The following is a 122005-nucleotide window of genomic DNA, read 5'->3' as shown; positions in this document are numbered from 1 at the left end:
AGAGATGGTTTTTGACTCGGGTGGTACAAGCACATAATTAGGGTGTATAGATGAAAATTAAGAATTAAAAATCTATACGTTGTGGCCATTAGTTTTCCAGACTATTACTCATTTTCAAGTCAAGTTAGGGGAGTGGGTGCTGCCACATCAGCTTGCTGCTGAGGAAGTCTCACACAGAGGTAGTGTTGAAAGAAATGCAGTGGTGGAAAATATCTATATGTAGACAGGACTGCATGTGATGTTTCTGGTGATGCTCTTAACCCAAATAATAAACACACATGAAACTGCACTTATAATCTATCAAAGACAGTTTTTTATTTACAACATCATAATTGTCTGGGAGTCCATTTCCAAGATGCTTGAAGGTTCATAAGATCCATATAAATGGGATATAATTATAAAATTTAAATGGGTATTTTGCATGTATATAGGAATGTATATATCCACAGAGATAATCTACTATATTGTATTTTTTTTTTTTTTTTTTTTTTTTTTAGTGCTGGACAATGATTGAAATTTTTAATTGTGATTAATCGCATGACATGCTGCTTTCCAACCTGTGACTCTGGAGCTGCAAGTGGCTCTCTGGACCTTCCACAATGCTTTTAAATTCGTGTCTAAAATATTTTTTAAATCTATCTTTCTTGTCATTAGGTTGGAAACCAGGGTCTTTTTTCATTTTCCACAAATATCTACATCCCATAGGAGAAAGTCTGTCTATACTTTTTTTTATAAATGTTTTATGTTTTTCTTTATTTACAAAAAATAAAAAATGGAAATAAAAAATGTGGTTCTTTAAAAATAACAAACATCCTATGGTGGCTCTTCATTTAAAAATGTATATCAAGTTGCCTTTTTGAAAAGTCTCATAACATTTGCAGCTCTAAAGGTGTTTTATTTAGCTGGCTGAGGGAAAAATGGCTCTTTGGATTGGAAAGGTTGCAGACCCCTGCACTAAACACATAAACAGATTTAGAAGCTGTTTTTTCATTAAACACCAACAGTTAAAATTTTTTTCATATATATATATTTATAAAATCAAATATTCATGAGAAAGAAGGATGAAATGTTCAGGATTTATTAACTAAAAGGTAAAAAGCCAGCAGGATGAATTTAAAGCTGTGAAGCTGCTTCCTTCTAAACACAGAAGGAACAATATGTGATGAATATCAGCATCAGGTGAACTGACAGAAAGCAGGATGAGAATCTCACAGCTTCTAGATGGTGAGGAGAGAGAAATATTCACAATATGCACAATAACTTCCATCCATGCACCTTCAGTGTTTCATTATCCAGATTTCTGGCCTAATTTCTCTAACCTTTCATTCTTAGCTTGACTGCACCTGCAGCCTCCGCTACCAGGAGTTAAGGGGTTAACATCTCGTTTCCAGGTGTAACGTCAGATGTGCAACTAAACATGTGGTATCCACAGAAAGTCCAGAATCTTGGCTACCAGCTCAGCAAAATCATTTCTATGACCACCAAACACAGTTAAGACAACACACTATTAAAAGAGCAGCTACACAAAGTCTGAAAAATATGTAAACACAGATGATGTCTCCCCATGAACACAGACAAACATCTCCTCTACTGAAAGCTCACATCTCAGATTCCACAGCTGGAAGTTTCATCTCGCTATGACCAAGATTCACCGAACCAGAGGCAGAAGAAGACCCCATTTATGCTATACGCTTATAAAAGTCAGAAAACATGTCTAATTTGCTGTCTCGCCTAATTTAAAAACACATTTATTAAAATAAATAAATAAATTAAAAGTTTGTCATTGTCTTTTGGGAGCAGTTTCCCATCCAAAAATCACGATTTTCTGCCATCTGCATGAGTTTTGACAAAGAGAAACGTCGGTTCTTCTTCTTTTTAAGTTCCAGCCAGAAAACGTCTCTTGATGTTAATGAACCTGCTCTCTCCTGCTTACATCAGACACACCGCTGCAGCGTTAATTAATCATTGAGTTAAAGCACAATTAATGCGTTAATGTGTCCAGCCCTAATTTTTTTTATTCTTTTGTAATTTTTCAAACATTTCAATATTCTCTATATTTTTGCACCATGGGCTGGAGAGAAATGTCTTTTTTCCTAAAAAGAACATTAAACATCTGCAGCTCTAAAACGCTGCTGCTAGAGTTTTAACCAGGACTAACAGATCTATACACATCACACAAGTTTTGAAATCTTTACAGCAGGGCGATAATTTAAAAAATTTTTAAAACCCTTTAGACTGTTTACAAATCCCAGAATGGTTTAGGCAAAGAATTTATCTGTGATATGTTCAGAGAATATAAACCTAGCAGAGCTCTTAGATCCAAAGACTCTGATCAACTAGTCCAGACCAGAGTCCAGACTAAACATGGAGAAGCAGCATTTAGCTGTTATGCTGTAAACAACTGGAACAAACTGCTGGTGGAGATTAAATTTTCACCAAATGTAGACGTTTTTAAATCCGGGTCAAAAACATTTCTTCTTTCATGTGGCTGTGCATGAAATCTGCATGGTAACGTTTTAACTTATCTTGCTTTTAATCATTTTATTGTAATTTATGATTTTATTTTGATTTTTGTTATTTGTTGCTGCCTTTTATTTTTTCTTAATATCTGTAATGCTTTAATGTTTTATGTAAAGCACTTTAAATTGCCCTGTACATGTAATTTGCTATACAAATAAACTGTCTTGCCTTTTGATTCCTGTGTATGTACTCACATACTGTGGAAATAGACAATAAAAAGCTTGATTCTAGAAAAATTGAGCTAAATATGCTTTGGCATAATCAATTTCCTTCAGGAGTCACATAATTAGTTGAATAAGGTTCCCGTTTTTGTAATCTAAGTGTTACATGACCACAGTAAATGTGTCCATGTAATTACAGAGTCGGCATCGCCACTAATCGAGAGGCGCCTCCAAGCAGAGCCAGTTTTTAATTTGGGAATGTGAGCAAGTAGTAGGAGAGTAGGACGACAATGAGTATGAGAAAAATCTTTTATTTTGGTCCCCCTTTTCTTTAATCCAGCTGTTTTTATTTGAATTTAAACACAGATGGACAATAAAAGTGGGTCAAATTAAAGATTTTTCTTTTTGTCTACGTGGGCCCTTACACTGATTGCAACGTCTGGCACTTGCCCACGTGCCCATATAAAAAACTGTCTCTGCTTGGGGGTGGTTCTTGATTAGTGGTGTTGCTGACTCTGTCATTACAGGTACACATTTACTGTGATCTGGGAATTTGGTCCTTAGCAACATTCATTTACATTACAGGTGTTAATGCTAAAAATGTATTAAATATGCCAAGGACTGGGGAAATTTTTGCAAGCCCTGTTTGCAAACCTTTATGAACCATCAGCTATCTTGGAAATGACAGTAACTAAAGTTGTTGATACATTATTAGTACAGCTTAATGTATGTTTATTATATAAGTTAGGACTACCAGCCAAAACAGAAGTACTGTCCTCGTCTGCCAACACAACCTTTATATTAAACTTCCTCTGCAGCAAGCGGATGTGGGTGTGCCCACTTCCCTAACGTGACTTGGAAATAACTGATAGTCTGGAAAACTAGTTGTTAGGAATTACAGATTTTTCTTAACTTTTTTATTTAGTTATTTTATTTTCTTTTATCTTGTGTGCCCTTACACGGATTGTGCCCTGGGTTCTTTCCTACATTGCCAACATCAAAAACCATCTCTCATTATATGTACAATGTTGTGAATAACTACATACTAACACGAATGTGTGAAACATTATTTAATCCTAACTAATGTAACTAGATACAAGGTGGAGAGAGATCATACTAAGGTCTTAATTAGTGTCCATCTGTCTGAATTAGGTGTTTACATAGGGTAAAAGGCCTGAGAGTGGTGACTAAGCAGAGCTGGGGCTCAGCCTCTAACCTGACCCTCTGATGTGGAACACAGTGGCAACATCCAAGAGGCCCAGTTATAATTGCAAGTGTTACAACAAATTTTGCTCAGATTCTTGAGTCCAAGCACATTAGACTTTCTTTTCCATGCTTCCTGCAATGTTTGACATATGACAAATGTTCTTTCATTTGTTCCCTTCTTTTGTCTGCTCACCTTGTCTCATGCTCTCACTGAATACATGTCAAGGGGTGTTGTATGGATCCAAGGAGTGAAGCTTGCGGAGAATGATAAAGAACAGTTTATTGAATGTGCAGAGGAGATTGCAGGGTTTGCTGAACGGACGGGCTGGAGCGGGCAGACAGGACTTTCCGGGATGCAGGCGAGGTACGGACAGGTTCTTGGGAGAGAGATGTCAACAGGTTAGTATCAGTTAGACACGACAGAATCAGATAACGTGCACGACTGGTTACCACGATGAGTAGTATAATCCAGCGATGACTGGATGTCCGTGTGGTGGTTATATGGAGGTGAGGTGATGATCTGATGTCCTTCAGCTGCGCCGTCCTAACAGCGGTGTCAATTGGCGGTCCGAATATGGTCAACAGGAAGCACTGATTGTAGATGAGCATGGGCCATGACAATACAGCCGTGTCCATAATCTGTCATCGACAGCATGAAAACAAAACTAAAAGACATTTTTAAAATATTACATTTATGGTTGAGCTTTGACCTGCTGTTGACCTTAAAAGTATATATTTGAAGATGCTGTAAAGTTTCAGATTTCTGTGAATTGGTAACAGGTTGTTCAAGCAGACATTTACCTGTCAGTTTCTTTAACAGGCATCTCAGCTACCAGTATTTTACTGTTAATATATGACCAGTTGCAGTGTGAAGAAATAAATTGATCAAACATTAGTCTGATGGTTTAAAACACAGTGTGATGTATGATTATTTATTAGAAAAAAAACATGAACATGGTGGTTTTTTAATAAGGAATACTTTGATTTAGTGTGCACACAATAATAAATGCTTATGCTGCTGAAGGTGGAAAACACATTTTTCATTTTTTGGGTGCTGAATAAGATTAGCTGTCAGGGGACTGAATTTTATTCATGGATGATTTTGTTTCTTGCAAACTAATTAATTGGGGTCTAAGTAATTGGAGGAAAAGATTTAAAGGTAAAGTATTATAATGGTGGGACCAAGAGCAGAATTCAAGAAGTACCTACAACTGTTAAAGGTAAATAACCTGCAATATGAACTTATCAACAAGGAAGAACAAAACACAAATTAGGTTACTGAGGATTTTTCCAATACAGTAAGTTTTACGTCACATAATTACCAAGTCATACACACACTGTACTTCAAGTGTTTGCTTTAAAGTGTGGCATAACATAGTCTTGTATCTCCAGCATCTGCAGCATCATATAAAAGCAACAAACTTGTTGTTTACTGAGGTAAAGATAAATATTAGATTCACAGCCATTTAATGAGTGAAGGCAAACATTGCACGCAAGGGATTTTACAATTTCTTTACACTTCACAAATGCGGGCAATGAAGATTTTACTGTTCCAGTAAGTTTTACATCATTTTACAATAATGAAAAAAAATTATATAATTTTTATAATGTGGTCACATAATTACAGAATCATACACTGTACTTAAAGTGTTTGCTTTAAAGTTTGGCCTAACAAAGTCTTTTTTTTATCTCCAGCATCCACAGCATCATGAAGAAGTAACTTATTTGTTTGAGGTAAAGATGAGCATTAAAAAAAAAAAAAATAAATAAAAAACACACACACTTGTTTTTTGACGGCAATTTGGTGCCCCTTCCAACAGATGGTGCCCTGGGCGACCGCCTAAGGCCTGAACAAAGAACTGAGTAAATAATCTATTTACATAAATGTGCAGTGTGGTACATAAACTGTTGTGCCACATTCCACAATCAATGATTAGCTGTGCAAAAAAAAGAAAAAAAAAAAAAAAGAAAAAAAAGAAAAAAAAAACATTGGTATACTTTAAGTTACACTTTAATTCTGTTACCTTAACCAAGCTTACCTAATAACCCCTCTTTATCATTTATATGAACAACAGAAACTAAGTATTCACTCATGGTAGAAAAAGTATCTGTTATTGAACACTTATTAAAAGATGAGACAGGGATGATGTGCAGTGAGGAAGCCATGTCAGTGCTTTCTTTCTGATGCATCAGATGCCCTCAGCCAGCAGATGGAGCTCTTTCACCTGGTCAAAGGATTCAGAACAGTAATCCCTATCCCATCCCTAACTACTGGACTGTTCAGCTTTCAGAAACTGCACCTGTTTAGGTTCTACTACTCAATTCCACCTCTGCCTTCTGGGTGATCTTGTGTCTGCGCTTGGGGGTCCAGTTCACCTCTGCCTGAAAACCGCAACAAAGGATTAACTATGCAATTACAATAATAACTTCTATAACTTGTATAGACTTTCAGCTTTTCCCTTGGCCACTGAAAAAAGATTAAAAAACACATATTCACATGACAATGTCTTTTTCCAGTATCGGTCAACAGTTTGCATATTTCTTACACCATAAATTTCAATTGAACTTCTTTAAAAAGAACATGAGCTTGATACACAAAATCTTTACATTTGTGTTTTCTTCTAAATTCTTTACTTTTATGCTGACATAGGCAATGATACTTACTGATGTGAAGACTATAATGGGAAATGTTTGTGTCAGACTACGCAAACAAAACAACACAAAGCTCAATACTTTCCTGAAGTAAGTATTGCGTTTCCTGCACACCTGTTTCACACAAGTTTCACACAGTCGACCACTTCTTTTTATTATTATTATTATTATTATTATTATTGTTATTATTATTTATACACAGTAGTTTACTAAAATTAAACATGGCTTTTTAAAACATCTTTATATTTCAATACTGACCAGTAAGAGAGAGAATTTATACTACTTATGAGTTTAGTTTGATAACTTCTGTAGTAAACAACAGGCACGTGCAGTGATTAGTACAGTCAAGATTATGTCTAATAACAGAAAATGAATGAATGAAAAGTAATAAACATCAGTGTTTGGTACATAACCTAAAAAAGTAACAGCAGAAAAATAATCCACACTAATCTCAGGCTGCTGCCTCTGTCTTTTCCTCATGAGAGGTTCATGTGATGAATTAACAGTTTCTGATCATAGTAAACATTTCTCAAAACATTCTTTTTCTTTAAAAGTGATGTCTGTGATTCCAGTTTGAAACTCTTCCTAATTTTTATCTGGACTTACTGATGCTGCTTCTCTTGGTTGTTTACTCTCAGTCAGTCAAAATCACTTAGGCTATGTCAGGGGTGTCCAAAGTCGGTCCTCGAGGGCCGCGGTCCTGCAGGTTTTCAATGTTTCCTGCTATAACACACCTGACTCAAATGAAATGGATCCAACAGCCAATTATGTTTTGCACAATTACCCTTTAATTTGAGTCAGGTGGTTTTGGAGCAGGACCTTCAGGATTGTGGCGCTCGAGGACTGGGGTTAGACACCCCTGGGCTATGTGGTCATTTCTCTCTGTAAAACCCCCGGTTAGATGACAGTTGAATTATAATAACTAGTGATGTGTAGATCAATATTGAAATATCAAAACCTCAAATACAGGCTATTTATTTTGAATTGATTTTCATGTTAAAATATCAATATTTCCTAATTTGGGGTAAATACGTACTGTATCACTAGAGTTATGTGTTCATTTTTATGCAAAAACAACTACATTAAAAAAATCTGAATTTGCCATTATCTCGGTGAGAGAAGCTGATTTTTGGTGTCCAGGTGCTTTGTCATAGTAGTGAATCAAATCCACCTTAAAACCACTTTGTCCTCCATATTTATAAAGTTTGTGACAGTTTTCAGCCTTACATTTAGAGGATGGCAACAGGATGACCCCTTTGATAAATCATACAATTAACCACTAAGTCGTCCTCTCTGATATTCTGGTCAACAGTCTTTCTATCATCGTGTGCTCACCACCAAGAAAACAAAGAGAAGTTGTTTCATCTTTGTAATTTCTGATTGTGACCAGGGCAGGATGGAGGACGGCTGCCTTTATAATGGTTTTGTAAATTCATGATGTTTTTATACAAAGTATTATCGGGTCGGCATGGCTGATACTGGCTTGAACTTTACTTAGTATCAGATCAGAAAGAAAATCTGTGGTTTCACATGTCACTAATAGTAACACCTTTAAGTTTGCATATGACACCAAAGGTTATTCATCATGACATATGATGGAAAGGCCACAAGAAGCCTGACCACAATAAAAAAAAAAAAAAAAAAAAAAAAAGTGCACTTTGAAGTAGAGTACAAATACAGTGAATTACTCTATTAAATTAAGCTCTTCATGCACAGGTCTCCTGCTTTTGATACATTTTTCAGTGCTTGTCTGTTTTCCAATTTAATAAATTTTGTCTGAACTCATGACAGGACTTAAATCAGTGATTTGGAGACAGATAAGAGGGAGCTGGTTGGTGTCTTTGGCAGAACTGGAACTGGGAAAAGTTCTTTGATAAATGCTGTCATTGGGGAGAAGAAACTTTTGCCCACTGGAAGTGTCAGTGCATGTATCAGTCATGATTAAAGTTAGGTTAAGGTTAACATAACCTGAAGTATGAGGCGGACATTAAGTTCAAACCCTCCTTTCTCAGGAGGGTCATGTGATGCTGCTGTGGAGTGTCTTATATGTCTTGTTTTCGCAAAAGTTATTACTTTGCTTATTTGAAAAAACAAACAAACAAACAAACTACAACAACAACAACAACAAACAAGCATTTACACAACAGAGGAAAGAAAACTATCTTCAGGTGCTTTTCATGAGTTAATTAGAATCTGTGTTCAAGAGTGCAACATAACTTATTATACATCATTGTCTCAAAAGATTCCAAATCCTCACCTTGCGTTTTTAACAAAAAATTCACATTGTAGAGTGTTGTTAAATCTTTTTTTGCTTTAAGTTTAAGTAGTTTTATTGGCCCAAAAATCTTCCTGTTTAAATGAGAGGCCAGAATCAACCAAACGTTTGAGTTTGTCACAACGTGCACAACACATCATACCCATTGATGGTCCTCGCGGCCTACTTCCTTATTTCTATGACCTCTCTGATCCAATGATGCTTTCTGACTCTGGCTTCTTCCCAGTCCATGACGGGGTCCTGTCTTTTGCAATGGTCGGATATGGCTACTAATTTAGCCAATTGGTAGTAAAAGAAGTTTGTTATGAATGTTTATTAGCCTGTTGCTTCATTTCTACCTTTTCACGAAACAATTGTGTTTGGTGCTCTAGTCTTGCTGAAATAAGACAGAAACTGAAACCTTGGCACTTTTTTGATCAAGGTCTTTTAATTAAACAAATGATATATATCAACAATTACATAAGTAATAGTGTAAATTTCTTTGGTTTCTTTTCCCCTAAAACCTACCCTTAGATAACAATATAACCCTGGGTCAGCCAGGTTAAATAATAATAAAAAAAAAAGTAAAACGGAAGTGTGTGTGTGTGTGTGTGTGTGTGTGTGTGTGTGTGTGTTTTACTCCATTTATGGTCGTTTACCTTTTAGCAGGATGCCGAGGCTTTTTAGTTTTTTTCTGAAACTATTTCTGGTCCGCTTCTTTTACTAGCTTCCATACCTGCACGCTGCTGCTCTTTTGCCGGCATAAAATACCAAATGCTGCCTTGTTGTTGTTAGGCAACCGTGGGGAGTCGCATATGATTGGATAAGGAACCAGGAAGTAGGAAAGAGCAGCACATTGCACTGAAGTTATTCCAGCATGGAACTCTTATTTTAAAGGAAAAAAACTCGACAAAAACATTGTTGATGTAGAAAGACAGATTGTTTATAGGAAAGCTTCCTTTTATCCCTCGCAGCAAATGAGAAAATTTTAAAATAGTTTTACAGAAAAAATCCTAATTATTCATCCTTTAAGTGCATTTCTGAGCTCTTCTTTTATCACCGCAAATATGTCCTTTTTGATGGTTTGAAGAAGTTCAATTTTAGAGCTGCAATATCAGTGTCCCGCCTGTGACTCTGCTTCTTGCAGGGTGCAGAGCCAGTTGCTGATCGTGGGTCGCCATCCATACTCTCGCCCGAGGAGGCGCTGGGCCCCGTCTCCGTCTCTCCGGTGTACTTGTATTTCCTTTGTTTGGAAGCCATTTTTGCCTCAAATAAAACCATAAAGTAGCCTTTCAACTCTCCCTTGTTGCACAAAGCGAGACCTTGTACACTGAAAATAAATACTTTCTAAAACTTAATCAGCGGGAGCCCTCAGGGACATGTCCATTGCTGACTCACTAGCACACCCCCCTTAAAACTTTTTTAATGAGTATAATTATCACAGACAGGAACCACAAGAACTCAAGAAGTAAACAAACTTATTAAAATAATTCCTTTCCAGCAAAGCCACATTAAACTAAAATGGAAGTAAAATTGATTCAGCTGGCCCTGATTCTGGCCTTGTAGTTTAACCTGTATGATGAAACTACAAACAATCTTAGTTTGTATCCAACCAGCACCTCTCATTACATTATTATTTTACGTTTTTGCATTTTTTCAAAAGGAAATAATCTGCCACAACAAAAGAGAAAAAAAAGATGACTCCTCCCTAGTAAAGTATGTGTATATATGTATTAATATCTAGAAATAAAAACAAATTAAAAAATGTAAGACAAAATAACTGAGAACAGAACATTTAGCAAAGCAGCAAATAATCTATTACTTAACATTTGTCTACAAAATGTCAGGTCCTTGAACTTGTCCTGGATCGTCCTGATCGTGGATTCAGTGCATCTGTTGGACAGAACCACATCAGTGTTACTAAAAACACGTAACATTTGTCAAGTCAAAATGAGTCAATCAATAAATGTTTACATGTAAAGAAAAGTTTTACCCATTCCATTACATTTCCTCCTCTGAGATGCCTCCTAGTTGTTTGTAGTGATTCTTTACAATCGTAAGCTTGTCTGAAACATCTATAATACAAAGAGATATTTGTCAAATATCTACAGGGTCTTTAATGGTCTGCATGAATTATTTTACGTAGATATGCTCCTTTTCAGCTTAGTCACACAGTAGTTCATGAAAAAGTCACAAAACTTAATCTATTTATTTGTGTTGGTGGACACAGTTTTCCTTTACGTACACAGATAAGAATATAATTACATACTACCAGTCAGATGTTTGGACACACTTTCCCATTAAATAATAACAAAGTTTAATGGTTTACCATTAGATCAGACTGGTGCTTTACCTGGGATTGAGTTGTCATTGGTCTTCAGTGAGAGCTCAATTGATTCCTTCATTGTTTTCTCCAGAGTTTCCCAGATGTACCCCTATTTAAAAATCAAATATTAATCACTTATTATAGTGCAAAATGTAGTTTAAAGTAACTCCATCACATGTGAATTGTGGAGCTTAAAATGCTTTCAATTTGTAGTAAATTTACTAAAGTGAAATACCACCAAGTCTTCGAGCTTCTTCAACATAACTTGCTTAGCCTGGTCAAACATGATGTTCTTAGACTCAAACACATGTTTTCCAATCATGTCCTTCATGTTTTGCATCGAGCCCTTTCCTCTAAATTCTGCTGCTCCTAAAAAAGAAGTTACGATGTCTTTTTATGCAGAATCACAAATAAAGGTAAACGTGTGCTGTTATCATGACAGGATTTGCTGTGATTTCTTTTCTTACTCTTGTAGCAGTCTTGCATATTGTTTGCAATGGTCTCCGTCAGACTGTTGTAGATCTTTTTCTTGCGGTCGCGGATTTCTCTTTTCAGCTTTGTCTTGATTTTTTCTTCCTAAAAGAAATAATAAAAACCATGGTTTCTAAACGTGGTATTGTTACAGATTTGACCTGGAAAGCAGTAAATTAAGGTTCTTTCTATGCTACCTCCTCAGTATTAAAACATACATATCCTGTAAATACTAACAGCTTTGCATCAGCAGATATGCCAAATAAAACGTCAGTTTTAACACAATAAGCAGGTTGTTGCTTTTCCCATCCTTCACCTCTGTCTTCAGAAAGATGAGCTGCAGTTTGACACCATCGTACTCCTGAATCAGTCCCTCTGTGTCCAATGAAAATTTATTGATGACACCAAAGAATGGCCCGTCTTTTCCGTCATTTCTGAAGCATATTTAAAAATGTAAATATTTGTAGATTGGGAGAAATCACAGCAGAATAAACCACAGGTCTGTCTGAGGGAGGCAAAGTAAAACACAAAGACCTCCTGCATACTGTCTCACTTACTGCTGAATCTTTATAACATTTCACTTTGTGTGATCTTCATCGTGTGTAGAACATGGTCACGTATGTATGCTGTACATACATGTACATCTTATCAGTGTTTAAACTTTTGTCTGGTTCTGTACATGTACACACCAGATATCCAATTAACCAACCAGAGAACTAGATTGTAGTTCAAAATATAGGAAATATGTCAATGTAACAGTAATTTTTCAACATATCTTGAATCTGGTATATAATTCTCTGTTTAGATAACTGGATGATTAAATTTGAGTGTTATGTATAAATAGACAGGAAGATGGGAGACCATACAGCCCATCTGATGAAGGTCAGACAGACCAAAATGTTGCACATTTAGAATCATCAGTGATCAGGACATTATACTGCAGTTTAAATAACAAGAAAATAACACATCAACATGTTGATTATCCATAAAGATCAGATTGTTAGGATTCCTCAGAGTTTAAAGCTGAGCAAATCATTTTTTAGCTTCTTGAGATCTTACGGGAATGTCTTCCTGAATTCTTCATCGATGCTGTCAGTCAGGAATGATGCTAACTCCATGTTTAAGTTTATTTTTTTTCCTTTTTTGGTCTGATAAACTCCACCATTGTTGACCACACATGTCAGTATCCTATGTAATGCGCTGCCAGCCGTTCTCTGAATGAAAAAAAAAGGGGGGGCGATTTGAATTCCATAAATCAAAGCCTAGTTCCGTTTTTATAAATAATTACTTACCGGATTAATACACTTAAAGCTTTTTTCATATGAACTTTTTGAGGTTTCCACTCCTTCACAGAGGTGCGTTTCAAAAGCTCTGTAAGCTTTAATCATTTCTTCTTTAACTGGGCCAAGTTGATGTTTTATTTTGTTTTCAAGTTGTTCACAAACATCAGTTTTTTGACCATCCTGAAAAAAGTAGGTTTTCTTGGTCAGGAAATCTTCTATTAAATAATATTACATTATACTATTATGGCTAAACCTTTGTAAAAATTGTCAATTTCCTAATTACCAATAAAATGTTGAATATACATGTACAAAATCAACAATATGACAAGCCTAGGATTTCAGTCAATGTGAGTGCAATTAAAGGTAATTTATTATTTTCTGTAATTATCAGGGAGAACTATCTTACCGCTTCTCCACATCTGGCCCCTTGAATCAAGGAGAGAATCCCATGAGCTCCAGACACATAGTTTAATGTCTCCGAGTGACAGTCTTTGAGATTTTTCAGAAAGTCCTGAAGTTTGGGTATTTCTGTAAATATACAACACAAATACACAAATAAATGCAAATTCAAAAGTCAGACTCAAAATATTGATGAAAAAATCTTAAAAAACAGGACATGCTTGTTGAGCGTTTTCTGCAAACACCAAAGATCACACCTACCAGTTTCCTCTTTATTTAGATGTTTTTCTTTCAGAAACTCTTTGGAGCTCACCGTGAACACTTTGAAACTGTTGTCACCAAAGTGTTTCTAGGAAAACAACATTTTCATACATTTGTTGTAGACAATGTCTGGATGACAGTGTGTTTGTAAAATTTAAAACAAGAAGACTAAATTAGTGAGGCAACCAGCTGCTCATTTTTTTCAGTAAACTCAGGTTAGCCTGTGCATTGTGTTAACCCAAACTAAGAACATCAGTCAAAGTGGGAGATAAAAACAATGTAAATCAATCCAATGTCAAACCTAGCATATCTATCACCAATTTGCATTGATTCACACAATGCTACAGTATCGCTACACCATACCATACAGTTTATCAAGGACAAACCTGTAATAATTTAGTGATATATTCCTTTTGCTTTTGTAACAGAAGACCTGTGGTTTAAATACCAGTCTTAGTTTATCTGCAGCACTCTCAGGCTCAACATTACTACGTAATGTACTACGTGTACTACATGTCAAAAGTTTGGGTGCAATTCTCCTTTAAATCCTATGGGAAAATGTTTGAAACTTTTGACTTGTAGTGTACATGACAGTTGGCTAAGATTTGGCCTGGAACAACCAGATAAAATTGAAGCAGTTTATTAACATAACTTTAATGTTATTTGTGTTGAATGAGTAGATAAATAGAAACCCTAAGTTAGGAAAACCCATGTTTGCATTGTGACTGAGCTTCTTTACGTAGGCTGATGCAGGCCTTTGATTCACTCAAAAGTTGTGCAGCTGGTTGTCTTACTTCTCCCTCTTTAATACAGTAGTTTTTAATTATACCTTAATTGTCTGGAGCTTGTTGAATTCCTCTAACACTTCCTCCTTGGCTTCCATGTTTCTCTTAAATATGCAAGCGCGAATAGCGTCTGCTGAGCTACAAGAACAGATACAGAGTCTGCAAACCCTTCATAATTTTTTTATTGTAATATACAAGACTTAAAACATGATAAGGTTTTGTTTTTCGTTATGTAGAGCCGTTCTGGTGCTTCTCTATATCATGAGAAAATTTTAAAAACCTCAGAGGCCCCTCCCTCCAAATGTCACACTGACATGCACATCAAAAGCAATGCTGGAGTGGATAATCCAGAGGTTCAGGAAAAGTCACTGGTACACCGGTTAAACTGGGCTGGTATACCAGGGGAAGAAAGAAAGGAAGGAAGGAAGGAAGGAAGGAAGGAAGAAAGAAAGAAAGAAAGAAAGAAAGAAAGAAAGAAAGAAAGAAAGAAAGAAAGAAAGAAATAACTATACCACTCCTTGTAGCGATGTTTAAACAACAGACGTTACCTGCAATCCCATATTATGCAAAATTCACTTTCTAAAGGTTTTCTGACAGTCCTATGTGTCCTCATAGCCTGTGTATGAGGCCCAAGAATAAGAAAATTCTGTCTCCTCTCTCCTTGAAATTCTGTCTCCTCTCTCCTTGAAATTCTGGCTCCTCTCTCCTTGAAATTCTGTCTCCTCTCTCCTTGCCTAAGTTTGAGATCTTTCCCTTTGTGACCCCACAAAAGGAAATAACCACGGCCCCGGTAGTGGATACTGTGATTGATGCCTGCATTATAGTAATGATGGATGTTCTTAGAGGCCTTATTACTGTGAGTGCAGCCAGACAGCCAGTGGAGAAAGTCACGTAAGAAAAGTGAAGTGTGGATGCTAGAAAAGGGAGAGAAAAAAAAGCATAATGTGATAAAATGAAGTGAGGGGCAGCTTCTTATTAATTTCTTAAAGAAGAGAGGTGAGCAATACCTGAGCTAAAACAGTCTGAGCTGTCCTCCTTGTAGCAGAGAGTAAAGCATGTTACATACATTTGCATTGGTCTGAACATATCATTCTCCACAAGAAGCTTCGTTCGCAACGGAGCAGAGACAGCTGTGGTGGGTGTCTGTGTCTTTTTGTGCATTGAAGAGTTGATCAGGTTTTTTCATATTCAAGAGAAACTTTGTCCGTGGCAGGGCTGGTCTGTATTAATTTTTGTACTTTCTCACCATCTCAATCAGCTTTCAAAAAGACTACAAGCAGTCAAACAAGCCACATAGATCCTGAGAAATTATTATTTTCGTGAAATTCCCTGTGGTTTGTCTTAGTGCCGCTTCCTTTGTGTAGTTGAGTTGTTTTCTTTTTTATTTTAAAGTTTCTGTTGGTACTTTGAATACCTATTTGTATACCTTCTTTTACATTTTGTTGTTCCTGAGTGCTATATTTTATGATTAAACCTGCGCAAAATGAGACAAAATGATTCTTGTCTTGCTGCGGTGTGTGGGAAAATTTCAATTCGTTTCACCAAATCTGACTCCAAGGATTATTGAAAAGTTGGCAGCCCTGCTATTCTTTCACTGAGTTTCTGATTAAATATTCCTGTAATGGGACGATTTGTGCTTTTGAGAGGTGTAAAAGTAATGCTGGACTTTATTCTTTACCTGCTGATCCTCATCTGGAGACAGACAGCAGATAAAATTGTGGCAAGTTACAGCGGCACTTTCTGCAGCTTCCACAACCTGCCGCGAGTCTCCACAGCTTTCCACAGCTGCTGGAGCTGCTGACAGGCCAGTGTAACAGCGCAAACGGCTCAGACTGATATGGTTCAGGACCACCTTGTTCTTGTGTAGCTGATTCAGGAAAAGTCTTCCACCTCAAAGACCGCTCTGTGGTGTAGGTGCTTTGTGAATTTCGCTTTACATCTTGCCAGTGAGCTGAGCTGCTATTTTTCAATCATTTCTGCCTGCATATCCTGTCCCACCACTCTCTGCTCCCTAATCACACCAAACCTCCCACCCCAGCCCTTGCAGTTTCAGACATTTTTCAAATTCGTTAGTGGGTGGAGTCACTCAAAAAGTAGGGGATGTAGTTACAGTTTAATCAATCAATCAGTCTGTCTGTCTGTCTGTCTGTCTGTCTATCTATCTATCTAGTATAAAATATATGTTTACCTACCATATGTTTATCTGCCAACATTTTAAAATCATTGTAATTTTTTTATTAAACTCAATTTTTTATTCAAATATTGTATAATAGTTTTATTCAACTATACTTTTAAAATGATAATTAACTTACTGATCATCCAGATCTTCAATGTCATCAGACTTGGTGCAGATGAAGTGAATGTGCTGACACTTGCCACCATTTCCAATGAGACCGCTGACATTTTGCAGGATCTCCCAAGATTCTCTTTCTGATGCAGCACGATCAATACCAGCCACAATCCACACAGTAGAACAGCTTTCAACAATCTGAAAAAGTATAAAACTTATTGTAAATATTTTTGGTTTAGAAAGAAAAAATTAACAACATTCTGACTATATATTACCCCTTTCCACATTTCATCTCTGCTCTTGTTACGGCCACCATTTCCAGGTAGGTCTATGAGTGTGACATGCTGGAGAAGATCATTGTTTGGTACCCTGACAGTCACACACTTCACCTGAGGCCAGTACCTCCTCTTTACTTCTTTACTTTCTCCTTGTTTGGTGTTATTTCTTGTGTACATGACAAGTTTTGCAGTTAGCTCTTGAGCCTGTAAAAAATGCAAAAAACCAAAAAAAAAAAAAAAAACGACTTTTTCAAATAAATTAATTGAAAATATTTCAACTTATTGTGCAAATAAAAAACATGCTATACAATAACAAAAATCTGTATGATTCCAAGTATAGTGAATGTGCCGTCCTGACAACGATAAATGTGTATAAATATACCAACAAACTGGCAAACTAAGACACTAAGACAATATTTTAGCATGATTAGTGTCAAAAACACAATTCTAGAAAGAAAGAGTCTCTAGTTAGGGAACTAAGGAAAAGTTGTCTGTTTATAACCCAACAGAACACATTTTGATACAATTACAAGTCATTTACAGCAACAAATTCCTATGTCAAAGAACAGTTAAAAATGTGTGAAATATCCCAAAATATTCATGCAACAATGGATCCTCTATAATAAGCAGGACTGAGACAGTCATAAAAATCATATTAGAAAACCACAGTGAATTTAGCCTGGTGGCTATAAAAAACGCAAAGTTCATTACACTACATTTATTTTTGAATGGGAGCACCATTTCAAAGAATGCTTTTTCATTACCTTCATTCACTACCATTGTTGTCTGGTTAGATTTTGCTTTGATGACTTAAAATTCTCAAATCTAGTGGAGGAATTTAAGAAAGAAAAAAAAAAAGATGGGCCTTAGGGGAAAAAGAAAAAGGAAAAATTGAGCTCTAAACAGATTCTGGGAGTCTGGGAATGTTGATTTCATGCAAAGCAGCATACATAGAGAACACAAGATGGAGTCAGATCAGGCACCATGAGGCAGAGTAGGCGTGTTCTCTTTCAGGATGAAGCCTCACACAACAGCAGGACGCCAGATGACACAAAGAGCTGAGAGCAAGCTCAGCGCCCCAACAAGGGAGGGGCCAGTTCTCAACATGGCTACTCCCCAACTTCGTAGCCAATCGTCTGTAGTTAGTATCAAACGTCTTTGTCATATAGTTAGTATCCTTCATTTGAACAGAATCTATTTTCTGGGAGGTTGAGTGCAGAATAACAGCGCTGCTAACTGCAGAGACCGAGCAGAAAATGGTCCATGTTCCAGTTTTATTTTGAATCTTCATAAATAGCTTGAGAAAAGTAGTTTGTCTTCTTTTCGTAATACAAACACATTTTTTACAGTTCCAAGGCATAAAAGTGTGTTTTTTAATATGCGGTGGGACAGATGTTCTACATTTGACAATAATGGCTTGTAATAGACTGTGGAAAGATTTTAGAAGCTGATCCCACAGCTTAAGCATAAAAAACCCTAGACTGAAGATAGAATCCAGGATCTTTGCATATTTAAGACAGAGTATTATTATAATTATCAGCATAATAGTGTATATGTATTCTATATTTACTGCACATTGATGTACAGCATTGTGCTGCATAATGAGAGTAATTTAAGTTAGACTGGAGCTTAAATCTGTTATTAATGTCTTACTGAGTCGCATGACAAGGTCTTCTTCCTGGACTTGAGGAATTCTGAATTTTCTCTGAAGTATTTGTTGTCCATGACGTTTTCAGGTGTTTTCTCTTTCCACTCATCTCCATAAAGGCCTGACAGATTTATTGACCACAATTCATCTTTCCACTCCTGTAAAAAAAAAAAAAAAAAACAAGGGAGGGAGAAGATATAATGTAGTGTCATAATTTGAATAGTAAGAAGAATCTGTATTTTTCCAGAAGACAGAATAAACATATCCACAGTTAATTGTACCTCTGCTGTAATGAACTCAATGTCCGCCTCATACTTGTGGTTGTGCCTGTTAGCCTCTACTTTAATCATGACTGAGGTGCATGCACTGATACTTCCAGTGGGCAAAAGTTTCTTCTCCCCAATGACAGCATTTATCAAAGAACTCTTTCCTGCTCCAGTTCTGCCAAAGACACCAACCAGCTCCCTCTTATCTGTCTCCAAATCCATGATTTTAGTCCTGTGATGAGTTCAGACAAAATTGAATAATTTATTAACACACAAGCACTGAAAATATTTGCATTGATCTGATTATAGACTTTTATTTATCATTACTGAGAGACGTGCAGCAAAGTTTTTATTTAAGATGCTGTGAAAGATGGAAATTTGCTGAAACACATGCCTGCATTTAGTTCATCCTGTTCACACCTTGAAGTAAAAGTTGACTCCTGCTGTCACTGTATAATTCACATTAATGCAGTTACACCTACCTTTAAACTTTTAAACCTTTAAACTTTTAAACTTTTAAACCTTTAAACCTTTAAATGGGGCCAGTTACAGTTGTTTCACTGCTTACTACAGAAATGATCGTTTTAAACCCACAGGTATGAATTATATTTCTCACTGGTCATAATCTAGACAAAGAAATGTTTCAGACAGCCATGTTTCAGAGAACTGCTGTGGATAAGTTACAACAGAAATTGTTTTGCTCTACTGTGTAGAAACTTACATGAAATCAGTAAATACTAAACTTACTTCAGGAAAGCATTGAGCTTTGTGTTGTCTGGGTTGTGCAGACTTATGTCGACACTTCTCATTAGTGCCTTAACTTCAGAGAGTATCATTACTTCTGTCAGTGTCAAAGAAAAGAATAAAACATAACCACAAATGTAAAAAATTAATTGACATAAACACTATAGAACCAAAACGTTCTTTTTTCTTTTGTGTAACAGTGTAACAGAAATTCTCAAAAATATCATTGCATTGTTCTTCCTTTTAATAAGCTTGATGTTGTAATTATTTAAAAAACAAAACCTGATGCTTCACATCTCCGCTTAGCTGGTAGTTGACCTTCATTGGTCTCTCCATGAGAATCCCGCTTTCTATTTCCTTGTTGAAAAAAGACATAATAACATTTGTATTTTGTATCCAGGGTCTCTAAAAATGTTGACTTATATTTTTGAAAACTTACATAGCATCTAAAAAAGATAATATATTTGGTATCTCACCATTATCACTTGTAGATGGCCCAGCCTAAAAATTAACATAAATATCTGACTCTTTTATCTTTTGATCTATTCATGTAAAATATGCACAACATGATAGCTACACAGTTATTTGAGTTTATGTTCTTATAACATTTGTCTAAGTTACTCACGATGTTAGAGAGGATGGGAGAGTAAACTAACTTAAAAGTGATCATATTGACCATCCTTGTTTCTCAATCAACAACAGTCATCCAGTGAGACATTCCTCAGCCAAATATGTGTAAGTATAAAAACTACTGGCATGTTTTTCACTTATTAAATGTCTGAGAATCTCATAGTCATATTTACCTCAATGACTTCTTCATGATGCTGCAGATGCTGAAGATAAAAGACATTGCAATATAATTTTTAAGCAAACACTGAAAGTATAATTTAGATTTTTGTGGTTAAATAACTATATAATAACTAATTTATCATATTTCATTATTCATTTCATATTATATTTCATTGTAAAAATATGTAAAACTTACTGGAACAGAAAAATCCTCAGTGCCCGGATTTGTGTTTTGTTCTTCCTGCTGTCAAGAAAATAGATAGAAACAAACAAACAAACAAAACAAAAAAAAAAAAACAAAAAAAAAACAATGTCCATAAATGTCAAAATTTTCTAGAGTGCAATGTTTGCCAGTGAGATATTTTCATATTTGATGCCGTCATAATTTATACAGAAGTTGCATGGATCAAATGTGAAATGTAAAGAGATTATTTCATATTGCAGTTTATTTACCTTCAATAGGTTTAAGTTTCTCTTGAATATTGCTCTTGGTCCTAATATTGGGATTAAACAATCAATGTCTCGATCTTCAAGACAATAAAGACTTTTCTTGGTAATGCCTTGTTCTGTAATTACAAAAGCTTCATTAAATCTTTGACATGAAGAAATAATTTCATCTGATATTTAATATCTGATAAATGTGTAGCAAATATCTGGGGTCATATATTGATTTTCCTTGCTTAACTAAATTATAAATTGATCAGCACTTCTCCCAAAATAATTTGATGCATGAATGAACAGAGTTGCAGAGCAGAACAATTTGGCATTTTAATGTATTTATTGTTAAGTTTCAGAGTCAGACCACATAATGCCGTCCATGTAGTGGCTGTATTTGCCTGAAAGGAATCAGTAATAATACTTTACCTTTAAATCTTTCTATCCACTCACTTAGACCCCACTGATTTAGTTTGTCACAAACAAAATCATCCATGATTAAGATCAAGAACTGAAAGATAAAATGTGAACAAAAACATTACAGATATGATCAGTTAACTGTTAAATGAATGCAAATTGTATTAAATAAACAGATTTATGTTTTTTAAAATCTATACTAAAAGTTAAAACATCTTACCTTTATAAGAAGGTAATCTTTACCAAAACAGTAATTTGGTTCAAGAGAGCCGAAGTCAGCAGGCAGGCGTGAAGCTGTAAGAGAGAAGCAGAGAGAAGGCTAAATAAGAGCAGAACAGATGGGAGTGGTTACATTCAGTCCCACATATGAGCTTTCCTCCATTCATTATGTGTCTCCACCTCTCAGCAGCATATTTTTCTGTTGGTGGGCCAGTTCAGTTTAACAATGTTATTCTTACTTTGTACCGTGACAATAAAATAATGACATTGTGCAGAGATGTTTTTTGACTTGGGTGGGCAAGCATAAGGGTGCATAGGTGAAAAGTAAGAATTAAAAATCTATATAATTTCACTCATTTTCAAGTCAAGTGGAATGGGTGCTGCCTAGTCAGCTTGCTGCTAAGGAAGTCTCACACAGAGGTAGTGTTAAAAGATTTTTTTTTTTTTTTTTTTTTTTTAAAGTAATTAATTAAGTATACGTTCTTAATCCCAAGCTGGGGGATTGGTAGGAGCAGTGGGCTGCCAGATTCCAACGCCCAGGGAAGACTTGGGGGATGAGGGCCTTGCTGAGGGACCCACAGTGGCTTTTTTTTTTTCTTTTTTTTTTTGAGTCAGGTGTGCTGGAGCAGGTGAATTTGGGAAACCTGCAAGATTGTGGCTCTCTAGGACCGAACTTGCCTACCCCTGGTCTAATATAATACATTACCTTATTAAAATGTGTCTTTATACTTCATCATCAGTTTCCCCCACGCGTGTTTGTCCCCAGTGGAAATGTTAGTGAAAATCTTTAGATGTAGTATATTTGAGAAATGCTTTATATTTTGTAAAGCACTTTGGTTGCCTGCAGGTTGTTAAAGAGGGCTAAATAAATAAAGTATTATTATATGAATTAATTTAAAGTTTATTGTAATTGTAAGAGTTTAAAATACCACCATAAACAGCAGAGGCTGTACACTGTCTCCCCAGCTCCCTCCTACATGTCTCTTTCTTCCAACAACTTCGGTATGAGACTTGCATGCTGAAACTGGAGCACCCTCTTCCCTACTTTGACTAGGAAATGAGTCGTAGCAGGTTGATGCAAATCATAGCCAAGAGGTTTTTTTGTTTAGCTTGTTTGTTTTTTAACTTGTGCACCCACACACATATTAGACTGTGGGTGCTTGCACATATCACTTACATCAAAAACTGTCTGCAAGATTTTTTCTTATTATCAAAAGATTGATGTGGGTGTACATGAAGATGGCAAGACAAAAAAAAAAAAAACACACAAACAAACAAAAAAAAAAAAAAAAAAAAAGAGAGAAAGAGGAAAAAAAACCATCCTTTTAGCCCGAGTTAAAGAAAGAGAAAAAGACCTTTAATTTGGGTTGACCTGTCTGAAAAAAAGTGGTTGGTGCAAATTAGTTTTTTTTTTTTTTTTTTTTTTTTTTTCTTTTGATAGAGTTTTTTAGGCAATAAAGGGACCAAGAAGGCATCAGGTGCTCAGCTTAGAAAAGAAGAAGATCTGTCTAGATGTAATTTCTATTGGTATTATGCATGTAAATTAAACAGCCTAAATTAAAAAAACCTAAACTAAATTAGCATATTTATTAGCCTCTTGCTGCTACTCTACCTGTGCTTGGTGTTTTAGTCTTGCTGAACTAAAAACTTTTTGCATTTTAGGCATCATGTCATGAAATTAATTTCATCCTTTTTGTTTGCAACATGAGTGCAGCTCACATTTCAGTCAGGTTTTTGACTAACTTTACCTCCTGTGCTCAGGAAAAGGAAATTTTCAATGGCATACTATATGAAGATCTGTGTTAACTTCAACAATATCCAGATGCCTTGATATAAATTACTTTTTGTGATATGGCTTTTTGAATCATTTTAAGTGTGTTATACTTAGATAATTATGTGTTGTGTTCTAAAAGATTACATAAATGTATAAGATTAATATAATTAAATTTGATTCAAATTCAGTAAGTAATGCATCTTCAGTGTGTTTTAATGTAAATTTAGGGGCACTTTTGAAATATTTTGGAGCTCCATCTGCCACCAGCCAGTTGTCTACATCCTCAGCCTCATACGTGTCTCTGATTGTTTGACTGTGTCTCTACGTCTCCTCTGTAGGACTCTTCAGGTTTTGGTGGGTGGACCGGTTGTAGAATACATGCATGAACATTTTTGCATAACACTTTGCTGGATAACTAAAGTAGTGCATTCCTCCAGGTTGTAAAACAAGTCAAGAATGCAAATGACTATAACTGAGTTCAAAGTAGCATCTAGGAGTGTAAAAACTTTATTTCAAAGCTAAAGTACATCCTGAATAGGAAAATAATTGTTTTTTTGCCTTGTTGTTTGTTTTTTTTTTCCTGTTAAAGTTGTGTTGCAGCTTTATGTGTTATTGTTTCTAACATTAAAATAAATCTGTCCATGTGCTTTGACTTTCATTTCCCTCTTCTATTACATTTTCTGTGTACTAGTTCTGCCCCTCCCTTTGGTTGTTGGCCTTTTTTTTTCCCAGCCTCTTTGGCTCAGGGACTCAAACCCAGGTTCTACAGACCAAGGTCCACCTCTGCAACCACTAGGTTACCACTACGTCATCACCAGAGCATCACCAGAAATACCACATGTGGTGTTTCTGGTGATGCTCTTAATCCATTAAATAAACACACATTAAACTGCATTTATAATTTATCAAAGAAAAAAAGTTGTCAGGGAGTTAAAAAAAAAGCATCCCATGCAAATGGGATTTGCAGAAGTCTTCCCGCCCTTGAGCATTTTTCCATATATATATATATATATATATATATATATATGCGTTATAGCATTAGCACACAAAGTTCCCTCGCAAAAAAGGGATGTTCCGAGAGCTAGCACAGCCTGTTAAAGTTTTTTTGCTCAGTTTCTTTGGGTGTTTCTAGTCTGCATCTGTCCGTCTCAGCATCAAGTCAACATAACACACACACCTAACAATGATTCTATGTTCACATTAACAGAGGAAGTGTGTTGTTGTAACATAGTGCTTAAATGGATTAATTGCAAGTGCAGACAAAGGTGTTTGCTGTAATCAAACAGTATCGAGCATCTTGCTGCTTTACTGTTTTGGCTGCTTGTATTTAGACTGTAAAATGAGATTTATTAAATAAACTCCAATTTCCTTTCATTTTTAGGATTTAATTATTAACTGCTACAAGTTATGGAAATTGTGTCGAAAATATGTGATGCTGGCTTCTCTTGAGGATCCTTTGACTCAAAAAGGATAATTGATTCTTCTGTATTTAGAATATTTCGTCTGCATTCTGCCTCAGAAGCATCATCTGACCACTGTAATGTGTCACTCATCAGCTGTTATTCATGGGAAACCATGACGGACTGGACATCCAACAGGTTACTCACCGCCCGGTGGTCTCTGTGTGAGAGCATGAACTTATCTTCATCTCTTATTACGATGTTTTGAGCCTGATTTTTATGACCTCCTTAATTCATCTTTTGCATTTGCTTTGCTTTGCATAATGCATTTGCATGCATTATGCTTCTGCAAACTCTAACATGAAACTACAGACATTAAAAACAACAGGAAGAAACAACATTAAAGACAAGAAATGAAATTTATTATACAACAACACAAAAGGACTAAAGGAACACGATTTGAAAACAAAAGACAAAGAAACTCAAATCCAAACAATTCCAACAAAAGTGCTTCTACTCTTAACAAATCAAACCTAAGGCATAAAGCCGTTCACAAAACTAGACAAAAGACCCAAGTCAGTCCACTTTAAGGCTTGTTCAAAGGAAATCACAAAACTGGTCAGTCTGGTACACAATTCAGCCAAAGACACACACCACCATAGGATCACCCAGAGACCCTCCATCACAGAGATCTGTGATGGAGGGTCTCTGGGTGTACTGGACAGGATAGCCAGAAAAACTAAAGTGATATGCATCATCACATACATCACGTGCATGCAAATAGTTATTTTTCCACTGCTGTATCCACTATAAAAAAGAAATGATTTTGTGAAGAGTCAAAAGTATTCAGTTTTGTCAGTTAGATGTAGTTTGGCTACATCTATGAAATACTAGCTAATAAAAATATTAAGCAATTATTAACTAATAATAGCTATGAAATATTAAACAATCCATCTTTGCTCGTTACATTTTAAGTCTTTTTCCTGGGATGTGAACATTATAGTTTATCAACTTTTTAAAATGCAGCATATCACAGGATGGAGTTTATCATGTTTAACAAAGGTCTGGCCTCAAATACTTATGGACACTTATAAAAGTACACACCTGTAAACATTTTGCCACCCCTTTCTACATTTTAACCTTCATACACTGCTAATTTTGTGTGACTATGTCCTCGTAATTCTTCTAGACTATAAGTCAATCACAAATAACCCCTTCAGTGAAGGATTACTCCTTAACCTTTGCTACTGATAGATTCTATAATGCACACAAAGCTTAAAAGCAGATGATGAAATCTTTATTTTGCACATTACAAAATGAACAAATGATACATTTTCTATGGAACATTTCCTATTTAAATGTGTACATCATGTATGCATGTATGTTCTGTCTGTTGAACTTCCAAAACATGATGTTTATTATGAAAAGGTGTGTAGTGATTTGTTGGAAGGCAGGAGGTAAAAGATCAGGGCTGCACATCCAACTCCTTCTGGAGCAGGTGGTTGTGTCCATCCCCTCCGGTGCATCTGTCCCTCAGGTGGGGACAGATGTATTGAAATGTCTCCCTGAACGTACAGAAATTCTCCACTGCTCATCAGTAAAACTGGGAGCGATTTTTTTCCACCAGTCATCAGCTTTGCTCCGGACCAGCCGGATAATGAGTTAATGAGTGTTGTTCAATGAGCCGCAGCTACATCTGAAACAGAACACGAGTTACAATAAACCTGCTGTCTGAAATATTCACTTATTGTAATCTGCTCAATGCAGACAGTAGAATACCGTCTAAAACGTTCCAAACACAAGACACACACACACACACACACACACATTTCACAATTTCAGCAACTCTACAGCCCTAAGTGTTCAGATAGATGTAGATAATAACAATAAGAATCATTCTCTTAAAGTTGTTAAATGATAAAATGCATAATCAAAAACAGACTGGGCTCATTTTTTATTTTATTTCTCTGTTGAAAGAATCTCAAGTCTATGCTCAATAGTAATCAAAGGCTTATAAAGTGAGACAATCCAAAAAAACAATAATGAAAATATGCAAATCTAAAGTTTTGTTTGCATTTTATGTATGTCTTTAGTAATAATATTCAGCAAAGGCTTGATAATTCATTGAGAATAGGAAAAATAATCGCTGATTTTTATGCATGTTTATTCCACATTCTTAGCCAATCAAAAATACATTTTCTGTCCTCTGCCAGGTTTTATGCACCTGCCAACAAGTGCCTGCAGGTTTGTCTGTGCAAACATGTTTCCACTGTGAGAGAGGAGGGTGTGTATGCTCGGAGTACATTATGTGCTGCGTTCATTGTTCCTGGTTTACCCAAATAGACGTCAGCGGTGGCCTCTTTAATTGAGCTGTCAGATTTAATTAGTTGCCTGCCCCTTTTTGGCCTTACAGTTGTCTGCAATGTATCAGTAGGTGGAGACTTCCAGTGTCTTGAGACTAATGAGAAAGGTCTGACCCCTCATTTGTGATAGCCAGGTAATACATGTATTATCATCAAATCAGTAATAAATGTTAATTATTAGAATAAAAGATGATAGACAAACCTGACTCCAGGACAAATGAACTGACCAAGGTTTCAGGAAGTTCATTCAGAGATTTACGAGTACAGTCTAAGTTGTAATTATATGCATGTTGAAAAGCTAATAAAAATATGTATGATATATCTAAATTTCCAAATTTTTTAATGTATCTTATCTGGTAGTTAACATGGTGAAGACCAAGCTGAGATCTGAAAGACCAACAAACACTCTGAGGCACTTGTAGACGCTAAAAAGTAAATAATCTGACAGTATCTTCAGGAATGACAATTATCAGACAACACCACCACACATATTGTTACACCCGCACCAGTCTCTGCCATGGACACACCCACTCCTTACCCACATCTCTGCTGTCAATCTCCTGAGTACCGATCATCCACACCTGTGACAAATTTACCTACCAGGCTTTATAATCAGCAGCTCCACACTCACTGCTGGTCCACACTCCCGGAACTCGTTCCAGTATTGATGGACTTTCCTTCTCCCCCGGCTGCAACTCATCTGTTTTTTTCCAGTGTTTTCGCCTTCTTTGCTTTATTCTGTGAGACTATTGTTTGAGATCAGCTTCTGCATTTAAAATCCTTGTTAATCTTATTTGTCTCTGTGAGGTCCTTCATGACACATATAACCATCATGGAAGTATTAGATAAACCAGAGGTTCCCAACCTATTTTCCTTGGGGACCCCTTTCATGCAAATACTAAAAAGCCATGGACCCCCCCATCCAAAAGTGAGATTCGCACCATAAGTACTGTTTTCTGGCTGAGTCCTGTCCTTCAATAAAGCCAAAGTTAAATTAACAATATAAAGCTTTTTTTTCTTTTTTTTTTCTTCTTAAAGTAGGGACAATGTGTGGACATTGGTGTAAATGCTCAAAGCGTCAGGGACCCCAGGTTGGGAACCATTGAGATAAATCATTCTTGCATATTCACCTGAAGCATTAACAGCTGGTTCATTTTGAAAATAGCTGTAAAAATTCATATTTAATAAATAAATATTTAATACTACAAGCATTTATAAATTATGTATTTTATCACTGCAGGCACTGAAAATAAGAAATGTTGCCGTTCCTCAAATGATGGACAAAAATTCAAAGCAAGAAGATGGCCCAAAAATAGATAGTTTTGAGATTCAATTGCCCTGGGTTAAACTTCGAGAAGCCTCAACCTATTAAAAAAAATCATTCACCAGATAACAACTTGTGTAAAGTTAATGTGAAGGACAGAAACATGTTAGGTATTTCTTACTGTGCAAGAACATTTTCTTTTTTCATGCACTTGGAGTCTGCTTTAGGATTTAATAAAGATGTGACTAAGTCTTATCCCTATTCTTTAAAACTCTCCTTCATTCTGACTTTTGCACAATTTGCCATCTTCTCATTTTCACCTCTTTTGCATCCAGGGAAGTCTTGGGATGAGCCTAACTGTGCCTTGGATATAAAAGATGAAAGTAATAAAGAATTTTAACTATAGGAATCAACTTTAATTACCGTGCAGAAGTTTGGGGTAATAATTACAAAACAATAATACATTCACTAGTATACTCTTCCCTGAGCCGCCACCTTATCGTGGTGGAGGAATTTGTGCGTCCTGACGAGCCCCTATGTTGTCGGGGGCTCATGCCCCTGGTAGGGTCACCCATGGCAAACAGGTGTCTAGGGGAGGGACCAGACGAAGTGCAGCTCAAATCACCCCTATGATGATAAGAAAACAAGGACCAAGGTTTCCCTTGCCCAGACGTGGGTCACCTCCGTGCCAGGCCTGGAGGTGGTGCACGGAGGAGAGCGCCTGGTGGCCGGGCCTTTGCCCATGGGGCCCGGTCGGGCTCTGCCCGAAAGGGTGACATGGGCCTCTCCTCCCGTGGGCTCACCACCTGCAGGAGAAGCCATAGGGGTCGGGTGCAGTGTAAGCTGGGCGGCTGCCAGAGGCGGGGGCCCTGGCGGTCTCATCCTCGGCTGCAAAAGCTAGCTCTAGGTACGTGGAATGTCACCTCTCTGGTGGGGAAGGAGCCTGAGCTGGTGTGCAAGGTTGAGCGCACCATATGAAGTCATTTAAATGTGTACTATGACGTAGGGCTGTAAAGTTCAGATGGAAAATTAACAGGAAGTGGAAAATATTATTTTAACTTTATAGAAAGGGTGGGATTTAATAAGTTTTACTTCTGTGCTCGAAATAAACCGACTTACTTACTTACTATTTATACCTCTTAACTTTGTGGCTTTCTTTCATTTCATTCTCCTGTGAGATCTTGGTTTTTAATCTCTATTTCTGCTCATACCCACAGGGTCAAGGTGACCGCTAATGTGTTTTTCTAGATTTTCCCAATGTTTTAGAATAACCTGACAACAGGAAAATCTCCTGTGGCTCAGCACAATTACAAATTTAAGCCAGGGAAATGAGGTAAAATGAGGTAAACAGGTGGCAAATAGAAGAGCTGTTGTACCACTGGGACCATGGAACACCAGCTCCAAGGTCCATGAGTGTGTCTCAAACTGCACACTTACATGAGTGCACTGGAAGGTAGTGCGTAGTGCGCACTAAGCACTACCTTCTGTAGTGCACACTGTCATGGGTAAGTGCTGATCCAAATTGAGCACTAACGTTTTGCACTTACCGGTAGTGAAGTACCAGTTTAGCAGCGCCACTCCGTTAATATACTATTTTTTCTTCCAAAATCACGTTCACATACGTGTTTGCATGTCATCATACTTTTATGCTATTAAATGCCTTTTAAAAGGCCTCATTAGTGAAACAAAGAACTGTGGCCTCCACTGTATTAATCTATCTCAGTTGATAATAGAAACCATCATGTGTCTTTGCATGTCTCCCCCATACTTGTTAGTATAAAGTGCAATTTAAAACACTAAAAAACAGCTTTTAAATAAGCAAAGATATCTTAACTGAATTAAAGTACTTTACATTATACGTCTGTTTTTATTGGTGTTTACACTGATACCGTTCACGTCTGGCAACAGGAAACCGATTATACTAGAAACCATCATTTAAAATATGAAATGCAGTAATGAAGACGCTAAAACAGGGATGCAGAAAACATTTTATTTAAACTTTTTATTAAAACATTTCTCTCTTGCCGCCTCCTCTTCTCCACAGCAGCGTCCTAGCCCGCAGGTGGTAAATGCCTCAGTGCCACTGCTGGCTCAGTAGTTTGATGCCACAGTGACCTACGTTGAACACAGAATGGCAGGTTATATAAAAGCAAACATTATTATGTACTTTATGTGTACTTTGCAGATGCTTATCTAAAGTGATGTACAATCAGCTACGGCTTAGTCAGCGGTACCATGGAAACGGGCCAGTTCTCTAACCAGCGGTGTTTCCTAATCAGTTTTCAGATCAAGGATCATTTCGTTTACGCCAGAGACCCCGCAGTGCTTAATCTGGAGGTTCAACAATCATGAATAAACATACGGAACCTATAGCATTAATCATTTTTAACACTTATAGCCCATCTACATCCGCGAAATCGGCTATAAAACATTTATGTTGCTAACTTTACGGCAGCCTCCAACAAATGATCAGATCCATAACTATCATCAGGGATAGAAGAGATAAGAAGCATGCTGCAGTTTATATTATAATTATGATCAAATAACTTCATACTTACAACAGTAGAAAATAGCCTCCGCCTGCATCAGTACCACTGAGTCGGTGGCTGCCAGCTCTGAAAAACTGCTTGAAAGTCCCTCCCCTTTCGCTACGTCAGCAAGATAGCGTCCGTTTAGTGCGTGTAGTGTCCATCGTTTCGCACTAGATTTTTGGCCGAGTTTAGGGCAGCATCCGGGTACTTTCAGTGCACTGAGTTTTTACTGAAATTTCTGTGTCAGCGCACTAAGCGCTTAAATGTAGTGTTTGAAGTATAGAAGTGCGCGGTTTGGGACACACCCCATGTCTCCAAGCATGTGACATGGAAGTGTTGCGAGCTTTGTTTCTGAGCATTGATTCAGCATGCCAAAAGTAATGTGATATACCAACCGAGGCCTCGTTACATCATCAGTGCATATTGAGCAGCGCGCAGGAACTACAAAGGGGCCGGGCTTGTCAATCTCTCAAAAGAGGTTCCAAACGCTTAGGAGATTGTGGGTTTTTAAGGGGAGGTGATTCTGCTAGCAACTGTACAGCATTACATTTTAAAAACAAATTTAGGGAAAGCATTACATTAGCATTAGCTTATACTGGATCCCAATTACTTTTTAGAGATTTTGGGAAACAAACATCTGCACAAGATGGCGTTGCCAGGGTAACTGCTGAACGAGCTTAGATTATGAGAGTGTGAGAATGGAGTGGACAGTGCCTTCAACATCACAGGTAAGCTTTTTTTCCCTTTCTTTATATAGTTGTCTTTCTTAAATAGCCTCGCAAAAAGCAGACTTTAAAGTTAATCATAAACTTAATCCAGTTGCAGCTGCAGAGGAGCACCACAACCTGTGGGACCTTTCACAGCCGAGCTGGTTTCTGATCACCTTCACCAGAGAATTTTAATGATTTTAAACTTGGTTATTTACAATTTAATTCTTGTATTTCTTTCAGGTGCAATCTCTCAAAAGCTGACAAGGAAGTGTGCCAGAAGAGGAGCAGATTGAAGCCTAACATTATTGAGAAAATACTTTTTTAAATGAACACCTATGACAAATTACAGAGTTGCCAAAGCATTTTTCTCATAATACATAAAATCAGTAACACAATGTAGTAATTTGGCATCATTTAACATAACCAATGTGTAATAAAAATTATTAATTTTAATAATTAGATAAAAGGATTAAATTATTAATTAAAATATTGATTATTTCTTGGGCACCACCACACTAGAGAGCTCTAATACTGACCTAATGGCAGTGTTGACACGTGGGAAGTGAGGTCGCTCCTTCTCCATCATTTTCTATGGAACCTGCATGATGAGGCGAAAATTGCTGCCCTCCTCCAGCCAAGCAACATTCATGCATATTAAATGTTGAGCTCGGTCACATAGACGTGCACACGGGGGCTTGTGATGTGACGCAAGAAAATAGAAAAGTATTCCATTTTTGTCGCTGTCGCCTGGCTCTACAGCCAACCAGCGAGGTTTTCATCGACTGACCAATGAGAGCAGGCTAGACAGTGCCATCTGCAACCCTTTTCAACACGGAGGAACAGATCATATTAGCTGTGCCTGATTTTCCGATGCTTTATAAGTTATGTACTTTAATAAAAAGGCAGCCGCATGGGAACTTGTTGGCACCAGGGTAAACTTGTCTGGTAAGTTTCTTATTATATCTTGCATTTTTGTAAGCTACTTTATATTAGCATTGCAAACTTTTAGTTTATGCATACCTTACTGTATGTAATGATCAATATTAACTTTTAAAATAAATGTGTGATAATTTTCCAGTTAAATAACATGTATAACGTACAAATGTGTTTATTTAATTAATATTACGTAAAAGGTAAACATAAAAAAAACCATGTACATGTATTCCATTGGTTATGTACATTATACAACAATAGCTAATGAGACTTATTAAACTTAGGTGATCATATGAAAGACTCTGAACTGATAATGTGGAGTCACTTTTCTGAACAGATTTTCAGTCAATTCCCATATAGCATAGCATTTAAAAGTCCTAAAGATATTATCCATACCAGAGAGAAAAAAAGAAAAAAAGAAAAGAAAAAAAGAAAAAAAAAAAAACACAATGTGTCTGCCCATCTATACTATATGATGTTGCCATGGCACCTTACCAGCTGGTGAGTTGAAGTACTCACAGTGTTTTTTTCTGATTGAAGCCACCTCTCTGCTTGAGTAATTTGAACCAGTCTGGGTGATGGGCTCCAAACCAGCATCTCTCATGTTATCAGTGGGTGGTGACTGTGGAATCTCTCTCTCTACTTTTCTATTTTGCCGCATGTAATTCTGAAGGACACATGTTGCCTTCACGACAGAATTAGCTTTTTTTGGGCAGATACTCAGAACACGGCAATACATTCGCCACTGGGTAGAAAGAATGTCAAAAGTATTTTTGACTATTCTCTTGGCGCGAGACAAGCGGTAGTTGTAGCACCTCTCTTTTGTAGTTGTCTCCCTGGATATGGCCTCATGATGTGTTGTTGGAGGGGGAAAGTTTCATTTACCACAAGTACATGTGGCATTGGCCCCAAGTCCTCTGCACCTTGTAGTGGAGTGTCTTCAGGTATGCCCAGTGTGCCTGCCCTCAAACGTTTCCCTAGGGGAGACTCTGACAGAATGCCCCCATCACTGTTCCTCCCATATCCTCCCACATCAATGACCCTAAACATGTAGGGCCATCAACTACAGCTAAAAGGACAATAGAATGTGAGCCTTTGTAGTTAAAATACTTGGAGCCAGAGGACGGAGGAGCTTGTAGCACAACATGTTTACCATCTAGTGCACCAATGCTGTTTGGGAAATTCCATCTTGTTTTAAAACCCTCTGCAATGGCGTTCCAGTCACCCGTTGTTGGCTCTGGCATGTACTCTGGTTGCAGCACATCCCAAATGGCCTGTGACACTTGTTCTACAATCTTTCCAGTTGTTGAGCTTCCCACATGGTAGTTGAACCCAATAGTGGCAAAGGAATCTCCTGTTGCAAGGAATCTAAAGGAAATGCATAAAAAAAACATTTAATTATGTTACAGTGAACAGCAGTAACATAGAAACAAATGTATACTGACTTAAATCTAAATGTTATTTTTTAATGTTCATATATTTTATGCAAGTAAGGTATTGACTTGTTTAGACTTTGTTTTCACAGGTGAAGAGGTGAAAAAGCACTAGTAAAAACCTCAGAGATACTTTCATAAGGGCCCGCATAGCACTCAAAAATAAGAAAAGTGGCTCAGCGGCTGGTGATTAGAGGATATGGAAATACTTCCATGTCATGTCCTTCCTAGAACCTTATATAAAGGAGTGTGATACCAGTGGCAACTTGACTGCAGATGACTCACAGGAGGAGGAGGTAACATTGACCCTGGTGCCTGTGACAGAGGATGAAGATGGTGGGACTGCTGGTCTACTGCACACTACAACCAGTTATACCGCTAATGATTCCAGCAGCCTTGACCTGTCATCTCAGCAAATGCCCCAAAGATCTACTCTAAGACCAACCCAGGGAAACGAAGAAAGCCCGACCAGACCTTTGAGGAGTCCATCCTCAGCAGAGTGAATGATAATCAAGCCCAAATTCAACATACTGCTGAGGATGAAGCCTTTTCTTACAAAGCCTTTTGCCCATTCTCAGATGACATGTGGGAGCCTGAAAATCTGAGGCCAAGATGGAAATAATGAGAGTGCTCCATTAATTGGCGTTTGGAGAATATTTAATTATCTTGATGATAGTGATCCATTGTTAATTATTTTCAAAGTTCATGTAAATATTGTGCAGTAATATTATACATTTTTGCACATTAAGTTTACACCCTGTAATTGTTTTATAATGCGGACAAAGGAATTTTTTTTTTTTTTTTACAAAAACAAATTTATAAAAAAAAGCATACATTCTGCACAGTTTATTTGTTTATATTTTATAAATGGTGCCTCCTTGGTTCAAGTGCAATATTTAAAGTTCAATAAAACAATTACATTTGTCATATGTGATTTTCATTATTCACAAAACAAGTATATTTTGCTGTGCCAGAGCTAAAATATAACTGCTAGTGCTCTATGATTATAATAACTGTTTAAGCCTTTCTTCAGGACTGATGGGTTACCAGGTTTGTCTTTTTCTTTTGTTCAGCAGAGTCAACATCAAGATTTCCATCAATTCTAGCAAAATCCTCTGTCTCTTCATCCTTCATGCCTTCTCTGTGACAGACTGCTTTGAAATGTCAAAATTCCCTCCGATATCATAAACAATCACATTTCTTGGAGAAAGGCGATCGGAGAGTGCAATGCGTGACACTGTCCCCGTTGCTGTTGTTTCTCGCGTCTCGTGTGTTCGGTTTAATGAGGGTTGGGATGAGTTTCGCCTGTCGCTGTCGTTGGTCACCTCCCGTGTGTCGAGCCCATTAGAGTACTAAATTAATTCATCTAATAAATTAATTAATTCAAGCTAGTCAAATCAAATCAGTCATCAATCAATCAATCAGTCTCAGGACGCTAATAACTTGAATTCTTAATTCGAAGGGACCCATAACATGACTCAAAGGAGGAGATCAAGATGTTGATTAAACATTGTACAAAATTATAATAATTATATGCATGGTATGCATATCAAAATAAAACACACACGTATATATATTTAAATGAACAATTTGAAATAATAAAAACCGAATCTTTGACTCTTTTCTTACAAAGTCTGTCTTCTCTGTGATGGGATCAGAGAGACGTTAAATCACTTTATTACCCTTTGGAATGTAAGATAAACATTTCTGGTGTGTCTAAATGTCCTGGTCTTCATAAGGAGTTGAAACCTGTAGGAAGGGGTTTATCAGTTGAAGAGTTACATCTGAAATCCATAAAAAATTTAGTTCTTTGTGAGACAAATCTTGGCAGATTTGTGGCCAGCAGAAGATTAAATTTCAGAAACTTCCCAGATCTTTGATATAACTTAAGAAGTACTCCCACAGCCCAGGTTGGAGAACTGACCTTTGTTGACCTGTGGAACTGCAATCCAAGTCATAAATCTGAGTTATGGGTTTTTACCAGTCAGACCCCCACTTTTGGAATGAGAGGGACCACTTGTAAGGAGAAAATGCCTCAAATGTTTTATTCAGTCAGAATTAAACAAAAGTTCCAATCTTTATTTATTTGCCAGGCGAATCCGTGACAACAATCACTATCCCGGTTGCAAAAGCACCCCTTCCCTCATATGTTTTCGTTCCTGTTGTGAGTAGCTTATACTGTCATTAAAAATTGGTATACTTTAAATTACACCATAATTGTTACGTAAACTAATGTTACCTAATAACCCCCCTTTATCATTTGATTAATATGATTCAACATATTGAGCCATTTTTATGCATTTGGGTCTAAGTTAACTTGATGATTCATGGGGTCTCAGTTTCACCATCCCTATACGATATGGCATGGACTAACTACACTAATAGACAACAAGGAGAAAGAAAGAGAAAGCAATGAACCGGCAACTGAAACCAAGGGACAATAAATACACAGAGTAACTATGTTGGCAGAGCTGCCGCAGGTGTCGCTTGATCCCTCTCTCGAATCTCCCGTAGAAGTTAACATCATTTACACATGTGTATATGGTGCAGTAGCGTTCGCACAAAAAGACACAGAAGGCATATTATGCTTGAACTAGCTGCGTGGTCCTCTTTTCCTCTCACACGGCTGAACTCCACAGCTCGACATACAGAGCTCCACTAACTCAGGTGAAGGGTCCCAATCTCTTTATTAGTCTTAGTCACAGAACACAACTTTGCACATGCGCGCAGAGATCATCTATAGTGACACACATCACACTCTAACAAACTAACTACACACAGGTGAGGTGAATAAACAATCACACCAGGTGGGCCAATGAGCAGAAACTAAAATAAACATGACACTAAACACCAAAAACCAAGAACATAAAAACAAAAACATCACAAAAACCCAGAACATCAAAGTAAACCAAGGAACATGAAGTGTGAAACATGACAACACCAAGCAGATGGTTTTTATTTGGGCTTGTGTGCAAGCACTCAGTAAACAATCTGTGTTAGGGTATGAGAAGAAAAGACTTTGCACCAGCTAGTTTTCAGACTGCTGCTCATTTCCAAGTTGTTCTTACATCTGTTTCCTTCAGAGAAAGTCTAATAAATACCAAGGTTGTGTTGGTTATATCCCTGTTGCCATCGTTCTACCTTTTCACAAGACAATTGTGTTCGGTGCTTTAGTCTCGCTGAATTAAAAAAAACAGAAACTGAAATCTGAGCCCTTTTTTTAATGAGTATAATTATCACAGACTGGAACCACACAAACTCAAGAACTAAACAAACTGATTAAAATAATTCCTTTCCTGCAAAGCCATATTAAACTAAAATGGAAGTAAAATTGGTTAAGCTGGCCCTGATTCTGGCCTTGTAACCTGTATGATGAAACTACAAACACTCTTAGTTTGTATCCAACCAGCACCTCTCATTACATTATTATTTTACATTTTTGCATCTATGCCAAAGGCAATAATCTGCTACAACAAAAGAGAAAAAAATGGATCTCTCTAAAGTCAAAGTATAATGTATACACACACACATGTGTGTGTGTGTGTGTGTGTGTGTGTGTGTGTGTGTGTGTGTGTGTGTGTGTGTGTGTAGAAATAAAGATAAAGATAAAATAACTGAGAACAGAACATTTAGCAAAGCAGCAAATAATCTATTACTTAACATTTGTCTACAAAATGTCAGGTCCTTGAACTTGTCCTGGATCGTCCTGATCGTGGATTCAGCGCATCTGTTGGACAGAACCACATCAGTGTTACTAAAAACACGTAACATTTGTCAAGTCAAAATGAGTCAATCAATAAATGTTTACATGTAAAGAAAAGTTTTACCCATTTCATGACATTTCCTCCTCTGAGATGCCTCCTAGTTGTTTGTAGTGATTCTGTACCAGCATAAGCTTGTCTGAAACATCTATAATACAAAGAGATATTTGTCAAATATCTACAGGGTCTTTAATGGTCTGCATGAATTATTTTACTTAGATATGGTCCTTTTCAGCTTAGTCACACAGTAGTTCATAAAAAAGTCACAAAACTTAATCTATTTATTTGTGTTGGTGGACACAGTTTTCCTTTACGTACACAGATAAGAATATAATTACATACTACCAGTCAGATGTTTGGACACACTTTCCCATTAAATAATAACAAAGTTTAATGGTTTACTATTAGATCAGACTGGTGCTTTACCTGGGATTGAGTTGTCATTGGTCTTCAGTGAGAGCTCAATTGATTCCTTCATTGTTTTCTCCAGAGTTTCCCAGATGTCCTCCTATTTAAACATTAATCACTTATTATAGTGCAAAATGTAGTTTAAAGTAACTCCATCAAACATAAAAGTGCTGTTAAATATGATCTCATAGCTGCTCAGACATGAATGTGAATTGTGGAGCTTAAAATGCTTTCAATTTGTAGTAAATTTACTAAAGTGAAATACCACCAAGTCTTCGAGCTTCTTCAACATAACTTGCTTAGCCTGGTCAAGCATGATGTTCTCAGGCTTAGACACATACTTGTTAATCGTGTCCTTCATGTTTTGCAACGAGTCCTTTCCTCTAAATTCTGCTGCTCCTAAAAAAGAAGTTATGATGTCTTTTTATGCAGAATCACAAATAAAGGTAAACGTGTGCTGTTATCATGACAGGATTTGCTGTGATTTCTTTTCTTACTCTTGTAGCAGGCTTGCATATTGTTTGCAATGGTCTCCGTCAGACTGTTGTAGATCTTTTTCTTGCGGTCGCGGATTTCTCTTTTCAGCTTTGTCTTGATTTTTTCTTCCTAAAAGGAATAATAAAAACCATGATTTCCAAACGTGGTATTGTTCCAGATTTGACCTGGAAAGCAGTAAATTAAAATTCTTTCTATGCTACCTCCTCAGTATTAAAAAATACATATCCTGTAAATACTAACAGCTTTGCATTAGCAGATATGCAAAATAAAACGTCAGTTTTAACACAATAAGCAGGTTGTTGCTTTTCCCATCCTTCACCTCTGTCTTCAGAAAGATGAGCTGCAGTTTGACACCATCGTACTCCTGAATCAGTCCCTCTGTGTCCAATGAAAATTTATTGATGACACCAAAGAATGGCCCGTCTTTTCCGTCATTTCTGAAACATATTTAAAAATGTAAATATTTGTAGAATTGAAGAAGTCACACCAGAATAAACCACAGGTCTGTCTGAGGGAGGCAAAGTAAAAACACAAAGACCTCCTGCAAACTGTCTCACTTACTGCTGAATCTTTATAACATTTTACTTTGTGTCATCTTCATCGTGTGTAGAACATGGTCATGTATGTATGCTGTACATACATGTATATCTCATTGATTTAGTGGGAAAGAGTGTCCAAACTTTTGTCTGGTGCTGTACATGTACACCAAACAATACCTCATCCCACCAAACATCCAATTATCCAACCAGAGAACTAGATTCCAGTTTAAAATTTAGGAAATATGTCAATGTAACAGTAATTTTTTAGCATAACTTGAATCAGGTATATAATTCTCTGTTTGGATAACTGGATGAATAAATTTGAGTGTTATGTATAAATAGACAGGAAGCAGTTAAAATAACAAGAAAATAACACATCAGCATGTTGATTATCCATAAAGATCAGATTCATTGTTAGGATTCCACAGAGTTTAAAGCTGAGCAAATAATTTTTTAGCTCCTTGAAATCTTACGGGAATGTCTTCCTGAATTCTTCATCAATGCTGTCAGTCAGGAATGATGCTAACTTCATGTTTAAGTTTATTTCTTTTCCTTTTTTGGGCTGATAAACTCCACCATTGTTGACCACACACTTCAGTATCTTATGGAATCCTCTGCCATTCTTTCTCTGAAGGAAAATAAAGGGGGGAGTTGAACTTAGCAAATCAAAGCCTAGTTCAGTTTAATCAATAATTACTTACCGGATAAATCCAGTTCAAGCTTTTTTTATATGAACTTTTTGAGGTTTCCACTCCTTTATGGAGGTGCGTTTTAAAAGCTCTGTAAGCTTTAATCATTTCTTCTTTAACTGAGCCAAGTTCATGTTTTATCTTGTTTTCAAGTTGTTTACAGACATCAGTTTTTTGAACAGCCTGAAAAAAAGTAGATTTTCTTGTTCAGGAAGTCTTCTATTAAATAATATTACATAATACTATTATGGCTAAACCTGTGTAAAAATCGTCAATTTTGTGTAGTTAAAGGTAATTTATTATTTTCTGTAATTATCAGGGAGAACTATCTTACTGCTTCTCCACATCTGGCCCCTTGAATCAAGGAGAGAATCCCATGAGCTCCAGACACATAGTTTAATGTCTCCGAGTGACAGTCATTGAGATTTTTCAGAAAGACCTGTAGTTCAGGTATTTCTGTAAAATTCAAAAGTCAGACTCTATTAATTATCTGAAAAAACAGGACATGCTTGTTGAACGTTTTCTGCAAACACCAAAGATCACACCTACCAGTTTCCTCTTGATTTAGATGTTTTTCTGTCAGAAACTCTTGGGAGCTCACCGTGAACACTTCGAAACTGACGTCACCAAAGCGTTTCTAGGAAAACAACATTTTCATACATATTTTGTAGACAATGTCTGGATGACAAACTGAAATAATAAATTACTCTTAAATTAATCCAGTGTCAAACCCAGCATATCTATCACCCATTCATGTTGATTCACACAATGCTACAGTATCCCTGCACCATATCATACAATTTATCAAAGATAAATATAATAGCAAAGATGTACCAAATGTACCATAAAAAATGGAAGCAATTTATTAACATAACTTTAATGTTATCTGTGTTGAATGAGTAGATGTAAATAGCAAATCTTAGGTAGGGAAACTGTATTGGAACAGTTGATTTGTTTGCACGCGTTTGGGCCTCTGGGGGACACAGTTCTGTTTGCATGGCCCTTTCCATGCAGGTCTAGTACTGCAGCTTCAGCTTATAGTAAATAAAAGGAAGTGATGCAACAGGAACTTTCTGTTTTTATGGGTCATGAGAATGGTGGTATGCTTGCCAGGCTGAAGCCTCATTCTTTATCTCGGGCCATCCGTTTGTTCCTAGCCCTTTGAGTGGCAATATAAGTAAGTTCACACGTTTGTCACATTGTTAGACTATATTTAGCTGATTATTAAGTTGATTCATGACTTGATTTGCATTATTTATGTAGTCACCGCCACATATTGTATTTTCTTGTGTGCCTTGTTATGTATATCTTGAGAAGGTCTGTCCTACTGTATTCACGTAATTTGAGCGAAAATAACATGCTACTGTAATATATGTAGCTCCTGAATATGAAATTGATGCCCTAGGTGTGCTACATTGTGTTCTTCCTTTTATTTGTCTATTTCAGTTTCACACCTCCGTGTAGTAAATCCTGTTCAACTACGACACCTGTCTGTTCCTTGGAGGATGCATTACATAGGAAAGTTTAGCTGGCTGTGAATCTCAGTATAGGACAAGAGTCACATGGGGTGCAACAGCATGGAAACCCATGTTTGCATTGTGACTGAGCTTCTTTATGTAGGCTGATACAGGCCTTTGATTCACTCAAAACTTGTGCAGCTGGTTGTCTTACTTTTCCCTAATACAGTAGTTTTTAATTTTACCTTACTTGTGTGGAGCCTGTTGAATTCCTCTAACACTTCCTCTCTGGCTTTCATGTTTCTCTTGAATATGTGGGCACGAACAGCATCTGCTGAGCTATAAGAAGAGATACAGTAAAGCTTCATACATTTCTTTATTTAAATATAAACATGACTTAAAACACTTCAAACATGATCAGAATTTCACACATCTGATGCAGAGATCCACAGTAAACATATGAGGACAAAATATACTTAAACAAACTTTAGATTGTTCCAGTTTCTGTCGGTCTGTCTAGCTATCTAGTATAGAATATATGTTTACTTACTGTATTTATATGTTGCCGAACAATTTTGGAGTTTTATTCAACTATACGTTTAGTATAATAAATGACTTACTGATCATCCAGATCTTCAATGTCATCAGATTTGGTGCAGATGAAGTGAATTTGCTGACACTCGCCACCATTTCCAATAAGACTTCTGACATTTTTCAGGATTTCCCAGGATTCTTTTTCTGCAGCAGTACGATCAATAATAGCCACAATCCACACAGTAGAACAGCTTCCAACAATCTGAAACAGTATAATACTTATTGTAAATATTTTTGGTTTAGGAAGAAAAATTAACAACATTCTGACTATATATTACCCCTTTCCACATTTCATCTCTGCTCTTGTTACGGTCCCCATTTCCAGGTAGGTCTATGAGTGTGACGTGCTGGAGAAGATCATTGTTTGGTACCCTGACAGTCACACACTTCACCAGAGGCCAGTACCACCTCCTTACTTCTTTACCTTCTTGTTTTGTGTCATTTCTTGTGTACTTGACAAATTTTGCTGTTAGCTCTTGAGCCTGCAAAAAATGAAAAATTACATATGTAAAATTAAAAAAAATGCTTGACTTATTGTGCAAATGAAAAATGTGCTATACAATAACAAAAATCAGTATGATGAATAATGTTAAATTCTAAGAATGAGTCAGGGGACATTTTGTACAAAACTGCAGAATTAACTTTATAATGAATGTGCAACCCTGACAAGCATAAATGTGTATGAATATACCAAGAAATGGCAAAAAAACAAACAAAAAAAATAAGACAATATTCAAGCATGATTAGTATCCAAAACACAATTCTAGAAAACAAGAATCTCTAATAAGGGAACAAAGGGAAAATTATGACCTGTCATATTCAGTTGTCTGTCTCTAATCCAACAGAACACATTTTGGTACATTCACAAGCCATTTATATCAACACATTCCTCTGTCAAAGAACAATTAAAAAAATGTGTGAAAATATCCCAAAAATATTCATGCAACAGTGGATCCTCCAAGTAATATTAAGTCATGAAAATGATATGTTAGGAAACCACGGGGAATTTAGCTGAATGGCTATATTAAAAAAAAAAAAAAAAAGCCAAATACATTACATTACGTTTCTTTTGGAATGGGAGCACCATTTTAAATATTGTTCTTCCATTACCTCCATTTACTACCATTGTTGCCTGCTTAGATTTTGTTTTGCTGACTAAAAATTTTAAAATCTAGTTCAAGAGGTAAAAGATGAAGAAAGAAAAGAGAAAAGACGGGCCTTAGGGAAAAAAAGATAAGAAAAAGGAAAAATTGAGCTCTAAACGGTTTTTGACAAGTGCAGGAGTGTTGATTTCATGCAGAGCAGCATTACCATGTGTGTGTACGTATACAATTATACAATAAAAGAATGTTCAATAATCGTATCTTACAGTAAAAGGAGGCACTTACAAGATAATCAAATGATAATTTATCAACAAACTCCTCTATGAGCTGCCACCTTACCGTGGTGAAAGAGTTTGCACGTCCTGACGATCCTAGGAGCTATGTTGTCGGGGGCTTTATGCCCCTGGTAGGGTCACCCATGGTAAACAGGTGTCTAGGGCAGGTACCAGATGAAGCACGGCTCAAAGCACCCCTTTGAAAATGACAAACCATGGACCCATGTTTCCCTTGCCCAGACGTGGGTCACTGGGGCCCCCTCTGGAGCCAGGCCTGGAGGTGGGGCACGGCGCTTGGTGATCGGGCCTTTGCCCATGGGGCCTGGTCAGACTCAGCTCAAAAAGGTGACCTGGGCCCCCCCTCCCGTGAGCTCACCAACTTCAGGACAGGCCATAGGGTGCAGTGTGAGCTGGGCGGTGGCCAGAGCCGGGTACTCTGGCGTTCTGATCCTCGGCTGCAGAAGCTATTTCTAGGGACACCGAATGTCAGCTCTCTAACGGGGAAGGAGCCTGAGCTGGTGCGCGAAGTTGAGCGATTCCGGCTAGATATAGCTGCACTCACCTCAACACACGGCTTTGGCTCTGGAACCACTGTCCTTGAGAGGGACTGGACCCTCTTCCATTCTGGAGTTGCTTCCAGTGAGAGGCGCTGAGCAGGTGTGAGCATGCTCATTGCCTTCACGACTTGGCGCCTGTATGTTGGGGTGGACTGTTGTTTGTGCTTATGCAACAAACAGCATGTGCTTTGTGGACTTGGAGAAGGCATTCGACCGTGTCTCCTGGGGACTCCTGTGGGGGGTACTCCAGGGGTATGGAGTGTCAGACCCCCTTGTACGAGCTATCCGGTCCCTGTGCAAATGGTATCAGAGCTCGGTTGCAATGCCGGCAGTAAATCAGAATAGTTTCCAGTGAGGGTTGGACTCTGCCAAGGCTGCCCTTTGTCTCCAATTCTATTCATAACTTTTATGGACAGAATTTCTAGACACAGCCGAGGTGTTCAGGGGATCCGATTTGGTGGCCTCAGGACTGGTTCTCTGCTCTTTGCGGATGATGTGGTTTTGTTGGCTTCATCGACCCGTGATCTTCAGCTCTTCGCTGCTAGTGTGAAGCGGCTGGGATGCAGTGTCTGCAGTGATGTGGACCCTGCATCTGTCTGTCATGGTGAAGGAGGAGCAAAGCCAAAAGGCAAAGCTCTTTGCTGGTAGATCTACGTTCCCGCTCTCACCTACGGTCACGAGCTGTGGGTAGTGACCAAAAGAACAAGATCACGAATACAAGCAGCCAAAGTGAGTTTTCTCTGCAGGGTGGCTGGGCTCTCCCTTAGAGATAGGGTGAGAAGCTCGATGATCTGGGAGTAGAGCCGCTGCTCCTCAGCATCGAGAGGATGCCAGATGAGGTGGCTTGGGCATCTGGTCAGGATGCCTCCTGGACACCTCCCTGGTGAAATGTTCCAGGCACGTCCCACCGGAAGGAGGCATCAAGGAAGACACAGAACACACAGGATGGACTACATCTTTCGGCTGGCCTGGAAATGCCTTGGGATCCCCTGGATGAGCTGGTAAATTTGGCCGGGAAAGGGAAGGCTGGGTTTCCCTGGTTAGGCAGCTGCCCCCGCAACCCGACTCAGTATAAGCGGCAAAATTGGATGGATGGAATAAACTTTTCTTTTTAGATTAAGGCCGAGCTATTGTACATTTAAAAAAGACATGGCATGTAGTGTAAGCACAACACTCACAAAGATGGGCCTTAAGGGAAAAAAAGAAATATTGAGCTCTAGGAATTGTGCTGATTTCATGCAGAGTTGCATTACTGTGTGTGTGTATGTGTACAATTACACAACAATAAAAGAACATAACACTACAAAACATGCAGTGTAGGCACAACTGTGGATAGCAGGGAAAATTAATTAAGCTATAGTCAAAATCTGATTGGCCGCAAAATCTGGACCTCACTTTTAGGTAAATTTTAATATTAATAAAAAAAATAACAATGACACTGTACTTCCATAAATGTTCAGGAATGTGTTTACTTTATGACATCGCAGTGGATTTTAGATGTCACTATTTTGTTATCAGATCAGATGTTATCAACAGATGTTCTGTTGGGACATTTTTTTATTTGTTTTGGGGTGAGCTATAGTCATAAAGTAGAAGCCTTAACCTATTTTGTTTAGTCTTCATGTAGTTTGAAGCAAAGAGAGTAGTTTACATACACACATAGAGAGAGCACAAGATGGAGTCAGAACCAACACCATGAGGCAGAGTAGGTGTGTTCTCTTTTCTGGATGAAGCCTCACACAACAGCAGGAAGGATGACACAAAGAGCTGAGAACAAGCTCAGCGCCCCAACAAGAGAGGGGCCAGTTCTCAACATGGCTACTCCCCAACTTTGTAGCCATTCGGCTGTAGTTAGTATCAAATTACTTAGTTAGTTATAGTTAGTATCCTTCATTTGAACAGAATCTATTTTCTGGGAGGTTGAGTGCAGAGTAACAGCGCTGCTGACTGCAGAGACCGAGCAGAAAATGGTCCCTGTACCAGCTTGAGTTTGAATCTTCATAAATAGCTTGAGAAAAGTAGTTTGTCTTCGTTTCGTAATACAAACACATTATTTTACAGTTCCAATATGTAGTCTATATTTAGTGCACATTCATGTACAGCATTGTGCTACATGATGAGAGTAATCAAAGTTAGACTGGAGCTTAAATCTGTTTTTAATGTCTTACTGAGTCGCACGACAAGGTCTTCTTCTCGGACTTGAGGAATTCTGGAATTTCTCTGAAGTATTTGTTGTCCATGAGTTTTTCAGGTGTTTTCTCTTTCCACTCGTCTCCATAAAGGGCTGACAGCTTGTCATCAATGTCACGAAGATCATCATCATGATCACTCTCCATTTCACTATCTGGATTATCCTTGCGGAGCTGATTCATTGACCACAATTCATCTTTCCACTCCTGTAAGAAAGAAAGATAGATAGACAGATGGATGGAGGGAGGGAGGGAGGAAACAAAATATAGTGTCATCAAAAATAATATTAAAAGAATCTGTATTTTTTCGACAGAATAAACATATCCAAAGTTAATTGTACCTCTGCTGTTATGAACTCAATGTCCGCCTCATACTTGTGGTTGTGCCTGTTAGCCTCTACTTTAATCATGACTGAAGTGCATGCACTGACACTGCCAGTGGGCAAAAGTTTCTTCTCCTTAATGACAGCATTTATCAAAGAACTCTTTCCTGCTCCAGTTCTGCCAAAGACACCAACCAGCTCCCTCTTATCTGTCTCCAAATCCATGATTTTAGTCCTGTGATGAGTTCAGACAAAATTGATTCATTTATAAACACACAAGCACTGAAAATATTTGCTTGATCTGATTATAGACTTCTATCTATCATTACTGAGAGTCGTGCAGCAAACTTTTATTTAAGATGCTGTGAAAGATGGAAATTTGCTGAAACACATGCCTGCATTTAGTTCATCCTGTTCACACCTTGAAGTGAAAGATGACTCCTGCTGTCACTGTATAATTTGTGTTAATGCAGTTACACCTACCTTTAAACTTTTAAAACTTTAAACGGGCCAGTTAAGGTGACTTTTGACTGATTGCTACAGAAATTATATTAAACTCACAGGTATGAATTATATTTCTTACTGGTCATGACCTAGACAAAGAAATCTGTTGTGTTTTCTGTGTTAAAACTTGCATGAAATCAGAAAATGCAAAACTTACTTCAGGAAAGCATTGAGCTCTGTGTTGTCTTGATTTTGCAGACTTGTGTCAACACTTCTCATTAGTGTCTTAACTTCAGACAGTATCCTTAAATCTGTTTGCATCAAAGAAAAGAATTTAAAAATAACCACAAATTAAAAAAATTAAATGACAAACACTATAGAAACAAAACGTTCTTTTTTGTTTCTGTGGCCAGTGTAGAAACAGAAATTCTCCGAAAAATGTCATTGCTTTGTTCATCCTCATGATAAGCTAGATACTGTAATTCTTTAAAAAAATTACCTGATGCTTCACACCGCTGCTTATTTGGTGATTGACCTTTGTTGATCTCCAGAGGAGAACCATGCTTTCTTTTTCCTTGTTGGAAAAAAAAAAAATATATATATATATATATATATATATATATATAATAACATAATAGCATTTGTATTGTGTATCCAGGGTCTCTCAAAATCTTTACTTACAGTATATTTTTCAAAAGTTACATAGCATCTAAAAGATAATATATTTGGTATCTCACCATTGTCACGTGTAGATGGCCCAACCTAAAGATCAACATAAATATCTGACTCCTGGAGCATATTTGATCATTTGATCTATTGTTAAAATTAAAATATACACAACATGATAGCTACACTTGAGTTTATGTTCTTAGGACATTTGTCAAAGACGGGAGAGGAAACTAACTTAAAAGTGATCATATTGACCATCCTTGTTTCTCAATCAACAACAGTCATCCAGTGAGACGTTCCTCAGCCAAATATGTGTAAGTATAAAAACTACTGGCATGTTCTTCACTCATTAAATGTCTGTGAATCTCATAGTCATATTTACCTCAATGACTTCTTCATGATGCTGTGGATGCTGGACATAAAAGACAATGCAATATAATTTTTAAGCAAACACTGAAAGTATAATTTAGATTTTTGTGGTTATATAACTATATAATAACTAATTTATCATATTTCATCACTGTAAAAATATGTAAAACTTACTGGAACAGAAAAATCCTCAGTGCCCACATTTGTGTTTTGTTCTTCTTGCTGTCAAGAAGATAGTTAAAAAAAAAAAAAAAGTCCATAAATGTCGAAATTCTCTGGAGTGCATTGTTTGCCAGTGAGATATTTTCATATTTAATGCCGTCATAATTTATACAGAAGTTCTCCAGAAGTTGCATGTATCAAATGTGAAAACGTAAAGAGATTATTTCATATCGCAGGTTATTTACCTTCAATAGGTTTAAGTTTCTCTTGAATATTGCTCTTGGTCCCACTTTTGGGATTAAACAATCAATGTCTCGATCTTCAAGACAATAAAGACTTTCCTTGGTTATGTCTTGTTCTGTAATTACAAAAGCTTCATTAAATCTTTGACATGCAGAAATAATTTCACCTGATATTCATTAGGAGGTGGTAAACCTCTGGGCTCATACACTGACTTTCCTTGTTTAAATAAATTATATGCAAACATAGAAGAAAAGCAGGAACTGATCAGCACTTCTCCCAAAATGTTTTGATGCATGAATGAACAGAGTTGCAGAGCAGAACAATTTGGCATGTTAATGTATTTATTGTTAAGTTTCAGAGTCAGACCACACAATGCCGTCCATGTAGAGGCTGTAATTGCCCAAAACGAATCAGTAATGATACTTTACCTTTAAATCTTTCCATCAACTCACTTAGACCCCATTGACTTAGTTTGCCACGAACAAATTCATCCATGATTAAGATCAAGAACTGAAAGATAAAATGTGAACAAAAACATTACAGATGTGATCAGTTAACTCTTAAATGAATGCAAGTTGTATTAAATGAACAGATTCATGTTTTTGAAATCCATACTAAAAGTTAAAATAGCTTACCTGTATTAGAAGGTAATCTTTACAAAAACAGTAATTTGATTCAAGAGAGCTGAAGTCAGCAGGCAGGCGTGAACCTGTAAGAGAGAAGCAGAGAGCAGGCTAAATAAGAGCAGAACAGATGGGAGTGGTTACATTCAGTCCCACATATGAGCTTTCCTCCATTCATTACATCTCTCCGCCTCTCAGCAGCATATTTTTCTGTTAACGGGTCAGTTCAGTTTAAAGGCTGAATAATTGGGATTTTTTCCTTGAAAATAATTTAAAGTTCTCATTTGCTGCGAGGGATAAAAGGAAGCTTCCCGATAAACAATCTGTCTCCTACATCAACAATGTCTTTGTCAAGTTTTTCTCCTTCAAAATAAGAGTTCCATGCCGGAATAACTTGGGTGCACCGTGTTGCTCTTTCCAACTTCCTGGTTCCTTAACCAATCATATGCGACTCCCCACGGTTTTACATGATCACAATAAATGTGTCCCTGTAATGACAATGTCTGCAACGCCACTAATCGAGAGGGGTCTCCAAGCAGAGCCATTTTTATTTGTGGTTTTACAGCACCTATGCAGTACTATATCGTAGGTTGTGATGGTGACCCAAAGACAATTTTCCACGTAATAGAGAAATATTCTATTTTATTCTGTTCATATAAACACCGATAGACAATAAAAGTAGGCCAGATTAAAGATTTTTCTTTTTTCGATTGCTGACGGCTGATTCACATGTCTGCCATCTAGCGGTGGAGAGTGGTAAGAGGTTTAAGCTCTCTTTCTGGCGATCTTTTACAAATTTGGTGCATAGAGGGTTTATTCTGCTGCTACTTAAAAACAGAGTGTAATGATAACTTTTTATGCAGAATCATGAAAAAAGAAGAAGAAAAAAGAAATGCAACTTACTTAAACACAAATATACAATAATGCAGTGATGCTGTCGCTGCCCTTGGAACAGAGGATCTGTGGTTTAAACAGAAGTCTTGCAATTCTCTTGCAATTCTTTGCTGAATCAGCCATGTGCGTGTTAAGAGCGGCCCCACCCTTGTTATCTACAGGTCTGCATCATTTAATCGTTTTGTTTTGGTTTCTTTTTTTCTTCCCTGAGGAGTAACTGACTGTAAGCATGAGTGTGTGCTTGTCTGGATCTATATGTTAAATAGTTTCAGGAGTTATTATGTGTTTAGACAGTACAAGGACTTTTGAACTGAGTTATTTTTATTTTTAATTACAGCTGACTGAGAGGGTATTTTTTTAGAATAATTCTGCTAATTCTGTCTGCATGAATTTAAGAGTGGTGGGTGTTAAAGGATGAAGGTTTGAGGGTCAAATACTTATTTTTTCATTGATTTTTCATAAAAGTATTGTTTTGTTTTTCTTTTAATACAAAGTAAAATAACAACTGAAGTAATGTCTACATATAAATATCCTCCCTGAGCCAGATTCTGCCAGAAGTTTCTCCTTCCTGCTAAAGAGGTTTTTCTTCTTCACTGTTGCCCGCTGCCTCGTGCATGCTCAGGATCGGGGATTGAAAAGAGGTCAAAATTTAATGCAATCCATTGGTTTCCACAGCTAGGCTATCATTTTTCATGAACTGGTTTGTATGAACACTGATTGGATCACACTGAATTGGCTTGAATTGATTTTATATGGAAAGTGCCCTCCTATGACTTTGCTGGCGCGATACAAATAAAGCCGAATTGAATTAAATAGATCCCCCCAACTCTCCCAAATCATAAAATGTATTACACGTTTCTACTTTCTATTGAACTGATTCATCATGAGAAAAGTATGCTGCTGAGAGGCGGAGACAACAGATAATGATGAGTAGTAGTCGAGGAAAACTCAAATGTGGGACTGTATGTAACCACTCCCATCTGTTTCACCATCATTTAGCCTGCTCTCTGCTTCCCACTTACAGCTTTAGGCCTTCCAGCTGACTTTGGTCCTCTCGAACCAAATTATCGTTTTTGTCAAGATCATCGTCTAAAACAGGTGAGCCCTTTCACATTTAGCATGGATTTCCAAAATATCTATATATATATAATATGACTTACATTGATTTAGGAATTAACTGATCACATTTGTAATGTTGCACTGTAGTAATTATTCACATTTTATCTTTCAGTTCTTGATCTTAATCATGGATTATTTTGTTTGTGACAAACTAATTCAGTGGGGTCTAAGTGAGTGGATAGAAAAATTCAAAGGTAAAGTTTTATAACAGATACTTTAAACAAGTACAATATTTGTTCAGCATGGATGGTATTATATAAGCTGATTCTTAAACATAAATCTTCTAATGAAGACATTCAAATGTATTATTATTGTTCTGCTGTGAAACTCTGAACTTTGTTGCTGTACTTAGTTTCAAAATAAAAACTGTTGACCAATCCTGCTTTTCTTGTATGTTTGCATGTAATTTGTTTGTTAGGCGAGGGAAGTCAGTATATGAGCCCAGAGGCTGGCCACACCTGTATCATATAATGAATATCAGGTGGAATTTTTGTCTGCATGTCAAAGATTTAATGAAGCTTTTTATAATTACAGAACAAGACATTGATAAAGAAAGTCTTTATTATCTTGAAAATCAAGACATTCTTTCTTTAATACCAAAACTGGGACCAAGAGTAAAATTCAAGAGGAACCTAGAACTATTAAAGGTAAATAACCTGAAATATGAAATCATCTCTGTACATTGTTTTATGACTCATAAATCTCACATATGTGAGATCCATGCAACGTCTGGAGAGTTTCTGTATAAATTATAGAGGGATCAAATATGACATGACTATTTTCTTTACAGCGGGAAGAACAAAACGTAAACGAGGGCACTGAGGATTTTTCTATTCCAGTAAGTTTTACATCTTTTTACAATAATGAAAAAATACAATATGATTTATAATGTAGTTAAATAATTACATAATCATACACACACTGTCCTTCAAGTGTTTGCTTAAAAGTTTGGCCTAACAATGTCTTTTATCTCCAGCATCCACAGCATCATGAAGACATAATTCATTTGACTGAGGTAAATATGACTATGAAATTCACAGACATTTAATGAGTGAAGAACATGCCAGCAGTTTTTATAATTACACATATTTGGCTGAGGAACGTCTCACTGGATGACTGTTGTTGTTTGAGAAACAAGGATGGTGAATATGGTCATTTTTAAGTTAGTTTCCTCTCCCGATTTTGAGTAACTTAGACAAATGTTATAAGAACATAAACTCAAATAACTGTGTATATATTAAAATGATGAAATGATAAAATATTCTTCAAGAGTCAGATATGTATGTTGATCTTTAGGCTGGACCGTCTACAAGTTATAATGGTGAGACACCAAATATATTATTTCTTGTATATTGTTTTACTTTATTCAAAACTATAAATCAAAATTATGAGACTCTGGATACAAACTACAAATGTATAATTTTTAATAAGGAAAAAGAAAGAGGGATTCTCAGGGAGAGACCAGCGAATGGCAATCACCAAGTAAACGGCAGCGTGACGAATCAGGTAAATAATAATAATAATAATAAATTTTATTTCAAGGCGCCTTTCAAGACCCAAGGTCACCTCACAAAAGACAATTAAAATCAGTTAAAAATAAAACAAAACATCAAAACAAACATCATGCAACAGACAGTTAAAAAAAGCAAGATCTAGCTAAGGATGGACAATGCAGTTGCACTTTTCTTCTACTATTCACTATTCTATTCACATGACAATGTCTTATTCCAGTATCTGTCAATGCTCTGCATGTTTCTTACACCATGAATTTCAATTGAACCTCTTTGAAAAGAGTGTGAGATTGATACACAAAATGTCTTTATCTTTCCATTTGTGTTTTCTTCTAAATTCTTTACTTTTATGCTGACAGAGGCAATGATGCTTACTGATGTGAAGACTGTAATGAGAAATGTTTATGTAAGACTACGCAACCAAGACAACACAAAGCTCAATACCTTCCTGAAGTAAGTATTGCATTTCCTGTTCACACACACCTGTCCACCCAAGTTTAAAACAGTAGATAATTTCTTTATTATTATTATTATTATTATTCACAGTAGTTCTCCAAAATGAGCAAAACAAACTATGGCTGTTTAAAACATCTTTGTATTTCACTAATGACCAGTGAGAGACTGAATTTATATTATTATGAGTTTAGTCCCACAGCATCTGTAGTAATCGGGGGGGGGGGGGGGGGGGGGGGCACATCAAACTTGATTTTAAGAGACTGTGTGTGAATCTGACAATGACACAGCTGTCACAGCGGCAATGAACTACACTATGTACTATTATACACTGCAGCCTATGTAGGTTTTACATGGACATTACAATTACAAACCAGATACAAACTGAAAAGGGGGAAAGAATGGGTAACGACAGGGAAGAGTGGAAGAAAAATGTCAATCTGGTACACAATTCAGCCAAAGGCACACAACACCATACCACTTTACTTTTATGCTGACAGAGGCAATAATACTTACTGATGTGAAGACTATAATAGGAAATGTTTGTGTAAGACTACGCAAACAAGACAACACAAAGCTCAATACTTTTCTGAAGTAAGTATTTTATTTCATGTTCACACGCACTTGTTCCACCCATGTTTAACACAGTAGATTACTTCTTTATTATTATGATTATTATTATTATTATTATTATTAATTCACAGTAGTTATCCTAAATGAGCAAAAGAAAAAGGACTAGTGAGAGATTGAATTTATATTATGAGTTTAGTCTCATAACTTCTGTAGTAATTAGGAAACAGAAGGCACATGCAGTGACCACTAATGAGGAGGGTCAAAGTAAAAAAAAAAAAATAAATAAATAAAAAAGAGGGCACATCAAACCTGATTTTAAGAGACTGTGTGTGAATCTGATAATGACACAGCTGTCACAGTGGCAATGAACTACACAATGTACTATTATACACTGCAGCCTAGGTAGGTTTTACATGGACATTACAATTACAGATACACACTGAAAAGGGGGAAAGAATGGGTAATGACAGGGAAGAGTGGAAGAAAAATGTGAATAAGATATTCTAAAGAGAGGAGTCCAACATTAAACTGCTTTTAATTAACGTTAATAAAGCTCCTAACACATGAAGCAGCCTGGATACTCTGGTTTGCTGTACTTACCGTGCAGACAGCAGAAGTGAAGATACTCCTGGCCCATCCAGAATCCCACTGTAGCAGCAAACTTTAACATGACACTACAGACATTAAAAACAACAGGGAAGAGAGATTATCCTAGTGTTACATGTTCCTGAATCTATTAAACATTTTTAACTTTCTGCCTTACGCTGCTCTTTCTTTCTTTGCTGAATGCGACGCTCTCTGCAGGGTATCTCTGTACTAAAGAATAAATTATTATGACTACTGACAAAAAATGAATGAATGAAAAGTAATAAACACCAGTGTTGGGTATATAACCTAAAAAAGTAACAAGAGAAAAATAATCTACACGAATCTCAGGCTGCTTGGATGTCGTGGCTCCATTTTTTCCTCATGAGAGGTTCATGTGATTCTAACTGCTTACAGTTAAGATGAAGAAACTGTCTCAAAACATTCTGTATTATTTATCTCTGGGAGGGAAAAGTGATGTCTGTGATTCCAGTTTGAAACTCTTCCTACTTTTTATTACTGTTGCTTTGTGCTTCTCTTGGTTGTTTGTGTGTTCGTCTGGGCAAACTGACTTTAAGTCTGTCATGACATTTTACTCTCAGTCAGTCATCATTACTTAAACTATGTGGTCATGTCTCTCTGTAAAACCCCCGGTCAGATGACAGCTGAATTATAGTAACTAATGATATGCAGATTGATTCTGAAATATCGAAACCTCCAATATCAGCTATTTATTTTGATATTTATATATATTTATTGTTTTTCAAATTAATCAATTTTGTCTGAACTCATGACAGGACTAAAATCAGCGATTTGGAGACAGATAAGAGGGAGCTGGTTGGTGTTTTTGGCAGAACTGGAGCAGGAAAGAGTTCTTTGATAAATGCTGTCATTGGGGAGAAGAAACTTTTGCCCACTGGAAGTGTCAGTGCATGCACCTCAGTCATGATTAAAGTAGAGGCTAACAGGCACAACCTGAAGTATGAGGCGGACGTTGAGTTCATTACAGAAGAGGTGAAATTAACTTTTGATACATTTATTCTGTTTGAAAACTAATCTAATCTGAAAAAAAAACAGAATCTGCTCACCATGTAGTCATAACACCAATAAACTTTTTTTTTTCTAATTTTTTTTAATAGGAGTGGAGAGATGAATTGTGGTCAATAAATCAGCTCAATGTGGATAATCCAGACAGTGAAACAAAGAGTGATCATGATGATGATCATCGTGATATTGTTGAAAAGCTGTCAGCCCTTTATGGAGACGAGTGGAAAGAGAAAACACCTGAAAACCTCTTGGACAACAAATACTTCAACGAAATTCCAGAATTCCTCAAGTCCAGGAAGAAGACTTTGATATGCGACTCAGTAAGACATGAAAAACAGATTTGTACTTTATAGAAAGCTCCAGTCTAACTTAGATTACTTTCACCTTGCAGCACAACGCTGTATATTAATAATTAAGACAAATAAGGTCCATGTTTACCTTGACATGTTTTGGCAAATTTCTCTAGCCTTCCTCAGATGGGTCATGTGATGTTGCTGTGGAGTGTCTTACAGTCACAACAGTAGAATGAAAACGATCACCATGCAGGGGAAAAGGCAAATAGGTTTAGAAATGATGTAGTGTACAGGCCAAATAAATTAAAAAGATGCAGCTGCATAAACATGACATTGTGCTTTTCAAGAATTAATCAGAATCTGTGTGTGCAAGTGCAACATGACTTGAATAAATAATTGTTTCCAAAAGATTCCAGTTCTAGATCCTCACCTTGTGTTGAAAGAAAATTTCATTCTGGAGGGTGTTGTTAAATCTTTGTGGTTTTATCCACCCAAAACTCTTCCCGTTTAAATGAGAGGCCAGAATGCAACCAAACTTTTGTATTTTATTGTCTCAGCTGTCTGTCATCCCGTGTAGGACGGCATTCCAGGTATGTGACTAAGTTCAATACATCATACCTGTTGACGATCATTGCGGCCTACTTCCTTATCTCGATGGCCTCCCTGATCCAATGATGCTTTCTGAGACCGACTCTGCCTTCTTCCCAGTCCATGACGTAGTCTTGTCTTTTGCAATAGTAATAAGGCAAATCTTAGATTTTTGTGTTCTGCTTTTGTTTTGCTGCCAGTGTTGGTGTTATCTTATGTCTAAAGTTCTTGGACACAGGCCCTAAAGATCTTCAAAGGGATGTTGGATTGCACACATTGTTACACACCTGAGATGCAATCTTCTATATGATGACAGACAGCAGGAGGCTTAATTGTCCTCTGCTGTCAGGTAAATCTAAAAAATCTGCTGTGATGAACCAACCAACCCAGTGGGATGAAGCAGGGCGTGATCATCCCACAGAAAGACTGGCTCAAACAAATACAAAGCAAGATAAGACAGCAGAACATCCAGGGGTGCTGGAGCAACACGGCCGACGCAAAGCCAACCTCAATTTTCAATCATGTGGATTTCTTATATCCTCCAAATTTATTATTTATTTACATTCTTAGTATTTCCACATGATGTTGATTCCAGTTAGGGCTTTAAAAATTGTTTCTCCTTACACAGAAATCTATAATTATCCTACATTGGTACAGCAGACAAGTTGTTCCCAACCTATTTTCTTTTTCATTTTTTTCTAAATTTGTCCTGTCCAGCTTTATAACAAACCGAACAATGGTCTGGCTGCTCTGTTGTGCCGAACAAATTTGCGTTGCCAAGAGGAGCTTTATGAGTATAAGGTTCCTCTTGATATATTTTTTTATTTCTTTATTTTTTAAATGTATTCTTTTAACTTATTTATTTAGTATTATGGAATTTATCTAATCTTGCTGGACCTGATCGGAGGGGACAGAAAAAAAGAGTAATGAAGAGAAGTAAAAAGGAAAGTGGAAAAGGGGAAAAGGAGACAAGTAAAAACAGATAGAGGCAACGGCCCGTCAATTCAACCTAACACCAGACAACCAACTGCTACACCTGTACAGAATCACAACAGAGAATTTCTTACAGCTTTTACAAGTAAACTAAGCTGACAATCATCAGGAGTTTGTATAAAAAGCAACTAAGACAGCAAAAACTAAATGTATCAGGATCACAGCAACAACTAAAGTACCAAAGACACATATTTAAAAAAACAAAAAAGAACCTAACCTCCCCCCCATGCAAAGACTAAAAAGTCATGGACCCCCTTCTCATGTATCAACAGAACCTATCAAGAAAAAAATCAGAACAAAAACTTCAAAATAATTTAGCACTATCAAAAAAGTTGATATGAAATAGCCTTTCATTTTCTTTATTTCACATATCTAATCTTGCCTTTTTTGCAGGCTGAAGAGCTATCTGCACAATTTGTCAAATACACAAGAAATGACACAAAACAAGGAGAAGGTAAAGAAGTAAAGAGGTGGTACTGGCCTCTGGTGAAGTGTGTGACTATTAGGGTACCAAACAATGATCTTCTCCAGCACGTCACAATCGTAGACCTACCTGGAAATGGGGACCGTAACAAGAGCAGAGATGAAATGTGGAAAGGGGTAATTATAATAGTGCACTGTGAGTTTTTGTTTAATTTGGAATTTGTAATGTTAATGTTTTTATGCAAACAAATAATAATCAGCAATTACTGTAAATGTACCATTTTAGATTGTCGGAAACTGTTCTGCTGTGTGGATTGTGGCTGGTATTGATCGTGCTGCATCAGAAAGAGAATCTTGGGAGATCCTGAAAAATGTCAGTGGTCTCATTGGAAATGGTGGCGAGTGTCAACACATTCACTTCATCTGCACCAAGTCTGATGACATTGAAGATCTGGATGACCGGTAAGTGAATAATATTGAAAGTGCATAGTAAATAAAATATATTTAACAATTTATTTGTAAATTTGTACAATTAATTTATATAAATAGGAGTAATTTTTCACCAGATCTCCTATGTTCAGATTGTAAAAGACAGACATCAACAACCAAGCACACATTTGGAGATTCATGAGTAACCTCCCTCTTAAATTACCACAAAGCCATGTTGCAGAAGCACCAAAAGGGAACAACATAAACATGGCATGCCTGTAATCCACTTTTAAGTTTGGGGGAAGGGGGACTAGTCCCAATCCCAGTTGCCACAGAATGAGAAACAGGTTACATCATGGAAAGGATGCCAGTCTATTGTAGGATTTTCTCTGTGATCATCACCAAAATACTTTCACTGTAAATGGGTTCTTTCTTTTAATTTAATTTAGTCAGACAATGATTTAAGATGGCGAATGGTGTGGAGCATAGGGTGGCTGCTCTGAGCTTCAATCCGAGCCTCAATCGGCCTCGAATGAAACCGCAGATCTATAAGACTGTTGATGGCATGCTTATAGTTCAGGATGAGTTTCTTAACTTTCTCGCGGTTAAGATAAAGACTATGTGCCAGGACGAACTCGTCATACTTGCTTCAAACCACTTCAATTCTCAGTGGATTGAATCCTCAAGAAAAGTTTTGTTCGAACTGTGTCCTAACACAAGGCAACGCTTTGTGGCCTTTAAGGGCCACCAGAAAGATGTAAATAACATAAAAGGCTGCTTAAAAGTTTTAAACGAGTGTGGTGAAAACATACCACATTTTGTCTCCCACTTCCTGGATGAGTTGCCACCGGTGACATTCAACAGCATGGACGTCTCTAATCTTCTTAGTAAGATGGAGCGTTTGCATAGTGAGATCTGTGCTCTTAGACAAGCAGTTAAACTCCAAGCTGATGTCGGCGAGGACCTGCGTACTGTCACTTCCACCATAGATCGCAGAGTCGCTGTAATGGAACGACATATGGTGTCCAATGGAGGGATACAGCTCGGCGTGGACATGTCTGCAACGAGGATCTCCAGCACGGGTGTGCATGTTACTGCTGAGGCTGGGGAGACTCCTGGAGAGCAGGCTGTGCTGTCCTGCTCCCAGGTAACTACGGGCTTTAAGCTTTCCACTGACGACGCGACCCAGGAAGGCTGCACCGGGAGTGTTGAGGTTGCCGGAGTGAATAAGAACACAGAAAGTACTGTCGCTCTTATTAATTCCCCTAAGTGGAGCTTGGTAGTGAAACAAGGCCGGCGTATGAGGGATGAGAGCCACTCCACTCGGATAAAGCAGAGCACTAACAAATCTGAGCGCAAGAGGCCGGAGCCAATTTATGGCACCGGTACGCAAAGTCATATACGCACGTTGACAAGTGACGCCATGCCCACGTGCTCGTTGACCCAGTTTCCAGTTGGAGGGCAAGAAAAGCTGGTGCCCTCCACTGTTAGAAGATGTGAAGTTGACAGCAAGTTATGCTAAATCTAAATCTCGCCCTGAAATATTATTAAATCAGTATGGTTAACATGTGTAGCGCTGTAGCTAGAAGGACAGTCATGTCAAATTCAATAGGTTTCCAGCGGATGTAAAATGCCGAAAGCAGTGGATAACAGCCATGAGGAGAATGCAACTGGATATGAATTCTTACCCTGCTTTGCATGTGCAGTGGGCAGACACTACGTAGCCTTTTAATTTTTCCAAGCAGATCCACACCTGATGCTTTCGTTTCTTTTCGGTTATCTTCTGCGATGGCATTACTGCACACTTTAAAAAACACACTACGTTCATGCGTTCATTTCTGTGGTACAATATCTGCCCCACATGTCCAGACACAAAGAAGTTATGGCCATCTAGTGACTTCTATGCCTTCATCGCCTCTGCTGTATAAATTCCTGGCGTGTTAATGAGGTAGTTGTAGATATCGCCATACTGAACTGGCGGTCATTTCTGAGGACTGTCAACCCATAGATCGTCAGCTATTTTAAATGGGTCTGTAAGCTTTTCGCTAAATACAGTTAGCTTTGCACTGTACCTTTCGCTATCATCTGCACAAAGATGATCTAAATTAGTAATACCTAAATCTTTAGTTTTCATTATGTGAATAGATTTGGTCAAAATGACCATATACTTATACACTACAATGTTTTGGTCATCACGAAAGCAAATCTTTTTGCCCTCCAGCGTAATGCGCATGCGCGGGATTACCGGACGTAAATAATAACATTCAACGTGCGTATAAGAGCAGTTCGGACAAAGCTTGTTAATGTATTTGCTACCAAATTCCTTCCTGACCTTGATGCCGAGGCACTCAGGAGTTATCTTAAAGAGAAACTTGGCCGCGATGTGCAGTGTGAACGTATTGTCACTGGGAATACCAGATGTAGCTCTTTTAAAGTCAGCGTTGATTGTGAGAATGTTTCTGAGGTGTATAACCCGGATTTGTGGCCCGAGGGATTGCTAGTGCGGCGATATTATGAGCCAAGGAAGATGACGCATAAAGCACCTGCTGTCACCATTCCGCAACGGGGTCCGCTGGAGCAGTGGCTGCGATATCTCATTAAACCATGCGGGTCATCCCTTATAACTGTTGCGGACTGCGTGTTGGAAATACTGCAACGGACAGAGCACGGCGTCTGGTTGTGGATAACTTGCTGCAAAAATGTGATATACTTTGTCTTCAAGAAACATTTCTGTCCAAACAGGATTTGGGACAGTTGAACTCTGTTAGTGGCTGTTTCCATGGAGCTGGGGAGTCCACAGTGGATTTGACTATGGGCATTGTGAGAGGACGGATAGCAGGGGGCGTAGCTATCCTATGGCGCAAAAAGTTGGACTTAGTGATAAATGTTGTCAGGACTGGAGTTGAGTGGTGCATAGCTGTACATTTGAAGTTGGAAAACAAGGAGTTGGTAATTTTGAACGTTTACACACCATATGAGAGTTTACAGAATGAAGATTTATATCTGAATAGACTTGCTTTTAATAATTATTTTATTCATGAGCATCATTTTACATCTATTTGTGTGGTAGGTGACATGAATGCTGACATTTCAGATAGCCAGTCTGTGTTTGCTAAGCATATGTTACACTTCTGTGAAGATACCATTTTATTCTGTCCAGTCAGTTATTGCTACCAGATGACAGTTATACCTTCATAAGTGAAGCATGGCATAAGACGTCATGGTTTGACCATTGTATTAGCTCTGCTGATGCACATGCTGTTCTGAAATCTATGGAAATACTGTATGAGTATTCCATGTCAGATCATGTACCGTTTGTTATGCTGCTGGACACAAATAGTCTTCCTGAGTTGATACACAGAGTAAATGATGGCTGCAAGCTCAAGTTGGAATGGTCCAAACTTTCAAAGGATTTTGTCATACTGTATGAAAACAGGCATTGCTCTAAGCAATATACATTTACCCAGACAGGCCATTATGTGCTCAGATGTTAATTGTAATGATATTTCCCACAGTAAGGATCTTTGTGTGATGTATGAAGGTATTGTTGATGCCATATATAAAAGCGGTAGATCATACCTTACATGCCTAAAGGCTAAAAACAGCAAGCCAGGCTGGAACAAGCATGTGGCGGTACTTCATGCAGAAGCTAAACAAGTGTATAAGGCATGGGTGCAAGCAGGTAGACCCAGAGATGGACCTGTCCTGGAGGATAAAAAGCTCACCAGTGCAAGGTACAAATATGCCATTCGCTACATTGCTAAGTGTGAACAGAAAATGAGGGCGGACTCTATGGCTGAAAAACTGCTGTCTAATAATGTTATGGGCTTCTGGAATGAGGTGAGGGCTCTTAACAGGGTTAATATATTACTGCCCAATGCCATAGAGGGAGTCTCCGGGGCTGACAATATAGCTGACCTGTGGAGGCAACACTATTCTGCCTTATTTAATTGTGGTAAAAGTGAGCCCTACAAAGTGGGAAGTATTGCTAACAGGAATGCAGTGTTTATCACTCCTTGTGAAGTGCATCAAGCAATATCACAATTGTCTGACAATAAAGCAAAGTCTTTAAAGTCTTCCAGTCTTCTAAAGTCTTTGAGAAGATATTGCTTGATCGCCTGTGTCACTGTATAAAAACAATGCATAACCAGTTTGGGTTTAAATCCAAGTTGGGAACAGATCTGTGCATTTATGGTCTGAAGGAGGCAGCACAGATGTATTTAAGCACTTTAAGCTTTTATATAAATTGAGTCAAAGAGGTGTCCATAAAAGCATTGTAAGAATCTTGGCATATTGGTATTCAAATCAGAAGATGCAGGTTAAATGGGGCAATATCATCTCAGGCTCCTTTGGTGTCAGTAATGGGGTGCGCCGGGGGGGGGGGGCTACTATCTCCTGCCCTGTTTAACCTGTACATGGATGAGTTGTCCAATCAACTAAACATCTGTAGAACTGGATGTGTGATTGGTAAGAGCCTGGTGAATCATTTCATGTACGCTGATGATTTGGCCATACTTTCCCCTAGCAGTGCTGGCTTTCAGCAGCTGCTGAATGTTTGTTCTGACTATGGACTAAAGTATGATGTGAAATATAACGCAAAAAAGAGTGTTGTACTAATTTGTCGGACCAAAAGGGACAAAGAACTGTGCTTCCCTGATTTCTACTTGTCTGAACAAAAGTTAAGTGTCTGTTCTAAAGTTAAATATCTGGGTCACTTCATCACAGGTCAGCTCTGTGATGATGATGATATATATCGACAGTGTCGCACTCTGTATGCCCAAGCTAATATTTTGGCTCGGAGATTTCTTATGTGTTCAGACAATGTAAAAATCCAACTCTTCAGAAATTACTGTACACCTCTGTACACTGCCCCATTGTGGTGTAAATATAAGAGAGCTAGTCTACAGAAGCTTAAAGTTGCTTCAAATGATGCATTAAGGGTTCTACTCAAGAAGCCCAGGTCCAGCAGTGCCAGTTTTTTGTTCTCTCACGCTCGTGTCAGTACCTTTCAGGCACTAATGAGAAATTTGATGTATAGATTTAATCTGTCGCTTGAACAATTCTGAAAACAGCCTTGTCCTGATGCTGGTGAATCCTAGTTTTAGTACAGTACGTTACCAGTCTTCTCTGTGGAAACACTGGTATAAGTGTCTTTTATAACTGTTGTTGTTGTTGTGTTTGTTTGATGTTTCTTTTTATGGACCTTGAGTCTGACAAATAAAGATGATGATGATGATGATGACAATCATGTTTACTGCTACCTTTGTTTTACTTGTTGTGTTTGACAATTAATTCTATGTGTTTTGTGGTATATTATAAATCTTAAGTTTGTTCTGCCTTCTTACCAAGTAACCCTTGGAAAAGAAATTTCTCATCTCAATTAGGTTTTTATCTGGGCAAATAAAAGAGAAACTAAAATTTAAAGTTATACTTTTCTAAAAGTTCACAAACCATTTAAAATCTGTTTTTGCATAAACATGATCAAATTTATCATCAGGTTTTCATGTATTGCATAAAAGTACAACTATTTCTTAGTGAAATAATAAAATTTTTCTTCCTATTAATCCTATTATTTACACTACTATTCAAAAGTTTGGGGTCACTTCCCTATTGAATCCCATAGCAAAGTGACCCCAGACTTTTGAACGGTAGTGTATTTATTTATTTATTTTAGTGAAAATTAGTAACACATTTTTTTATTGACTAAAAGACTATAAAATAGCAAGAACAAATAAATGAAATGTTATATTTTTTCAGTTATAGGTGATGTTTCTTAATCCATTTGTTCTTTTAAGCCAAATGTCTGTCATTAATGCTGTGGGATGCAAAGTATAGCATTGACAGAATACAGAGGCACCAGAGAAATAATTTTGCTAGGGCAATCAGGTAGTGGAAGAGTTCTGGTAAAGCTCATGCATTTTGTTTTACTTGTGTTTAATGTTAAACGAAGATTACATAAAGCATTTTGAATAATTCTAAAGCTAATGAAATGAAGATCGAGCAGAGAGAGGAACTGCAAGTAGTTTATATATAAACGCTTTTATTTTATTTTATTTTAATTTATCTTATTTTATTTGATATTTTTCCTGAACTCCTTTATATGTATTTTTATTCTTGTCACTCTTACCAGTTCTTATTGTTTTTAAGTTTATTTATTCTTGCTTTTACTGTTTAACTCCAGTGTTTCCTCCTAGAGATCCTTCACACCGGTAGCCCTGCCTGCTCTGTCTGTGGGGTTGTTGCCATGGTGACTGCCCTTGTCTGGGTGGCTGGGGGTCCTGCACTGCAGCCCTGTCGCTGTGGTGTGGACCCCGGCCTGTCCTTGCCTGGGTGGTTCCTGTGGTGGCGCCAACGTGCTCATGGGAAGGCTGGCTTCCAGTGTGAATGGATCCCCAAGATATAATTTCCTCACAACAGTGTTGAGCCAGATGCAGGGCCGGACTGGGACACAAAGTCAGGCCATACACTGGCATAGATGCGAGTTTACTGTAGTACATTTAACACACCAACACCAATATTCACTACTAAAAACATGAAGTGGTCAACAGCAAGTTCACCTGACGTGATTCAAATTACATCAGAAAATTAAAAAGTCATCTTACATAAGAAACTGTCCAACTTTAGGAGGGGTTCCCAAAGTTTATCATGCAGCAGCCCATCTGTAGAGATATGTTTGGCTCAGCAGGACCCACCAAATATTTCATGCAGGAAAATAAGCCATGTCATTACCATAGGAACAGAAACACATCCACACTTATTCCATATGGAGTTATAACTAAAACTTCAGACATCAACATTTACCCAACAAGCATAAAACGCTGCAATCACCTTATTTACATCCAGATTAACACACTGACACTGATTAAGTTAAAATGTTCCCTCATTAGCATTTTACCTGGACTAATGAAATGTTCTTCACTCTCACAGAGCTTTGCAACTTCTTGTGTGCTGGACAGGGACAGATGTGGACATTATATGTGGATAACTAGATTTAGATTTAAGATTTAGATATAAGATTTAACTTTTAGATTTACGATTAAAGATTTAGATATATTAAGATTTAAATATAAGATTTAACATTTAGATATAACATAACATTTAAATTTAGATTTAAACATTTAGATTTAGATTTAACATTTAGATATATGATTTAACTTTTAGATTTACAATTCAAGATTTAGATATATTATTTAGGATTTAAATATAAGATTTAACATTTAGATATAACATATAGCATTTAGATTTAAAATTTAGATTTAGATGTTCTATTTGACCATTATATATGTAGTTAACAGTTGTGTTAAATGTAGGAAAAATGTGCTAAATGTGAGAAAAGTGAGATAAATAATGAAAATAGGTCCAGATGACGGACATGCCAGGATATGTGGTGTCTATAAACGGACGGTGAACCAGGTTTCACAACCAGACACATACCCTTTCCCTCGGGTAGAGGATCTTTTTGCCATGTTAGCAGGGGGTGAGACGCTCTCAAAGTTTGACATGAGTCACGCATACCAGCAGTTGCTGCTGGATGAGGACTCAAAACAGTTTGTCACCATTAATACCCACAAGGGTTTATTCATGTACAACCGGCTGGTGTTTGGCATGGCCTTGAGTCTGGCAATTTTTCAGCGCACAATGGACAACCTGCTGCAAAACATTCCTCATGTAGCGTTCTACCTAGATAACATCCTAGTCACAGGTAGGAATGAGAGGGAGCATTTGCAAAATCTCAATCAGGTACTGCAGAGACTGGCAGAAAGCCGGCCTATGGCTGAAACACAGTAAGTGTGTGTTTCAGGCCCCGAGCGTCACTTCCTTGGGCCACAGGATATCAGCTCAGGGGCTATCCACCGTAGAGGAGAAGATGAGGGCAACTAAGGATGCCCCAAGCCCAAGAGATGTGCCAGAGCTTTGGTCCTTTTTGGGCTTAGTCAACTACCATGGTAAGTTTTTACCTGATCTCTCTACAATGCTTTCTCCTCTCTACCAGCTTCTACACAAGGACTGCGTGTGGAAGTGGCAACAGGCTCAAGCGAACGCATTCAAGCAGGTTAAAGACCTACTGCGTTCTGACAGGCTGCTGGTGCATTTTGACCTGGACAAACCAGTTGTTCTGTCACGTGATGTCTCCCTATGGAGTGGGAGCTGTTCTGTCACATGTGATGGAGGACGGATCAGAAAAACCAGTAGGTTATGTGTCACGCACTCTTTCAGCTGTGGAGAAGGGGTATTCTCCACTGGAAAAAAAGGACTGGCCATGGTGTTTGCGGTTAAACGTTTTCACCAGTATCTTTATGGTCATCTGCTTACCATTTTTACTGACCATAAGCCTCTAACAGGGTTATTTTGCGAGTTAAACGGCGTTTCGCCCATGACTTTGGCGAGGGTGCAATGCTGGGCGTTGACGCTTTCTGCGTACCACTATAAGATTGTGTACAGAGCAGGACGTGAGAATGCGAACACGGATGCTTTCAGTCGTCTTCCTCTGGATGACGTACCTACTAGCACCGGATTACCACCAGAGACGGTGTTCCTGCTGGACAAAATGTCTCAGACTCCGGTGACTGTGAGTCAGATCAGGAGGTGGACAGATAGAGACCCAGTGTTAGATCAGTTAAAGAGATGGGTAATGCTGGGCTGGCCAACAGTGGTGGAACAGGAAGCATTCAAACCTTTTGTTAGGTGGCAATTGGAACTTAGTGTCCAAGATGGGTGTCTTCTCTAGGGGTCAATGGTGATTGTTCCAACCCCAGGACAGGAACAGGTGTTGGAGGAACTTCATGTTGCTCACCCTGGTGTGTCACAGATGAAGGGGCTGGCAAGGTCTTTTGTATAACGGCTGGGAATGGACTGCTATTGAAAGTAAAGTAAGGTCATGTTCCCAGTGTCAGGTCAACCAAAAGTTGCCCACACCGGCTCCACTTCATTCTTGGGGGTGGCCAGGCCGTCCCTGGTCGCGCCTACACTTAGATGTTGCAGGTCCATTTATGGGACACATGTTTTTGGTACTAGTAGATTGCCATTCCAAGTGGCTGGAGGCTCATGTCATGTCAAGCATAACAGCTCCAGTTACCACAGAGACTCTTAGGAGCATTTTTGCCACTCATGGTCTGCCCGACTCAGTTGTTACAGACAATGGGCCAACAGACAACGGGCCAACATTCACGAGTGAAATCTTCAAAGAGTTTATGGAGAAAAACGGCATTCGCCACATTCGCACAGACACTCCGTACCATCCGGCTTCAAACAGCTTAGCAGAAAGGGCTGTGGAGACGGTAAAGGAAGGCTTGAAGAAAATGTCGGGTCCAACTCTGGCAGCCAAGTTTTCCAGGTTTTTGTCCAGTATCGGATTACTCTGCACACAACGACGGGAGTGTCTCCGACTGAACTGCAGAGACCAAAGTCGCATCTGGATCTGCTTCACCCAGATGTGGGGGCCAAGATGGTTAATTTGGTGGCCAACCACAAACTCAAGAGGGGTCAACATGCCAGGGGGAGGTTCTTCAAACATGACGACAAGGTGTTTGTAAAGAACTTTGGACTGGGGCATGGGTGGTTGTAGGGTATAATCTCAAAGCGGACAGGACCTGTGTCCGTAATCGTAGAGCTGGAGGATGGTCGGCAGATTCCAAGACATCAAGATCATCTGCGTATCAGGTTGAGGGAGGGAGAGACAAACCTTCCAGATTCCAGTCTGAGGACTTGGTGGAGAGTGCAGTTTCTGCCTCAGGACAAGAAATTCCTGTGGTTGAACTGAGAAGGTCAAAGAGGCAACACAAGCCTCCAGACTTAATTTGTGAGCTAGTTAGGTCACAATGTTTAAGGTTCGGACTGTTGTTCTGATTGTAAAACTATGAGAATGACAGTAACCCTGACAGTCTTGAGGAGATACTGTGGGGGTAGATGTTTTAGACTTAAAGGGGGAGAAATGTTGTGGCCTGGATCGATCTGTCAGTATGCTAAGATCTCACCGACTCTCAGTAAGTCACGCGAGAGTAAGGTTACATTACCAGAAATAAGGACATATAAAAAAACAATCTTCAAGTTTAATTAATAGATATTTGATTTATTTCATTTGAATCTATTAAAATCAATAAATCAGTTTCTTTTAAACCAGCCCTAGTCCAACTTTACTGATTTCATCCGTCCAAAACAATATCTACTAAACCAAGCTACACAGTTCTCTGGGAGATCAATAAAGTGTAACCTTTCCAAAAGAATGGAATAGTCTACAGAATCAAAATCCTTTGCCAGGCCAACAAAAACAGCTTCACAGTATTCTTTATTGATATCTACACACACAAAACCTTAAATGTAGTGGCTATATGCAACTGTGCCCCAATCTAAAGTCAGACTGCCAGAGGTTTAGAATACTATCAGACTACAGATGATCTATAAGCTGTTTGTTTTTTCATCAAAATAAAGATAGGCTGCTAACAGTTTATTTCAGTATCATCACCTTCTAATACAGATTGCCATGCTTGAGAAAACACTCAAGGAACACTCTTTGGAATGACAGACTGAACAAGTCACAGATGCAATGACATGACTGCCAGCTTTTTTTTTTTCTTTTTTTTTTTTTGTTTTTTTTTTTTTTTTTTTCTTCTTCTTCTTCTTTTTCTTTTTTTTAAGTGTCTAACCCATCAAGACTGGCAGATTTATAGGTTTCCAGACTAAGGAGCTGATGTGTAGCCGAATGGAGAAGGCCCCTGAATGAGTTACAGAGAGAGTTATATGACCAACCAGCTTTTATTTTAGTTATTAAAAGTCTTAGTTCTTCATAAAAACATATTAGTTCACCATCAGTGGTGTTTTTAGTGAATGATCTCAGAAAGGTCGTGACCGAACCAGAGACAGAGAGCATTCATTTTACTCTGACTTTGTTTAAGAGAGGCATGTTTGTTGTGAACAGCAGTAAAGGAGGTTTTGAAGTATGACAGGCTTCTTCAACATCAGTCATGAGGTCAATTCTTTGCCACTGTAAAAGATTTAGGTCATGCAGCTTTTTTAATGTTTCAGTATTTTTTTGCAAACAACCAGTGGTGGTTGTCTCAGACAATGCCTTTGCGAACATAGGGTGTGCTACAGTGGTCGATAAGGTTTCAACAAAACACTCCAGATATGAACCTGTCTGGTCTATTGGTACATATAATAACAATTAGTGTGCCAGATACCATTAAATGGGTGTTATATCCGGTAAGGGTCTGCACAATCTGAGTAAAATTTAAAGCAAGTCATTGCAGCTGTATGTAGGATTTGTTTACTAGAGAAATAGAGGAAGAATTCTCTCAGATTTTAGGGCTTGTGTAAATATCTGTTTTAGGTCATATTTATACATAAATAAAGAAAACTTACAAAGGGTTTGCAAACTTTGAAGCATCTGTATCTCTATTCTTAAAGCTCTGTAGATGACGTTCGTGCTTGCATATTTAAGAGAAACACAGAAGCCAAGGAGGCAGTGTTACAGGAGTTCGGCAAGCTCCACGCAATAAAGGTGAGGTTTTAAACCACTTTATTAAGAGCGACAAAAGATGGGATAAACTTTGTGCCACTGGAGAGCAAATCTGAATTCTTTATATTTGAATATGAATAGTTCAAGTTGAACCTGAACATGCCTTTTTGAATAATTGCTTTAAAAAACTGAATCCAAATGACCGTATTTGATATTGAATCTTTGTTTTGTGAATATGTATTACAGTAAAGTTGAAACTTTTGTATTTGAAAAATTTGTTCCCCTAATTCATTTTCATAGTCCAGTTTCAGCTCTCTCTATTCAAATTCAGATCTGAAATTCAAACTTTTGTGCCACACATCCGGGACCTGACATGCGGCAAAACTAGTCGATCGCAGATGGAGTAACATCAATTTTGTGCAGTTGTTCTCAATGTCTACCAGCAGAGAGAGGGCAAGAGGAGGGTGGGTGCGGGGGAGAGAGAGACAGACATGAAGAGATGGCGAGATCCAAAAACGGCAAACAGCCAGCCACTACAACGTCAGTTACCGTTCCTGCAATGGCACTTGCTGTTTCTGGAGCGGTAGTTGCCATTTCCTCAACGGTCACAGCAGTTTGCCACTGTGGGATATCCCATAACAAAATGACAAAAGGCTGCACAGCTTTTATGAGTAAACTTAACCTAAATTAGAACGATCAATCAAAATGCAAGCTACTGATGTCTGTTGTTAATGTGGTTGAATCAGACCACTAATGTGTATTTTCTTTAATGTTATCAGTTTTACTCAACAGCAAGAGGGTTAGGGTTAGAAGTGTGAAGAAATTATATATTCTGAGACTTCTGAAGTGGCTGCAAAGTTTATTGACATGCATTATGTGATTGTATTGTTTAGCATTTTTACAGCAGACTGAAGTCGCCAGTGAGAACAGCCCTCAATGGCGATTCTCCACTCAAAATAAAAACTGTTTGAGTTAAACCCATATCACGGAAAAGTATAAAAAAAAATTTAAAGGATTTGCAGAAGAACAGAGAAGAAATGGAAAAAATATACATTGAAATTTTATACAAACAACTAAAAATCTACAAAAAAATTTAAACAGGCAAAAACCCTTCCTATTTTGACATTAACATTGAGACTGAAACTGGTTGTGAGTTTCTCTTCGTGAGGTGGACGGTAGATTTAAAAATTAAATTAAAATTTTATTAGATTTACTTGTTTCTTTATTTTTTTATTTTTTTATTTTTGCTGAAAATGAAGTACAGCTGGTTGCCTGACTTTTTAAAAATCTTTCAACTTTTTTTTGGTTTTATTTTGTACTAACACAATGTTTTCCAGAGAAAACTACAGCATCTATATTAACATTTCCTTTTTTCTAGAAACACTTCGGTGGTGACAGTTTCAAAGTGTTCACAGTAAGCTCCAGGGAGTTTCTAAACGGAAGACGTCTAAATAAAAAAAGTACTGGTGGGTGAAATCTTACAATTCTGTGTAAAAACTGTGTTTGCTGACAATGTTTAACATGCATTTCCTCTTTTTTGCTTGCTTAAATTTGGACATGACTGAATAATTTGAGAGTGACTTTTTAATTTTCATGCACTTTTCTATTTGGCTGTATTTTTACAGAAATACCCAAACTTCAGGACTTTCTGAAAAAACTCAATGATTGTCACTCAGAGACTTTAAACTATGTGTCTGGAGCTCATGGGATTCTCTCCTTGATTCAAGGGGCCAGCTGTGGAGGAGCAGTAAGATAGTTCTCCCTAATAATTACCTCCACTGAGTAGGTCTGTCTCTCGGCTTGTGTCTGTCTGCTAGCAACACAATTCAAAACGTTATGGATGGATTTGGATGAAATTTTTAGGAAATCTCAGAAATGTAATAAGGAATAAGTAATCCCGGATCCAGGAATTTTTAAAGGATTCTTTACTATGAGGAGATCATTTTGCCAGTAGAGCCTCTAACCCCCCCCCCCCCCCAAAAAAATGGCTTGGTGGTAGTCTGCGCTCTCTGATTGCATCTAGTTATCAGTTATTTAGATAGATGTTAGATAGATATTTACAATAATAGTCCATTTCTTGAACATTAGTTACCTGACATGTATTTCTTTTTTTTTTTTTTACTTTTTTTTTTTAGACTGGTCAAAAAACTGTTGTTTGTGAACATACAGTATTACAAAAAAGATAAATGATCAGCTTTGTCCGACCTCAGAAGCAATGCTTAAAGCTTACAGAGCTTTTGAAAAATGCCTCAGTGAAGGGGTGGAGACCTCAAAACACTCATGTGAAAGGAGCTTGAAGTTTTCTTGTATCCAGTAAGTATGTATTTTGCTCATACATTGTGTCAACTTTGGTTCTCTGCATGTGTTAAACCTCTTTTTCCTGTAGCACTTTACATTAAAGCTCTGTAATTATATGGTAATAGTGTGGTAATATCTTGTAATACAGAAGAAATAACCTGGTAATACTCTGTAATTACCAGTAGTGATAAACAGATAATATCCTAGTAGTAACACTGGGAACATCATGGTAACAATAGACTAAAACTGAAGTTAAAGGGTAATAAGTTGCCTGTAACCTACAGCAATAGGAGGGTAACAAATTTAATCAGAAAATGAAACTATTTGGTAGTACTATGTTAATATTGTGGTAATTACCTGGTAGCTGTCTGGAAATGTTACAAATATCTATACCAGGGGTGCCTAAAATTGCTCCTCGAGGGCCGCTGTCCTGGAGATTTTCTAATGTTTCCTGCTTCAACACACCTGACTCAAATTAAATAGATCCAACAGCCTATTAAGTTTTGCACAATGACTCATCAATTTGAGTCAGGTGGTTTTGGAGCAGGGACTCATCAAAAGCCTGTAGGATTGTGGCCCTTGACGACCGGAGATGGAAAACATGGAAACGATATCAGTTGTTTCTACATAATAACCAAGAATCAGGGCTGCAAAGTGACCCATTACCTTTTTCTGTCCATGATATCAATTACATTACAGCACACATTACCATATAAAACAATAACATGGAGTCAACATCAGTAATTTCTTTGTAATAACAGCCCCAATTCATGGTTATTACATAGGAACTACTGATGCTGTTTCCATGTTATTGTTTCAAATGGCAATGTCTGCTGTAATGTAATATTACCATGGAATAACATAGAAACGGGTAATGGGTCACTTGCTCCCCTAATTGTTGGTTATTACATAGAAACTACCGATGATGTTTCCATGTTATTGTTTTATATGTCAGTGTCTGCTGTAATGTAATTATTACCATGTAATAACACAGAAATAGGTAATGGGTCACTTTGCAGCCCTGATTTGTGGTTATTACATAGAAACTACTGTTGTTGTTTCCATGTTATTGCATTTTATTGTGATGTTTGCTGTAATGTAATATTACTATGAAATAAAATGGAAACATTCAATGGATAACTTTACATCCACAAGTCATGGTTATTACATAGAAACTGTCCAATTATAATTAGGTAATAATGACATTATCTCACCATAATTACTGCTTTATTTAAATATGTATAGTTATTTGTAACATTTCCAGACAGCGACCAGGTAATTACCACAATATTACGATAGTACTGCCAAATAGTTTCACTTTCTCATTAAATTTGTTACCCTCCTATTGCTTTAGGTTACAGGCAACTTATTACCCTTTAACTTTAAACCCTTTAAACAGTTTTAGTCTATTGTTAGCATGATGTTCCCAGTGTTACTATTAGGATATTATCTGTTTATCACTACTGGTAATTACAGAGTATTACCAGGTTATTTCTTCTGTGTTACCATGATATTACTACACTATTACCATATATTTACCGAGCTGTAATGTAACGTGCTACCTAATATCCTTTAGAGAAACTCTGGGAGTGCATTTTACAGGACACTGAAGTGCGTAGTCAACAATGATGGCATTCATCAGCCCAAAAAAGGAAAACAACTGAACCCCAACCTGACGTTAGCATCATTCCTGACTGGCAGCATCGATGAGGAATTCAGAAAGACTTTCCCGTAAGGAAAAATATTTTTTTAGTGTCTTGTCTTTAAACTATAGGAATATATTAAATTTGTAAATAATACTACTTACAGTTTATCAAATATTTATGGATATTCAGCATGCTGATGTGTTAATGCTTCTATTTTTGTTATTTACACTACAGCACAATATCTTAGTCACTGGTTAGTCTAAATGTGCAACATTGTGATCCATCTTCATCAGATAATTAAGAAGTATTTAATCGCTTCCTCTCTGTAAAATAACTGAAGTGCATTCAGCCCAGGGCTTCTGCTGCACTTGGTCCACTTGCAGTATGTGCTTTAATGTCTTCTAATTAGATAACTTTTGGCCAAGTGTTGTCTCTTTCTGTTCCGTGTTTGTCCCTTTATAAAGCCATGATGATACAGAATTTTTAAAAAAGTGTTAATAAATAAATAATATTAATAAATAAAACCTATGTTTTTATGGAGAGCTGATGTTAGCATCCAGACTGCTGGCATCTTGCTTTGCAAGTCATGTACTAAGCTTCCCATGCATTACAATCAAAACATGGGTATTTTGTTTTCATGTAGTTAGGGTTGGATGTATGTACCATGGATGGATAGTTGGGTTGTCATTTTAGGGATGTCAAAAATAGCGTGTTAACGGCGTTAATTCTTTTATGTAATTAACTGCGTTAAAGATTTTAACACAATTGACGCATGCGTGGCATGACAAGCCCCATACATCCATCATTTTTTCGTTACAATGGTGGGACGTGGAAAAGAATAATGGAAAATCATCCATAGAGCCGGCAGCATTAATGGAGCAACCAGTGTACGTCGCCTCCGTGGAGAATTGGGGGTGTTTTAACATATATATATATATATATATATTTATTTTTCAGAAATGAAGGGAAACATGGGCCATTCTTTGGTGTCATCAATGCTTTTACACTGGACACAGAGGGACTGATTCAGCAGTACAATGACGTCAAACTGCAGCTGATATTTCTGAAGACAGAGGTAATGGTTGAGAAGCAATAACCTGCCTATTGTTAATGCAAGGCTGTTTTATAGTATATGTAGGTTTCATAAATAGGAAAATGTTAGATGTACTGCTTTTAAGCAAAGATCTGCAACAATATAAAGTTTAGGTGTTTAACCATGTTTTTTATGATCTCTTTTTAGGAAGAAAAACTTAAGACAAAACTGAAAAGAGAAATCCGTGACCGCAAGAAAACGATCTACCACAGTCTGATGGAGACCATTGAAAAAAGCATGCAAGACTGCTATGAAAGTAAAGAAAATTTTATAGGATAGAGCCTATTTGTATAACAGTTGATGGATACTCTGCATATAAATGTGTCATAACCTCTTTTTTTTAGGAGCAGCAGAATTTAGTGGACCAGGCTCGTTGTTGAACATGAGACACACGATTGAGAGACATGTGTCCGAGTCAAAGAACATCATGTTTGACCAGGCTAAGGAAGTTATGTTAAACCAGCTCATAAACTTAATGGTATGTCACGTTTGTAAATTTAACTTAAAATTTACATCATTTTAAGCTGCAAAACTCCTACACATTTGTTTGTACGTATGATTGAGCAGCTACTAAGCTTACATGTAACAGTGATTTTATGTGTGATGAACTATTTAGTTTATTTTTATTTTTGTACCTTAATAAATGATAACTATTTCATGTTAAATTAGAGGTACATCATTATTACTCTGGAGGAAACAATGAGGGAATCAATTGAGCTCTCACTGAAGACTGACGACAACTCAATTCCAGGTAAAATAACCGTCTGGTCTAAAAGTGCATTATGAAACTGACAAAGAAATACAGCAGTTTAAAACTGGTGAAGATGGTAATATAGTTTTAAGCACGTTTTAACAGGTATGCAAGTTAAAAGAATACAGAGAGCAATTTAAGAATTTTTTTTCAAACGGTCTCTTTAATGTCTTTTTGAAAAAGATAAATGACAACAAAGTGAAAACAATCAGTGAGGTATAATATATGCAAAATTAAAGTGGATCAGATAAACACAGGGTAACAGTCAAATGCGTAACTCCATTGTTACATCATTAAGCTTCCAAGTATTTTGCTCATTAAAACTAGTAAAGATCTATTTTGTGCCATTTATTTAGTTTCATCATTGTGTTCAATATGTATTTGTATTCTTTGTTATAAACAGTTCATAGAAAAAGATTGCTTTTATGACAGTTTCATGAAGTACTGTGAAACTGAGCTGAAAGTGAACATATCCAAGTAAAATAGTTTATGCAGGCCATTTAATATCATGTATTCATTTGACTGAAACAAATAATTGTTTTATAGGTGTTTCAACGGAACTTACGATGGTGGCGAAACACTTTGAAGAACTGAAACGCATCCCAGAGGAAGAAATGTCATGAAATGGGAAAAACTTTTTTACCAGAGGAGGTCTTGATTTTGTTCAGATTTATGTGAAAAATGTTTTTAATCCAGGACAACTTCAAAGACCTGGCAATTATTAATGCATGCTGTGACAGTGTACGTAATTCCACTTTTATTAAATGTTTTGTTGTTGTTTTCATTTTCTAGATATACATAGATATATGCTTGAATTTATTGGGAGGATTTGGTATCTTCTTTATTTTCATGTAGCAGTGAGTTGCCTTGATGATTGATGCAAATGTAGAAAAAAATAAATCAAATTAAAGGTCCTTGTTAAATCCAAAGAAAGAATGTAAACATTTTATTATATAGGTTAAATCCAGAGGGCTAGAATAATGTCCATTGTAGTTCCTTTTTATTTTAGTTTAATGTAGTTTTGCTGGGAAGGGAGCAGGTTTAGGATTGTATTGAATTTATGGATGTAGACATTTATTGTTGAGACAAGTTGCTTTTCCTGTCTCTGGCTTCTAAGTAAAAACTCTTTGTTTAATTACTGAGTTTGTTTTGTTTCAATCTGTGATGTTTCTTTATGCTCAGAAATGAGTTCATGATTGACTGATGTTAAATAAAAAACTCTGCTCAGCTTTTGTTTTTGTCTTGCTTTACAGGATTTCTTACTCCATTGCATCGTTTGAAAACACACTGAAACACCAACTTTGTCTAGAAATAAACTTTTCAGAGGAATGCATTTCTATTTTTATTAAACATGATCAACATTTGTGTGAACCATGTAAACTTGTCTTAATCAGCAGCTGCCAGCCAAATTAAACCATTCCACTGCTAATATATCTTCATTAACTGTAATGTACTTCTTTACCATGCAGCAGTGCACATTTTATAATGAGTTCAAAAGTAAACACATGTTTATAAAACAACACAAGCAGTTTTCAAAGTGGAAACTTTTTTTTGTTTTCACCCCTGAAAGACCTTCTAAAAGACCTCCTTGAGAACCATGGCACTGACTTGTTACCTAAAACCGAAAATAAACATGGCCATGACATTAAAGATGTTAAGGATGGGATGATGTGAAAGAGTAAAATTTCGAAAGAGACTCATAAATGTTAAGGTGTGTCTCTTTGGGTGTGGCAGCGCTCTGTGGCACCACCAGTAGGAATATGACTAACACTGAAGAGTAATAGCAGTAATGAACAAAGCTTCTGTTTAAACAGCCGCTTAGTGCAGAAAACAGGATTAGCAAGTGTTAAGCAAGGCTGTGGTACAGTCCTGTTTGGGCTTGTGTTGCAGTCAGTGGAAATAAATGTCAAACTTCCTTTAAAAAAAAAACAAAAACTGTTGTCATGTACTTGCATAGTAAATGTTTTGCATCTTACAGTATAACTACTAAACAAACTATTTGAAACAAACTATAAACAGGGTCCTAATGAGTTAGAAGAAACCTATTAAACCTGTGTATAGACCGTGTGTAGGACAGCAAGCTGCCTGATTAAATGATATGATACTTCCTCGTATGCAGGATCCATCTCTTTTTCCACCACATTTGGAGTCTACTTCAGGATCTGACAGAGATGACAGAGATAAAGATGTGGACCAGGAGATGGTAAAAGCTACTACAGAAGCACCTTTGAACACACATGGCACTGTAAATCATTACATCATGTGTAATATAGTATTTGTTTTATCTCTAAAGAATGAGGAGCTGATATACCCCGGTGCATCAGTAACTCGGGAACACGGCCTGCTTGCCACCATTCTCTTCATTCTGCGTCACCAGCTAACCTCCACAGTGCAGACTGGTTTCATCGCTCTACTGAACTTTCTCATCCCGAACCTGCTGGTTGAGTCTCAGCAACTTCCTCACAACATCCATGCTGTGTTTTACTGTGTGGGCTGTCAAAACTACTTAGGAAAAAATCCAACAAGTTGTTTTCACTGTAACACAACATGTAAGAACACAAGCAGTATTCAATGTGGAAACTTTTTTTTGTTTTCACCCCTGAAAGATCTTCTAAAAGACCTCCTTGAGAACCATGGCACTGACTTGTTACCTAAAACCGAAAATAAACATGGCCATGATATTAAAGATGTTAAGGATGGGATGATGTGAAAGAGTAAAATTTCGAAAGAGACTCAGAGACTATTTACAGGTAATGTGTCGTTTTGTGTTACGACAGTAATTCAGAGTCCTCAGCACACACATTTGTCTGACTGCTATCATAAATGTTAAGATGTGTCTCTTTCAAACATCTGTTGGGGGTTGGATGTGGCAGCGCTCTGTGGCGACACCAGTACAAATATGACCAACATTAAAGAGTAAAAGCAGTAATGAACAAAGCTTCTGTTTAAACAGCCACTTAGTGCAGAAAGCAGGATGAGCAAGTGTTAAGCAAGGCCATCCATGCACTGTCCGGTACCAGGAGTTAATGGGGCTAACATCTGGTTTTAAGGATGTAACATGTCTGTAATGTATTTATAAACATGTGCGGTATCTATAGAAAGTCCAGAATCTCAGCTAACAGCTCAGTAAAATCGTTTATATGACCACCAAATATAATTACGACAGCAAACAATAAAAAGACCAGATACACAAAGTGTATATCTGTATATGTAAACACAAATGATGTCTCCCCGCGTTCACGGCACGAACATGGACAAACAACACCTCTGCTGAAAGCACAAATCTCATAGATTCCAAAACTACCGAATCAGAGGGAAAAGAAGACTCGATTTATGCTTCACATTTGTAAAACATAAAATATCTTACCTATGCTGTCTTGCCTCAAAACGTACATCCACCAGAATAAAAACTACATTTAGTTAAAAAACGGAAAGCGAAACAAAAAGAAAAAACTTTTTTGTTGTCTTTTGGGAGCAGTTTCACATTCAGAATCACAGTTTTTTGCCAATTTGTATGCATAAGGTTTGACAGACAAATAGAAAAGTCCGTTCTTTTTTTCTTCTCTTTTAACTTTTGTGTTTGTCCTGTTCAGCATTGTAGCAAGCAGAATGATAATTCTAACCATCTGCATGTGGAAAAGCAATTAATTATATTGGCTGTTATATCAAATTTCCACATTTTTAACAGAATCCTATCTGGCAGTTAACATGGTGAAGGCCAAGCTGAGGTCTGAAAGACCAAAAATACATTCTGAGATAGCTACTTGTAGAGATGCTAAAAACTAAATAAATGAAACTTCACATTTCACAGTATCATCAGGAATGATGATAATCAGAATTTGGTTTGGTGATGCTCTGCAGCAACATCACTAACCATCATAGAAGTATTAGATAAACCATTTCTCCATATTTACCTGAAGCTTTAACAGCTGGTTCATTTTGAAAATAGCTGTAAAAATTATTCTTTAAATATAATAATATTGTGTTATTTATGCATTAATAAATTATATATTTTATCACTGCAGGCACTGAAAGTAAGAAATGTTGACATTCCTTAACATCTCATCAAACCATCTCTTTTTCTTGGCACTTGGAGTCTACTTTAGGATCTGACTGAATAAACTGACAATGAGATGGTAAAAACATATAAAGATGCACCAGATAGCAAGCAGGTCTTTCAACCTTAGTCATTTATAATCACCCAGTCCAGTATAATGTATTGCAAAGTGTGAAGTCTTGATCAGATTTTTTTTCTTCTTTGACAACCAGAACAATATTTCTATATATAAGCCACAATATTCTAAATAAAGGCAGCTGGCATTCAACAGCCTAATAATTACACTTAGACAGTTAGAAGGATTTTCTTTTTATTTACTTTTTTTTGTCCCTGTCTAATATAAAATGTTAGCTTAATCTCTTACATAAATAAGTAAATAAGTCATACAACACAAAAGTTCAGAAAAATCTCTTTAAACAAATTTGATAAATTCTGGTGAGACTGGGCTGGAATGAACATCAACATCTGCTGTGAAGCTACATAACATTAATGTAGAGTTTTACATTTAACATTTCACAAGTTTTAACTAATATTATGATAAAAAAATAGTTTGAATGAAATGACTTGCTTTCATCTTATAATCTCAACAAGGCAAATTAAATTTAGAAAAAAAAATCAAATTAGGAGTTTTACTAAAGATTAACTGAAGCATAGCACAACAAATATTAATTCTACTAATTAAGTGAAATAAAAAATTAAAATGTAATCATACAAAAAATGAAGATCATTCATATCAAAGCTTAAGGGGGCATTCACACCAAGATAGTCTCAGTTCGATTAGGCGGATATTTGTGAAAATGTTCACTAAGTACATTTTTAATTGCATTCAAAATGTTTTCAACTCCAGTAGACCAAACCGCCTGGACAGCATCACATAGTTGAGACAACTGCTCACTGGGGGGGCATGCTCCCCAAAACAGCCACTGATCAGTAATGGAAATCTTCTGCTGGCTCCTTCAACGCAAGAAAACAGTGGAGCCATACCATATGTCTTGGGGTTCCTAATTTTACTGTGGTGAGCAGAATATTTACTTTTTATAAAACATGCTGTTGGCTTCCTACACAAACAATACTCTACATCACTTCCTTCTATTTTTTCTTGATGTTTCATAGTGGATGGCATACATCATTTCCCTTTTGGTCCACTGGATAGTCTGTTTGTAAGTGAACTGAGATGCCCGGCTTTCCAGTGGACCAGAGTCCAGTGGACCAAACAAATGTACTATCCATGGAAGTGGACCACGGTCCGTTTAAAGCTGACTAAACAGCAGCAGTGTGATTGTCCCCTTAAATACATGTTAAAAACTAAACACAAAATACGTGCTATAATCAAAGTCCATTGTTACATTTCCACATGTATAATAAAACAAAGGAACTCAAGCACAATGAATAAACACCAAGATACCCAACATAAAATTAAATAAAGATAATCATCCTAATATAAAAAGTGGGATTATTGGACTATGATTGAGGCTTTGTGGTTTATTCCTTCATGATGAAAAGGAAACCATCACCGATTGACTACAACCAGGAAACTTGCACCCTCCCCACCCACATTTTTTATTTGAAAATAGACTATAATCAAAGTAGAGACTTTAAAAACATGTAAAAAAAGATAATAAAAGAAAACTGTTATACCACCCACACATTATTGAATCAACATCTTTAAAACATATACACATTTCAGAGCAGCTGCTGGAGAGAGGAACACAAATAATAAAAACATGTTTAAACAATGTTGAGGACATAATCAGTTCACAGCCAACAGCCTAAAAAGATCAATAACATCATATGAGTCATTTTCCTGAGCTTTACCCAGTGTTTGAAATTTACTCAGCCGAGCTGCCTTTTAGTTCATCGTAGAGTTTCTTCACAGCCTCTAATTCGTCTGAGACATCTTAAACAAGAAAAACATGTGATGCATATTTTTTTTTTTTATTTATTTAAATCAGTCTTTTTCTAACAGGTTTCTCAGTGTTTTACATGAATGTTATACTTTGAAATGTCTCCTTTACCTGGGAGTGAGTGGTCATCCGTCTTCAGTGACAGTTCGATTGATTCCGTCATTGTTTTATCCAGTTTCTCCAGGATATACGTCTAATTCAATATCAAAATTAAAACTCAGTTTTAAGAATAAACTGAATCTAATATTCTATTCTATTCTACTGTCATTTAGCAGACACTTTTATTCTAAGCGACTTACATTTGAAAGTAAGAACAACATTAGCAAGAATTCAACAAGATAGGACATCATAATTAAGTGGTAGTCAGACTGCTGTGAGTCCACTTGGACCCAGGTGCTGTCATGTAGTGCTAGAGGCAGTGCATTTAATTATTTTATTTTTTTTTTTTGTAAGTCATTTTGTTTAAATACAAAATGGTAAATGGTCTGTACTTATATAGCGAAATACAAGATCACAATTTCATCACACAATATCATCTTGGGCATAAGTGCACACAGCTTATTCAGTACTTGGTTGAGCCAAAGAGCTGGACAAATCTTTCTAACTCATTCTGTTGAGTAAAAGAATTAAGCTAAGTGTGGAAATGCTCCTTAAACAACTGAGTCTTTAGCTTGCTCTTAAAAGTGGATAAGGACTCTGTGGATCGGATGGAGTTTGGTAGATTGTTCCACCACCGGGGGACAACAGAGGAGAAGAGTCTAGCTACCAATTTTGCGCCACGTTGTGGTGGGAGCACTAGGAATTTTTTGCTGGCAGAGTGCAACTGTCGAGAGGGAGTGTAGCTCTGGATTAAGGAGTGAAGGTAGACAGGAGCTGTTAGGGTTATTGTTTTGTAAGCCAGAAGCAGAGCTTTGAATTTGATGTGTGCTGCAACTGGAAGCCAGGGAAGAGTAATTAGCAGTGGAGTGACATGAGCTCTTTTGGGCTGGTAATATAAATTAACAGGTTAAATGCACATTTACAGCTAATGGCTATATAATATAAATTTCCATGTTTCTATAACATGACAATTTTACACAAGTTGTAACTATGTTTGAGACTTTTTGAGTTTAAGGCATCACCTTTTCCCTCTATTTGAACTGAGGAAGCATAAAACATATTTTAAATAGTAAATTCAGACATATTGAGACAATACAAACCTTCAGGCCTGTCAGCTCTGTCAGCATAGCCCCTTTAGCTTGTTCAAACATGTACATGTGCTCGGTCACATGCGACTTGATGGTTTGTGTCATATTTGTCACTGCGCCATCTCCTTTAAATTCTGCTGCTCCTAAAATAAACAGAAAATTGTTGTATAGCTTTATGCACATTAAAAAACAATTGAAAGGTAAATATTTATAGAGACAGGGTATAAGTCGTGATTGCTTTTCTTACTCTCATAGCAATTTTTCATGATTTCCTCGATTTTCTTTGTCAGACTGTTGTAGATTATCTTCTTGCCATCAAGGATGATTTTGTTAAGTTCTTTCTTAATCTTTTCCTCCTAAAAGATTAATGAATAAATATTTTTGTACAAGGAATTTTACCTGAGAAGCAATAAGTTGTTGCAGGTGAGCTTTGAAACTTTTTCACTGAAAGCTTCTATTTTAACCAGAAAATAAATTGAAAATGAATTGAGCCAGTAAACAGGATGCTGCTGTCTTTTACATCTTTTACCTCGGTCTTCAGAAATATCAGGTACAGCTCCACCTCCTCGTATCCCTGAATCAGTCCCTTTGTGTCAAGTGAAAATCCGTTGATGACCCCGTAGAATGGACCGTCTTTGCCTTCATTTCTGAAACATGTTAAATAGACATAGTTGAGAATAATACATAATCATGTCAATCACTAAATACAAAAGCACAATGTTGTATTTATTGTGCTTTTATTTTTTGAATAGTTAGAAAATTAATCATTAGTTTCATGTAACTACAGCCGTCTCACAGCAAACCATGAAATAGTCCCTTAAACAAAATAAAACCCATAAACAAAATGTCAACATTTCATCAAGTTGTCACATTTGGAGATCAGAAGGGACGAAGGACAGAGGAAAACATGACTGTCAAAAAGAGCCAAGACCTTTTACCATGCTGACCACTATCTTTTCAGGATTTTACAGTCTTCAGTTGCTTCTTCTATCCACTTTTCCTTGTTCTCCATCACTGTTTTATTTATCAAAAAATGACTCATTTGTGAACAGATATTAGAAATGACATAGTTAAGGTTTGCGTGTTTCACTAAAACATTTATTACATCAAAACATAATTTTTCAGGATCACTGTCTTCCACGTCATCTCCACTATACTAAACATGTTGAACCAGAAGTTCTTTTGAAATCCAACATTCTGAAATTCATACTAAAATACAAACTTCATGTTCATTAGCACGAAAATAAAATGATTGTTTCGTTAATATTTTATGTTTTGCTGTGGGACTGGCTGGTCTTTAAGTTCTTACGGGAAAGTCTTTCTAAACTCATCATCGATGCTGTCAAGCAGGCATGAAGCTAACGTCATGTTGAGGTTTATTTGTCTTCCTTTTCCAGTTTTATGGATGCCGCCATTCTTAACAATGCACCTCAATGTCTGGAAATTGATACCTCCTTTATGTTTCTAAGAAAAACAGAGCAACAAAGTCATCTATAGCTTATTCACAGGGAAGGTGACATGATGTGTCTAAATAGAATAAATACAGGTTTAAAGATGCTCTCCAAGCTTCTTTCCCATGAACTTCTGGATTGTTCAACTCCGTTACTGAGGCATCTCTCAAAGGTGATGTAAGCCGTCTCCACAGTTGTTTTAACTGTAGAAAGTTGACGTCTCATGTTTTCCACAAGTTTTTCACATACAACTGCTTTTACTGTAGCCTAGGACAAAAGAGTAGATAAAACAAAGCAGCCATCGTCAGTAAAGGAAATAAGTTCATCAGTGGCATTCATGGTAAAAAAAAAAAAAATGTCCTTATGGGTAGTATTTCATGCTGTACAGAGGTGACTGGCACTAATTTTACTAACATGTGACTTTACTCAATTTAACATACTTTATTAAAATGTACTTATTTGCTCTGAATATCATTTATTTCTGAAAATATTAACAACGTTGTATGATGTTTTATTGTTGATCTTACTGTTTCTCTCAGCCTGGCCCCTTTAATCAAAGAGAGGATCCCGTGTGCTCCAGACACATAGTTTAAGGTCTCTGAGTGGCAGCCATTGAGCTTTTTCAAAACCTCCTGAAGCTTTGGTATCTCTGTAAAAACAAAGTAATAACTTGATGACATATAAACATTTGAACATCATTTTCAGATTAGTCACTGAATAAAAGTAAAACAAAAAGTCATCCATACGAAACATTTTGGGTTTTTCACAAAGAACATTGAGACTGTGCCCACCGTTGTCCTGACTTCGCTTGCCTTTAAAGTACTCTGTGGAGCTCACTGTGAAGACGTTGAAACATTCCCCACTGAAGTGTTTCTGGAGGAGATTGATTTTAGTTTTTATGTTTAATGAAATAATGCTTGCAGATGTAGTTTAAAACTATCAGTTTAAAATCCATTAAAACTTACATTAATTTTGATGGACTTGTTGAATTCTTTCCTCACTTCCTCCTTGACTCTCAGAATCCTTCAAAGTAGTAAACAGGTACATAAAGAAAAACAACAAAAAAATCACTCCAAATTGTAGACAAACATAAATAGCCCAACAGTTTTTCAGCACACTTCACATTCTCTTATTATAAATAATAATGCTCTATAAAGACTACAGCTTTGACATTAAAACGTTGTGCTTTATATAAAATTCTAGATCCTAGATTCTAGGTGATGTTTATTCTATTGAATAAATTCATGTTTTGTAGTTGTAGTGGAATGGTTTTAAATGATAAATTTTAACATTTACAAGAATAATTTATGTTAACAGAACATAATTGTAATGGGTTTAGTTTGCAAATTACTTCTGTTTGAACTTCCTGAACAGGCAGTTGTGTGCAAGAGAGAAGAGCAGACGTTGCTTCTCTTTGTGGTGAAACATTTGTCCCTAACAAAAAGCAGCCATTTTGAGATTAAACATCCTCTGTGGACAATCTGCTACCAAGATGTCTGCCTGCACTTCCCTACATTTCTTTTCATTGAAATTAAACATTTTGTTATGGAAGACCGAAACTGACAAAACCAGAAACAGAAATATTGAAATGGCTCATTAAATGTACATAAATTTGATATCTAAATTTGATATGTGTGTGTGTGTGTGTTTTCTTTTCAATGTTATTTATCTACTGAATTGTTTGGTACTTTTTAATTTCTTCTTTTTTTTGCTTGTTCATTTCTGTATTTTATTTTAATCTAACATTTTGTTTATTTATTGACAGATTTTATTTCATAGTCATATTTCCTTCGCAATTATTTCTTGCATTTTCTTTATCTAGCATGTTTATTTGTTTTCTTTACATTTCTTTATGCATTTCTGTCTCATTATGTAAATGAAGGACTAGGTCTTTAAAGGTGTGTCTTGGGGTCAGTCAACATTAGAATGCAGATCATAGGCCTGTAAGTGCAGGGATGACTATAGGCCCATTTACATAAATAGCAACGTCCATTTCAAACGTTGTCATAAGTCGTTCTCCTCATGCTTCCATGCGTGCTTTGCATTCCCACTCGCATATGAGCTATTCTGTGTCGAGCATAAATGGGCCTTAAGCCTGCCTGGCTTTGCCGTTTGTGACCTTGGGAGGAAGATGGAGGTGTTTTGCCTGGAAAGGAGCAGGTAGAATCTTAGGCACATCGCTTAGCTGAAAATCACACAGTCATTGATGACTCTTTGCTGTTATTTGAGGCAGTAACTAAGGGTGTATTCCAACTGGCTGCACAACTAACCAAGGAAGTGGCTGAGGGTTTTTGCAAAGTTGGCATTGATACTCTATTCACCTCATCATCAAGGCAACTAGAAAGTTGCCTTGATGATGAGGTGAAAACTTTTTTAAACATTCTGTGAACGTCCACTGAAAGTTGCAGAGCTGTTTATATACTGTAATGCTTTAGAAAACATAAGTAATTTTCAATCACTTAATTGAACTAGATAAAAGAAGTGTATGTAATACGTAGATGGTATTGCTACTGAATGATGTGCTGAAGACCAGAGAACATTGAGGAAATGACGCTCTAAACTGGCCAAGAAAGAGCGGAAAGATGCTGGCGGTGATATGTGTCACTGCATTCCTTGTTGTGACCAACACTGAGAGATGTATTAATTAGTCAGAAAAATAAATAAATAAAAGTAGTTAAAGCATTTATTTTCCTGTGTATTTGTCCTTTAAAGTGAAGAAAACTTGCCTATATGACATAAAGATGCAACAAGACTTGGCTATGCTAAACTATCCGAAATAAGTATGTTTATTTCCCGGCAGCTGTGGTGGACCAGGAGAAGAGAAGCATTTTTCTTTAGGTTCAAATTCTACTGATTTTTTTAATACGTTAGCCTAACAATTTATTATTCTGAGAGTTCAGCGAACATTTACCAAAGTTTGGAGACCATTGGTGAGTTATTATACATTTTGATTCACTTACCTATGGTTGAACAGATCAGACTTTGTGCAGATAAAGCAAATATGTCGACATTCCCCACCGTTTCCAATTAGGCTGCAGACTTCTTCCAGCATCTCCCAGGCTTCTTTTTCTGATGCAGCACGGACAATCTCAGTCACAATCCACACTGTTGAACAGTTTCCAACAATCTGAAAGGGTATTACAGATCTTTAGTTATGAAGAAATAACCATAAATTCTTTTTAAATTAACAACAACACAAACTATAAGAAATTACAAGAAAAATAAGCAAAAATAATTTACAGCTTGTTAATAAATTACCTTTCTCCACATTTCATCTCTGCTCTTGTTACGGTCTCCATTTCCAGGAAGGTCCACAAGTGTGACATGTTGGAGAAAATCATTGTTTGGCACCCTGATGGTCACACATTTCACCAGAGGCCAGTAAGCCCTCTTTACATCTGGATCTTCAGCTTGAATCGAGTCATTTCTTGTGTATTTCACAAGCTGTTTAGATAGCCCTTCAGCCTACAAAAGACAGATTAAATAACTATTCACATTGTGGTTTCAAACTCAAACATTTTAACATAAAATAACTTTTTTTCTGTTTCTTTGTTGTTTTTTTGTTTGTTTTTTTTAGAAACTTACTGATCCAGATGTCAGAATCTTGTTCTCGGATTTGAGAAATTCAGGAATTTCTCTGAAGTGTCTTGAGTCCATTAGCTTCTCAACTAGTATCCCTCTCCAATTTTCTCCATACACTGCTGAGAACTTTTCAATGATGTCATCATCTTCATCTTTTGTGTCATCCTCTGCATTTTTTGTAATACGCCGCTGAAGGGCCCAAAACTCATTTTCCCAGTCCTGAAATGTAAACAAATAAATAGATAGATAAATGAAGAATGATTAATTCAGATAATTACGCATATTGTTCAAGTGCTGCACAGTAAATCTTCATAGAGCCCTTAACTTCAGTCAGATTTCTATTTTCAGAAATGGATATTTATTTACACTGTAAAGTTGATTATGAAAAAATGGAGGCAATTCAAAATGTGCTATTTTTAAATTCCTAAAAAGTAGCCATTGTGGCAGCGATTTGGGACAAATGAACGGGTCCTGCTGTAATTAAGATATTGTGAATTCCTAGAAGGACTGATGCTTCAAGAAAAATACAACATTCACGGTTTATTTTACCTCTTCTTTAATGAACTCAATTTCTGCCCTAAACTTGTCTTTGCCATCCGTGCTAGCCTCCACTTTGATCATGACTGTTGTACATGCTCTGAATTCTCCAGAGGGCAGAAGATCCTCTCCAATGACAGCGTTGATCAACGAACTCTTTCCAGCTCCAGTTCGCCCAAAGACCCCAACCAGCTCCCTCTTATCTATCTCCAATTTTTTGATTTTAGTCCTGTCATGAGTTCAGACAAAATTGATTATTTTGAAAAACACAAAAGCACTGAAAATATTTGCATTGATCTGATTATAGACTTTTATTTATCATTACTGAGAGTCGTGCAGCAAACTTTTATTTAAGATGCTGTGAAAGATGGAAATTTGCTGAAACACATGCCTGCATTTAGTTCATCCTGTTCACACCTTGAAGTAAAAGTTGACTCCTGCTGTCACTGTATAAATCATGTTAATGCAGTTACACCTACCTTTAAACTTTTAAACCTTTAAAACTTTAAACAGGGCCAGTTAAGGTGATTTTTGACTGATTGCTACAGAAATTATATTAAACTCACAGGTATGAATTATTTTTCTCACTGGTCATGATCTAGACAAAGAAATTTGTTGTGTTTTCTGTGTTGAAACTTGCATGAAATCAGAAAATGCAAAACTTACTTCAGGAAAGCATTGAGCTCTGTGTTGTCTTGATATCGCAGACTTTTGTCAACACTTCTCATTAGTGTCTTGACTTCAGACAGTATCCTTAATTCTGTCAGTGTCAAAGAAAAGAATTTAAAAATAACCACAAATTAAAAAAAATTAAATGACAGACACTATAGAAACAAAACGTTCTTTTTTGTTTCTGTGGCCAGTGTAGAAACAGAAATTCTCCGAAAAGTGTTATTGCTTTGTTCATCCTTATAATAAGCTAGATGCTGTAATTGTTTAAAAAAATTACCTGATTCTGATTCACACCGCCGCTTATTTGGTGATTGAACTTTGTTAATCTCCACAGGAGAATCCCGCTTTCTTTTTCCTTGTTGAAGAAAAAAAATAAAAATAAAAAAAAAAATAAAAAATATATATATATATATATATATATATATATATATATATATATATATATATATAATGGCATTTGTATTGTGTATCCAGGGTCTCTCAAAATCTTACTTACAGTATATTTTTTCAAAAGTTACATAGCATCTAAAGGATAATATAATTGGTATCTCACCATTGTCACGTGTAGATGGCCCAACCTAAAGATCAACATAAATATCTGACTCCTGGAGCATATTTGATCATTTGATCTATTATTAAAATTAAAATATCCACAACATTATAGCTACACAGTTATTTGAGTTCATGTTCTTAGGACATTTGTCAAAGTTACTCAAAATCCTAGATGAGACGGGAGAGGAAACTAACTTAAAAGTGATCATATTCACCATCCTTGTTTCTCAAACAACAACAGTCATCCAGTGAGACGTTCCTCATCCAAATATGTGTAAGTATAAAAACTACTGGCATGTTCTTCACTCATTAAATGTCTGTGAATCTCATAGTCAAATTTACCTGAATGACTTCTTCATGATGCTGCAGATGCTGAAGATAAAAGACATTGCAGTATAATTTTTAAGCAAACACTGAAAGTATAATTTAGATTTTTGTGGTTATATAACTATATAATAACTAATTTATCATATTTCATCACTGTAAAAAGATGTAAAACTTACTGGAACAGAAAAATCCTCATTGCCCGCATTTGTGTTTTGTTCTTCTTGCTGTCAAGAAAATAGTTAGAAAAAAAAAAAATGTCCATAATTGTCAAAATTCCCTGGAGTGCAATATTTGCCAGTGAGATATTTTCATATTTGATGCCATCATAATTCATACAGAAGTTCTCCAGAAGTTGCATGTATCAAATGTGAAAATGTAAGGAGATTATTTCATATTGCAGGTTATTTACCTTTAATAAGTTTAGGTTCTTCTTAAATTTTGCTTTTGGTCCTATTGTTGGGATTAAAGAAGCAATGTCTTGATCTTCAAGACAATGAAGACTTTCCTTGTCAATGCCTTGTTCTGTGATTACAAAACCTTTATTAAATCTTCAACATGTAGAAATAATTTCACCTGATATTCATTAGGAGGTGGTAAACCTCTGGGCTCATATACTGACTTTCCTTGTTTAAACAAATTATATGCAAACAAAGAAGAAAAGCAGGAATGGATCAGCACTTCTCCCAAAATGCTTTGATGCATGAATGAACAGAGTTGCAGAGCAGAACAATTTGGCATGTTAATGTATTTATTGTTATGTTTCAGAGTCAGACCACACAATGCCGTCCATGTAGAGGTTGTATTTGCCCAAAACGAATCAGTAATAATACTTTACCTGTAAATCTTTCTATCCATTCACTTAGACCCCACTGATTTAGTTTGTCACAAACAAATTCATCCATGATTAAGATCAAGAACTGAAAGATAAAATGTGAACAAAAACATTACAGATGTGATCAGTTAACTCTTAAATGAATGCAAGTTGTATTAAATAAACAGATTTATGTTTCTTAAATCCATACTAAAAGTTAAAACATCTTACCTTTATAAGAAGGTAATCTTTACCAAAACAGTAATTTGGTTCAAGAGAGCTGAAGTCAGCAGGCAGGCGTGAACCTGTAAGAGAGAAGCAGAGAGCAGGCTAAATAAGAGCAGAACAGATGGGAGTGGTTACATTCAGTCCCACATATGAGCTTTCCTCCATTCATTACATCTCTCCGCCTCTCAGCAGCATATTTTTCTGTTGGTGGGTCAGTTCACTTTAAAGGCTGAATAATTGGGATTTTTTCCTTGAAAATAATTTAAAGTTCTCATTTGCTGCGAGGGATAAAAGGAAGCTTCCCGATAAACAATCTGTCTCCTACATCAATAATGTCTTTGTCAAGTTTTTCTCCTTCAAAATAAGAGTTCCGTGCCGGAATAACTTGGGTGCACCGTGTTGCTCTTTCCAACTTCCTGGTTTTTAACCAATCATATGCGACTCCCCACGGTTTTACATGATCACAATAAATGTGTCCCTGTAATGACAATGTCTGCAACACCACTAATCGAGAGGAGTCTCCAAGCAGAGCCAGTTTTTCCATTTTTATTTGTTCTTTTATTGCACCTATGCAGTACTATATCGTAGGTTGTGATGGTGACCCAAAGACAATTTTCCACTTAATAGAGAAATATTCTATTTTATTCTGTTCATATAAACACCGATAGACAATAAAAGTAGGCCAGATTAAAGATTTTTCTTTTTTCGATTGCTGACGGCTGATTCACATGTCTGCCGTCTAGCAGTGGAGAGTGGTAAGAGGTTTAAGCTCTCTTTCTGGCGATCTTTTACAAATTTGGTGCATAGAGGGTTTATTCTGCTGCTACTTAAAAACAGAGTGTAATGATAACTTTTTATGCAGAATCATGAAAAAAGAAGAAGAAAAAAGAATTGCAACTTACTTAAACACAAATATACAATAATGCAGTGATGCTGTCGCTGCCCTTGGAACAGAGGATCTGTGGTTTAAACAGAAGTCTTGCAATTCTCTTGCAATTCTTTGCTGAATCAGCCATGTGCGTGTTAACAGCGGCACCACCCTTGTTATCTACAGGTCTGCATCATTTAATCGTTTTGTTTTGGTTTCTTTTTTTCTTCCCTGAGGAGTAACTGACTGTAAGCATGAGTGTGTGCTTGTCTGGATCTATATGTTAAATAGTTTCAGGAGTTATTATGTGTTTAGACAGTCCAAGGACTTTTGTACTGAGTTATTTTTATTTTTAATTACAGCTGACTGAGGGTATTTTTTTAGAATAATTCTGCTAATTCTGTCTGCATGAATTTAAGAGTGGTGGGTGTTAAAGGATGAAGGTTTGAGGGTCAAATACTTATTTTTTCATTGATTTTTCATAAAAGTATTGTTTTGTTTTTCTTTTAATACAAAGTAAAATAACAACTGACGTAATGTCTACATATAAATATCCTCCCTGAGCCAGATTCTGCCAGAAGTTTCTCCTTCCTGCTAAAGAGGTTTTTCTTCTTCACTGTTGCCCGCTGCCTCGTGCATGCTCAGGATTGGGGATTGAAAAGAGGTCAAAATTTAATGCAATCCATTGGTTTCCACAGCTAGGCTATCATTTTTCATGAACTGGTTTGTATGAACACTGATTGGATCACACTGAATTGGCTTGAATTGATTTTATATGGAAAGTGCCCTCCTATGACTTTGCTGGTGCGATACAAATAAAGCCGAATTGAATTAAATAGATCCCCCCAACTCTCCCAAATCATAAAATGTATTACATGTTTCTACTTTCTATTGAACTGATTCATCATGAGAAAAGTATGCTGCTGAGAGGCGGAGACAACAGATAATGATGAGTAGTAGCTGAGGAAAACTCAAATGTGGGACTGTATGTAACCACTCCCATCTGTTTCACCATCATTTAGCCTGCTCTCTGCTTCCCACTTACAGCTTTAGGCCTTCCAACTGACTTCGGTCCTCTCGAACCAAATTACCGTTTTTGTCAAGATCATCGTCTGAAACAGGTGAGCCTTTTCACATTTAGCATGGATTTCCAAAATATCTATCTATATAATTTGACTTACATTGATTTAGGAATTAACTGATCACATCTGTAATGTTGCACTGTAGTAATTATTCACATTTTATCTTTCAGTTCTTGATCTTAATCATGGATGATTTTGTTTGTGACAAACTAATTCAGTGGGGTCTAAGTGAGTGCATAGAAAAATTCAAAGGTAAAGTATTATAACAGATACTTTAAACAAGTACAATATTTGTTCAGCATGGATGGTATTATATAAGCTGATTCTTAAACATAAATCTTCTAATGAAGACATTCAAATGTATTATTATTGTTCTGCTGTGAAACTCTAAACTTTGTTGCTGTAATTAGTTTCAAAATAAAAACTGTTGACCAATTCCTGCTTTTCTTTTATGTTTGCATGTAATTTGTTTGTTAGGCGAGGGAAGTCAGTATAAGCCCAGAGCACACCTGTATCATATAATGAATATCAGGTGGAATTTTTGTCTGCATGTCAAAGATTTAATGAAGCTTTTTATAATTACAGAACAAGACATTGATAAAGAAAGTCTTTATTATCTTGAAAATCAAGACATTGATTCTTTAATCCCAAAACTGGGACCAAGAGTAAAATTCAAGAGGAACCTAGAACTATTAAAGGTAAATAACCTGAAATATGAAATCATTTCTGTACATTGTTTTATGACTCATAAATCTCACATATGTGAGATCCATGCAACGTCTGGAGAGTTTCTGTATAAATTATGGAGGGATCAAATATGACATGACTATTTTCTTTACAGCGGGAAGAACAAAACGTAAACGAGGGCACTGAGGATTTTTCTGTTCCAGTAAGTTTGACATCTTTTTACAATAATGAAAAAATACAATATGATTTATAATGTAGTTACATAATTACATAATCATACACACACTGTACTTCAAGTGTTTGCTTAAAAGTTTGGCTTAACAAAGTCTTTTATCTCCAGCATCCACAGCATCATGAAGAAGTCATTGATTTGACTGAGGTAAATATGACAATGAGATTCACAGACATTTAATGAGTGAAGAACATGCCAGTAGTTTTTATACTTACACATATTTGGCTGAGGAACGTCTCACTGGATGACTGTTGTTGTTTGAGAAACAAGGATGGTGAATATGGTCATTTTTAAGTTAGTTTCCTTTCCCAATTTTGAGTAACTTAGACAAATGTTATAAGAACATAAACTCAAATAACTGTGTATATATTAAAATGATGAAATGATAAAATATTCTTCAAGAGTCAGATATTTATGTTAATCTTTAGGCTGAGCCATCTACAAGTGATAATGGTGAGACACCAAATATATTATTTCTTGTATATTGTTTTACTTTATTCAAAACTATAAATCAAAATTATGAGACTCTGGATACAAACTACAAATGTATAATTTTTAATAAGGAAAAAGAAAGTGGGATTCTCAAGGAGAGACCAGCGAATGGCAATCACCAAGTAAACGGCAGCGTGACGAATCAAGTAAAGCAAGATTTAGCTAAGGATGGACAATGCAGTTGCACTTTTCTTCTACTATTCACTATTCTATTCACATGACAATGTCTTATTCATCAAACTTGATTTTAAGAGACTGTGTGTGAATCCGACAATGACACAGCTGTCACAGCGGCAATGAACTACACTATGTACTATTGTACACTGCAGCCTAGGTAGGTTTTACGTGGACATTACAATTACAAACCAGATACAAACAGAAAAGGGGGAAAGAATGGGTAATGACAGGGAAGAGTGGAAGAAAAATGTGAATAAGATATTCTAAAGAGAGGAGTCCAACATTAAACTGCTTTTAATTAACGTTAATAAAGCTCCTACTAACACATGAAGCAGCCTGGATAATCTGGTTTGCTTTACTTACCATGCAGACTGCAGAAGTGAAGATACTCCTGGCCCATCCAGAATCCCACTGTAGCAGCAAACTTTAACATGAAAGTACAGTCATTACAAACTGGGAAGAGATATTATCCTAGTGTTACATGTCCCCATGGCAACATTCAAAGTGTTAACTCCTCCAGGAAATGGCTTACTGTGGCTGACCACACTACATTAAGATTCACCCTCGTTTGTAGCTTGTTTTCTGTATGTGTTGCTGTTACAACCCCGGCTCTGCTTGGGGGAAAGGGGGTGGCAACATTAAAGACAAGAAATGAAATTGTAAAGGTACAAGTTTTATTAATCAACACAACAGGACTAAAGTAACACGATCTGAAAACAAAAGACAAAGAAACTCAAATCCAAGCAATCCCAACAAAAGTGCTTCTACTAGTAACAAATCAAATCTAAGGCATAAAGCCATTCACAAAGCAAACAACAAAAGACCCAAGTCAGTCCACTTTAAAGCTTGTTCAAAGGCAATCATAAAACAGGTCAATCTGGTACACAATTCAGCCAAAGGCACACAACACCATACCACTTTACTTTTATACTGACAGAGGCAATAATACTTACTGATTTGAAGACTATAATAGGAAATGTTTGTGTAAGACTATGCAAACAAGACAACACAAAGCTCAATACTTTTCTGAAGTAAGTATTGTATTTCATGTTCACACGCACTTGTTCCACCCATGTTTAACACAGTAGATTACTTCTTTATTATTATGATTATTATTATTATTATTATTATTAATTCACAGTAGTTATCCTAAATGAGCAAAACAAAAAGGACCAGTGAGAGATTGAATTTATATTATGAGTTTAGTCTCATAACTTCTGTAATAATTAGGAAACAGAAGGCACATGCAGTGACCACTAATGAGGAGGGTCAAAGTAAAAAAACAATAAATAAATAAATAAAAAAGAGGGCACATCAAACCTGATTTTAAGAGACTGTGTGTGAATCTGATAATGACACAGCTGTCACAGTGACAATGAACTACACAATGTACTATTATACACTGCAGCCTAGGTAGGTTTTACATGGACATTACAATTACAGATACACACTGAAAAGGGGGAAAGAATGGGTAATGACAGGGAAGAGTGGAAGAAAAATGTGAATAAGATATTCTAAAGAGAGGAGTCCAACATTAAACTGCTTTTAATTAACGTTAATAAAGCTCCTAACACATGAAGCAGCCTGGATACGCTGGTTTGCTGTACTTACCGTGCAGACAGCAGAAGTGAAGATATCCTGGCCCATCCAGAATCCCACTGTAGCAGCAAACTTTAACATGACACTACAGACATTAAAAACAAAAGGGAAAAGATATTATCTTAGTGTTACATGTTCCCGAACATATTAAACATTTTTAATTTTCTGCCTTACGCTGCTCTTTCTTTCTTTCTTTGCTGAATGCGACGCTCTCTGCAGGGTATCTCTGTACTAAAGAATAAATTATTATGACTACTGACAAAAAATGAATGAATGAAAAGTAATAAACACTAGTGTTGGGTACATAACCTAAAAAAAGTAACAAGAGAAAAATAATCTACACGAATCTCAGGCTGCTTGGATGTCGTGGCTCCATTTTTTCCTCATGAGAGGTTCATGTGATTCTAACTGCTTACAGCCGATATCGAAACCTCCAATATCAGCTATCTATTTTGATATTTATTTATATTTATTGTTTTTCAAATGAATCAATTTTGTCTGAACTCATGACAGGACTAAAATCAGCGATTTGGAGACAGATAAGAGGGAGCTGGTTGGTGTTTTTGGCAGAACTGGGGCAGGAAAGAGTTCTTTGATAAATGCTGTCATTGGGGAGAAGAAACTTTTGCCCACTGGAAGTGTCAGTGCATGCACCTCAGTAATGATTAAAGTAGAGGCTAACAGGCACAACTTGAAGTATGAGGTGGACATTGAGTTCATTACAGAAGAGGTGAAATTAATTTTTGATATATTTATTCTGTTTGAAAACTAATCTACTCTGAAAAAAAACAGAATCTGCTCACTATGTAGTCATAACACCAATAAACTTTTTTTTTCTCTTCTTTTTTAATAGGAGTGGAAAGATGAGGTGTGGTCAATAAATCAGCTCAATGTGGATAATCCAGACAGTGAAACAAAGAGTGATCATGATGATGATCATCGTGATATTGTTGAAAAGCTGTCAGCCCTTTATGGAGACGAGTGGAAAGAGAAAACACCTGAAAACCTCTTGGACAACAAATACTTCAACGAAATTCCAGAATTCCTCAAGTCCAGGAAGAAGACTTTGATATGCGACTCAGTAAGACATGAAAAACAGATTTGTACTTTATAGAAAGCTCCAGTCTAACTTAGATTACTTTCACCTTGCAGCACAACGCTGTATATTAATAATTAAGACAAATGAGGTCCATGTTTACCTTGACATGTTTTGACAAATTTCTCTAGCCTTCCTCAGATGGGTCATGTGATGTTGCTGTGGAGTGTCTTATAGTCACAACAGTAGAATGAAAACGATCACCATGCAGGGGAAAAGGCAAATAGGTTTAGAGATGTAGTGTACACGCCAGGCCAAATAAATTAAAAAGATGCAGCTGCATAAACATGACATTGTGCTTTTCAAGAGTTAATCAGAATCTGTGTGTGCAAGTGCGACATGAATTGAATTAATAATTGTTTCCAAAAGATTCCAGTTCTAGATCCTCACCTTGTGTTGAAAGAAAATTTCATTCTGGAGGGTGTTGTTAAATCTTTGTGGTTTTATCCACCCAAAACTCTTCCCATTTAAATGAGAGGCCAGAATACAACCAAACTTTTGTGTTTTATTGTCTCAGCTGTCTGTCATCCCGTGGAGGACGGCATTCCAGGTATGTGACTAAGTTCAATACATCATACCTGTTGACGATCATTGCGGCCTACTTCCTTATCTCGATGGCCTCCCTGATCCAATGATGCTTTCTGAGTCCGACTCTGCCTTCTTCCCAGTCCATGATGTAGTCTTGTCTTTTGCAATAGTAATAAGGCAAATCTTAGATTTTTGTGTTCTGCTTTTGATTTGCTGCCAGTGTTGGTGTTATCTTATGTCTAAAGTTCTTGGAAGCAGGCCCTAAAGATCTTCAAAGGGATGTTGGATTGCACACCTTGTTACACACCTGAGATGCAATCTTCTATATGATGACAGACAGCAGGAGGCTTAATTGTCCTCTGCTGTCAGGTAAATCTAAAAAATCTGCTGTGATGAACCAACCAACGCCAGTGGGATGAAGCAGGGCGTGATCATCCCACACAAAGACTGGCTCACACAAATACAAAGCAAGATAAGACAGCAGAACATCCAGGGGTGCTGGAGCAACACGGCCGACTCAAAGTCAACCTCAATTTTCAATCATGTGGATTTCTTATATCCTCCAAATTTATTATTTATTTACATTCTTAGTATTTCCACATGTTGTTGATTCCAGTTAGGGCTTTAAAAATTGTTTCTCCTTACACAGAAATCTATAATTATCCTACATTGGTACAGCAGAACACTGGTTCCCAACCTATTTTCTTTTTTTTTTTCTTTTTCTTTTTTTTTTAAAAATTTGTCCTGTCCAGCTTTATAACAAACAGAATGATGGTCTGGCTGCTCTGTTGTGCCGAACAAATTTGCTTTGCCAAGAGGAGCTTTATGGGTATAAGGTTCCTCTTGATATATTCGTTTATTTCTTTATTTGTTTAAATGTATTATTTTAACTTATTTATTTAGTATTATGGAATTTATCTAATCTTGCTGGACCTGATTGGAGGGGACAGAAAAAAAGAGTAATGAAGAGAAGTAAAAAGGAAAGTGGAAAAAGGGAAAAGGAGACAAGTAAAAACAGATAGAGGCAACGGCCCGTCAATTCAACCTAACACCAGACAACCAACTGCTACACCTGTACAGAATCACAACAGAGAATTTCTTACAGCTTTTACAAGTAAACTAAGCCGACAATCATCAGGAGTTTGTATAAAAAGTAACTAAGACAGCAAAACCTAAATGTATCACAGCAACAACCAAAGTACCAAAGACACATATTTAAAAAAACAAAAAAGAACCTAACCCCCCCCATGCAAAGACTAAAAAGTCATGGACCCCCTTCTCATGTATCAACAGAACCTATCAAGAAAAAAATCAAAACAAAAACTTCAAAATAATTTAGCACTATCAAAAAGTTGATATGAAATAGCTTGTCATTTTCTTTATTTCACATATCTAATCTTGCCTTTTTTGCAGGCTGAAGAGCTATCTGCACAATTTGTCAAATACACAAGAAATGACACAAAACATGGAGAAGGTAAAGAAGTAAAGAGGTGGTACTGGCCTCTGGTGAAGTGTGTGACTATTAGGGTACCAAACAATGATCTTCTCCAGCACGTCACAATCGTAGACCTACCTGGAAATGGGGACCGTAACAAGAGCAGAGATGAAATGTGGAAAGGGGTAATTATAATAGTGCACTATGAGTTTTTGTTTAATTTGGAATTTGTAATGTTAATGTTTTATGCAAACAAATAATAATAAGCAATTACTGTAAATGTACCATTTTAGATTGTCGGAAACTGTTCTGCTGTGTGGATTGTGGCTGGTATTGATCGTGCTGCATCAGAAAGAGAATCTTGGGAGATCCTGAAAAATGTCAGTAGTCTCATTGGAAATGGTGGCGAGTGTCAACACATTCACTTCATCTGCACCAAGTCTGATGACATTGAAGATCTGGATGACCGGTAAGTGAATAACATTGAAAGTGCATAGTAAATAAAATATATTTAACAATTTATTTGTAAATTTGTACAATTAATTTATATAAATAGGAGTAATTTTACAAGTTTTCACTAGATCTCCTATGTTCAGATTGTAAAAGACAGACTATGAGCCCTCGCGGACCCTGAGGTCCTCTGGTACCGGCCTTTTAACTATTCCCAAAGTTAGATCTAAAACACACGGTGAGGCCTCGTTTCATCATTTTGGTCCTCAGCTGTGGAACAGCCTGCCAGAGAGCCTCAGGGCTGCCGAGACTGTTGATGTTTTTAAGAAGAGGCTCAAGACCTTCCTTTTTAGTTTAGCCTTCTGATTTGATTTTATTCATTTTCTGTTATTTATCTCACCTTATCTTATCTTATCTGTCTCATTTATCTATTTTATTTTATTATATATTACTTTATTATATTTTATTTTAGATTCTTAACTGTTTCCCTATTTTATCGTTGTTTTAACTCCAGTGTTTCTTTATGGGGATCCTAAACTCTGGGAGTCAAGCCTGCTTGGTCTGCCCTCTGCAAACATGACTTGACTGGCTCCTGGTGTGAATGGGTCCCCAAAAATGCCGTTTCCTCACAGCAGCGCCAAGCCAGAGACAGATATTAGGAGTTTGTGTGTGTGTGTGTGTGTGTGGATGGGTGAGGGGGGGTGGGTGGGAGGTGTTTAATCTGTCACATAACTGGGTGTGTAAATGGCTTATTGTTTTTGTTCTGTGATTTTCTTTTTTCATTTTAATATGCATTCATTTATACTATGTAAAGCACTTTGTGTTGCCTTTGCATTAAAAGCGCTTTATAACTAAAATTTGATTTGATTTGATTTGACATCAACAACCAAGCACACATTTGGAGATTCATGAGTAATCTCCCTCTTAAATTACCACAAAGCCTTGTTGCAGAAGCACCAAAAGGGAGCAACATAAACATGGCATGCCTGTAATCCACTTTTAAGTTTGGGAGAAGGGGACCAGTCCCAATCCCAGTTGCCACGGAGTGAGAAACAGGTTACATCATGGAAAGGATGCCAGTCTATTGTAGGATTTCCTCTGTGATCATCACCAACATACTTTCACTGTAAATGGGTCCTTTCTTTTAATTTAATTTAGTCAATCATGTTTACTGCTACCTTTGTTTTACTTGTTTTGTTTGACAATTAATTCTATATGTTTTGTGGTATATTATAAATCTTAAGGTTGTGCTGCCTTCTTACCAAGTAACCCTTGGAAAAGAAATTTCTCATCTCAATTAGGTTTTTATCTGGGCAAATAAAAGAGAAACTAAAATTTAAAGTTATACTTTTCTAAAAGTTCACGAACCACAGAGCTGTGTAACTACTTGTGTGCTGGACAGGGACAGATGTGGACATTATATGTGGATAACTAGATTTAGATTTAACATTTAGATATAAGATTTAGCATTTAGATATACGATTCAACTTTGAGATTTACGATTCAAGATTTAGATATATTAAGATTTAAATATAAGATTTAACATTTAGATATAACATTTAAATTTAGATTTAAATATTTAGATTTAGATTTAACATTTAGATTTAACATATAGCATTTAGATTTAAAATTTAGATTTAGATGTTTTATTTGACCATTATATATGTAGTTAACAGTTGTGTTAAATGTAGGAAAAATGTGCTAAATGTGAGAAAAGTGAGATAAATAATGAAAATAGGTCCGGATGATGGACATGCCAGGATATGTGGTGTCTATAAACTGACGGTGAACCAGGTTTCACAACCAGACACATACCCTTTGCCTCGGGTAGAGGATCTTTTTCCCATGTTAGCAGGGGGTGAGACGTTCACAAAGTTCGACATGAGACACGCATACCAGCAGTTGCTGCTGGATGAGGACTCGGAACAGTTTGTCACCATTAATACCCACAGGGGTTTATTGAAGTACAACTGGCTGGTGTTTGGCGCAGCCTTGAGCCCGGCAATTTTTCAGCGCACAATGGACTATCTGCTGCAAAACATTCCACATGTAGCATTCTACCTAGATGACATCCTAGTCACGGGTAGGAATGACAGGGAGTATTTGCAAAATCTCGATCAGGTACTGCAGAGACTGGCAGAAGCCAGCCTACGGCTGAAACACAACAAGTGTGTGTTTCAGGCCCCGAGCTTCACCGACCCGGGCCACAGAAAATCAGCTCTGGGGCTATCCACCGTAGAGGAGAAGGTGAGGGCAATTAAGGATGCACCAAGCCCAAGAGATGTGACAGAGCTTCGGTCCTTTTTGGGCTTTGTCAACTACTATAGTAAATTTTTACCTGATCTCTCTACAATGCTTGCTCCTCTCTACCAGCTTCTACACAAGGACTGCGTGTGGAAGTGGCAACAGGCTCAAGAGAACGCATTCAAGCAGGTTAAAGACCTACTGCGTTCTGACAGGCTACACATTTTTTGACCCAGACAAACCAGTTGTTCTGTCATGTGATGCGTTTCCCTATGGAGTGGGAGCTGTTCTGTCACATGTGATGAAGGACGGATCAGAAAACCAGTAGGTTATGTGTCACGCACTCTTTCAGCTGCGGAGAAGGGGTATTCTCAGCTGGAAAAAAAGGGGCTGGCTGTGGTGTTTGCTGTTAAAAGTTTTCACCAGTATCTTTATGGTCGTCCGTTTACCATTTTTACCGACCATAAGCTTCTAACAGGGTAATTTTGCGAGTCAAAGGGCTTCGGCGAGGGTGCAACGCTGGGCGTTGATGCTCTCTGCGTACCACTATAAGATTGTGTATAGAGCAGGAAGTGAGAATGCGAACATGGATGCTTTCAGTCGTCTTCCTCTGGATGACACACCTACTAGCACCGGTTTACCACGAGAGACGGTGTTCCTGCTGGACAGACTGTCTCAGACTCCAGTGACTGTGAGTCAGTTTAGGCCAACAGTGGTGGAACAGGAAGCGTTCAAACCTTTTGTTAGGCGGCAATTGGAACTTAGTGTCCAAGATGAGTGTCTTCTCTGAGGGTCAAGGGTGATTGTTCCAACCCCAGGACAGGAACAGGTGTTGGAGGAACTTCATGTTGCTGGGGGACATTGGGGGAATACCGGTTGCAAAGCAGTGGGACGAGGGTCGGTCAACGCTGGTGGTCCAGCCTGTCTATGCTCAGAACTTGGTGGAGGGTGCAGTTTCTGCCTCAGGACAAGAAATTCCTGTGGTTGAACTGAGAAGGTCAAAGAGGCAACACAAGCCTCCAGATGGACTTAATTTGTGAGCTAGTTAGGTCACAATGTTTGTTAATGTAATGGGGCGGCGCGGTTTCCACAGCTAGTCACACAGTCAGGGACCACGCCTCCCCCTCTCTGTTAAGTTCATACTGAGAATACCACAGGCCAGAGACGTGTCAACTAAAACAATACAGCTTTATTAAACAATGCAATAATAACTAAAGTTCAAAACAATCCAACGAAGCGGTAGCACTGTGGAAAAGAAAGGGAATTCACTGTCAGGGCTAACCCAGCCCGCGGCAGCTCCAACCCGCAACAAAGCAAAAGAGGGGTCCGTGTTCTAAACCACCCGTGTAAACACTCACACTCACACTGCACGAAAAGGGATGTGAACCACCACCAGGGATGGGGCGGCTGCCCCCGGCCGCAGCACCTGACAAGAAAAAAGGGGGAAGAAAAATTAAAACACAAAAGCCACAGTGCTACACTTTAACAAAACAAAAACACTCAAAACACAATGAAAGCATGCACAAGAATTAAAACCCCCAAAAAACCATGCAACATAATTAAACAACAACCTAGCATAAACACACAAAAATAAACAAGGCTATTAAGATGGCGCCAGCCTGGTCCACCAGTGCGTCCAGGCCCCGCAACCAGGCAGCGTCACGCCGGGTTGCAACACCATCCGTTCGCTCCACACTGGGGATAATCCGGGCAGACAGACAGCCAGAGGGATGGATGAAAACCCGGCAGAGCCAGAACAGTAGCAGAGCTCCCTCAGAGAGTGACGGCGGCGCACAGCCCAAGCCTGCCGCCTCTCTCGGTTGGCATACCCAGGAACCAAGAGAAGCGCCAATGCCTCCAATCCCATGGTTCGGTTATCCAATGATCGGAGCAGACATCCAGCCATGTGCACCACATTCAGCAGAGCAGTCGGCTCTCCACACTCCAGCAGCCACTCACGCTGTGTGGAAGCCCGACCCTAACCAGCAAGCTAAGGCTACAGCTCCGCCACACCAGCCACAACCACCACGGGAGATTGGAGAAAAGGGCCTGTGGAGCAAACCCATCCGCTGTTAAAAAGGGCCGTGGTGCCGCCCCCTAATCACGGTGGTAACCCAGGTGGTTGTAGCCAGACTGGCAATGCCACATAGTGGCCAGGAGGAAAACAACCTCCTGCCACATCAAGGTTCGGACTGTTGTTCTGATTGTAAAACTATAAGAGAATGACAGTAACCCTGACAGTCTTGAGAAGATACTGTGGGGTGGATGTTTTAGACTTAAAGGGGGAGAGATGTTGTGGCCTGGATCGATCTGTCAGTGATCGATCCCTGGAACTGTGTGGGTAGTTTCTGTTTTCCCTTGGGTTTAAGGGACAACCCCTCCCAACTTCCTCATGTGGTGGTCAGTGTTCAATAAAGTATTTTTTTTTTTTTTCTCCAGTTAGGCCACTTAGACCCCTGGCCACCGGGAATAGTCCCACTGCTCCCGTCGACCAGTCCGGGCCTGGCAAGATGTTTGCATTTTATTATTATTTTTTTACTTAGAGTTCAGAGACAGTTCTTAGTAACTGGAGTTTATGTTTGTACAGAATGGGGTTTGGGTGGGTGGGGCGAGTGTACATGATCCTAGGTTTGTATGTTTGTGAGTTTGTGTGCAATTGTGTGTGAATAATTGAGGTGTGCCTTTTTATTTATTTTTTTATTTTATATAATATTTTGATGTGTGAAGGCTTTTAGATTTTGTATTCAATATGTATGAATTGTTTTTTATTATGTACAGCATTTTGTGTTGTGCTATATAAATAAAATTTGATTTGATTTGATTTGATGAAAAAAAAAATCCTCAGGACAGAAAAAAAGTAAAACTTTTTAGGTGTCCTGATGAAACTGTTTCATTCAGTGGAGTCGCTCAAAATATTCTTAAAGTTCAGATCTCAGAAAACATATTGATGTTATCAAAACATACAAAGAATATTGGATCCATTTAAAGCCATAATACGACTCAGAAATTCATTCAATGATGGTAGATTCAGCTTGATCAGCAGTGTTGTTTTTGGCAGGCATCTCAGTTTTAGTGTTAGTCTTAGTCTTCAGGATGAAAATGCCTATTAGTTTTAGTCACATTTAAGTAATTTATAAGTTTGATAGTTTTAGTCCAGTTTTAGTCGATGAAAACTCATAAAGGTTTTAGTCTAGTTTTAGTCAAATAAAAAAAAGTATTAGTCTTTTAACAAATTAATTTAGGTCAAAAATATGTATTAAAAAGTGGAACCAAGGTTGACAGGTTATAACAAGTATTGCAATTCATAAAACAAGTTAACCTTAATGCTTTTGCATAATAACCAGATCCTTTACCAGATTGATAGCTTTAGCCGAGACTTTCCAATCAACAGGGATCATGTGGATTGACGCTGCCACCATGATTCATCTATGAATGAATAAAGTGCTTGTCTGTGTGCGAGCTGCACATCAGGCTTTGGGCGTGGCCAAGGTGCATCAGCATTGTTGACTGACAAGTTGCGCTCACACAGAAATGTCATGCATTTTTAATGTCGGACAATCAGCCCTTGAACATTTTCGTCTCGTCAACTAAATCTCACAAACGTCTTGTCATGTTTTAGTCATCAGAGAGCCATGTTTAGCTCGGCATTGGTCGAATCCCAAATGGAACACTTGAGCATTCCTGCACTCACGGGCGCGCTCCCGCGAGGGGCTCGAGGGTTCAGTGGTATTCCAATTGGAATTGTGTGAGTGATCAAGGGATGATGGCGGACATTTTTGAGCCCTTTCTGCCCCCTTTCCATAAGTCAGCATCTATGCCAACTTTCGCTAAGGAATTACCCATAAATCACTGCGATGTCACGTGAAACACGGAGTTTACCGAGAGAAGCCGACGTGTGAAACATGTTCTTCAGTATTGTGGCGCTGGGTCGTTATATTTTTCGCCGTTTAATTTCCCCACGGCGGCGTTTACAGGAGCTTCCTGACCTCTACTATATATACTATATATATATTGTGTGTATATATATATATATATATATATATATATATATATATATATATGTGTGTGTATATATATATATATATATATATATATGTGTATATATATATATATATGTGTGTATATATATATATATATATATATATGTGTGTATGGCGTCTCTCTCCTTGCAGTGCAGGTCTCAAAGTGCTGTCCCAATCCTATTTAAAGCATTTCGAGCCCTTGTGGCCTGTCACCCTCGACTCCTCACGCAGGTGATGTCATTTAGTCATCAGGGGCTCAGGGCGAGTGCTCAAGTTTTCGGTTTGGGATTGGGGGATTGTCTCGTTCTCATCATGGAAAAAAGGTTCGTCAACAAAAATTTTTTTTTATCGTTAACATTGATGAAAACAATACTGTTAATCAGCTGTGCACGTTCCCGTGACGACTGTGACGCTATTGGGGTAACACCGGAGCAGGAGAAATATTTCATCTGCTCCTCACTGCAGCAAGATGCTTCCATCTTCACCTGCTTGAGAGATTTTAGAAAACTCTCATATTTCTGATTTTCAGCTGGTTGACATGTTTTCTGACTAGTGCACTCTGTCCTCTGACAGAAACGTGTGTATGTGCATATGTGTATGTGTGTGTGTGCTGACTGCCATGGACACATGCAGTCATGTAAATCATATAAATAGCATCAGGCTGTTTACTATTTGATAAAAGGACAAAGTGTAAACTTGTTCTAGAGGAAATGTGACTTTAAATGACAGATTGGATTTATTTTAAACTATGTGGGTGGTGACATCACTTCCTGTTGTTGAACGTGATGGCACTAGTTAGCATTAGCTGCTAATATGAGTGACACAGTCTTAGTGTTAGTTGTTAATGTAAGCGGTAATCCGCTCCAAAAGACTTTATAGATTAATATAATCCACACTGGTGAATGGAAACATCTGAAATTGACATTATCTCGGCAAGAGAAGCTGGTTTTGGATGGAAGAAACAGATTAAACCCGTGTAAATATTCTAAGATCTCGCCGGCTCTCAGTTCACGCGAGAGTAAGGTTACATTACCGGAAATAAGGACATATAAAAAAACAACAATCTTCAAGTTTAATAAATAGATATTTGATTTATTTCATTTGAATCTATTAAAATCAATAAATCACTTTCTTTTAAACCAGCCCTAGTCCAACTTTACTGATTGCATGTGTCCAAACCAATATCTACTAAACCAAGCTACACAGTCCTCTGGGAGATCAATAAACTGTAACCTTTCCAAAAGAATGGAATAGTTTACAGAATCAAAATCCTTTGCGAGGCCAACAAAAACAGCTTCACAGTATTCTTTATTGATATCTACACACACAAAACGTTAAATGTAGTGGACATATGCAACAGTGCCCAAATTTAAAGCCAGACTGCCAGATGTTTAGAATACTATCAGTCTACAGATGATCTATAAGCTGTTTGTGTTTTCATCAAAATAAAGATAGGCTGCTAACAGTTTATTTCAGTATCATCACCTTCTATTACAGATTGCCATGCTTGAGAAAACACTCAGATTTGGAATGACAGACTGAACAAGTCACAGATTGGAACTGCAATGACATGAGTGGCATTTCTTTTTTTCTTTTTTTTTTCTTCTTTTTTTTTAAGTGTCTAACCCATCAAGACTGGCAGATTTATAGGTTTCCAGACTAAGAAGCTGATGTGTAGCTGAATGGAGAAGGGTGGTTGTCTTAGGCACGTGAATGAGTTACAGAGAGAGTTATATGACCAACCAGCTTTAGCAAAATGTTAGTTATAGTAATGTATCACTGTGGTTTTGTCAGTGACAAAAATATCATAAGATTTGATTACAATGGACAGGTGTAAGTGTTTACTTTTATTCTAAAATATTTCAGTCATTTACAAAAAAAATTTGAATTTCTGCAATTGGTGCTTAGCTGCTGTTTGAAGTAATTGGTTTTTGCTAGCCTCATGGACTGGGTGTCAGTGTAGCTTCTAGTCCAGGGGTGTCCACCTCCGGTCCTCGTGAGCTACTGTCCTGCAGGTTTTAGATGTCTCCTACTACAACACACCTCTGCACAAGCCTGTTAATGACCCAGTGATTTGAGTCAGGTGTGTTGCATCAGGGTAGAATCCAAAACCTGGAGGACAGTAGCTCACGAGGACTGGAGTTAGAGATCCCTGTTCTAGTCACTTCTAGTTATTAAAAGTCTTAGTTCTTCATAAAAACATATTAGTTCACCATCAGTGGTGTTTTTAGTGAATGATCTCAGGAAGGTCGTGACCGAACCAGATACAGAGAACATTCAATTTACTCTGACTTTGTTTAGGAGATGCATGTTTGTTGTGAACAGCAGTAAAGGAGGTTTTGAAGTATGACAGGCTTCTTCAACATCAGTCATGAGGCTAATTCTTTGCCACTGTAAAAGATTTTTGGTCATGCAGCTTTTTAAATGTTTCAGTATGTCTTTGCAAACAACCAGTGGTGGTTGTCTCAGACAATGCCTTTGCGAACATAGGGTGTGCTACAATGGTCGATAAGGTTTCAATAAAACACTCCAGATATGTACCTGTCTGGTCTATTGGTACACATAATATCAATTAGTGTGCCAGATACCATTAAATGGGTGTTATATCTGGTAGGGGTCTGCACAATCTGAGGAAAATTTAAAGCAAGTCATTGCAGCTGTATGTAGGATTTGTTTACTAGAGAAATAGATGAAGAATTCTCATCAGATTTTAGGGCTTGTGTAAATATCTATGTTTTAGGTCATATTTATGCATAAATAAAGGAAACTTGCAAAGGGTTTGCAAACTTTGAAGCATCTGTATCTCTATTCTTAAAGCTCTGTAGATGACGTTGGTGCTCGCATATTTAAGAGAAACACAGAAGCCAAGGAGGCAGTGTTACAGGAGTTCGACAAGCTCCACGCAATAAAGGTGAGGTTTTAAACCAAATTATTAAGAGGGACAAAATATGGGATAAACTTTGTGCCACTGGAGAGTGAATCTAAATTCTTTATATTTGAATATGAATTGTTCAGTATGAACCTGCACATGACTTTTTGAATAATTGCATTACAAACCCAATCCAAATGACCGTATTTGATATTGAATCTTTGTTTTTTGAATGTGTATTGTAGTGCAGTTGAAACGTTTGTTTTTGAAAAATTAGTTTCCCTAATTCATTTTCATAGTTCAGTTTCAGTTCCCTCCATTCAAATTCAGATCTGAAATTCAAACTTTTGTGCCACACATCTAGTCGATCGCAGACGGAGTCCCCACCCTCCATCTGCCCCCACCCTCTCCCTGCTCTCTCTCTGCTGGTAGACATTGAGAACAACTGCACAAAACTGACGTTACTCCATCTGCGATCGACTAGTTTTGCCTCACGTCAGGTCCCGGATGTGTGGATGACAAAAGGCTGCACATGCATCATGTGATTGTATTGTTTAGCATTTTTACAGCAGACTGAAGTCGCCAGTGAGAATAGCCCTCAATTCTCCACTCAAATAAAAACTGTATGAGTTAAACCCATATCACAAAAAAGTATAAAAAAAAAATTAAAGGATTTGCAGAAGAACAGAGAGGAAATGGAAAAAATATATATTGAAATTTTATATAAACAACTCAAAATCTACAAAAATGCAGTTAAATAGGGAAGAACCCTTCCTATTTTGATATTAATATTGAGACGGAAACTGGTTGTGAGTTTCTCTTCGTGAGGTGGACGGTGGATTTAAAAAGGAAATTAAAATTTTATTAGATTTACTCGTTTCTTTATTTTATTTATTTATTTATTTATTTATATTTGCTGAAAAAGATGTGCAGCTGGTTGCCTGACTTTTTTTAAATCTTTAAACTTTTTTTGGTTTTAGATTGTACTAACACAATGTTTTCCAGACATAACTACAGCGTCTATATGAACATTTCCTTTTTTCAAGAAACACTTCAGTGATGACAGTTTCAAAGTGTTCACAGTGAGCTCCAGGGAGTTTCTAAACGGAAGACGTCTAAATAAAGAAAGTAATGGTGGGTGAAATCTTACAATTCTGTGTACAAACTGTGTTTGCTGAAAATGTTTAACATGCATTTCCTCTTTTTTGCTTGCTTAAATTTGGACATGACTGAATAATTTGAGAGTGACTTTTTAATTTCCATGCACTTTTGTATTTCTGCTGTATTTTTCCAGAAATACCCAAACTTCAGGATTTTCTGAAAAACCTCAATGATTGTCACTCAGAGACATTAAACTATGTGTCTGGAGCTCATGGGATTCTCTCCTTGATTCAAGGGGCCAGCTGTGGAGGAGCAGTAAGATAGTTCTCCCTAATAATTACCTCCACTGAGTAGGTCTGTCTCTCGGTTTGTGTCTGTCTGCTAGCAACACAATTCAAAAAGTTATGGATGGATTTGGATGAAATTTTTAGGAAATCTCAGAAATGTAATAAGGAATAAGTAATCCTGGATCCAGGAATTTTAAAAGGATTCTTTATTATGAGGAGATCATTTTGCCAGTAGAGCCTCTAACCCCAAAATAATGAAAAAAAAAATGGCTTGGTGGTGGTCTGGCATCTCTGAGTGCATCTAGTTATCAGTTATTTAGATAGATATTAGATAGATATTTTAGATTAGTACATTTCTTGAACATTAGTTACCTGATATAAATTTCTTCTTTTTTTTCCTTTTTTTTTTTAGACTGGTCAAAAAACTGTTGTTTGTGAACATATTACAAAAAAGATAAATGATCATCTTTGTCCGACCTCAGAAGCAATGCTTAAAACTTACAGAGCTTTTAAAAAATGCCTCAGTGAAGGGGTGGAGACCTCAAAACGCTCATGTGAAAGGAGCTTGAAGTTTTTCTTGTATCCAGTAAGTATGTATTTTGCTCATATATTGTGTCAACTTTGGTTCTCTGCATGTGTTAAACCTCTTTTTCCTGTAGCACTTTACATTAAAGCTCTGTAATTATATGGTAATAGTGTGGTAATATCTTGTAATACAGAAGAAATAACCTGGTAATACTCTGTAATTACCAGTAGTGATAAACAGATAATATCCTAGTAGTAACACTGGGAACATCATGGTAACAATAGACTAAAACTGAAGTTAAAGGGTAATAAGTTGCCTGTAACCTACAGCAATAGGAGGGTAACAAATTTAATCAGAAAATGAAACTATTTGGTAGTACTATGTTAATATTGTGGTAATTACCTGGTAGCTGTCTGGAAATGTTACAAATATCTATACCAGGGGTGCTTAAAGTTGCTCCTCGAGGGCCGCTGTCCTGGAGATTTTCTAATGTTTCCTGCTTCAACACACCTGACTCAAATTAAATAGATCCAACAGCCTATTAAGTTTTGCACAATGACTCATCAATTTGAGTCAGGTGGTTTTGGAGCAGGGACTCATCAAAAGCCTGTAGGATTGTGGCCCTTGACGACCGGAGATGGAAAACATGGAAACGATATCAGTTGTTTCTACATAATAACCAAGAATCAGGGCTGCAAAGTGACCCATTACCTTTTTCTGTCCATGATATCAATTACATTACAGCACACATTGTCATATAAAACAATAACATGGAATCAACATCAGTAGTTTCTTTGTAATAACAGCCCTGATTCATGGTTATTACATAGGAACTACTGATGTTGTTTCCATGTTATTGTTTCAAATGGCAATGTCTGCTGTAATGTAATATTACCATGTACTAATACAGAAACAGGTCATGGGTCACTTTGCAGCCCTGATTTGTGGTTATTACATAGAAACTACTGTTGTTGTTTCCATGTTATTGCATTTTATTGTGATGTCTGCTGTAATGTAATATTACTATGAAATAAAATGGAAACATTCAATGGATAACTTTACATCCACGAGTCATCGTTATTACATAGAAACTGTCCAATTATAATTAGGTAATAATGACATTATCTCACCATAGTTACTGCTTTCTTTAATATTTGTAACATTTCCAGACAGCGACCAGGTAATTACCACAATATTACGATAGTACTGCCAAATAGTTTCACTTTCTCATTAAATTTGTTACCCTCCTATTGCTTTAGGTTACAGGCTACTTATTACCCTTTAACTTTAAACCCTTTAAACAGTTTTAGTCTATTGTTAGCATGATTTTCCCAGTGTTACTATTAGGATATTATCTGTTTATCACTACTGGTAATTACAGAGTATTACCAGGTTATTTCTTCTGTGTTACCATGATATTACAACATTATTACTACAATATTACCATATATTTACCGAGCTGTAATGTAACATGCTACCTAATTTCCTTTAGAGAAGGTCTGGGAGTGCGTTTCACAGGATACTGAAGTGCGTAGTCAACAATGATGGCATTTATCAGCCCAAAAAAGGAAAACAACTGAACCTCAACCTGAAGTTAGCATCATTCCTGACTGGCAGCATCGATGAGGAATTCAGAAAGACTTTCCCGTAAGGAAAAATATTTTTTTAGTGTCTTGTCTTTAAACTATAGGAATATATTAAAATTGTAAATAATACTACTTACAGTTTATCAAATCTTTATGAATATTCAGCATGCTGATGTGTTAATGCTTCTATTTTTGTTATTTACACTACAGCACAATATCTTAATCACTGGTTAGTCTAAATGTGCAACATTGTGATCCATCTTCATCAGATAATTAAGAAGTATTTAATCGCATCCTCTCTGTAAAATAACTGAAGTGCATTCAGCCCAGGGCTTCTGCTGCACTTAGTCCACTTGCAGTATGTGCTTTAATATCTTCTAATTAGATAACTTTTGGCCAAGTGTTGTCTCTTTCTGTTCCGTGTTTATCCCTTTATAAAGCCATGATGATACAGAATTTTTAAAAATGTGTTAATAAATAAATAATATTAATAAATAAAACCTATGTTTTTATGGAGAGCTGATGTTAGCATCCAGACTGCTGGCACCTTGCTTTGCAAGTCATGAACTAAGCTTCCCATGCATTACAATCAAAACATGGGTATTTTGTTTTTATGTAGTTAGGGTTGGATGTATGTACCATGGATGGATAGTTGGGTTGTCATTTTAGGGATGTCAAAAATAACGCGTTAACGGCGTTAATTCTTTTATGTAATTAACTGCGTTAAAGATTTTAACACAATTGACGCATGCGTGGCATGACAAGCCCCATACATCCATCATTTTTTCATTACAATGGCGGGACGTGGAAAAGAATAATGGACTTGAGAATGAACACAGCATTAATGGAGCAACCAGTGTACGTCGCCTCCGTGGAGAATGGGGGTGTTTTAATATATATATATATGTATATATATATATTTATTTTTCAGAAATGAAGGGAAACATGGGCCATTCTTTGGTGTCATCAATGCTTTTACACTGGACACAGAGGGACTGATTCAGCAGTACAATGACGTCAAACTGCAGCTGATATTTCTGAAGACAGAGGTAATGGATGAGAGAAGCAATAACCTGCCTATTGTTAATGCAAGGCTGTTTTATAGTATATGTATGTTTCATACATAGGAAAATGTTAGATGTACTGCTTTTAAGCAAAGATCTGCAACAATATAAAGTTTAGGTGTTTAACCATGTTTTTTATTATCTCTTTTTAGGAAGAAAAACTTAAGACAAAACTGAAAAGAGAAATCCGTGACCGCAAGAAAACGATCTACCACAGTCTGATGGAGACCATTGAAAAAAGCATGCAAGACTGCTACGAAAGTAAAGAAAATTTTATAGGATAGAGCCTATTTGTATAACAGTTGATGGATACTCTGCATATAAATGTGTCATAACCTCTTTTTTTTAGGAGCAGCAGAATTTAGTGGACCAGGCTCGTTGTTGAACATGAGACACACGATTGAGAGACATGTGTCCGAGTCAAAGAACATCATGTTTGACCAGGCAAAGAAGGTTATGTTAAACCAGCTCATAAACTTGATGGTATGTCACGTTTGTAAATTTAACTTAAAATTTACATCATTTTAAGCTGCAAAACTCCTACACATTTGTTTGTACGTATGATTGAGCAGCTACTAAGCTTACATGTAACAGTGATTTTATGTGTGATGAACTATTAATTTATTTTTATTACATACTAAATTTTTGTACCTTAATAAATGATAACTATTTCATGCTAAATTAGAAGTACATCATTATTACTCTGGAGGAAACAATGAGGGAATCAATTGAGCTCTCACTGAAGACTGACGACAACTTGATCCCAGGTAAAATAACCATCTGGTCTAATAGTGCATTATGAAACTGACAAAGAAATACAGCAGTTTAAAACTGGTGAAGATGGTAATATAGTTTAAAGCAAGTTTTAACAGGTATGCAAGTTAAAAGAATACAGAGAGAAATTTAAGAATTTTTTTCAAACGGAGGTCTCTTTAATGTCTTTTTGAAAAAGATAAATGACAACGAAGTGAAAACAATCAGTGAGGTATAATATATGCAAAATTAAAACTCCATTGCTACATCATTAAGCTTCCAAGTATTTTGCTCATTAAAACTAGTAAAGATCTCTTTTGTGCCATTATTTAGTTTCATCATTGTGTTCAATATGTATTTGTATTCTTTGTTATAAACAGTTAATAGAAAAAGATTGCTTTTATGACAGTTTCATGAAGTACTGTGAAACTGAGCTGAAAGTGAACATATCCAAGTAAAATAGTTTATGCAGGCCATTTAATATCATGTATTCATTTGACTGAAACAAATAATTGTTTTATAGATGTTTCAGCGGAACTTACGATGGTGGCGAAACTCTTTGATGAACTGAAACGCATCCCAGAGGAAGAAATGTCATGAAATGGGAAAAACTTTTTTACCAGAGGTCTTGATTTTGTTCAGATTTATGTGAAAAATGTTTTTATTTACACAGATGCTGTTCTATTAAAAAGCTTCGCTGAACACAGGGATCATGACAATCCAGGACAACTTCAAAGACCTGGCAATTATTAATGCATGTTGTGACAGTGTACGTAATTCCACTTTTATTAAATGTTTTGTTGTTGTTTTCATTTTCTAGATATACATAGATATATGCTTGAATTTATTGGGAGGATTTGGTATCTTCTTTATTTTCATGTAGCAGAGGGTTGCCTTGATGATTGATGCAAATGTAGAAAAAATAAATCAAATTAAAGGTCCTTGTTAAATCCAAAGAAAGAATGTAAACATTTTATCATATAGGTTAAATCCAGAGGGCTAGAATAACGTCCGTTGTAGTCCTTTTTATTTTAGTTTAATGTAGTTTTGCTGGGAAGGGAGCAGGTTTAGGATTGTATTGAATGTATGGATGTAGACATTTATTGTTGAGACAGGTTGCTTTTCCTGTCTCTGGCTTCTAAGTAAAAACTCTTTGTTTAATTACTGAGTTTGTTTTGTTTCAATCTGTGATGTTTCTTTATGCTCAGAAATGAGTTCATGATTGACTGATGTTCAATAAAAAACTCTGCTCAGCTTTTGTTTTTGTCTTGCTTTACAGGATTTCTTACTCCAACACATCGTTTGAAAACACACTGAAACACCAACTTTGTCTAGAAATAAACTTTTCAGAGGAATGCATTTCTATTTTTGTTGAACATGATCAACATTTGTGTGAACCATGTAAACTTGTCTTAATCAGCAGCTGCCAGCCAAATTAAACCATTCCACTGCTAATATATCTTCATTAACTGTAGTGTAATGTACTGCTTTACCATGCAGCAGTGCACATTTTGTAATGAGTTCAAAAGTAAACACATGTTAAATATAAAAAAACTGTATTGTTAGTGGTGAAATTCACTGGTTTGACAGAACAACAGAAATCTAATTTTATTTGGACTAACAACCCTTTACAGCAAGAAAAATGCAAACACACACACACACATGGATATATATATATATATATATCCATATCCATATCCATCCATCCATCCATTGTCTGCCGCTTATCCGGAGTCGGGTCGCAGGGGCAGCTGCCTAAGCAGGGAAACCCAGACTTCCCTCTCCCCGGCCACATTCACCAGCTCATCCAGAGGGATCCCGAGGTGTTCCCAGGTCAGCAGAGAGATGTAGTCCATCCAGCACATCCTAGGTCTTTCCCGGGGCCTCTTTCCGGTGGGACGTGCCCGGAACACCTCACCAGGGAGGCGTCCAGGAGGCATCCTAACCAGATGCCCGAGCCACCTCATCTGGCTCCTCTAGATGTGGAGGAGCAGCGGCTCTACTCTGAGCCCCTCCCAGATCACCGAGCTTCTCACCCTATCTCTAAGGGAGAGCCCGGCCATCCTGCGGAGAAAACTCATTTCGGCCGCTTGTACTCGCGATCTTGTTCTTTCGGTCACTACCCACAGCTCTTGACCATAGGTGAGGGTAGGAACGTAGGTCGACCGGTAAATCAACTTTACCTTTTGGCTCAGCTCCCTCTTCATCACAACAGACTGATGCAGAGTCCGCATCACTGCATCGCCTGTCAATCTCCCGGTCCATCCTTCCCTAACTCGTGAACAAGACCCTGAGGTACGTGAACTCCTCCACTTGGGGCAGGCCGCTTTACACTCGGCTGCGAATCGCTCCAGTGAGAGCTGAAGATCATGGCCCGATGAAGCCAACAGAGCCACATCCTCCGTAAAGAGCAGAGACCCAATCCTGAGGCCACCGAACCGGATCCCCTCAACACCTCGGCTGCTCCTCAAAATTCTGTCCATAAAGGTTATGAACAGAATTGGTGACAAAGGGCAGCCTTGGCGGAGTCCAACCCGCACTGGAAACGATTCAGATTTACTGCCGGCAATGTGGACCAAGCTCTGACACCGGTCGTACAGGGACGGGTCAGCTCGTACAAGCAAGTCCGGCACTCCATACTCCCAGAGTACCCCCAACAGGAGTCCCCGAGGGACACGGTCGAATGCCTTCTCCAAGTCCACAAAGCACATGTAGATTGGTTGGGCAAACTCCCATGCCCCCTCAAAGACCCTGAAGAGGGTGTAGAGCTGGTCCACTGTTCCACGACCGGGACGAAAACCACACTGCTCCTCCTCAATCCGAGGTTCAACTATCTGACGGACCCTCCTCTCCAGCACCCCTGAATAGACCTTACCCGGGAGGCTGAGGAGTGTGATCCCCCTGTAGTTGGAGCACACCCTCCGGTCCCTCTTTTTGAAGAGGGGGACCACCACCCCAGTCTGCCAGTCCAGGGTTCCCGATGTCCATGCGATGCTGCAGGGGCGTGTCAGCCAAGACAGCCCTACAGCATCTAGAGCCTTGAGGAACTCTGGGCGGACCTCATCCACCCACGGGGCCTTGCCACCGAGGAGTTTTTTAACCACCTCAGCGACCTCAGCCCCAGAGATAGGAGAGCCAGCACCAGCTACCCCAGACTCTGCTTCCTCATCGGAAGACGTGTTGGTGGGATTGAGGAGGTCCTCTTAGTACCCTCTCCACTGCCTCACAACGTCCCGAGTCGAGGTCAGCAGCCCCCCATCCCCATTGTACACAGTGTTGACGGAGCACTGCTTTCCCCTCCTGATCCGCCGGCTGGTGAACCAGAATCTCCTCGAAGCCGTCCGGAAGTCATTCTCCATGGCCTCTCCAAACTCCTCCCATGCCCGATTTTTTGCCTCAGAGACCGCCAAAGCCGCGCTCCGCTTAGCCTGTCGATATCCCTCAGCTGCCTCTGGAGTCCCACAGGCCAGAAAGGCCCGATAGGACTCCTTCTTCAGCTGGACGGCATCCCTTACTGCTGGTGTAGGTTCGGGGGTTACCGGCACGACAGGCACCGACGACCTTACGGCCACAGCTGCGGCTGGCCGCCTCGACAATAGAGGCACGGAACACAGCCCATTCGGACTCAATGTCCCCCGCTTCACCCGGGACATGGTTGAAGCTCTGCCGGAGATGGGAGTTAAAACTCTTTCAGACAGGGGACTCTTTCAGACAGGGGACTCTGCCAGACGTTCCCAGCAGACCCTCACAACACGCTTGGGTCTGCCAGGTCTGACCGGCATCCTCCCCCACCATCTGAGCCAACCCACCACCAGGTGGAGATCAGTTGACAGCTCTGCCCCTCTCTTCACCCGAGTGTCCAGAACATGGGGCCATCCATCTGCCACCAGCCAGTTGTCTACATCCTCAGCCTCATACGTGTCTCTGATTGTTTGACTGTGTCTCTACGTCTCCTCTGTAGGACTCTACAGGTTTTGGTGGGCGACTGGTTATAGAATACATGCATGTACATTTTTGCATAACACTTTGCTGGATAACTAAAATAGGGCATTCCTCCAGGGTGTAAAACAAGTCAAGAATGCAAATGATTATAACTGAGTTCAAAGTAGCATCTAGGAGTGTAAAAACTTTATTTCAAAGCTAAAGTACATCCTGAATTGGAAAATAGTTGTTTTCTTGCCTGTTTCTTTGTTTTTTTCCTGGTAAAGTTGTGTTGCTGCTTTATGTGTTATTGTTTCAGAATCAGAATCAGAATACTTTATTAATCCCTTTGGAATTCCTCAGGGAAATTGTGTTTCCATTAAAACCCATCCAAAGGCAAAAACTTATTCTGTCAAGGATGAGGAGTCTGGTTCTGAAGTGAAAAATGATTACAAGTTTATTGAACACAGAATTAGAATACAAAGAATAGAAAGAGTAGAATTGCAATTTGAGAGACTGTTCAGAGGTCTGACAGCACAGAGATCTGAACAGAATCTGATAAGAAACACACAGGGAGCATCTTTTAAGCAGAATGATCATGTCACAGCACATCATATATCTTGTAAGATAAAAACAAAGAGACTGTCTGTTCCTCACACAGGATTAGACACTTCAGCAAACCTAATGAGCTTTTGCATTTATTGAGCACATAAACAACCCCACTGACATTAGGGCAGGATGTCCTGCTGGGCATCCTGAAGGTATCTGGCTAGTATCAGATAAGTCACACAGGTCAGTGTGAACTGCTCTAAGGAAATGCATTAACTTACGATAGCAACAGGCTACTCAGCATTAATCTCTGTTACCAAGAACTTAAACAATCTGTTTATCTTATGAGTGATCAGTATAGCACAATATTAAAGGGAATATATGAAATTTCCACAACAGTTTCTAACGTTAAAATAAATCTGTCCACGTGCTTTGACTTTCATTTCCCTCTTCTATTACATTTTCTGTGTACTAGTTCTGCCCCTCCCTTTGGTTGTTGGCAGTTTTTTTCCCAGCCTTTGTCTCATCCGTACTTTCAGCTTCCTGGTTTTGAGCAGCGTTTAAGACTTTCTCACACTACATGTCTGTGTCCTGACAGGCCTCTAACTTTAATTGGTAACTGTGCAACTGGTTCTGAACACTTGAGCAGGAAGTTTCATTCTTTTTCATCGTTACAATTCTAAAAAAAAAAAAACTGTTGTGTGTAGATAGATGGAAAAAAAGAGACTGTTTTAAAAAGAATATTAAATAACTCACAAAATAAAAAACTTGAAAATGTTTTGAACATTTTTTTAGTGTTCCAGAAAGAAAATACAGTCATAATTTTAAAAATCTTACCAGCTGCTAAGAAAGTGACACCTCTGAGGTCTTACCCTCTAATTTTTAGTCATTGTGATTCATCAATAGGCTTTGCTAAAAAACATGTTTCTGATTTTCAGATTTAACTGTGATGGAGACAACTGACTTCAACAGGGACAAATTAACTGAATGGGGCCTCAGTCAGTACATTCAGAAATTTGAAGGTACGGTGTAAGCCTGCTTATTTTAAACCTTTAAATCTGCTTTGGCAACATGCATGAGAAAAGCTGACAGATAATTAAGAAGAGAAAACAAATTCAAAGACAGAGATGTGTAAAACGTTTTGTGAACAACTTTGGGTATTTGCAAATGCATGTTTAAATCCACAAACAACAATAAAGCAGTTTGATCTTATAAAAAGACTTTACACATGCACACGTTACAAACTGCTCCAGTATTGATATTTTGCACACAGTTCATACAGGTTTGCACACTACTCATGTTTAAGCAGGTTAAAGGTTAATTTATTTTACGTATTCAATTTGCTTCACATTTTGTGTGGATTCAAGTGTACATTTCCAAATGACTTCATATTTGTGTGTGGACTTGAACAAACATTTTAAGCTCCTAACATGCTTTAAACATTTGTAAATCAAATTTTTTACACTGAAAATATTCTTGTCAGTTTTTTAAAAAGCAACTTTTTGTTTTTCTTTCAGAGGAAGGTGTTGACAAGAAGACTTTTTTAAGTCTTGGAGATTCAAACAGGCTTAATGAGTTGATTTCTCAAATTGGACCAAGAGCTAAATTCAAACAGAGACTTAAAGAATATGCAAAGGTAATCTACTTTGCTTGAAGGATTTCTTACTCATATACTACTGGATGAAAACAAATTGAAGCACAAATATCTTTGTCCATTTATCTCTATAAAACATAACAGAAAAATTCGGAATAATTATTTTTTTATTTGTTCTTTATACACAACCATCTTGTTCCAACCCTCTAAACTTAGGTTCTCTCTATTAGCAACTGCCAGCTCAATAATAGCATTTATTTAATATCAGGAATGTAATACCTCAACATTACTGTGAAAGTAATGAAGCAATCTACACCGAAACAAAAGATACTCTCTGATCATTTGGACATCATAAGATCTTTTAACAGTTAGGAAAAAGAATAAAGAAACATAAAAATAACTAGTGAGAATTTCTCTGCTGTGATAAAGCCCGGATGTCTAATTTCTGAAATAATATGGTTTTATTTCTCTGTCACGTTCTAGAGAGAAGGATTTAGTTTTGTCCAGGATAAATTAACAGAATGGGATCTCAGCGAGTTGATTCAAACGTTTGTAAGTAAATCATCACACTTCTGCTTTGGTGATGCCATTCATGAAAAATATTACATTCAAAAAGATCCTCATGCAACTGATCATTTCTCTATAAAATTATATTTCATTGCAGAACATGGCATCGACAAGGAATCCTTCCTATGTCTTGGAAAGTCAGACAGGATGAACATCTTGATCCAAAAAATTGGGCCAAGAGTAAAATTTCGAAAGAGACTCAGAGACTATTTACAGGTAATGTGTCGCTTTATGTTACGACAGTAATTCAGAGTCCTCAGCACACACATTTGTCTGATTGCTATCATAAATGTTAAGATGTGTCTCTTTCGAACATCTGTTGGGATTTGGGTGTGGCAGCGCTCTGTGGGAACACCGGTACGAATATGACCAACATTGAAGAGTAATAGCAGTAATGAACAAAGCTTCTGTTTAAACAGTCGCTTAGTGCAGAAAACAGGATAAGCAAGTGTTAAGCAAGGCTGTGGTACAGTCCTGGTTGGGCTTGTGTTGCAGTCAGTAGAAATAAATGTCAAACTTCCTTTAAAAAAAGAAAGAAAACTGTTGTCATGCACTTGCTTAGTAAATGTTTTGCATCTTACAGTATAACTACTAAACAAACTATTTGAAACAAACTATAAACAGGGTCCTAATGAGTTAGAAGAAACCTATTAAACCTGTGTATAGACCGTGTGTAGGACAGCAAGTTGCCTGATTAAATGATATGATACTTCCTCATATGCAGGATCCATCTCTTTTTCCACCACATTTGGAGTCTACTTCAGGATCTGACAGAGATGACAGAGATAAAGATGTGGACCAGGAGATGGTAAAAGCTACTACAGAAGCACCTTTGAACACACATGGCACTGTCAATCATTACATCATGTATAATATAGTATTTGTTTTATCTCTAAAGAATGAGGAGCTGATATACCCCGGTGCATCAGTAACTCGGGAACACGGCCTGCTTGCCACCATTCTCTTCATTCTGCGTCACCAGCTAACCTCCACAGTGCAGAATGGTTTCATCGCTCTACTGAACTTTCTCATCCCGAACCTGCTGGTTGAGTCTCAGCAACTTCCTCACAACATCCATGCTGTGTTTTACTGTGTGGGCTGTCAAAACTACTTAGGAAAAAAAAACTAGTTGTTTTCACTGTAACACAATATGTAAGAACACAAGCAGTTTTCAAAGTGGAAACTTTTTTTGTTTTCACCCCTGAAAGACCTTCTAAAAGACCTCCTTGAGAACCATGGCACTGACTTGTTACCTAAAACTGAAAATAAACATGGCCATGACATTAAAGATGTAAAGGATGGGATGATGTGAAAGAGTAAAATTTCGAAAGAGACTCAGAGGCTATTTACAGGTAATGTGTCGTTTTTGAGTCCTCAGCACACACATTTGTCTGATTGCTATCATAAATGTTAAGATGTGTCTCTTTCAAACATCTGTTGGGATTTGGGTGTGGCAGCGCTCTGTGGGAACACCAGTACGAATATGACCAACATTAAAGAGTAATAGTAGTAATGAACAAAGCTTCTGTTTAAACAGCCGCTTAGTGCAGAAAGCAGGATGAGCAAGTGTTAAGCAAGGCCATCCATGCACTGTCCGGTACCAGGAGTTAATGGGGCTAACCTCCGGTTTTAAGGATGCAACATGTCTGTAATGTAATTATAAACATGTGCGGTATCTATAGAAAGTCCAGAATCTCAGCTAACAGCTCAGTAAAATTGTTTATATGACCACCAAATATAATTACGACAGCAAACAATAAAAAGACCAGATACACAAAGTGTATATGTGTATATGTAAACACAAATTATGTCTCCCCGCGTTCACAGCACGAACATGGACAAACAACACCTCTGCTGAAAGCACAAATCTAATAGATTCCAAAACTACCGAATCAGAGGGAAAAGAAGACTCGATTTATGCTTCACATTTGTAAAACATAAAATATCTTACCTATGCTGTTATGCCTCAAAACTTACATCCACCAGAATAAAAACTACATTTAGTTAAAAAACGGAAAGCAAAACAAAAAAACAACTTTTTCGTTGTCTTTTGGGAGCAGTTTCACATTCAGAATCACAGTTTTTGCCTATTTGCATGCATT

General features: G+C 37.4%; 3 protein-coding genes and 1 long non-coding RNA gene across 4 annotated transcripts; 2 read left to right on the top strand and 2 right to left on the bottom strand.

Annotated features, from left to right (window-relative positions):
* Positions 1-9457: 9457 nt before the first annotated feature.
* LOC121652197 (nuclear GTPase SLIP-GC-like) lies at positions 9458-20031 on the bottom strand. Its single transcript, XM_042004838.1, has 18 exons — positions 20021-20031; positions 19827-19901; positions 19548-19641; positions 18816-19032; positions 18540-18692; positions 16884-17090; positions 16631-16806; positions 14363-14456; positions 13534-13621; positions 13280-13401; positions 12883-13053; positions 12650-12804; positions 11907-12024; positions 11587-11695; positions 11355-11488; positions 11147-11228; positions 10799-10868; positions 9458-10686 (listed from the first exon to the last, which is right to left on the bottom strand). Exons 3-18 carry the CDS (start codon positions 19634-19636, stop codon positions 10551-10553), a joined length of 2121 nt encoding a protein of 706 aa, XP_041860772.1. The 5' UTR covers positions 19637-19641; positions 19827-19901; positions 20021-20031; the 3' UTR covers positions 9458-10550.
* A 17312-nt stretch (positions 20032-37343) lies between these two features.
* On the bottom strand, positions 37344-48587 carry LOC121627997 (nuclear GTPase SLIP-GC-like). The gene is made up of 17 exons (XM_041966888.1): positions 48545-48587; positions 46867-46960; positions 46224-46440; positions 45862-46089; positions 42037-42240; positions 41785-41960; positions 41410-41503; positions 40257-40344; positions 40042-40163; positions 39720-39890; positions 39492-39646; positions 38799-38916; positions 38479-38587; positions 38247-38380; positions 38000-38081; positions 37640-37721; positions 37344-37539 (listed from the first exon to the last, which is right to left on the bottom strand). Exons 1-16 carry the CDS (start codon positions 48585-48587, stop codon positions 37645-37647), a joined length of 2112 nt encoding a protein of 703 aa, XP_041822822.1. The 3' UTR covers positions 37344-37539; positions 37640-37644.
* Positions 48588-50851: 2264 nt separating this feature from the next.
* On the top strand, positions 50852-114527 carry LOC121652090 (nuclear GTPase SLIP-GC-like). Its single transcript, XM_042004645.1, has 21 exons — positions 50852-50922; positions 51263-51375; positions 51519-51566; positions 51705-51743; positions 52025-52049; positions 52160-52234; positions 52599-52692; positions 54648-54864; positions 54990-55217; positions 57165-57371; positions 57481-57656; positions 69027-69120; positions 70457-70544; positions 109250-109371; positions 109756-109929; positions 111362-111516; positions 112387-112504; positions 112672-112780; positions 112869-113002; positions 113205-113286; positions 113796-114527. The coding sequence occupies exons 1-21, from the start codon at positions 50856-50858 to the stop codon at positions 113870-113872; spliced, it is 2442 nt and encodes an 813-aa protein (XP_041860579.1). The 5' UTR covers positions 50852-50855; the 3' UTR covers positions 113873-114527.
* A 3652-nt stretch (positions 114528-118179) lies between these two features.
* Positions 118180-119378, top strand: LOC121652207. Its single transcript, XR_006012572.1, has 3 exons — positions 118180-118357; positions 118681-118764; positions 119260-119378. It is a non-coding gene; the product is annotated as an uncharacterized LOC121652207 (long non-coding RNA).
* Positions 119379-122005: the final 2627 nt, after the last annotated feature.

This window comes from Melanotaenia boesemani, chromosome 2 (assembly GCF_017639745.1).
Source record: "Melanotaenia boesemani isolate fMelBoe1 chromosome 2, fMelBoe1.pri, whole genome shotgun sequence".
In the NCBI taxonomy this organism is placed as follows: domain Eukaryota; kingdom Metazoa; phylum Chordata; class Actinopteri; order Atheriniformes; family Melanotaeniidae; genus Melanotaenia; species Melanotaenia boesemani.
The sequence above is the reverse complement of the archived record's forward strand: the minus strand, read 5'-3'. Positions and strand labels throughout refer to the sequence as shown.

What these genes read in the sequence shown, in the direction of transcription:
- LOC121627997 (XM_041966888.1), bottom strand. Translation starts at nt 48,587, where the DNA reads ATGGATGAATTTGTTCGTGGCAAACTAAGTCAATGGGGTCTAA. An exon ending in ATTGAAGATCTGGATGATCA is followed by an intron (nt 41,504 to 41,784) that starts GTAAGTCATTTA and finishes CTCTTCTTATAG; the next exon opens with CTCAGCAGATGCTGTTCGTG. An exon ending in TATGCAAGCCTGCTACAAGA is followed by an intron (nt 38,381 to 38,478) that starts GTAAGAAAAGAA and finishes CTTCTTTTTTAG; the next exon opens with GAGCAGCAGAATTTAGAGGA.
- LOC121652090 (XM_042004645.1), top strand. Translation starts at nt 50,856, where the DNA reads ATGGATTATTTTGTTTGTGACAAACTAATTCAGTGGGGTCTAAGTGAG. An exon ending in TCTAAATAAAAAAAGTACTG is followed by an intron (nt 70,545 to 109,249) that starts GTGGGTGAAATC and finishes GTATTTTTCCAG; the next exon opens with AAATACCCAAACTTCAGGAT. An exon ending in ACCAGCTCATAAACTTGATG is followed by an intron (nt 113,003 to 113,204) that starts GTATGTCACGTT and finishes ATGCTAAATTAG; the next exon opens with AAGTACATCATTATTACTCT.
- LOC121652197 (XM_042004838.1), bottom strand. Translation starts at nt 19,636, where the DNA reads ATGATACTCTCTGAAGTTAAGGCACTAATGAGAAGTGTCGACATAAGT. An exon ending in AGACCTTGTCATGCGACTCA is followed by an intron (nt 17,091 to 18,539) that starts GTAAGACATTAA and finishes CATTTTTTACAG; the next exon opens with GCTCAAGAGCTAACTGCAAA. An exon ending in TCATCTTTCTGAAGACAGAG is followed by an intron (nt 11,696 to 11,906) that starts GTGAAGGATGGG and finishes TATTTCTTTTAG; the next exon opens with GAAGAAAAAATCAAGACAAA.